At 41.5% G+C, this 144,179-nt stretch overlaps 6 protein-coding genes and 2 long non-coding RNA genes across 13 annotated transcripts; 6 read left to right on the top strand and 2 right to left on the bottom strand.

Annotated features, from left to right (window-relative positions):
• The first annotated feature begins 8,628 nt into the window (after window positions 1-8,628).
• On the top strand, window positions 8,629-10,301 carry LOC145434007 (uncharacterized). Of its 2 annotated transcripts, none has more exons than XR_013913250.1 (2): window positions 8,629-9,861; window positions 10,124-10,301. It is a non-coding gene; the product is annotated as an uncharacterized LOC145434007 (long non-coding RNA). The 2 variants fall into 2 exon arrangements; XR_013913249.1 differs by lacking the exon at window positions 10,124-10,301 and adding an exon at window positions 9,929-9,955.
• A 1,423-nt stretch (window positions 10,302-11,724) lies between these two features.
• LOC145434002 (uncharacterized) lies at window positions 11,725-12,413 on the top strand. The gene is made up of 3 exons (XR_013913244.1): window positions 11,725-11,924; window positions 11,990-12,025; window positions 12,098-12,413. It is a non-coding gene; the product is annotated as an uncharacterized LOC145434002 (long non-coding RNA).
• A 3,309-nt stretch (window positions 12,414-15,722) lies between these two features.
• LOC145433976 (uncharacterized) lies at window positions 15,723-21,333 on the top strand. Its single transcript, XM_080311237.1, has 6 exons — window positions 15,723-16,898; window positions 16,960-16,988; window positions 17,393-17,609; window positions 17,796-17,857; window positions 20,259-20,413; window positions 20,696-21,333. Exons 3-6 carry the CDS (start codon window positions 17,417-17,419, stop codon window positions 20,979-20,981), a joined length of 696 nt encoding a protein of 231 aa, XP_080167363.1. The 5' UTR covers window positions 15,723-16,898; window positions 16,960-16,988; window positions 17,393-17,416; the 3' UTR covers window positions 20,982-21,333.
• Window positions 21,334-36,967: 15,634 nt separating this feature from the next.
• On the top strand, window positions 36,968-46,416 carry LOC145433975 (WD repeat, SAM and U-box domain-containing protein 1-like). 2 transcript variants are annotated; one of them, XM_080311236.1, is made up of 14 exons: window positions 36,968-37,879; window positions 37,947-38,128; window positions 38,188-38,324; window positions 38,964-39,087; window positions 39,160-39,244; window positions 39,313-39,432; window positions 40,166-40,293; window positions 41,994-42,132; window positions 42,198-42,229; window positions 42,763-42,982; window positions 43,053-43,145; window positions 45,016-45,108; window positions 45,173-45,247; window positions 45,986-46,416. In XM_080311236.1, exons 1-14 carry the CDS (start codon window positions 37,783-37,785, stop codon window positions 46,138-46,140), a joined length of 1,680 nt encoding a protein of 559 aa, XP_080167362.1. In that variant the 5' UTR covers window positions 36,968-37,782; the 3' UTR covers window positions 46,141-46,416. The 2 variants fall into 2 exon arrangements, with proteins under 2 accessions (XP_080167362.1, XP_080167361.1); XM_080311235.1 differs by having other exon boundaries at window positions 38,964-39,096.
• A 16,086-nt stretch (window positions 46,417-62,502) lies between these two features.
• Window positions 62,503-70,686, top strand: LOC145433974 (solute carrier family 2, facilitated glucose transporter member 5-like). Its single transcript, XM_080311234.1, has 5 exons — window positions 62,503-64,856; window positions 64,925-65,049; window positions 67,324-67,588; window positions 69,154-69,483; window positions 69,906-70,686. The coding sequence occupies exons 1-5, from the start codon at window positions 64,722-64,724 to the stop codon at window positions 70,542-70,544; spliced, it is 1,494 nt and encodes a 497-aa protein (XP_080167360.1). The 5' UTR covers window positions 62,503-64,721; the 3' UTR covers window positions 70,545-70,686.
• An 18,933-nt stretch (window positions 70,687-89,619) lies between these two features.
• LOC145433971 (solute carrier family 2, facilitated glucose transporter member 5-like) lies at window positions 89,620-118,682 on the top strand. 3 transcript variants are annotated; one of them, XM_080311228.1, is made up of 7 exons: window positions 89,620-91,486; window positions 91,554-91,702; window positions 91,791-91,915; window positions 92,489-92,753; window positions 106,866-107,195; window positions 107,617-107,836; window positions 117,767-118,682. In XM_080311228.1, exons 2-7 carry the CDS (start codon window positions 91,568-91,570, stop codon window positions 118,189-118,191), a joined length of 1,500 nt encoding a protein of 499 aa, XP_080167354.1. In that variant the 5' UTR covers window positions 89,620-91,486; window positions 91,554-91,567; the 3' UTR covers window positions 118,192-118,682. The 3 variants fall into 3 exon arrangements, with proteins under 3 accessions (XP_080167354.1, XP_080167355.1, XP_080167353.1); XM_080311229.1 differs by lacking the exon at window positions 91,554-91,702 and having other exon boundaries at window positions 89,620-90,539; XM_080311227.1 differs by having other exon boundaries at window positions 89,620-91,702.
• Window positions 118,683-119,919: 1,237 nt separating this feature from the next.
• On the bottom strand, window positions 119,920-134,731 carry LOC145433972 (uncharacterized). Of its 2 annotated transcripts, none has more exons than XM_080311231.1 (4): window positions 133,748-134,731; window positions 124,362-124,641; window positions 123,785-124,036; window positions 119,920-121,096 (listed from the first exon to the last, which is right to left on the bottom strand). In XM_080311231.1, the coding sequence occupies exons 1-4, from the start codon at window positions 133,824-133,826 to the stop codon at window positions 120,541-120,543; spliced, it is 1,167 nt and encodes a 388-aa protein (XP_080167357.1). In that variant the 5' UTR covers window positions 133,827-134,731; the 3' UTR covers window positions 119,920-120,540. The 2 variants fall into 2 exon arrangements, with proteins under 2 accessions (XP_080167357.1, XP_080167358.1); XM_080311232.1 differs by lacking the exon at window positions 133,748-134,731 and adding an exon at window positions 130,965-133,694.
• Window positions 134,732-142,722: 7,991 nt separating this feature from the next.
• Window positions 142,723-143,929, bottom strand: LOC145433973 (BTB/POZ domain-containing protein 19-like). Its single transcript, XM_080311233.1, has one exon. It carries the CDS (start codon window positions 143,730-143,732, stop codon window positions 142,845-142,847), a length of 888 nt encoding a protein of 295 aa, XP_080167359.1. The 5' UTR covers window positions 143,733-143,929; the 3' UTR covers window positions 142,723-142,844.
• Window positions 143,930-144,179: the final 250 nt, after the last annotated feature.

Here is a 144,179-nt window from a genome sequence, read left to right as displayed (position 1 = left end):
AGTTTCTATACAATCTTGAAAGTTTCCATTAACATGAACCCGTAATTGTCTGTGTAACGCCTTCAGTGAATTGGATAATTTTATTTCCAGTCGTCACTTGTCATGACTACCGGTTGCCGGTAAAGCTGACTTCGCCTAGCGTTTTCTTATTGCATTGTTACGTCACACTTCGCCAATGTCGGTTAAGTATGAGGACCAAGGACTAAGCTTAGTCAGTCTTGTCGCGAAGTCCAAATGTGAGGGGCCTATTGGCGATACTGCGATAGGTTGAACCGTAGTTATAAAAGCCTTGGTAAGCGGATAACATTGAGTGGGTGTGGGTGTATTGAGCAAACGGAAAGAGAATAATACATTGAGACGAAACTTTTTCCTTATAGCCCAATTACATTATAAAGTTGGTCTACATCGCAATATGTCAGTAAAACGAAAAAGAACAGTAACAGAGGAGAAGAGGGCATTTAATATCAAATGGGAGTTGGATTATTTTATGGTAGAAACGGCAGCCCATACTATGATGTGTCTGATATGCAATCAAGTGGTCAAAACTGTTAAAGGAGATAATGCAAGGCAGCATTTTCGTCGTCATGAGTCACACAAGTACGCAAAAATGATGGGTGAGTCGAGGAAAAGTCGTCTCGAAAGTTTGAAGAAAAGTGTGCAAATGCAGACATCTTGCATATCATCTTTCATTCAGTCGAAAAATAAGTTGTGCGAAGCGTCTTATATAGTCGCATATCATCTTGGTGCAGCGGGAAAGCCTTATTCAGATGGCGAACTACATAAGCGATGTCTCGTGGACGTTGTTAGGTGCATTCATCCTGGTAAGGAAACTGATTATTCTCCAATTCCTCTCTCGCGTCGTACAATTCAGCGTCGGCAAGATGATATTGCCAAACAGTTGACGATCTCCATACAGACAAAGGTTAATGAGGAAGCAACTTTATTTTCACTGGCTATCGACGAGTCGACTGACATTAAGGACTCTGCACAACTATTGATCTTCATTCGCTCTCTGTCTCCAAATTTTGAGTTCTGCGAAGATCTGCTCTCAATGGAAACACTCTCCACCCACACTCGTGGTGAAGACATATTTGGGGCTGTTAAGAATGCTTGCATTCGCAATGGATTAGACTTGAAAAATCTTCGCGGTAATTGTACAGATGGAGCACCTGCAATGATAGGTAACACAAATGGCTTTGTGACAAGATTTTCAGAATTCGTGTCGAAAGAGTACGATAATAACCAGCTCACAAACCTTCATTGTATTATCCACCAAGAAGCCCTGAGTGTCAAATCTGTTGCCTTAAATGACACTCTGAAAGACGTCAATCGCATCATCTTGTACATTCGTGCAAATGGTCTTCATCATAGGCAATTTCAAGAACTTCTGCAAGAGCGCGAAACGTCGGCAGAAGACATTCTCTACCACGCCGCAGTACGTTGGTTGTCCCAAGGAGACACATCTCGTCGTGTTCTACAGTTGCGAGGAGAAATACTGGAATTTTATTCCACAAAAAATAAAGACTGCCCCTTACAAAATGAGAGCTTTGTCATATATTTGGCGTTTCTTGTGGATTTTCTGTCCCATGTTAACATTTTAAACCGAAGCCTACAAGGAAAAGAAGCAACGATATGCACCATGTACAAAAAAGTATCGGATTTTCGTGACAAATGTCGTCTCCTCAAACTTCATATTCAGCAGCGTGATTTTTTCCATTTTACACAACTTAAGTCTCTCATCGACAGCTGCGAAATAAAGGTAGAAAAGATTCCTATCACTTTATTTTCGGGGATTTTTGATACTGTGTTGCAGGATTTCGCAGATCGTTTCAAAGATTTCCAAAAAATATCACATACATTACGACTTGTTGCCTTTCCACACCTGGTGGAAACGGAAAGTGCACCGCCACACCTTCAGATGGAGCTGTTGGAATTGAAGAATGATGAGCAGCTTGTGACAAAGTTCAAGTGCGAGGAGAATTTGATTGACACGTGGAAAATGGCCCATGAATATCCACTTTTGCGAGAATTGGCTAGAGAAACTCTTGTTATTTTCGGAAGCACTTACGTTTGCGAGTCTGCCTTTTCGCAAATGAAATACCTGAAAAACGAGTACCGAACTCGCTTACTGAACGGAAACCTAGAGTCGCAACTAAGACTTATGGTGTCGCGTGAGGTTCCCAATTTTGCAAGTTTGTCATCTCGTATGCAAAATCAAGGAAGTCACTGATTTCAATGTTAGAGACTTTCCTTAAATATATTCGTTTCAAAATATGTTTGGTATTTATTAGATATGATAAGATTAGTAGAAATTAAGTTTTTAAACAAAGCTAAAATGTCCTCCGAGGGCGGCCAAATGTCTTCGTAGGCAATTATACCGCGTCTTTATGCTTGTGGATTGCACTAAAGTGGCGTGAAATGTGGATTTCGGCATTCGCGACGACAATGGGTATGGTTGACTTTATCAACCCAAATAACGTTAACGGGTATTTCGGGATTCAAAACGGAAGATTGAGATTTTTTTAGTCAACTCACATATGGCTGGCGGCCGTATGGCGCCGAAGTATTCGAAATGCGGCCGTGGACGCCAAAAAGGTTGCCCACCTCTGCTCTACAGCATATGCCCGAAATGTGCAAATTTTCACGAATTTAGCCATTATGCTTTTCGATACCTTATAGAAATCCACACTTCTATTATATATTAAGTTTTACACCAAAGGGATCAATTGAATTATTAGACAAAAACGTACTGGTAGCGATATAGGGCGATGCTTTAGTCCATTTTTCATTAGAGGATGTAATCATCCAAGGAAATTTTAGACACAGATTTGATGCAAAATGCAGGATATGGCAAGAAAAACAAACAAACATGATATTTACTGTCAGCTATACGTCCAATGCCTCATTCAGCTGATCCAGTGTGACTAACTCCTGTACCCTCGAAGATTTCGATCGAGATGACGATCTTAGAGATAGCAGGCGTAATGATGAAGAGTTAGAAATTGAAGATGATTCAGAAAGTAGTGTAGTCATCAACGCAAGTTAATGATCTGACATAGGCTTGGAATGGACTTGAAATAAAAAATTTCAGAACTTTTACTATCCTTACGGAGTGAGAAAAGATTACTTGGCAAGGTAGAGAAGGATCTCACTTTCGATCAGGAGAAGCAGACTTTTCACCGTGGCCTAATTTCGGTAGCTTTTTGTATTGCCGTGATACCGGCATTGACATGATATACTGATACCATGGGTTAGTGGAGGTATTTGAAATTCCGAATTACAACTCAAGTGAATGGCAAATCTCTATTGACAGCTCAAAAAGGATCCCTACGGTGCAGTAACAATTGCACACCCAGTTAGTCTTCGTAAGAAATACAGAAAATTGAATTGTTGCATTATCACAAGCTCGATTGGATCATACGTGCCGAATTTGAAATATTATGTTTTCTGTGCGGTCAGACACCAATGATACGCATGTACTACTGTTATATGTGTATGTGGTATACAGTACAGCAGACAACTAAAAAAGCACTAGGTTATGAGGAACTAGCCTCCGAAATTTGACCTTGAATCTGTTGATCGCAACATTTTAGAAGAGCCACTAATTGAGAGAGAAATAATTATTATCCAGCCCCATGCATAAAGTTTGACCCTATGAAAATATCCGGTTTAGAATTGTCAAATGAAAGCCAGTTTTCCGTCTATAACCTCACTTTGACCGCTACTCGCCTGTCATTATACAAAATGTATTACTGGTGCATTTATTGGTTCATAAATTCTGCAACTCATCACAGATTAGCGTTCCAGTGGGTCAATCTCAGATTTGGAAGAAATGCTTGGTTATCAATTGAAAATGTTGTTATGATATTGCTTGGGAATACATAGACATAGAATTGTATCGAAATTGCCCATAAGCTATATTAGAAGCTGCAGCGAACTCATCTGCAACATATGCAAGCATCAAAATACAAAGCATTTCGACAAAGCCATCTCGCTAATTTGGCGGAAAACATTGGCATAGTCAGCGATGAGCAAGGAGAAAATTTCTTTCAATATCTGAAGGTGATGGGGGAAGGTACCAGAGTATAGATTGGAGCTTACTAGGGATGGTGTGCACCTCTGAATGGCTCAGGTTCGTGTGAACACGATCATTTTTGAAAGGTTCTGTGTGAACGCGAACGTGAACCTCATGGCGTCACGTGACGTCATATTGCTAATTCCAAAGCCTATATTAATGTACGCGCAGTTGTACACCATGCCTAGCGACGATTCGGGCCCCATAATGCCACAATGCTGAAGTACATATTGACCTTTGAAACGTCGCTAAATGTATCAACTGGAGCAATCAAATTATATAATAACCCCATGAAATCTATATCTTCCGTCGCTTTGCCAACAATTTTGACGAGGACTTGCAAGGGAATATAAGCCATACGACAATGTATTCGGCGTCTGAGTATTGCTACGTTGATATCGAGCAGAGCGTAAAACGGGTTTCTATACTTGGTACTAGGGATGGTGTGAACCTCTGAAAGGTTCAGGTTCGTGTGAACGCGAACCTTTTTGAAAGGTTCTGTGTGAACACGAACGTGAACCTCATGACGTCACGTGACGTCATATTGCTAATTCCAACCCTACATTTCAGTGAAGTGATAACCGATATTAATGTACACGATACCTAGCGACGACTCGGGCCACATAATGCCACAATGCTGAAGGGGATAATGACGTATTAAACGTCGCCAAATGTATCAACTGGAGCAAACAAATGATAATTAATCCCATAAAATCAATATCTTCCGTCGCTTTGACAACAATTTCGACGAGGACTTGCAAGGGAATACAAGCTTACGCCGTAACGGTCTCGGCCAGACCGGACAATGTATTCGGCGTCTGAGTATTGCTATTTGCTACGTTGATATTGGGCAGAGTGTAAAACGGGTTTCTCTACTTGCTACCGATATTACTCCGTTAACAAATTATACAGCAGTAGCCAACACCCCAATCGCACGGATTTGGCTTTTATGATACAATAAGCACATGAAATCAAGATTAACCCCGTTCGCCTGCTAGATTTTTTACATCAGACAACGCTATCAATCTCATTGTTGGTTGAATAAGCATCATTCTTTACTACCTTCATGTAGTGTATTTCGCTCTTGATGTTGTGTGATTGCGAATCAAGCTCAACTTTTGTAATAAAGCAAGTAAAACTTTTGAGATTGTCAAGGTGCATGCTCGTTTAGTGTTGATTTTTTACGTCGCCAGCGTCATGCATATAGTGGCCCGCAGTTTAAGTGCAATAAATTTCATCCAAAGATGTTATAACGAAGTGAAAACTGTAATATATGAAAAAGGTTCACAGTGCAGAACCTACCGAAGTTCGTTTGTGAACATGCACCTCTAAATTTCTGAGGTTCACACACAGAACGCGAACGTGAACCTCACGTTCACACCATCCCTACTTGGTACCCATATTACCCCATTAACAAGTTATACAGCGGTAGTCAACAATCCAATCGCACGGATTTGGTTTTTATGGTACAATAAACATACGATGTCAAGATTGACCCCGTACGCCTGATAGATATTTTACATCAGACAACAATATCAATTCCATTGGCTGGTTGAATAAGCATCATTCGCTGACTACCTACATCAGTGGTCGGGAACCTTTTTTGTCCGAAGAGCCATATTGGCCTTACTTTTTCCATATCAACTCCCAAAGAGCCATACATGTCAATCAACTGTTACGTCACAATTGAAAATTAGTGACGTCATAGCAGCACTAATTCCAACTGACTACATGGGATCCGTCGTGTGCGCCACATTTTCTCTGTTAATACCCATACCCATACCCATCATGCTGGTTGTCTTATTAAAGCATGCGAAACTTGAGTTACTGGAACATAGGTTCGTCTTGATGGTCCTTTTAAATGCGAGAACCCATGATCACATGCATAGGTGGAGCCAAACATGGCCACTACAGCATTAATATGAATATCCATCTGAAAGTTGTGACACATCAGTGACGTCGGTTCAGGGGAGGCAAGTGAGACAGTAGTACCTCACCTGTCGTCAGGATGGGTGAACGAAAATTGTGAAACCTTCAATTACTATTGATATCTCTTATGGATGTTCATGAATGACACGATTTTGAACATTTTTCTCCCAAAATCACTCAATTTCATATTTATTGTTCGGAAATAAATCGCGAAAAAATAGGTAAGGCACAGACGCAGACTCAAGCCATTGATAACGCAATTCATCGTAAATAGCTTAGAATTTATGATAACTGATAGTAATCTAATCTAACTGTCGCAGTGATTCCGAAAATCTAAATACTGATCGAATTCTCAAAGTATACGGCAGTTACACATAACGTTGCGCTACACTCCTACATCTTATCGACGGTACTACAGAGCTACTTACCAATCAAAAAACATGGATTGCTATTACATTGTTTGTAAATCGAGTTTTGTAATTGTGAACGTATCCACGGCAGTTCATTTCGCGCCGTAGATCAGGAACATAATATGTATTTGAAAACTGCGTTGTCATATGGGCGTCGCCATGGCTGTCGCCACTATCGTCGTTAGTAGGCCAGGGCGTCGCCATGTCTGCTATTCTCTTTGATCAATCAACGTATTGTGCAATCCGAAATTTCGAGTCGGTTACATCGAATTCGCGAGTGATATTGGCCAACGGCGCGACAGTAACTTAAATTTGATGGCTTTGTATACTGGGGGGTTCCTGCCCCTAAACCTTAAGACGGCATTGTCTTTACCTCTCAAAGGCATGTGTATATTGCCCCGAGAATAATTATTCTGGCCGCGATGAAAATTTTCTAGCAAGTTGCCGCAATATTGATCAATTCAGTACAAAAATAAATATTTGCCAAAGAGCCTTATACCCAAAAAGAGCCATATATGGCTCGCGAGCCATAGGTTCACATGTGTATTTAAAAAATGCATTGTCATACAGGCGTCGCCTTGTCTGCTATCCTCTTTGATTACTCAACGTATGGTGCAATTCAGGATTTCGAGGCGCGACAGCAACTCAAATTTCAGGATGTTGAAAATGTCCGAGCCTCTAACACTGAATGCGCCATTGCATTGACCTCTCAAAGACATGTTTATACTGCCACGACAATGACTATTGTGCCCGCGATAAAACTTCATACAAGAGTTGCTGCAATGTTGATAAATTAGGTACAAAAATGAAAATTCGGCAAAGAGCCATATCTTATACCGAAAAGAGCCATATATGGCTCGCGAGCCATAGGTTCCCGACACTGAGCTACCGCTGACCTACATGTACTGTATTTCGCTCTTGATGTTGTGTGATTGCGGGTCAAGCTCACAGTAGAAACAAGTCACTAAATATTCACATACGGAATGCTGGATATTAGCAGCAGACTTTTGCAACAAAGCAAGTAAAATTTTTGAGATTGTCAAGGTACATGCTCGTTTAGTGTTGATTTTTTTACGCTGACAGCGCCAAAGTGGCCCACAGTTGAAATAAGGGCTTTGGAGCAGCCGTAAATTTGCATTGCTCCAGCTCCGGCGCTTTCTTCTATCATACACTAGCTCCGGCTCCAGCTCCGGATCCGCATTATTACCACTGTACCGGCTCTGAAAACTATCGAAGGTGTCTGTCTATATCAGGGGTGGCATCCCGCAGCCTGCGGGCCATATGAGGCCCCGAGAAGGTTTTGAGTAGCTCGCGAGCTAATTTCCCATTATATTATCGAAATCCTGTTATATTATAGAAATTGAATTGCTCAGATTGTGAACTTGCAAGGCCAACCAAAAATATGCTACAGGGTTGGTGCGATGACATGCAAAATAAGGTCAAAAACATGCAAAATAAGGTCAGCGGCGACATGTAAAATAAGGTCAGTCACATGCAAAATAAGGTCAGTCGCGACATGCAAAATAAGGTCAGTCCGCGCATAAATCCAAATCTATACTTTAATTACAAATCCAACTTTTTTCTTATGAAAAATAAATTCAAAATATCTTTCCTGTATAGCAGCCTACTTTCAACATTGAAATTCCTTATCTATATCCTAAATCCTGAGATGTTTCAATCAAAAGATAATCATGATTATCTTGAATACGAAGTCAGTCGCATGTAGAATATTATTATCAGTCCGCGCATAAATCCAAATCCACACTTCAATTACAAATCCAATTCTTATTTTTTATGAAAAATAAATTTAAAATATCTTTCCTATATAGTAATTTCATGATTGACATTCCCCATCTATATCCTAAATCTGAAGATGTTTCCACATAATGTAATCAGACGATTCTTACGATTACGGGGTGAGTCGCATGTAGAATATTAACAGTCCGCGTATAAATCCAAATATTTACTTCAAATCCTACTTTTTTCTTATGCCACTGACCTTATTCTGCAATCTGCATGTCGCGACTGACCCTATTTCGCATGCCACTGACCTTATTTTGCATGTGCCTGACCTTATTTTGCATGTCGCGACTGACCTTATTTTGCATGTGACTGACCTTATTTTGCATGTGACTGACCTTATTTTGCATGTGACTGACCTTATTTAGCATGTCGCGACTGACCTTATTTTGCATGTGACTGACCTTATTTTGCATGTGACTGACCTTATTTTGCATGTGACTGACCTTATTTTGCATGTGACTGACCTTATTTAGCATGTCGCGACTGACCTTATTTTGCATGTGACTGACCTTATTTTGCATGCAGTCCGCGCAAAAATCATAATTCCAAATCCACCTTTTTTCTACTGGAAATCAAAGTATAAATTTTGTTACCTACACTACTTTTAACATTGAAATATCGAAATTCGAATGAAAATTCAGATATATGTCCCCGTGAAAATTGAAATTCCAAATATAGGGGAAGACTGGGAGCAATGTTACAGCGGTGGGTTGTTCCAGCCGTTACGAAAAAAGTGGATATAAATGGTCGGACCATTGTGTCATTATACCGCCTGCGTCAGAAAATCTTCATCCGTTGTTTCTGACTTTGTTTCGTTGGAATTTTTTGTAAAAATTTGCCTATCTGGAATGTTTCGAGTGTTTCATAATCTTAGGAATTTTATAATCAGCCATACTCATTCCGCGTTAAATATGATGAAAATTCTATAGGCCTACTCTCCGCGAATAGAGTCCCTGAATTTATATGTCATCCTCATCATCGGTTTATTAGCAATTTTATCAGTTCAATACACTACAAAAAGGCGATACTATGAAAAGACAGGAAGATGTCGAAGCGACTTGGAGTAGTCTATGGAATCAGACACCCACCTTGGCCTAGGCGATGTAAAAATAAGGCAAGCACACTGAATGAAAGTAGAAAAGATAGTATAGAAAAAGAAAGCGACAAGAAACAGGGCGGCAGATCGATAGGTCAGTCGTGGTCCGGTAATCTTGAGGATGGTCTGTATTTATTTACTAGTAATTGCTTGTATTTCGACTTGAATGTGGACATGCTCGTCGACTGTCGAATGGCCGGCGGAATACTGTTCCACACATCAGGTCCGGCATATTTGATAGAGCGATGATCTTTTCGGTCGATCATATGATATTTGGACGCGCGTGTGTTGTACTTGTGCGCTTTTGAATCCGAGGTAAAGAAGTCATTGAAATATTCGGGGCAACGACCGCAGTGGAACTGATACGTAAACGTGGCGATTTCTAGTTTCCGAATATCTTCTATGTTTAGGACACCGAATCTCTTCAGCAGAGACTTGTTGGATGGGCAGCCAGGCCCCTGGGCCCAGCCAGGCCCCTTGATGATATGCAAAATAAGGTCGCAATAAGTCGCTACACGCAGAATAAGGACAGTCACATGCAAAATAAGGTCAGTCGCATGCAAAAATAAGGTCGGTCGCGACATGCAGAATAAGGTCAGTCACATGCAAAATAAGGTCAGTCACATGCAAAATAAGGTCAGTCGCATGCAAAATAAGGTTAGTCGCGACATGCAGAATAAGGTCAGTCACATGCAAAATAAGGTCAGTCACATGCAAAATAAGGTCAGTCGCATGCAAAATAAGGTCAGTCGCGACATGTAAAATAAGGTCAGTCACATGCAAAATAAGGTCAGTCGCATGCAAAATAAGGTCAGTCGCGACATGCAGAATAAGATCAGTCACATGCAAAATAAGGTCAGTCGCATGCAAAATAAGGTCAGTCGCGACATGCAAAATAAGGTCAGTCACATGCAAAATAAGGTCAGTCGCATGCAAAATAAGGTCAGTCGCGACATGCAGAATAAGATCAGTCACATGCAAAATAAGGTCAGTCGCATGCGAAATACGGTCAGTCGCCACATGCAGATTGCAGAATAAGGTCAGTGGCCTAAGAAAACAGTAGGATTTGAAGTAAACATTTGGATTTATACGCGGACTCTTTATATTCTACATGCGACTCACCTCTCGTAATTGTAATAATCGTCTGATTACATTTTGTTGAAACATCTTCAGATTTAGGATATATATGGGGAATGTCAATGGTGAAGTTACTATATAGGAAAGATATTTTGAATTTATTTTTCATAAGAAAGAGAGTTGGATTTGTAATTGAAGTATGGATTTGGATTTATGCGCGGACCGATAATAATATTCTACATGCGACTGACTACATGATTATCTTTTGATTGAAAAATCTTAAGATTTGGAATATAGATAAGGAATTTCAATGTTGAAACTAGGCTACTATACAGGAAAGATAATTTGAATTTATTTTTCATAAGAAAAAAGTTGGATTTGTAATTGGAGTATAGATTTGGATTTATGTGCGGACTGACCTTATTTTGCATGTCGCGACTGACCTTATTTTGCATGTCATCGCACCAACCCTCCTCAGAATATGATTAGTCTGGCCGCGACACTTGGGATGTTGATGACTTTGGATTTAGTATAAATCAGTTCCGACGCATTGGCAGATCCAGGGTCCAGTCACATTTTTAGTAAATCGTCGTACATTACAATAAACTAAAAGACTAGTAAAATTTTCTTCATGCTTTGCGTGTTTAATGGTCACACGATTTTTTGCTTTGCAGCCTACCCCCATCCTGAAAACGAGAAAACGCTTGATTTAGCCGATTGAGTCTAACTATGCCCGTATTATGAAAAATTTGATAATACGAGAATTACGTAGCACTCGTATTAAAACGCGATTTAGGACTTACCGAGTTTGGCATTACAAAAATAATCTTAGCCAGCGCCTGTCAAATACTCGTTTTAGCGTTAGAACCGGGGAATCGCACCAGAAAGGTGAGTAATACCTGCGATACCGGTTCGGCACCCTAACTTATGGTTACTCGAGCGGCTCATTTTCTAGTTATGGACAACAATGGTCGGTCACACCTGGCTCGCCTATAAAACGGAAGAGAAGCAAGTCATTTTCCGATTATATCGCTATTACGAGAGAAAGTATTTTCGTGTTTGCGCTCGCAGAAAGATCGTCGACGATGAAATGTAGGCACAAAATGATTGTCGTATATCAGCGGAAACTTCGATATCGATATGTCCAGATGCCGGATAGTCCTGTCCTTGCAAACTGAGCCCGGCGGCGGTATACAGTCGACCCGCAATATACCCAAGTAATAATAATATTAACTTTGAAAATTTTACGCGGCTATTATAGTGGGCAGCGCACTCGTTCGTCAATTTCATGTGGCCCTTTAGCCGAAAACGTTGGCCACCCCTGGTCTATATGTAGATGGTTGCCAGTGAACTCGGCACTTGGTGAACTTGGCACCTGGTGAAATCGGCGCTTGTATTGTGACGCAACAATGCCGTATGTCGGTGTTGGTCTACTCGGTACATGTATCGCTAATTTGACGGATAGAGGGAATGATTGATATATGCGATGGACATGGACATATGCGTTGAGATTGAAGTCGATCTTTACAACCAGGTAAGTCGAATAGTACTAATTAATTCGATGTGAGCTATCAGATTTTAAGTAAATTTTGTTTGCAGGAAGATGCCGTTGAGATTGAAGTGGGGCCGCTACCGGTAAGTCGAATACCGTAGTGCTAATTAATTCGATTTGAGTGATCAGATTTTAACTTATAATTTTGTTTGCAGGAAGATGATCTCATTGAGTCGTCGTTATCCGATGTGTCCGCTGCTCAGGTCAACTCTGAAATGTCATGCTCGGACGAGTCAACTAATAAAATATTGGAGGGTGTATCGCAAAGAGGATGAGATATGCTGTTTGACGACTAAAGTCGATCGTTCTTACACCAGGAAGATGAAAAAAAACATGCCTCAATTCTTTGGAGATGCAAGAATCGTGCAAAATATATTTTATTTATTAGTTGATTAGTTTATAGTTATTGATAAGTTCAACTGTTAGGTTTATTAGAGATTTTATAAGTTCAATACAACACAACAATACTGATTTTGTATTAGCTGATTACTTATAGAGAGAGAGATATGATATTCTTTCTCGCCTGCACCATCGAGATGCTTTGGCGACGGAGTTGCGATACGGCCCCATGAGGTCATCTAGTCTGCGCCCCCGTTTTTTTTCTCCTCCATGCTATCCGTGATTGCTGAGCGCCTAGCAGGATAGCTGCGGATACCATTTTTCGAGTCTTTGGTATGACCCGGCCGGGGATCGAACCCACGACCTACCGCTCGAGAAGCCGGACGCATAACCATTACACTATCTCGCGCGGAAGGTGTGATTTTGTCACAGGTAGCTGGTCAGGAGCAGGTTGAAGGGTGACATTAGGGCAACATCCTGCTAAAAAAATATAGTTAAAGGGCGATATTTAATTTATAAGGAGCAAGGGGAAGGGTGACATTGGGGAAACATCTTGCTAACAAAATATAGTTAAAGGGCGATATTTATTTTATAATATCCGTTTCTTTGAAGGCAAAAACTGATTATTTTGGCCTTCATAAGTTTCGATGTGTCCATGGGAAACATTTATTGGTGTCATGGGGAACATTGTATTGTCATAAACTTGAAACAATAGAGATCGCACAGCATCTACGGTCAAACGAAGTGCCGAGTTCATCAAGTGCCGAGTTCACCAAGTGCCGAATTCAAGGTGCCGAGTTCACTGGCAACCATGTAGATTACTAATTTACCCTACAGCAGGGCCGGGCAACATACGGCCCGCGAAGGGATTTTGACCGGCCCGCCGAGAGTTCTGAAAGTGAAATTTTGTTCTGAAAGTATTGACAAATTTTATGCGTTACAGAATGAAACCAAGTTTGCCAACCTGAGAAAGATGGATATTAAACTACTTGCTCTGTTCAGGTCTACATACATTTTCGACCATGAACCAGTGTGGGGATGAGTCGAGTAACCTTTTTCGTGTGACTTGATTTGACTCGAGTCACCTTGGAAAAATGACTTGACTTGACTTGACTTGAATCGACGTTTAACAAATGCAGATTGACTCGTGACTCGAAACAAAATTTACGAGTCAATTTCAAGTCATCAAGTAATCGATGTCGACTAAATCGCTGTATCTTGTATAAGTTCGGATTGCCAACCAATGAATCAATGATTGTGCGTTTTACCGAGCCTCCATTGTTAGATCACAAATATATTGATCACAAACGCAGTGATCGGAGCTTATACAGCAGCTTACGTTGTCGTGAACTTGCTCACCTCAACCAACCTTCTTAATAAGTTAAATCAAACGAATATCGCTCATACGTTTATAATTGTATATCATGGACTGTCCAATTTTGCGGCCCGATTAAAGAACTGTCACGAAAGAACGAATATTTGCTCATCCGATTCATAGCAACGATGAGATGGAATTTCTCGACGCGTGCTCGTCATATCGACATGTGCAACGAAATCACGTTTTTATCCACTCTCCCATTTCGTGTAATACATAGTGATCATTATTTTCGAACCGTACAATTGGCCAACAAGGTTGTGCTGATGATGAAATTGCGGGTATGCCGAATACCCACAATATTCACAGGCATATCTAGCATACCGACTACCGAGGTTCGGCACTCATGTATGAAAATTGAACATATGACTGCTCTTCTGTTAAATCCCCAGGAACATGGTTAGTCGGAAAAAGTAGCGCCAAAGAGGAAAAGATTCTTAATTTCGCGATGGCCTGCTGGGTTGAATTGTGTGAACTCAGCAGACATGGTTAGTTGCATATATAATAGCATGTATGTATTATGTAATACGTCGGAGCCGGAGCTACCCCTCAAATAACTAGCTCCAGCTCCGGCTCCGGCTGAATTTTATGTAGATCTCCGGCTCCAGCTCCGGGGCTCCGGTTCCGAAGCCCTGGTTGAAATGCAACAAATTTCAACCAAAGATGTTATGATGAAGTGAAAATTGTGATATATGAAAAAGGTTAACAATGCAGAACCTACAAATGTTCGTTTGTGAACGTGAACCTCTAAATTTGTGAGGGGTTCATACACAGAACGCGAACGTGAACCTCACGTTCACACCATCCCTAGAGCTTACGTGTGATAGCTGACTATTGCTCGTGTATCAAGCGAGACAACCCACTAAATTAGAGTTATTAGCATAAATCTGTATCCTAAAACTCGCACTTTATTTGTTCTTCAGAAGCAATGTTAGTTCAAATCATCCAAATAGAACAGTACAAATGTTTATTTGAAGACTATTGAGTTACTTTCGCTTGCTGGTGGTTCTTGAAACGTTTTATGCAACAAACACAAAATAATAAAAGGGTACTTTCATGTGGATTATGAGACAACGTGACGGGTGACTAACCTAGAAACTTGACGTGATAGAGAAAACCGAATTCTTTTTTGAATTCAGCGCCCAAAAGTTGGTCAAAAACTACTGTCAGATCGAAGTCAACAAAATTTGTGTTGACCAGTGTCATCATCATCATTGGTTTATTAGCAATTTTATCAGTTCAATACACCACAAATAGTAATGAATGTTTGAATGTAAACGAATTTTCGGTTTAATTTATACAGCTTATAGTTTTAGTCCACGCAGCAACATTAAAAAGTAGGTTTTATGTTTTGAATTCGAAGCAACTTTTCGGGGGCCGCTTAGAATAGCTCCGCGCGCCGCATCTGGCTCGCGGGTCGCACTTTGCCCGGGTCTGCCGTAATCATTAGGAACCTCCAGACAGCTAGAAGAAGTGGAAGCTTCTTGCCACTATCTTCCGTCGTCGACTCTTTTTAGATGCAAAGGGTTAAGTTGGAAAATCGCTATTAATTTGTAGCGACCATATCGAACAATTCAATACTCCCGGATGAAAATCTGACATGTCCGCTACCCCCGACTTTACGTTAGGAAATCACGTGATGTTATGATACTTTTGGTTGGTTCCAACAAAAATGGAAAATATTCGGTTTTCTGTCTACTTCACTTCTGAGAAAGAAAACGAGGATTGAAGTTGGTAATTATTCGATCAAAAAGTCATTTTATCTTGCGCTTGAATGTTTTTGTTCACTCATATAATTTCATGATAAAACATTTTTAAAGTACATATAGTACTGCACTGAAATGCAATATCATGTTATCGTAGCAGAAAAAGTTCGGTCATGATTTATATTAACCGGGTAATAGAATTCATATTTTGAATCACCTGACGTTTTACCCAACTGATATATATGAAAGACTTTAGACGACTGTGAAACGATACCCTTTCATGTGTATATTCTTTGATCATTCAAGACGCGAAATACAAATTGCCGCGATGATATCATTTTCAATCAAATTACTTGTAAGTGGCTTTGATGTCAGATGCCCACGAGTATATTCAAACGACAGAGGCATCGATAAAATCGGCCGCTCGGCGTTCAGCACGAACAGCTCTACTAATAAAAAAGGCATACTTTAAGATGTAGGTTTATTTTACATATTTTTTTTGTTCCTTGGCATATTTCAGAGCATAAAGATGGTTGCATAGGTGTTGCGCGAGTCACATCCTGGAAATTGACTAGAAACTATAAAGAGCGGTGGATTAGAAACCTTGATTTTACCTTTGAGTTGTTAGTTTGCCATTTGTTCCCAGCTTCGTAAACTAAGGAGCACAGTCGAGTTGAAAGTTTGAAATGCGCAAATATTACAGTAGCCTACTAGCGTATCTGCTCGTTATGCAGATAAATTCGTTATATCTTTGAAACGGAAAATCCCATCAGGGGGAAAATCCGGGCCCCGACAAATGGTTATGACTGACGACGACAACACTCATTATTTATTCTTTGTGTAACGTAGAGCGATTGCACGCGTGAGACTAATGTAAGCCGGTTCTATACCAATACCGAGAAAACCTTTACCGAGAATACCATTACCGAGAATGGACAGTAGCGAGAATGGTCATTACCGAGAATGGACACCACCGAGAATGAACATTACCGAGAAGGGCCAATGTCAAGAATCTAGTTTACTATGACGGACGTTATCCAGAAATTTACCTGAGAATCGATACCGAATGTGACAACACCGTGATGCACACTCTTGGCCTGTTCATATGCATAACAATTAACATGCCTGCATTGCATATATTGCATTCTCGGTAATGTCCATTCTCAGTGGTGTCCATTCTCGGTAATGTCCATTCTCGGTGGTGTCCATTCTCGGTAATGGCATTCTCGGTGATGGTTTTCTCGGTACTGATCGGACACCATGTAAGCCATGTCGCTAGCGAATGTTTCAGCGAAGCCCAAGGGACGGACTGCAAAAACTATTTTTGGATGGGAAGGGGAACTGGCCAATAGTGGCCATATACGACATTCTTATGATTGTTACTGTGCGTAAATGATCAAATAAATTACTCACGGCATATACGTCATAATCTCTGCATTCTTGCATCCTGTATTCCGTAGGTAGACTGTAGATTCCAAATGACGATTGCAGTTCTTTGCTTTTAGATTTACGCTTACGTTGTCTACGCTTCTGAAGGTGAGAATTCCACATTATGTTCCATGAAACATACGCATACATCTGATTCTGATATTAACAGAAAGCGACAGGCATCCGGTAGCGCAGCACGTAAGTCGTTTCCAGTTTCCACCCTCTCGTCACAAAGACTCGAGTTATTATTATTATTAATTTTGAAAAAAGAGACATTGTGGCGCTTGTCACCTTATCGGTCTGGTGCGCCACGACAAAAATGTCGTATTACCTGTCGCAAATCGTGTACCTTGAAGAAAATTTGTTCAAATCAAAACATTGCTGGCCAGGACGAACTCGACGAGAGGCGAGAGAAGTTCTGGTCGTACGAGAAGGTTATATGTAGTGAACTCAACTTTCAAGTTCAAGCAGAAATCAATCAAGTATGTTCGGTGCCAATCGTATTTTGGGCATACGAGTATTCAGATTCATGTCCGCCATTTTTGAAATAGAGTCCACACTCCACATTCTTCGCAGCCTGTTGAATTGTTTCCAATTTTCAGGTAGAGCATGACGATCAACAATACATGCCCTACAGTCAGGCCTACGGACCACAATTTCAGCCCCAGCTTTGGTCTCAGTCTCAACCTCAACTTCAACCTCAACTGTGGCCTCAGCCTAGGCCACAGAGGCCGCAGACTCGGCTTCAGCCTCAGCCAGTCACATCGCGGCGAAACAGCTTCCTCCACATCAGCCCTTTCATGCTGTACTGCCTAATCAGTGAGTGGTCGAATTCTGATGTGACACTGAAAATACATTGAATGCATTAATTTATCCATACGCACGCTGGCCTAGCTCTCAGTATACTGCGAACGGAAGTGTATGCTATTGACCCCAGACGCATACAAACTGGTATCCAATAAATATAGCGGAGAAATGAACTGTTTTGTGATATCTTTGTTTCAGATGCATTGAAACCGACTACAACTACAACCCCAACGATCACGACTACGACCACAGTCGTTCCGGTGAGATTATGTTAGATTTGTTCAATCGATTCTTTGACTTGCTCGTCCGGCGCAAGATATGCACTATATACAAACTCCAATTGTGACCGTCCGGGGCAAGATATGCACTATATACCAACTCCAATAGTGACCGTCCGGCGCAAGATATGTACTATATAAAAACTCCAATAGTGACCGTCCGGCGCAAGATATGCACTATATACGAACTCCAATAGTGACCGTCCAGCGCAAGATATACACTATATACAAACTCCAATAGTGACCGTCACGATGAAGTAGTTTTTAGAACAAGGGTGTCAAACATACGGCCCGGGGGCCGCATCCAGTCAACCAGATGATTTCATCCGGCCCGCGAAGCAATTCTGAGTAGATTGAAAAAAATGTGTATTATCCAACACATTTCAAACAAATGTTGAGAATTTTAGTAAGAAATACTTCCATTAAATAGTCCCTCAAGACTAGGCTTACCATATTTTGGAAATCTAAAAAGAGGACACTTTTTTAGAAATTTGAGACTTGCAAAGTTCTCAAAAATTTTTCCCGCTTTGTGATCGGTTGACTAAAAAAAAAGGTCATCTTTCCGCTCAGAGCTCAAAATACCGTATTTCTCTCCTCATTGCTAGGTGGATGACTGAAAAAAAAAGTCAACTTTTCGCCCGGAGCTAAAATCACCGTTTTTCACTCCGAAATACCCGCCGGAGAGCGTCACTTCTGTGCTAATTTACGACATAGCACTCGCAATTTGCTCTAAATCTGACCTAAATTTTCAAAAAAGAGGACAAAATCTCAAAAAAGAGGACAAAAGGGCGTCCTCCGAGGACACTTTCAAAAAAGTCAAAAAGAGGACGTATGGTAACCCTACTCAAGACATCAATGTCGAGTATGTCATACTCGACATTGATGTCTTGAGTAGGGTTACCATACGTATTGTATATAGACCAATTTATAACCACCCGTACGGTGTTGTGGTTTCTAGTCACCATTAGAAGCAGGTCACTGACATTGACACCCAACCCCAAGAAGGTAAGAAAGTGCGAATTATTTCAGTCGCTGACCAAAAACTAGTCAGTATATCACAGAAGCGAAAACGCCAATACGAGGCCCTTATGTGCACCTTGTGCAGGTTACATGGAAAATACACTCTCCAGCCTCGAGTGAAACCCGAATCGTGATAAACTAAAATAATATGAAGGAAATTCCAACGTCCGCGTTTACAGTTTAATCTTTTGCATCCCTCACAAGTCACAATGCACACGCAGGGTTGCCAATATCCCACAAAAAACAAAGGGATCATAGAAATATGCCAACTTCGTTGGAGCCACTGTTTTATCGGTGTATAACTGTATTCAACCGGCCAATCATCTTATTATTATGTTATTTCACCGATTGCGATTAAGGTGCAGATACAATAGAATCCCTATGATCCATATATAATGTAATGTAGCCTACTATTGTGTATATATAGGCTGGTTAATGAAGCATTCAAATAAAAACAAGAGTATTGATTTTGAGGTATCTGGGATTGACGAATTTTGGTGCGGCCGCGAGCGATCTGAAGTGTTGAATCCGGCCCGCGACATCAGTTGAGTTTGACACCCCTGTAGCTAGAATCTAGCTAGATCGAACTGTTCTAGGAATAGCAAGATATATTGTGAATGCTGGATTCATCACGAATGTTCTGAGTCCCGGAGAATGGCGATAATGGACTTGAAAATATTGTTATATCAAGACGTGGCAAATGTATTACTGGTTTGCAATGATAACAGATCCTTATTGCCCTATTAATTATGACGTGAATACATCACGATCGATTAGTCACAAAGGTCAAGTAACTGCTGTAAGGCTAATCGTGCAAACGGGCAATATCAGTTCGACTTCAATGGCGATTGATCAAAACTTGCATCAGGATAATTCTTTCGTGTACAGTTGATTTCGTCCAGGTTATTTCCAACTGCGGAGAAACCGAAACTGGTATAGAAATGCTTCGACAAATTACAGAGGCGAGCATGAATTAAAATTTAGTAGTTACTGACGATTACCCCTGACGGGTATATTTGAACACGAATATATTATTTGATTATATATTAAAGTTAAGTAGGCCTACCTCCAAGACGCTATTTACATTAAAAAACACGATTGTTCGAAAATTTGGCCGTGCTTGGATCGGATATGGAATTAATATTATTTTGAAGATGTTTGGTCTTGGACGTGGATATGACATTTTTCGTCTTTTTCAATCATGGTGCAGATTTTGAAACAATGTCAGCCAGTACCGGAATTGGACTTAGTCGTTTTCGACATCGCACCAAAATAATTATGGACTTGGACTTCAATTTGAATCTAAAACCAGGAACGGGATTTCGATTTAAAAATATCAAATCCGCCTAAACCTAACCTTCAGAACACGTTAGCTGGTTGGACTCAGTTTGATGATTGTTACTATCTTTTGTCTACGACTACTGCGAGCTGGGACGCGGCCGAAAACGAATGCAAAGGAGCAGCAGATCGGGGCAGACTCGCCGTGGTCGGTTTCAGTCAGGCGTTGGCTGATAGAGAGTGAGATAGTTTTCCTTGAAAATTAATAGTACCTGATTCTCTTTTACTTAAACTAAATGCGGTGATAACATCATAACACAACGAATTTTTACTCAATTGCAAGTAGAAGGAACCATTTCCGAGGCATGTCAAAACTGCTTTAAGTAAAAGAATAGAAATACCATTTTAAGTTTCTACTCCAGATTTCCAAGACAGCCGTAAACTACTTCAAGTAGAAGCACTAACTCTACCTAACTACCAGCAGACGTAACGATTTTATGAGTATTGCTTGAACCTTTTCAGAGATCTAATGGACGAGGTCGGCGCTACGGGGACCACTTTCTGGATCGGTGCAAAGGGACAGGCAGTTGGCACAACAGGTGTCGACAACACTGAATTTATTGCACCGTTGGAATTTACCGACCCGATGGCAGGTGACTCCACCTTCAATATAAATCTGTTCGACGGTGCATCCGTTACCGACGATGAAGTAGTTTGCGGTCGCGTGGACGCCGAAGATGCAAACAACCTTCTGTTTGAAGAGTGTATCGACAAGGGTCGCCGTTACATGTGCGAAGTTTGCAATTAAAATAGGTATTGCAACTAACCGGATACGATGACTGTAGCTTGAACTGGAACCGAAGAATTCAAGCCCTGTCGGATAATAGGGGATCTGATTCAATGTTATAGCCCACACAGATCTGACAATGCGACTGAATCTTTATTGTTAGATTGGATGACGTCATAAATGGCAATGCGATTGTTGATATACAATGTTCTTTACAATTTTTTACTAGTTGCTGACGATTATCCACGATGTCATGTTGTCAGCCGAAAATATTTCGGTTCATTTGAACATCAATATATCATTCGATTGAATAATGTATGTTTTATGTTAGATAATATAAAACAAATATTGTGGGTGCCACTCAGTACATGGGTATAAGTGCTTTGGTTATCGAGATATTATGTACGCATTATACCAAGTGGAGGGATTAGGTTACCAAAATACAATACGCCAACCTAGTTTGTGCCAACAATATGAGAGCTCGTGCATGATCTAGAACAGTGGTCGGGAACCTTTTTAGTCCGAAGAGCCATATTGGCCCTATTTTTTCCATCTCAATTCCCAAAGAGCCATACATGCCAATCAACTGTTACGTCACAATTGAAAACTCGTGACGTCATGGTAGCACTAATTCGAACTCACTACACGGGATTCCTCGTGTGCGCCATATCTTCTCGGCAGTGTTGGGATCAAGTCACTACCTTCGAGTCACGAGTCATCTCGAGTCATTGCACATTTTGACTCGAGTCAAGTCAAGTCAATCGATTTTCGAAAGTGACTCGAGTCAAGTCAAGTCACTCGTTTTCCGGAGGTGACTTGAGTCAAGTCGAGTCAAGTCACGATTCAAGTCAAGTTGAATTTTCGATGTATGAGTGATGATCCAAAGTCATTACATTTTGCTAACTGAGTCAAAGAAAGATTATTTGGCCATTTATTTTGAATCAAATAACGAATATGAAGTTAAATATTCATGAAAAAAGGCGTTTTATAGCTCACACACACTTAGAACTGCTAATAAAATACGTGATTAACTGCGCATAGCTACATGCTACTGTCTGTTACAGCAAAATAGAAGATCGAATACGAAGCCTCGAGAAGTCGAAACAAATTGATATATGGTACAATACATTACCCATCTAGACAATTGCGAGAATATATAAATGCATAAACTATGTTGGTTTGATTTAGATTATACAAGAGGGTGAGGGTTGATAAAGGTTTGCACTGCGTAATGTGAGCACTGAGCCGTCTAAGAAACAAAGATACGTTGCTGTAAGATTAATCTACTACTACTACGACAACGTGAGCTGTGCGGTCAATTTACAATCAGTGAATGACATGGTCGCCCTCACAAGTGACAACGGCGTACCGCGAATAATCCAAACATACATAAGATAGTGTGATTTAATCGACACCGTGTACTTGATGACTTGAAATTGACTCGTAAATTTTGCTTCGAGTCACGAGTCAATTGACATTTTTGAAGCGCCGAGTCAAGTCAAGTCAAGTCATTTTTGCAAACTGACTCGAGTCAAGTCAAGTCATACGAAAAAGTTGACTCGAGTCTGACTCGAGTCAAGTCATGACTCGAGTCATCCCAACACTGCTTCTCGGTAAAAACTGGTATTTATTGTTCGAAATAAAGCTCAAAACGAGAGGTAAGGCACAGACGGGCCAAGCCTCACCACTGATAACGCAATTCATCAGAAGTAGCTTAGAATTTATTGTAACTGATATTAAGCGAATGCAGTGACGTGCGGTCCAATGAGGCAGGTGAGGCAGTGCCTCACCTGTCCTCGGGGTGAGTAAATGAAAATTGTGAAAACCCTCCATGAGTCGATGATTATTGATATTTTACATCGATGTTCATAAACAACTAAATTTGAACATTTGTTCACCCAACATCATCAATTTGCATATTTATTATTCAAACATAGAGCGCGAAAGGAGAGGTGAGGCACAGGTGAGACACGGGCGGGTCGTGCCTCAACTGCGACAATGCAATTCATCGTAAATAGCTCGGAATTCATAATAACTGGTATCAATCAAATGCTATCGTCACACTGATTCGGAAAATTAACATCAACAGTATCAGAGCACCAGAACCCCCTTCAAATTGCCAAGCAAGGTGACACTCAGCTTTATTACAGACAATGATATCCCAGAGAAACAATAGCCAGGTGAGGCACAAACGAATCTGCGTCGTGCACTATTCGCTAACAATTGGACAATTGCGGCACAGTGAAACGCGCTATCGATTTCGGAATACAACAGTCTTGTAGGAATTATATAGTAGCGACCAGACATGGGGTGATTACTTCATGAATGTAATCGATTGCGATTACGATTACTTCAGAATCACGCGATTACGATTACGATTACAGCAAAATCAGGAAGTAGTCGATTACGATTACGATTACATTGGAAAAGTAATCACGATTACTCACGATTACATTTATTTTGATTCTTAGAACTAATCTTAGAAGATACATTGAAGACAATATATGAGGATTTCGTTGAAAAGGCCTAATGAAATAACAACAATTTTCTCAATAAATGATGCGCCATTTGCTTGTTACGTCATAATGTACCCATTACCCAACTATATAGTGGAGGATTTATCGCATTAAAGATTTGCATTCTTACGAGATCAGTAACTGCCGAAACACGAACTCCCCAATATAGGGTGGTGAGCGCGCTCGAAAAGGACTCAAAAGTATTCGGTAAAACCAACATAAATTATAAAGTATTTTTGAGAGATTTATTTAACTAGAAACTTTTTTTCGTGCTTTGCGATTTAAATGTCTCTTGATATCTTGAATTTGAAATGCATACCTCTCATCCCATGAAAAATGTATGCATAATTTATAGAAATCGGCATGTCGGTGCCGGTCATTACCGCCTCACGATATACCAAAAGACAAATGCAGTTTCGGCCAACATGCGACTCCAAGAAATGTATTACTGAAGAAAGACCTTGGCCAAAACTTTGAGCATGTGTCCATTGACAATAACCGCGCTGGGTGCACAACAGCCCACAACACAGATGCAACCGGGTCACCCACAGAGGAATAAAGACATGACAATTATTTGTGTGTGCGTCTCACGAAAGTTTTTCCTTTCGTCTGCTACGTTTGGGCGACTACAATGTCTTTTGATTATATAACAAACCGGAGGTCACCAATTTATAACATACAATAAAGTAATTGCAACAATATACCAGATGTTATAATTATGAATTACGTGCCCTCAGCTCTACAGGTATATCTGACTATCGGGGGCTGAGAGAAGATTAAAAATGAATAGCAATATAATGCAATTACTAATATTATCGACGATAATTGAGTCTTCAACTTGAAAATTGACCACCTTATTGAGGTCCAAGACTAACGTTTGGAGTGCGGGACGAATTGCTGTTTTGGTCCTCATTCTAGCTACAACCCAGGCTAACATGTCACATAAGCGGATGGCTATGGAGGCAGGTAAAGAATTGCGAAATAACGATTGGCGCCCGTTTCAAGTATAGAGTCATATGAGAATACTGCAAGCTGCCGTGACGAGAAACGGCAAAGAAAGGTTCGGTTGTGATGTATATTAGCAGCTGTTGATTGTTAATGCATCGTGTGGAAATCGTAATGTTAAAATTCAAATATTTGTCCGGTGTACGTAGCCTAAGTATTACATAGGCCTGTTGCTCGCCAAACACCAACAGACAAACTGCGTTTAACTAAGCATATAACCGTTAACCAAACATTAATACATAAGCTACTATTTGGCAAATAGTATTTGCAACTAAGCATAATGGTGATTATTAACCTGCTGCGAGGTAGTGGCGTCTGGAGTGTATTGATAACCTGATATATTGCACGGTAGGTGTTCTTACAATCACACTACAATGTACGCCGAATATCTATTTACTCTGATGTGGATACTTCTTACGAAATCCTGAGAGAAGGTAATACTTCTGACGTAATAATGAGCAGTGGCGTTATCAAATCAGACGGTATAATATATTTTCCTTGTTCACGAATGTTGAGTTTATGTCATAGTGTTTTTGCAAATAAAAAGTAATCGATCTTTCACAAAGAAATCGATTAGATATGGGAAGTAGTCGATTACGATTAAGATTACTTCGGAATTTTTTCGAATGTAATCGATTGCGATTACGATTACTTGATAATGCTGTAATCGTCGTAATCGATTACGATTACTAATCGCGATTACCCCATGTCTGGTAGCGACCGCCAATACGTAATGCGGAACAAATACATTCCCTTACTTATGTAGCTGTTATGTATTTTCCATCAATAAATTGTGGTATGTGATAGCTACTTGCATAGGCTGCATTGTCGTTGTTTGTGGCCTATATACGCAGTGTTCCACTGCAATAGGCCTACCAATAACCCTTTGCGGTATGTGATAGCTATACATACATACCCTGCGTTGTCGTTGTTTGTGGTCAGTGGTGCCACTCCTAGTATTTTTACGCTAGATCTAGTGTATTTTGACTTTACCCCGTGTCCTAGTGTACGTTTTTTCGAAATTCGACAAATCTAGTGTTTTTACTGAAAGAATATTTGTATATGAGGCAGTGTTGGGATGACTCGAGTCATGACTTGACTCGAGTCACCTTTTTCGTATGACTTGACTTGACTCGAGTCACTTTTCTAAAATGACTTGACTTGACTTGACTCGGCGTATCAGAAATGTGGATTGACTCGTGACTCGGAGCAAAATTCACGAGTCAATTTCAAGTCATCAAGTAGTCGGTGTCGATAAAATCACTGTATCTTGCATATATTTCGATTGTTCGCGAAAAGCTGGTGTAACCCGTGAGAGCGACCAATCATTCAATGATCGTGAGTTTTACTGAGCCTCCATTGTTCTCTCACAAATAAATTGACCGCAAACGGAGGGATCGAAGCTTATAGCTTAAGTTGTCGTAAACTAGTATAGTAAAGTCATTTAATAGCAAAATATATATTTCTGTTCTCTGTTCATACCTTGACGAAACCTCTTATTTTATTGAAATTGAATTCGAATATAGTTTATATAGTCTCAGCCATTGTCACAGGCTCGATTTGCATCATATCAATTTGTAAATGGGTAATGTATTGCATCTTATCAAATTCGTTTCTCTATTGACTATTTTGGCTGGTAACTATAAACTGAGGATATGCAATTACTTACGTCGTTTAGCTACAGCGCCTTCTTGCGTGTATATATTGAACTCTATATTCGTTCATCGATTTCAAATTAATGAACATTCAATCTGTATTTCCGACAGCTAGCATAATTCAATGACGTAATCATGCCTCATACTTCGAAAGGGCAATTTGACTTGAATTGTGACTTGACTCGTGACTTGACTTGACTTGACTCGACTTGACTCGAGTCACCTCCAAAAATCGAGTGACTTGACTTGACTCGAGTCACCTTCGAAAATCGATTGACTTGACTTGACTCGAGTCAAAATGTGCAATGACTCGAAATGACTCGTGACTCGAAGGTAGTGACTTGATCCCAACACTGATATGAGGATGTTATTTTCATGTGCTTCGAATAATTTATACCAGTACGTGAAGGGATAGTAATTATATCCGTCTAAACTTGTCCATTTAGCACAATAGCAACCAGTCCAAGAATATTGTAGAATGTAGAATTGCAACGGCGATCAGTGTTAAAAGAGGATGCTCTCTAAGCCCGCTGCTGTTGTTATTGACATTTTAGGCCTCTTTATCAGGTACTTCAAGTGTTTGTGTGTGTGTATGGGGTGGGGGGGTTGGGGGGTCCGTGCCTCCCGAGCCATGACCCTCACCGCACTTCACTGATCGAACGTGACTGTCATACTGATTCCGAAAATCTAAATACTTATCGACATCTCAATTCTCCAAGTATTCGGCGGTAACATAAGGTTGCGCTACACGCCTACATTTCATCGCCGGTACTACACAGAGCTTTACTTATCAAACAAGAACGTGGATAGCTATGACGTTGTTTGTAATTCGAGTTTGTAATTGTCACATCCACAACAGTTCATTACGCGCCGTATAGATAAGGAAGACAATGCGTATTTAAAAATTGCGTTTTGAAATGGGCGTCGCCATGTCTGCTACGCTCTTTGATTAATCAACATTTCGCACAATTCAAGATTTCAAGTCGGTTACATAGAATTCGCGACTGAAATCGGCCGCCGGCGTGAGAGTAACTTAAATTTGATGATTTTGAAAAGAGGGGGTCCGAGCCCCTAAACCTGAAGTCGGCATTCTCTTTACCTCTCAAAGACATGTTTAACTGCCACGAGAATAATTAGTCTGGCCGTGATGAAAATTTACCAACAAGTCGTTGCAATATTGATCAATTCAATACAAAAATAAATATTTGGCAAAGAGCCATATCTTATACCCAAAAGAGCCATATATGGCTCGCGAGCCATAGGTTCCCGACCACTGATCTAGAAAAATACATTGAGCTTGGGCCATCTGTTCACCCCCAATAAGAACTTTACCCATCTCCACCCCTATACCCAGCCAGCCTGAGAATTCGGTCGAGAAATTAGACCAATTTGACGATCAAATTATGTCGCCGTACTGCAACATGGCGTTCGGCGTCTGGAAATTTTGAGACGCCGTGTTAGATATCGGACGCAAGTCCTGAAGCACAGTTTTGTGTTTCTTTCTAATTAGAAATCCAATTCAATCTCCAGGTTTTGCGAAATCAGTAGGCTATTGGCCATTTGACTATTAAAATGAGTTTGCACAATCGGATATTTCATCTCAGACGACCATTTCAATGATGTGAGTCCTAAAGTTTTAGCTATTATAAAGAAAAATAGGCTCATGCTTTTCCTAATTAAAAAATAAAATAAAAATTCGATTGTCAATCATTTTACAAATCTAGAGGTTTCGCGGACCCCCTGAAAATGCTTCACGGACCCCCGGTTGAGAACCACTGGGTTAGTTAGAAAAGGTGGTGCCATCGCGGCAACAATCTCAATTTTTTAACGATTATCGTAAAATTATGTGAATTCAGCCATCAGTAAAATCATAGCATCTTACGAAATACATCGGAACCGGAGCTACTGCTCATTGACCCGGCTCCCGCTTCACAGCTCCGGCTCCTCTTGAATTTTATCAATCAATCAGTTTTATTAATATTTTCATTATTTCAAAACACCACAAAACTGCGATACAATGAAAAGATAGGAAGGTGTCGAAACGACTTGGAGTAGTCTTTGGGATCAGACACACACCTTGGCCTAGCTAGGCGAAGTGAAGAAGAGTCATGCACACTGCACAGTGCACACTGAATGAAGAGTAATGCAGAGAATGTAAAAGGCAAGCGACAAAATGATGTGGCATGTGGCGGAAGGCGAGATCGATGTTAGGTCGTGGTCCGGTAATCCTGAGAGAGAGAGAGATATTCGTTTTCACCTGCATCATCAGGAAGCATTTAACGACGAAGGTGCGATACGACCGTAAAGTCATCTAGTCAGCACCCCCGCTTTTTTCTCCTCCATGCTATCCGTGGGCTAGCAGGATAGTCGCGGATACCAGTTTTCGAGACTTTGGTATGACCCGGCCGTGGATCGAACCCACGACCTACCGATTAAGAAGCCGGACGCATCATCATTACACTATCTCGCTCGGCTGACTAGTAGCCTATTCATTTAAAAAACAACAACTTGTATTTCGACTTGAATGTGGACAAACTGGACATGCTCAACGACTGTCGGATAGCCGGCGAAATGCTGTTCCACAATTGGGGTCCGGCATACTTGATGATAGAGTAATGCGTTTTCTTGTATTCCGTCCTGATCATATGGTAGGTGTTCTTCGTTGACGCGCGCTTTTGACTCCGAGGTGAAGTAGTCGTTGAAATTTGAGAGACATTGACCACAATGGAACTGATACATAAACTTGGCAATTTCTAGCTTTCTGATATCTTCTATGTTTAGAACAGTGGTTCTTAACCTTTTTTCTTCCAGCGCCCCCTTTCAAAAATTATCGTGCTCCAGCGCCCCCCACCTCATATTGTAAGGAATGTAATAAAGACAATGAGTAAGAGGGAGGGCCGTAACAGCACTACGTTAACCCCCCTAAAATCGATTGCCTTGCGCACCCATAGCCTGATAAACCGAACTTCTGAGGGCTTCGCCCCCACGAACCCCATATCGTGATTTTGATGGTCAGCAAAGTTTGTGTGGCCTGGTCGCCCTAGGTACCAAAATTTTCCATGAATAGGGGGTAATTACATATATAAGTCGCTATAAACTTGTTATCCTCTCAGCGCACGTAATCAGATTTACCAGAAGCACTGAGTGAGCTGTTGTATAGGAAAATAAAGGGCACGTAATTAATAATTAAACATATTCGGGCGTGCCCACAGGTACAATTAATTCGTTACCAGGGCCGTAACAGCACTTCGTCAGCCCCCCCTCCCCAAACAAAAAACGTTGGTCCTTGGCACCCATCGGGTGATAAACCAAACTTCCGGGGGACTTCACTCCCAGACCCCCATTAGGCTGTCCGCTATTTGCTGATAGCCTATTAGGTATCTACATTGGGTGTCCATTTACTGAGGCAGCTATTCTCGCCTATTCGCGCGAAGTGCGAAAAATTTCACTAATTAATGATTGAATTGGTCAATATCATCGGGAATTGCATGTAAATTGAGATCAATTTTTATCCTCTCTCTGCTCACGTAAACAAATTTACTGGTAGCGCTGAGTGAGGTGCAATGTTCCCTCTAAGCTGCGCACGTGCGCAGTGCTGACACGGTCACTGCGCACAGAAAATCTACGTTGCGCACAACAAATCAGGAGTTATTACCTTTTTTTAGTCGTTACGCACTGTTGTCCAAGGGTCAGCGCAGTGAGTTGTTGAGTGTGCGCAGACTCATCAAAACTTAAAGCGAACATTGTAAGGTTTCTTGGAAACTTTAGGGCCCGTTACTAATAATTAAACATATTCGGGCGGGCGAACCCGTTGGTATGACTTCGTTGCATGATGTTATTTCGTGACCCCCTGTCTGCAATATCAAAAAATATAGAATCGCTCAACGGGGATATCGCCCAACAGGAATATTCCTGTCGCTCAATCGTACTAAACTAAAAGACCCACACGATTTCAGATTGGTATTTCTTCAATGACATATAATTTTTCCCTGCCAGATGGAATTCGTCTTCTGGGGTTCAGATTGCCAAGACAGGAACATTCGGTGTCAGTCATTTAGGCGCCGATGGACAATTAAACCTATGTGTATTTTGAAAGCTATATGTAACGAAGTTTTCGGTGTTAATTTGCTCTGAATACTCATTAAGGATATGTCCTAACACCACATCATCTACTGCGAAGCCATTTTTCTCCAGCGCCCCCCATACCGCCCCCCGGAGCCCAGCGCCCCCCATATCGCCCCCTGAGCGTTTCCGCCCCCCTTCAAGATCGCCAGCGCCCCCTGGGGGGCGCTGGGAGCAAGGTTAAGAACCACTGGTTTAGAACATCAAATCTTTTGAGTAGCGATATATCAGTCGAGCATCCAGGCTCCCTTAATGGGGCTTTGGCGATGATGGGGACGATCGGATTATGTAGATTTTGCAGTGAGTCAATCGTGTTCTTGCAGGCAGCACCCCAACAAATAATTCCGTATTGTAACTTTGATAGGAATAGAGTGTTGAAGAGTATCAACGGAATCCTAACTGGCAGAGTGTAACTAAGGCGGCGAAACAGACCACATACCTTCGATAGTTGTGGTTTGAGTAATTGTATGTGACTCTTCCAAGACATGTCCGAATCCAGTAAAACACCAAGATATTTGGCATTTTTAACGTTGGAAATTGATTGGCCAGCGATGTCAACGGTTAGGTTATCGCAGAAGTTCACGACCAATAATTGGGATTTCGCAGCGTTAACCCAAAGGCTATTATGGGACGTCCATTGATCACGGGTGACTGCATTCAAGCTTGCGGTAGTAGCTGGTGCGTGAGATAGGAGATGAGTATCGTTATGCAGAGCTCCGGCTCCGCTGAAACTGCACGGCTCCGGGGCTCCGGCTCCGGGACTCCGGCCCCAAAGTCCTGATTTTCCGCCAGGTCGGGTTGAGCGTTTATAGAATGGTCAATGACCGAATTTTTAGCCCTCAGTTACTTCATAATTATGTTTAATTTCCCGACCATGATTCGCTATTCCGTATACGAGATTTCGCCCTCCTTCACATTTAACTTGGTTGAGGTCTTTCGCTGTTCGCACAATGACTTCTGTAAAGATCCATGACCGACTGTCCGCTGCTTCAGCGTTTTATGAATCTGGATTTCCCGCTTTTCCCGCAGTTTTCACGTTTTAGGGGCTATTTCCGTTACTTCCTCGTTTTCCTCACTTTGCGCTTGCAGCGTTTTTAGGGTCACCTGCAGTTTCCAACCACATATAGCAATCATTGCCCGGCATTACTTTGGTTGGCGAAGGTGGCAACCAGGGTTGTAACCAAGTCACATATGGTTCCGAGTCACGAGTCAATCTTGCTTTTGTGGTTTTGACTCGAGTCAAGTCGAGCCATTTCAATTCATCACCAAGTCGAGTCCGAGTCCAAGTCATCGTTTGAAGGGTCAAGGGAGGCTACTTCTTAAAATTGTTAAATTGCCTAAAAGAACTTAAATTTGACTCAATTCCAACCTGTAGAAAGCAATGCTATGAGAGAAATTCTGGATTAATTACAAATAGAGACTTTCGAATTTTACCGGCTACCTCATGACATTATTAGATTGTGTAAAAATATGATTCATAGCAAATTTGGCTCAATTCCAACTAGAAGAAGCGAAGTTATTAGAGTGGAATATTTTGGATATTAAAAAAATAGTCGGCTTACTACTGGTGTGTAATTATATTACATGAAAGAATTTCTTATTAAAATACTCCATTCATTTTCAAATCCAAAATTTTCTCCTCTCGTATCATTGATTCTGCTTTTTAAAATTAAGCCAGATTCAGTGTTCTTTATATGCAACATAACAATTTTATCAAGCAGCCAATCAGTAGAATAAAATAGAAGTTATTTTTGAACAGCCCTATTGTAGGCTACAAACATCACACAACATTAGGCATTCATTATTACTCAATTGCACAATGCATACACCTAACAAAACGTCAAATGGACGGCGGGTATTTTGTGTTTTCACAGACAGCAGATCAAATCAATGAGTTACATTTCAAAAATACTAAAGTGAAAAGGATATTCTCAGATATGTTAAAGCGGCATGGCCTTAGAATAAATCCACATCTACTGAATACCAGAGGTGGTCAAAGTAGTCAAGAAAGCTACTCAAGTAGAAGTAGAAGTAGTGACGAAAAAATCTACTCAAGTACGAGTAGAAGTACTTCTTCCATAAGCAACCTAAAACTACTTGAAGTAGAAGTAGAATTCACTGACTTTAAAAGTACTCAAGTAAGTAAGTAATTGTGTAAACGATCCTAATTCGTTCACATGGATTGTAAAAAGGTGCAAATTGAGCTATGCGATAGGTGACGAGCTTGATTCATATTGATGCATACCAGCAGGTATCCAATTTTCGAAAGCATAAAGCTATAAGTATTCGTCTACATCATGTGATGAAAATGATAGTATTGATATGGAAATGCGACGCTAATCCTCTGTTTTCGCGAAGAGCACGTTTTAGAAAATAGTAGGGATGGTGTGAACCTCTGAAAGGTTCAGGTTCGTGTGAACGCGAACCTTTTTGAAAGGTTCTGTGTGAACGCGAACGTGAACCTCATGACGTCACGTGACGTCATATTGCTAATTACAACCCTACATCATCCCTACCTCATCCCTACCTCATCCGCGTCAGCGGTGTCTTACAAAAGCCTAGAGGTGGGCCGTGCTATAAGTCGGCAGCTACGGAAAATAAGAAGAATATCGGCCTGGTGTAAATGACCATAGTAGTCGACAAACACCATACCCCAAAACAAACAAAACAAAACCCTACATTTCAATGAAGTGATAGCCTATATTAATGTACTCGATACCTAGCGACGACCTCGGCCACATAATGACACAATGCTGAAGTACATATTGGCGTGTGATACGTCGCTCAATGTATCAACTGAGGCAATCAAATGATATAATACTCCCATAAAATCGATATCATCCGTCGCTTTACCAACAATTTCGACGAGAAGTAGCCAGGGAATATAAGCTTACGCCGCAACGGTCTTGGCCAGACCGGACAGTGTATTCGGCATCTGAGTATTGGTACATTGATATTGGGCAGAGTGTAAAACAGGTTTCTATACTTGCTACCGATGTTAGGCTACGTCACAAGTTATACAGCTGTAGCCAACACCTCAATCGCACGGATTTGGTTTTATTGATACGGTAAACATATGAAGTCAAGACTGACCCCGTACGCCTGCTAGATTTGTTACTTCAAAAAACGATATCAATCTCATTGATTGGTTGAATAAGCATCATTCGCTCTCTACGTGTACTACATGTCGCTCGTGCTGTTGTGTGATTGCGGTTCAAGCTCACAGCAGAGAGTCACTAAATATTAACAAACGGAAGGCTGGATATTTCGAGCAAACTTTTTTAATAAAGCAACTAGAATCTCTGAGACTGTCTAGGTGCATCCTCGTTTTGTGTTTTCATGCTGCCAGCGTCATGTATAGAGTGGCCCGCAGTTGAAATGCAATAAATTCGAACCAAAAATGTCATAATGAAGTGAAAATTGTAATATATGAAAAAGGTTCACAGTGCAGAACCTACCAAGGTTCTGTTGTGAACGCGAACCTCTAAATTTCCGAGGTTCACACACAGAACGCGAACGTGAACCTCAAGTTCACACCATCCCTAGAAAATAGCATAGTATGGCGCCATAAGGCCCGTAGTTTAGTCGAAGAGCAATACGGAGAAGTTGTATAGGATACGGTGTAATCACTTTGAGCGATTAGTAAACATTAATAAAAAATATGGTGGACCGTAAAAATGCCATATTGTGTAGCTTTATTTTCGGAAATTAAAGGCATTACTACAATAGCTTTTATACTTCAACATGTATGTTATCCAGACAAAAGAACTGATAATAATTATAACTCAAAGTATATGATACTGGGAATTGAAAGTGAAATATAAATACTACTCCTAAAAGCAGAACATATATTTCATGTTTTTAGTCCAGAAAGTTTCAAAGGTGAGATGCTAAAACAGCTCTAAACCTAAAAGAAAAGTCAGAGTCCACTTTTCCAGATTAGGACACCCCATGGACATGCTAGATTACGGTATGACAAGTAAATGCTAGATTGCGAAACATCAGTTTCAAACGTTATGATTGGCCAATTGGCCATATATACTGTGATGAATTATTTCATATGGGTGAAGGGCGACAATGTGATGTGAACGGAACCACGCCAACCCTTCACCTAAATTGTATTCACCGATACTTTCGTGAAATCATGCCAGTCATTCCGTATCCACTACGCGCGAAGCGCGACGAAAATTCAGGGTTTTACTAAACTTTTATGAAAATTTTACTGAACAGCCCCGAAATTCCTCAGGCTATCTTCCTGATTGGAAGATTGAACTACTTCTACTTGACAAACTGAAAATAGCGAAAAGTAAGTAAGTAGATCACAAAATATTACGAAGTAGAAGTAGAAGTAGCGAAAATCCGATCTACTTGAGTAAGTACCAGAAGTAGAGGAAAACTACTTGAGTACTTCGAAAAAGTAGAAGTACTTCGTTACTGACCACCTCTGCTGAATACACATTCCACTGGAGCACTAGATGCAGGAATTGACAAGCATTTTTGAACCACACTGAAGAGCATTGGATACTCATTCTTTCAAGTCGCCCAAAAATGCAAAGAATCATAGCCTTCAAATCTACACATGAGCTTATCAGTCTCATCTAAGTACTTGACCATCCGATTCATTTCATTGGCTCTAATTCAACTTTGCTTCGATTGTTTGCTTGTATATTTGAAAAGTCTGGAGTAGGCTACTTTGATTGCGGAGGATCTATTACCTCTTCATCACTGGATGATTTTGTACAATGCATCGCTGCTATGTAACATTGTCTGTTGTTTTTACGGTATCTGATATCCTAGACAAGTGCAACGAAAGCAGTGCGCGGTGACAAATAGCGATATCGGCAGAATTCGTCAGATGCGTTTATCCAACCATTACGATTCGCGAATTTCTTCATCTTCAAGTCATATCAAATCAGCCGAGTCAATGACTTGGGTCGAGTCATGCGTAATGACTCGAGTACAAGTCGAGTCAATCCAAATATTGACTCGAGTCGAGTCGAGTCATTATCCCACTTCAAGAAAATGACTCGAGTCAAGTCGAGTCACAAAAAAATCGTGACTCGGGTCTGACTCGAGTCGAGTCATGACTCGAGTCATTACAACCCTGGTAGCAACCTTCACATTCCGTATCTTCCTTAATGTCGAAATATTGCATTGCTTTGATGTAATAATCTAGATTTGATGGTACAAGTATAGAATGTAAACGATTCTGATTCCGAAAATGTAAATAAAAATATGATCAGGCACTGAACCGCTTAGAATTCGCCCTCCAAGTCTGAATTATCGGCATTGTCCGAACAATCGAAGAGCCGCAATGGGTCATTGTTATGGTCATTGTTTTGCGATCATCCGATTGTTCTGAACAATGCAGATTTTAGATGTTGAGGGGGGTTTTTAATCTCAGTACGGTGCTTCACCATATTTTGATTGATATTTTCGAAGTCAGTGCTACAGTAGCTTTCGATCAAGACCGGATTCAGTAAATTCTGAGTTCTGGAAGACAACTTTTGGATTGCCAGAAATTCTACAGTAGCTGCCGTAAAATAAGTCCGAGTAAAGCTTCAGCGAAGCGGAACGAAGCTGCAAAATCGGTCGCTGCCATTCCACGTTTACATTCTATAGTACAAGGATGACAGCCCGTAATAGGATCTATCGAAGCGTTGGAATATTGAAAGTGGAAGACATTTTCAAATTTGAGATGAAATTTATGCATAGCTATCATCAGGGTGAACTGCCACTATATTTTGATAATCTGTCCAATATACCTTCAGATACCCACCAACATCATACCAGATTTTCTGTGCAACACCACTTTACCAGTCTAGTGCAAAATTCAATCAGTTTCATTGGTGTCAATATTTGGAATAAGCTTCCACATAATCTCCGTAATCTCCGTAGACACTTGTGCATTTAAAAACAATGTTTTCATTCTCTTATCTCTAACTACCGCTAAATTGTATCTGCATTGAATTTTGAATTGGTGCATGATACTGTGTCTTGTTTTTCTTTTTGTTCCATAGTTACGTTTTTTATTTATTTATTTAATATTTATTGGTTGTCGACTGAATATTGCTCCTGTCCTGGGTGGCTCGGCTCTGAAGACTTTGTCATATCGAGCCTCCCGTCTACCTTGCATGTCGCATTTTACTGTTACGTTTTTGCAGTGTAATGTTGATATGTAATGCATACGAATAAAGATTCTCCCTCTCTCTCTCTCTCTCTCTTTATCACCTGACAGGTACAGTAATGTCACGTGATCTTTATGTAAGGATAGCAGAGGAGGTAAACAAAACAAATATTGCTGGTGCAGATTGAAGAAATATAGCAAAGTCGAGCGCTTGCTGTAAGTCTTCCCGCGATGTCCTTTTTTCTGGACCAGTGACGATGAACTAAAGACGAACCTTCCGAACCATCGTAGTTTGTTGTTTACTTATCTTGATATCTCGTGTCTAGTCTAATCGTGATAAGGCCGTCTACCTTCGTTGTCGGGGTTGTCAGTTGACTAAAAAAATCAAAATAAAGGTCAGCTTTACGGCTCAGCTCCAGAAACAGCCGTCGGAGCGTTACTTCAGTGCTGATTTACTGTATCTCAGTCAAATTTTGCCCCATTTAACCAAAATTCTCAAAAAAGAGGACAAAATCGAAGAAGAGGACATTCCCTCGGGCGTCCTCCGAGGACACTTTCAAAAAAGTCAAAAAAGAGGACAAATTCTCTTGAAAGAGGACGTATGGTAACCCTGCTCTATTGTATAATATGGGTACAGTGCAACGCAATTGTGATTCACCAAAATACATTAACTCCAAAAGTTCTGCACAGTCTTCTAGATTATCTAGATTTTGTAAATATCAACTTGGATAGGGATATTACACTTACACCAGTGGTTCCTGGTTCTAAACCTTTTTTCTTTTTGCGGATCCCTATTGGATCGTCACTGACACCAGCGGACCCTCAAAGTCTTAGTTGAAATTAAGCTCTATTATTGTGCAACCGCCATCAGTCATGTGCAAATATCAACTGTAGGATAGCGAGAAACAGTAACAAAACATTGACCATTCTTGAAAATAACATCATAGCCTACTAGAGAAATTGGGAATAGCAGTAGGCTATTGGCCTGCATGGAATCGGTGTCCTGTGCTCGCACTATGTTTCATTTTTTTATTGTTTTTTATTAAATTACTTTAACTTGGGAAATCATCGCTGCTCACATGTTATACTAGGCAAAACGTACCGAGATCCCAGTAATGGATATTGGCAATAAAAATGAGTTTGCACAGTAGAATATTTAAACTTAGACAGCCATTCTGTTAGTGTTAGACTGTTAGTTATGAAGTTATAGCAGATATGCAGCAAAACTGCCTCATGATTTCCCTAATTTGCAAAAATCCAAATTGGATTATCAATCATTCTGCAAATTTAGAAGTTTGGCGGACCCCCGGTTGCAAACCCCTGACTTAAACCTTTCATATTATTACAGTTTATACTTGATTAGCTCAATATTTATTTATATACTTCCAGCAGAAGTGATGGATGTCTATAAAACATCTTTCTGTGTGATACAAAGTCACAGAAAAGAGGTCAGCTGCTGTGCCTTCAATAAGGAATATTTTGTGACATGCTCTGGTCTGTTTTGTTGAGCTTTATTATTAAAAATATGCGATAAACCTCATGCGTTTGATAATGTTTCAAGGTGACAAGAGCATCAGAGTATTTTCTGCCAAGGATTTCCAGGAAAAAACGTATTCCCCGTTAGATCATCACAAGTATGGAGTTAATTGCGTTACCTTCAATCAAACAGGCAACCTGCTAGCGTCTGCCTCAATGGATGGAACAACAGTTGTTTGGGAATTACAAGATGACACAGAACCTATTGTAAGTCATTAAGTAAGACATTTGTCAATATCTAACTGCAAAATTAAATTCTGTATTAGATCAGACATGTGTTCCAACATTCTGACTCGAACACTGTGCAAGTTTGTCGTTTCTCTTCAAATTCTGTCATGTTAGTGTCAGGGTCTTCAGATGGTGCAATAGCAGTCTGGAATTTGGAGCAGAACAAGAAATTATTGTAAGTCATATTTTTATTGATATTTGGTGAATATCAACTGCGTGACGGCTTCTGAGTGGCACATTTGAAACGGGCAATTTTATTAATGTGAGTTACAGAAATGAAGTTATTTTCAGCGATACATTGACACATTCTCTTTTAATCATTGAGTCCAACCCCAATCAAATCTAACCTAGCTTGAATTACGTGCCGCTCAAATGACCGTCATGACATTGTCACTCAAATCAATTGACCCCCCACCGTGACTTGACCCAACTTGAATGATTTATTGGTCATTCGAATGCTATCAACTTTCAAGTACGGTCCTTGCGAAACATACAAGTTTTAATTTTGAATAATCCTGTCATTTCAATTATATTTTGTGTTGCAATATGTAATGTTGGGCAATATCTAATAGTATGAGATGCTTGCATCTTGCAACCATTATTCTGGGGCCCGGGACTAATTAGCTAGTTTGAAATACGGTAGGTACGGATAACATAGCAAATTCATGATTGCATGTAAATATTGTGCAGCGTAGCAAGCTTAGTTCTTTTGTTGTTAATATTCTTGAATTCTTACTAGGATACATCATAAATATATATAACTCTTATAATTTGCATTGATAGGGCCTATATTGCTAATATTTATGTTTTGCAGTCAGTTCATTGGACACCCTGATGGAAATATCAATGCCGCCTGCTTCACTCCATGCAATGATTTCTTGATGACTGGGTCTGGAGTAGGAGACGTGCGTGTTTGGGACCTAAGATACAAACAATCGGTCTGTGCGGTAGTGTGACATGTATTACGTGTGATGATGGATGATATATTGCTAATCTCTTCATCGTTACAGTGCATTCTACAGTCTGAAGCTCATGAAGGTGTATCCGGATACGGAGTTGATTGCATTTGCTTTTCACCCACATTTCATGCCATCGGTAAATTGATTTTGCATTTTGGCTTCTGGACCTTCAAATATGCTCATTGCTCATTCATCATTATTTAGGTGATGGCCAAGTCGCTGACACCTATTTGATGGCCACGTGTGGTCAGGATAATCTTGTCAAGCTGTGGATTTTTCACAGAGAAATTGCCATTAAAGCCGAAGGGAAAAGGAACTACTCCAGTCAGTATTCCTTGACTTGAATGTTCACTATATTTATTATATTATAATTGGAATCCTCACTATTTTCATTCTACTATAGCTTGGTGCCTGGTGCATTGCTTAAAACCACAATACAGGTCCTCGCAAGTATTTAATGTTCTTCCCACAACATAACCAGTGGATTTCCCAAGGCATCAACGAAGATGAGAGAATACAATTTCTATCTAGGATTCAAGCGTGAAGTCTTAATTCTGAATTTGTTATATGGAGTCCATGACCTACGATCATGTTGTTCCTACTTGACTTTGTTACAGAGCAAAATTTAATGTTCCAATATGACTATAATATAATAATCATTAATGATAAGTATAGTCAATATCTCAATTGTTAATCCAGGCCCATTTCTGTCCAACAGGGCTATTTGTATTCGGCTAAAATTTGGTGCGAATTGCATGATATCATGAAGGCTATTACATGGTTCCTAAAACAATCAGCTTTGTATCATTGTAGTTAGACATTTTGGAGACCATTACCGATTATTACCGACAATGTCCTTGACATATCGTGACATTTTTTGTAGATGTGGTGCTCATCTCATAGTATTTGTGTACTGTATATAACCTAACAGATAAGAGGTAAATTATTTTAATGAAAGAAATTTTCGCTCAATCTGAACTCTTAATATGTTTTCATTAATTATTGAGCTCTCTGTAAATATTATGGATTGCTGCTGATTGTTATGGAATAATTTCAGGTCGATGCCTTGAAAAATTGCACGAGTTACGTGGTCACAGTGGTCCTGTGAGCCATTGCTGTTTTACAGCAGACGGACAAAAGTTGGCATCAAGTTCTTTCGATAAAACCGTTATTGTTTGGAACCCGGTAAGTTTGAAAGCCGTCTACCGGCGTACCTTTGGTGGCTAACGAGATAACTCGCGTCAAGTTTTTTGTGAGTTGTGCGATTTCCACCATAGATAAATATGCTGTTTGCTCAGAACGATAATTAGTTGTGTTATCTGTACTGAACGTTCATGCGAATATACTTTCTGTCATCCGTATAAGTGTACCAATAGACCTACACCTATCTGTACCAATACCGCTACAAGAAATAGTTTAGTTGAGTTTCATTCTTTTTATGAAAAAGATTGCCACAACCACCAAGTGTTGCAAATAGTCGGCCCCTAGCACTGCTATTCATCCTGCGATAGTTGCAGACATGGGTTATTTGTTCACAACTGACAACCTAAACTAGGGTTACCATATTTCAACAACCCAAATGCCGGACACTCTTTAGCGCCCACTAATGGACTTTAAAAATGAGTTATGATGTCACACTAGCAAAGCTTTGCTCATAGACCAGAGGTATGGTCTCGATCCGGTTCAGGAGTATGTGGCTGTGTGTTGTGTAACCGGGAGCGAAAGCACATGTTTTCAGCTACTTCCCGCTCAAATAAACAATGATTTTGAGCCCGCACTATAGGGTAATCGTAATCGATGCAACTTATGGGTGGGGGGGGGGGTCTTGCTATATGAATCTGGTTTCTATATGCATCTGGTCGGTAAATTATTGGAATGAATTCTGTTAATAATATTAGTCGTTCCATATATTACTACTACTCTCCGCCCACATGATCAGAATTAGCGGTAGAGCTGGTCATGGAGGATGATGAGTAAAATGCAGGGAGCGTAATTGCACAAATGCACATCGTTAAGTCATGTTCGTGTCCTAACGATAGATTGTTTATCGGCCTTATGCCGGTGCACACCACGGAGCTTTATAAACACCCCACATCCAGTGGTTTCCAACCTTTTATGGCCGTGACTCCATATCCAATTTGAAAATGTACCGTGGCCCAGATAAAAATTTGACGAGCTCATTAAAATAAGTCAGCACCTTTGCCCAGACTGACTCACGGGCTATTTTGGAAGCTGATTACGTTCAACATATTCGCAAACCCCTGAATAAAGGCAAGCGACCCCCCGTTTTGAACCACTATCTTTGAATAAAGCATTTAAACGGCCTTAACGATCTCTAGGAATATACCGTTCTCCTATGATGGCGATTGCATTTAGGCTTATTCCAGTAAATGAAGGTTTTTATATTTATATTTTATGGCAGTTTTTTCGAGGGTGGTAGTCTCCATATTGAAATCAATAAATGTGATAGTAAATCGCGCCCAGCGAGAAGAAAAGATCATGCATCAGCATAAACATTCCCAAAACATATTGTTTTTATGCTGATTTACCAAAAAATTATGAGCCTACGTCAAAATTCCGGACATTTGACATATTTTAGAAATTCCTCCCGGACGCTAGTTTCAACAGTGAAATTCTGGACATGTGTGGGAAATTCCGGACGTATGGCAACCCTAACCTAAACTAATTTTTACAACTACACGAACTCTTCCAAATCATATGATACTTTTATGTGAAAATAGATTGAATGCATGCTGCACTGTACTGCACCGTTTTCATCAGAGTAACAATGACTTGCTGGAACCAGCTCTGTATTTTTCCATTTCGGTATACTGTCTCATGCTTGTGATAATTATGTACTCAAATCTCTACCTGTATAATTGCAGGTTACTGCAGAGCAGCTCTTTGTCTTGGAAGGGCACACAGCCATTGTTACGTCGGTGTGCTTTTCCATGGATGCCAAGTACCTGGCGTCAACTTCTTATGACAAAACCACGATTATTTGGAAATTGGATGCTCGTGATGGTGGGAGACGTTTACTTGCAATTAGTGCTGTACTGACACCAGTAACTAGTATCCTCTACTTTTAGATCTTGTTTTGAATCACGCTGACAATGCTGAGGTAAGAACTACCACCGTTCATGTTATTGATAGCTAGAATATGCTACTTCTTCCATTGAATACTCAAGTTGGTTTCGCCTACCTGTACTTCTTGCTTAAGTGGTTATGTTTTAGACTACTGCCACTTCTACTTGACAGTTTTTTTGGCAAGACTATTTGTACTTTGTAGTGTCATTAGTCATTTTGCTTTAGTCACGAAGATGCACCCTCCACTTTCCAAAGTGACCGCCTCCGATTAACTGCTAAATGTATATGACTGATCGACCAGGACTATTTTTTTGCTTACTTCAGTACTTCATCAAACCAGTATGTTCTTCATCTGCTTGAAGTAGTTTTGGCATGTTTTTCAAATAGCTACTTCTGCTTGCAATCGACTAGAAATTTACCCCAGTACTTCTACGGCTACTGGAGTTGCAACACTAACTACTTTGACCACCGATGGGTAGTAGTGAAGTGAAAGTTGTTTTTTAGTCACCGTTCAATAATTTTCTATTAATATTTCTGTTCATAACAACTCACACATTTCATGTTAAGGTAGACGTTACAGCAGAAGCTTTAGTAGACTTGACACTTTCCGATGGCGCTGTCGACCAACCAAAAGCTGTCCTGCAGTGGAGCAGTGACGACGTTTTGGAATGGTTAAAAAACGAGCTCGGCCTGGCCCAATATTCGGATGCGTTCAAATTGAATGCAATTGATGGCGAGGAACTTTTGGATTTGAATTCAGATACCCTTTCGAACGAATTGAATGTCGGTAAGGATTGAATTCTAACCATGTTCTTTTGCCAAAGTAACTGATTAGTGATTACATATGCATAATGCAGGACCGTTGGGTCATCGCAACAAGATATTGCGCGGAATCGAAAAGCTGAGATCTCGGCCTGTTTTGCCGGCGGCTGTGTTACGAAATCAAACGGGTAGGTAATTCTTGCATTATTTATATCCTACCTGCGTGGTATAGAGGCTACGATTTTATATCGCTCTACTTAATTCGCTCACAAAATTTTCAAGACTCTTGGCATTTAGGGTGTCCTACGACTTTTGTTCTCATTACATTCTATTGTATTTGTGCAGGTGCAGTGAGGGTCGGTGTATGCAGAAGTGGTCAGTAAAAAAGTACTGCGTTTAGAGTCCTTGAGTAGATTTCGCCTATTGCGCTACTTAAATGGTTATGTTTGAAACTACTTCCACTTCTACTTGTAACAGTTTTTAGGTACAACTGCTTTTTATATTTTTATTTACAAGTAATAGTTTGCATAACTTTCATGAGGATAGTCGTAAGAATCACGTGAAGCAGCTCATGTGTCACGGTAACTGAATATATTTTTGAACATTGTAGCTATGTGCAGTCATTTTCAGTAACTCCCTGAGATGCATCTTGTAATTTTCGAAGCAGCAACATCCGATTCACTGCTGAAAGTATGCGACCCCTCCGTCAAATCTACTTGTTGAAACCAACAGAGTACTTTTCAAGCCTTTCGTTTTCTACTTCCACTTGAAGTGAATTGGAAATATCTTGGATATTTCTACTTGTGATTGAGTAGAACCTCACTGTACTAGTTTTACTTCTACTGGAGTAGAACACTGACTAATTTAAACCCATTTCTGGGTGTGTCTCTGAACTGGGGGTGGGCATAATGATTCGAGTCCTCGAATCTGAATCGAGTATCAATTCTGATGATTTGAGTCAAGTGAGGAGAGATGAATTTTTTTAGTTCAAAAATTATATGCTCAGCAGGGTTGTAACCAAGTCACAAAGCTCCGAGTCACAAGTCAATCTCACTTTTGTAGTTTTGAATCGAGTCAGGTCGAGTCATTTTCAATTGACCACCGAGTCAAGTCCGAGTCCAAGTCATCGAGCAGAGGTTCGAGTCCGAGTCATGGTATTATGACTCGAGTCCGAGTCCAAGTCATTGTGTTGACTGCTCAGTTTCTGGTTGAAGTCTTGTTAAGCCCACTTTTACAACTCTGTTCGGCGATATCGAATGGTTCGCATTCATAATATACTAATTTTCCACACTTTTCAGTTTCTGTTTCTGGTCGCATTTTCACGTACCACTACCACCAATAGACGAAATCCCAATAGGTTGGTCACTTTACTGTTTTTCGAAATTACAACGAAATGTCGGTCTTGACCGTCTGAGTCTCGAGTCGACGAGTCATATGACTTGGTTCGAGTCAATGACTCGAGTCCAAGTCGAGTCAATACACCGAATGACTCGAGTCGAGTCATTTCCGTAATTTGAGAAAATGACTCGGGTCAAGTCGAATCATCAGAAAATCGTGACTCGAGTCTGACTCGAGTCGAGTCATGACTCGAGTCATTACAACCCTGATGCTCAGTGCCACTAAAAGTGAATTTTCAAGAGAATTACGGTGTAGATACCATTTTCAACTGTGAAGGCCTTGAAACCTTTATTGGTGGCATCGCAGCATACGAAACATACTTACAAAGCTACGTACGTTAGTGCGAATGGCATATCTTTGAAGTTGTGATCGACCTACAGCATCGTCACAAAGTTCAATGAAATATGTATGGTCGGAAAATAAAATACCAGATAATGTTTAATGTCGTGTAGAACTGGCATTATGTTATTTGTGATCGTATAAAGGATACATAATTGTACTTTCCACATCATTCATACTATTGTAATGTCATCTGAGTAATAGTTTCAGCATCAAATCACTCGGCTACTTGCCAATCCCTAGTCTGAACATGGCAATGTGTTTCCTCTGAAACTTAAAAATGCAAAGCAGGCTTGCCATCGCTACAATTTTTATTTGCAGCAGGCTCAAGCCAACCAGTATTCGTACCGGCCACGGCTCCGCCAGCCAACCGCATTTTTCCGACTATAACAGCAACGCCGAAACTTCCGATAGGTGAGGAACTGGAATGTTCAACGCCATTTTACACCACTCGAGAGCATGTTCCTTGTCTTTCCAGATGACAAAGATATCCCGGACGAGTATCTTTGCCCGATATCAAGAGAGGTGATGCTCGATCCAGTCATCGCGGCAGGTGAATGAAAATATGTAGATTTGGACTGTAGAGTATGAGAATTTTGGGCATCGTACACGTTTTACTCGTGCCAATGGATTCAATGATGTATCGTGGGAAGCGGTGACTATGTGCTGTGTTTAAGACAAGGTGGCAGTGTGTTTGATGTGGTAATAGGAATATTGTGGATAAGGATTGATAGCGAGGCAGCGCACTTACAGCCGTATCCCATCTAGCTGGCCAGCCTCTATAATAGGTCGATTTACTCATTCCTGCGTTCAGTTAAGTTTGATATATTTAATCATTTCAAGATTGCGATAAAATGAAAACAGAAGTCAAAACGACTTGTAGTAGTAAGACGTTTGCCTGGAACATGTAAATAATATTTTTGCACAAAAAGCAGCCTGTACAAGTACTGTACACTATACACACTGAATGAAAAGTAATAGAAGATAGCGTGAAAAGTACCAACGATGGAAATGGAGTGACATCTGTTAGTTGGCGAAGTCGATATGTCAGATCGCGATCCATCAATCTCGATCGCTGGCTAATTACATTCTGTAGAATCTGCTTGTACTTTGATTCAATGTGGGGAATGAACATGGTCGACGACTGTCGGATTACCGTGTCTCTTACAGTAAGCTCCCTCTGAATACCATCTTCGTCCTGGATATATCCTTTTCGTTTTCATCATAGATGTGACTGCTCTTGTGTTTGTAGCCCTAGTGCTGAATTTAATGCGTATTTTTTGCTGATCAGACGGGTTCACGTACGAGCGAAGCGGCATTGAAGGCTGGTTCAAGAGAGGCAAAAACGTCAGCCCAATGACCAACCAAAGACTGGTGTCCCGCAACTTAATCCCGAACCAAGCTTTGAAGACTTTGATTATGCAATTATTGGAAAATAATAAATAAGCGATCAAATGCTTGACATGTTTGTTTATACTTTTGCATCCCGTTTCGTTACGTCCTTTTCTCCTATTATGAAAGTCGTGACTTCTTTTTCTGACTTAATTTTTACGGTTCAAATCTTCAATCGGATCATTGCTCGACCGTCGGTTGGTTCTGGTCCACAAACTTCCCACTTGATCGTTGATCATTTATTGTGGTTTATCTCATTATTGATTTCTATAACGTCTTTCGCACTTCGATATTGTGCTCTTATGGAAATAAATCTATATGTTATTAAAAGTGTGTAATGTATTTGCCTGCTTTGGAGTATCAATGGATCGAAACGGAAGCAATTACTACATATTCTGTGGAGGCAGAAGGGTGTATACCTTGCAAATACATAAGGTTACGTTGCGTAGTACGCAGAGGTGGTAATGCTCAGTAATGAAGGACTTATATTATTTTGGAGGTTCCCAAGTAGGCTTTACCAACTTTCACTACTTGTAAGTGGTTAGGATTTTAAACGTCTTCAACTTAACAGCAATGGAACCTGGAATAGTTATTTTATTACTTACGTGGACATTTCTACTTGGCCCTATTTGAGTATTAATAAAATTATGTGGTTACTTCTGCTTGAGTAGGCCTACTAAGCATGATTTCTTCGACCACCTCTGCTATTACGACGAGTGCTAAATCAGGGGCTTTACGCGGTGGCCTGCGGCGCGCGCCTCGATCAGCTCGGAATTTACTCTGAATTCTTGCGTACACGGTCAGCAAGATATAGCCTAGCCTACCCAATAAGTAGCAGCGTTGCAGACTACACTGCAGCTGACACTAATGTGCCGTCATAACGGCCTTGACCGGCAACATAATATCACTTTTAAACCATGAATATTGTTTGTGCGTAACTATAGCTGAGGCCACGTAAAATCGAAAATCTTGTATATCATAGGGTTACCATATTTTGGAAACAACTTTCCGGCCCAGCTCCCGAAATACCCGCCGGAGCTTTACTTCAGTGCTGCTTTACTGTATCTGAGTCGATTTTGCCATATATTTAACCAAAATTCTCAAAAAAGAGGACAAAATCTCAAAAAAGAGGACATTTGGGCGTCCCCCGAGGACACTTTCAAAAAAGTCAAAAAAGAAGACAAATCCTCTTAAAAGAGGACGTAAGGTAACCCTAGTATATCACATGTCTGAATCCACGATCCACATTGGGCTATATGCACGCCGTGTTATTTTTAGCATTTCGGAAACCAAATGTCAAAACTGCCCAAAATAAAATTTTGAAAATGCAAAAAATAAGGATTTTTGAAAATACAGAATTTATTATGAAGGTTTTTTATAAATTGTCAAAAATAACTGACTGTAGTTTGTATGAAGCAACACAGCAAGTGTGTAAAGCAGAATTCTTAAAAAATGAGGGTCCGTAATCCTTCGGGGGTCCGCAGACTACATATCTTATGGGTAGACTACATGAAAGGTGAATGAAAAGGCTAAAAAATTCAGTGATTAAATCTGGATTTACGGCCAATCTGTGAATTGATAAATCCAGCGATTAGGAAATCGATGATATTCAGCAATTAGGAAATGGAGTATTAAGCTATTTGGAAGTGATGATCTCTGTACGCAAAAGTAGTAATTAGCATATGTAGGAATCTGTGATAGAGGACCCTAATTTCTAAATTTCGCGCAGTTACTAGGCATTTTCCTGTTGTCAATGCTCGTGCATTTTGTTACACCATGTAGCCGCCACGCGCTACCCACGCTGTATTTAGCTCAATGTACATATACCTAATTCCATTCCCCTTTAACTTGCAATTGAAAACTGTCTGCATGTTCATTTTTCAATAATGCTGTCTGGCGAAACGAGAGAGTAGCTCGAGAGAAAAAGAGCCAGACAGCATTGTTCAGCATTGTTGCGTCCCAATGCCAATCTCCATAACAATGAAAAAATCGAGGCTGATTGTGGGAGTTCCAGGGCCACGATCGAAATAAAATTTATATTTTCGTAATCAGTGCAGAGACAGCTTCCGATTGATACCCGATTTACCAAATTTAATGCTCGGCAAGCCGGTCAAAAATAACCGTCAAATTGCCTGTAGCCAAATGGAAGTTGTGACGTGATACAATTTCACTGAGGCGTGAGATTTGCCTGTGTTGACACCATATAGGACACTATGGTGTCAGCATTGCGCATTTGCGCACGTGCGCAGCCTAGAGGGAACATTGCTCACAAACTTCAAACTAAAATGGTTGAAAACAGACTGTGGAAAACCGGCTATATTCAAGTTCAAAATTCATAAAATTTCATCACTTAAAACATCACAAGACTGCAATACAATAAAAGATTGGAAGATGCATAAACGACTAGGACTAGTCTTTGAGACCAGACACCCACCTGGGCCTAGGCGACGTAAAGAGGAGGCATGCACACTGAATGAAAGTAAAAGAAGATCAAATGACAAGCGATAAAATCAGGCGGCAAGCGACGGAAGGCGAGATCGATAGGTCGTGGTCCGGTAAATGGTGAGGGCTGACTAGTATTTATTCAGTAGAAATTGCTTGTATTTCGACTTGAATGCGGACATGCTCGACGACTGTCAGTGTCGGATAGCCGGCGAGATACTGTTCCACACTTCAGGTCCGGCATTAGGGCTCTTCAAAAATGACTTTTTTCTCAAATCGTACTGGCTACTTGATAAAATTGTTAGGTTACCTAGTTTAAGCCTACACACCAAATTTTGTTCTATTCCAACCAGTAGCCGTATTGCTACAAGAGAAGAAAGTTTCCATATATTAGGCTTATCATATTTTGGAAATCTAAAAAGAGGACACTTTTTCAGAAATTTGAGACTTGCAAAACCGGAGAAGAATTCTCAAAATTCGATGAATTGACTAAAAAAAGGTCATCTTTTCGCTCAGAGCTCAAAATACCGTTTGAGCGTCACTGCTGTGCTAATTTACGGCATATCACTCGGATTTTGCTCTAAATATGACCTTAATTTTCAAAAAAGAGGACAAAATCTCAAAAAAAGAGGACAAAAGGGCGTCCTCCGAGGACACTTTCAAAAAAGTCAAAAAAGAGGACAAATCCTGTTAAAAGAGGACGCATGGTGTAATTGTGTATGGTAACCCTACCATATATCGTATAAAAATAAATATCAAAAAATTTGAAAATTTTCTGTTCACCCCATGGAAGTGTTTGGTTGTCTATAGAAACGGTGTTCACCAAATTTGGTTCAATTCCAACCAGTGGAAGCGGAGTTATTGCCGTCGAAAAATTTGGATTTGAATAAAATAGTATTTACGGTAATACGGTAAAATAAATAAATAAAGAATGGGTCACCGTAAATACTATTTATTCATAATCCGATTTCCGTAATCGATAGCGTGTTTCACTGTGCTGCGATTGTCCGATTGTTAGCGAATAGTGAGTGAGGCAGATTCTCTTGTGCCTCACCTGGCTATTGTTTTTCTCTGCTACTGTACGTAATAAAGCCGAATATCACATTCCTTGGCGATTTTGATGGGTTCCAGTGCTTGCCGTTGTTGTTTGTGGTACTCATGGTCAGACATGGGGTAATCGCGATTAGTAATCGTAATCGATTACGGCGATTACACCATTTTCAAATAATCGTAATCGCAATCGATTACATTCGAAAAAAATCCGAAGTAATCGTAATCGTAATCGACTACTTCCCATATCTAATCGATTTCTTTGTGAAAGAACGATTACTGTTAATTAGTACAAGGAACATGGCATGAACTAAACATTCGTGAACAATGAAGAGTACCATATCATAACAGGTTATTGATAGCAGAAACGTCGGATTTTCAAACGCCACTGCTCCTTATTACGTCACAAGTATTAGCTATGGCATTGCGTAACGAATTATCCACACATAGTAAATAGAAATTTGATTCACATGTAGATAAAAGTAGTGTGGTAGTAAGAACACCTGCCATATCGTGTATCAGGTCATCAATACACTCCAGACGCCAGTACCTTGCAGCAAGATAATAATCACCATGATGCCCTGTTTCAAATACATCGCGTGTATTGACTATTGATGTTTGGTTATGTTTAGCTAAACGCAGTTTGACCATTGCTGCTTGGCGAACACCAGACAAACGTTTGAAATCTCGTATTCGTAAAATGACACATTATGATTTCCGCATCGAAGCATTAAAAACAACGACTGCTGATATAAATCATAATCGAGCCGTTCTTTGCTGTTTGCAGCTTATCTGTATTTAGTGGATTGTAGGAAGGCGTCGATGTTCAGTTTATCTTATTCTCATATATGGTTCTACTCGAAACGTGCACCAATCGTTATTTCGCCATTCGCCATACTACATGTACACATTTGTATCTGACCCCATAGCCACCCGCTCATACACCATGTTAGCGTGACTTGTAGCTAGAATCAGGACCGTAACAGAACTTCGTCCATAAACGTTGGTTTTGGGCCCCCGATAGTATGATCAATCAAACTTCTGGCGGGCGGGCTAAGTCCAAAGAAAAACTATTCGTGAGATGCACACACATTCACACAAATTGTCATTTCTTCACGGCCGCATCATTTCCGTCCGTGGGTGCGCGAAGTGCCATTCCTATCGTGGGGCTCAGATTAGGAGAACAGGACTAATCGTCGCGCCTAGCCAGCGTGACAGATTAGGCGAAACTCCATATGTCTTGGAGTTTCGTGTCGCTGTAAAGGCCGGCACTGAAATGCCTATCTTTATAAATTATGCTTATTTTTTTCTTGAGGGGACAGAGGTATGCATTTCAAAATCAAGAGATCTAGCAACATTAAATTATGAAGAAAAATTTGAAGTTAATTAAATCTATCGAAAATACTGTATAATTTATGAAATATTTTTGTGTCCCCTTCGAGTTCGCTCTCCACCCAATTGGAGGTTTGAGGTGCGGCAGTTAACTAGGGTTACCATATTTTGGAAATCTGAAAAGAGGACACTTTTTCAAAATTTTCAAACTTGCAATACCGGAGGAAATCCTGAAAAATGGTCAATTTTTACCACTTCGTTATAGTCGGTTGACTATAAAAAGGTCAACTTTCAGGCCAACTCCCGAAATACAGTTTTTTCACATTGTCCGTTGGTTGAATAAAAAAAAATAAGTCAATTCTCCGATTCACCTCCCGAAACAGCTGTCGGAGCGTAACTTTAATGCTGATTTACTGTATCTCAGTCGAATTTTGCCCTATATTTAACCAATATTCTCCAAAAAGAGTACGTATGGGAACCCTACAGTTAAGGCCCTGGCTAGAGTGCAAATCGTTTGGTGCGAGAAATCGTCAGCTATGAAGTTGAGGAATGGATATATTATGACGTAACAAGCATAATGACTTCTCATTTAAAAAGAAACTAGTTCTCTTATGAGGCATTCTCATCGCAATCGCTATATTGTCTTCCGATATGTGTTCAAAGATAAGTTCTAAGAATCAAAATAAATGTAATGGTCAGTAATCGTGATTACTTTTCCAATGTAATCGTAATCGCAATCGACTACTCCCTGATTTTGCTGTAATCGTAATCGTAATCGCGTGATTCAGAAGTAATCGTAATCGCAATCGATTACATTCATGAAGTAATCACCCCATGTCTGATCATGGTGCTTGTCGGCTACTATGGTCATTGTCGGCTACTATGGTCATTGGACAATTACACCAGGTCAATTTTCTTCATTTTTAGTCCGTATCCGTAGGGGTAGAGTGGGGTAAACGCCCAGGCTAGGTAAGACGCCCACCATCAATATGACAGAACAAAGCGAGCATTGAATGCGTCACAGCATTGCAAATGTCGCCCAATGGTCAGACAAAACTGTCACATTGATTTCCACGCCCGAATGAAAATTTGTAACGTTTTATGAGAATTTATGACTTTTACACATATTTTTACCAAAAGAGAGCTTAACAACGAAGTGAAATGTCATATTTAACGGATGCTACGTAGAGTTTTCCGGTCCTATCTATGATTTCACTACGCGTAGTTGGATTTAACCCACAGTCTGAAGGCGAATTTACACAATAACCACCTGGTAGCTGATCCGCAAACATTGGCGACCTCGATGCTAAAACGCCGGCACTTCTTCGGTATTCTCCACATATCGAGAAGTGATCGTCATGAAACCAATAAATTTTTCCCATGAACACATCAAAATTTATAAACGTCAAAACTAATTGTGTTTTGCCTTTGGAGAGACGAATACTAGGGACCTTAGGGGAGGGGGGATATTTGGGTTCTAGAAGGGGGATATTAGGGATGGGGGTAAAATCGGGTTGGAGTGGGTTAGGGTAAAAGTTGGGATTGGGGTATCCTAAGATTAGGGTTGGGGGGGGGGGGCTTCAGAGTATGGTGAGGTGGTTAGGGTATCCCAAGATTAGGGTTGGGGTGAGGGACTCCCACTGAGGGACACGATATTCTCAACCCAAATATCCATTACCCCCAAATCTAATCTTGGGATACCCTTACCCATATCCAACCCTAATATCCCCACTCTCCAACCCTAACACCCCCACTACTCCCCCAACCCAATATCCCCTTCCCCAACCCTAATCTTACGATAGCCCAACCCTATTCTTAGGATATCCTAAACTCAACCTTGACCCGAACCCACCCTAATACCTCCCATCCGACCCTAATATTCCCATCCCTTAACCCTAATATCTCCCACCCCGTCCCTAATATCTGTCTCCCCACCACAACCCAAATCCCAATGCGAAAAAACAATTTATTTTGACGTTTATTAATTTTCACGTATTCATGGGAAACAATTATTGGTTCATAGAGATCACTTCTTGGTGTGTGGGGAGTACCGAAGAAGTGCCAAAACGCCTACCCCACCCGTGGGGTAAAACGCCCCTTAACCCTAAAGTCCAGTAAATATGGATTGAGTATAGCGGTTTATGGGTTCATCAAGGATGTCTACTCGGGGAACGCCATTTCTATCAAAATTGCGATTCAGCTGGCGAATATAGGCTATCCCTCTGAATAAACAAGATACATTTTAAGAACTTCCCACTTTGTTTTTTGACTTATCATAAAGTTGGTTGTTGTTGATGTATGTGGGGTTAATGGTGTTTAACTACTAAGATCTTGTGCACCAGACCTCGTCGAAAATATTATAATCGCAAAAATTAGATTAATCGGGTGGCTAATACGAATTCAATAACAGTCTGAATTGTATATGGACCGGATAATAGGGCCCGTACTGTCATGTCGACATGGTTCCGTCTAGCCGCACTCTTCAAATATTGTCTCTGAGAAGCATATACTGGGCACACAATCAGAAAGTGTTCGACGGTCTCTTCGGCCATGCACGTGTGGCACAGGCCATCTTCGTGGCACTTTATACGATAAAAATGTGAATTCAGCCGACAATGTCCCGATTTCAACCTCAGGATAATCGAGGAGTGCCTTCGTGAGAAATTCAGCGGCGCAGGAATTTCTGTGATGGGTGCGTGTATTTTGAGATGTGCCTACCCGTCATGTGACGAGTTGAAGTCTTCAATCCATTTCTCGCGGCATATGGATGCTATGAGCGTTTTCACTTTTGGAACAGACAGTTCGACCGGTTCTCCAATGTCATCTGCGTGTTCCGTGGAAGCAGCCGCTCTTGCTAGTTCGTCAGCCGTTTCATTTTGTCCAACTCCCATGAGGCCAGGGATCCATATCAAATTTGTCTCCACTCCTTTTCTGTCGAGATCCACGCACAACTGAATAATATCACATATTAGTTTGTTATTAGTAGAGCCGGTGACAATGGCTGTAAGGGCACTTTGACTGTCCGATAGGATAATAAAGATACTAAGTTGGTATTTCTGGATGAAATTTGTTTTCCAAAGATCTGGTACATCGCGATGAGGCGGAGAAGCACATATAGGTCTGTACAGGGATTAAATATTTATCGGTTACTGTGTAGAGTTATCATACGTCCTCTTTTAAGAGGATTTGCCCTCTTTTTTGACTTTTTTGAAAGTGCCCTCGGAGGACGCCCTTTTGTCATTTTTGTGAGAATTTTGGCCATATTAATAGCAAAATCCGACTGAGATGCCGCGAAGCAGTACCGAAGTGACGCTCCGGTGGGTATTACGGGAGCTGAGCGGGGAAAGTTGACATTTTTGTTTTAGTCAACCACCCGACAATGTGAAGTAAAAAACTGTATTCGTTATTTAGTAGGGTATAACGGGGTAAAAAGCCAATGGTGGCGTTTTGCCCCACCCATGTCGCAAAACGTCAAATTGATGGACATTAGGGTAGGGTTGCCATACGTCCCGAATTTCCCGGACATGTCCGGAATTGCACTGTTTAAAACTGCGTCCGGGAGGAAATGCTAAAGTATGCTTAAATGTCCGGAATTTTGAAGACTTGAAGGGAGATCAAAATTTTTCTTTAAATTAGCATAAACAATATTTCATGTTGTGGTAGATTCATGCAACTTGAAACTTTTCATGGCGCCGCGCGCGATTTAGTGTCACAGACATTGATTTTAATATAGGTAGTCTATCCCTGTCCTCGCAAAAACTACAACAAAAGTAGTAGTAAAATAACCGTCATTTACTGTAATAAGACTAATTGTAATCGCAATAGTAAGAGAACTGTATATTCCTTGTGTCGGTAAAGCCTTTTCGATGCTTTACTAAAATATAGTGGTTTTTAAACTATGGGTCGTATGCATTTGTTTGGGCATCGCGGTGATATTGAACTTAATCAACTTCCAGCATAGGCAGTGAGTAAGTCTGGGCAAAAGTGGTGTTTTTTTAGTAACCAGCTTACCAAACTCTAACGGAACATTTTCAAATTGGAAATGTAGTCGCGACCGTAAACGGTTGGAAACCACCGTATGTGCAACCTGCTGGCGCACTCCGGCATTTCGGCCGATATCTTATCTTATCTGTGTGATATGAAATTGACTTAGCGATGCACAGGCCGTGTTATTTTTGGCATTCATGCCAAAACTGCCAAAAATAAAAATTTGAAAATGCCAAAAATAAGCAATTTTTGGCATATGCCAAAAATAACACGGCCTGCCAAATAGTGTATTTCATTCATGGTATTGTGTTAACAGGACCGCGTTACAAGCGAGAAGAGCGTTTGTGAAAGGCAGGTTTCTTAATCTGGGTCCAGCTCACCCATTACGGGTGAATGCATGGTGTCCTAAATGGTGTGGGCTCATCGAGATTGGACGGCTGACTGCATTTGGTGTACGTCATACTTTCCATTGTCCAAAGGCAATTTTACGACCATTTTTGACCGGCTTGTCGAGCGCTAAATTTGATAAAACGGGTATCAATGAGAAGCTGCCGCAGTACTGATTATTAAAATATAAATTATATTCTGCTCATGGAACCCCCAAAATCAACCACGATTTTTGCATTGTGATCGAGTTGAACATTGTGACGCAACAAACTGTCTGGCTATTTATGAGCTGCAGATGCCAGACAGTCTTGTTGCGTCAACGTTCTTAAACAAGCTAACCTTCCCAGGACTCTTCCATGCGAGTTGATAATAATAAAGCCCCCTGAAGTGACAAAAGTCCTCTCAAAATATATCGGTAGACTGAAGGAGAAATGATAGTCGGGCTACTAAATAAAATGTGTTGAGAGACAACACAGGAAACTCCTGGAAAAGGATCGGGAAGAAAATTGTTTCCGCGATGAGATCGATGGCACTGGCGAAGTGATCTCTTTTCATGTTGCATGGAAGCCGGTTCGGCCCTCCAAAGATTTTGAAGCTATGAAAACCTTTTGTGGATGACTGGCAACATTCTTTCCCTCAACGACTACTGTTGACGCCGATATTTCCCAGATTCGCTGGGCGAGAAACGAATTTAGGAGAAACTTAGCTGACCTGAGTCAGGAAGCCAGGGATATCTAGATCTAGATATCTAGATATCTAGATCTAGATATACCAATTTATCGCCTTACTACCGTAAGCATCGAATTTTGCGAGTTGATGAACTATATCGCCTCGAAGTATCAAAAGTTGTTCACAAATATTTTTCCAATAGTCTGCCTCCTGTGTTTGATGACTTTTTCATACCTGCTAAACATGTCCATTCCCATTACACGAGATCCTCGTCTAAAGGAAATATCTACTTAACCCCACCCAATAGCAACCTAACTAAGAGATCTATCGACTACTCGGGACCTATCATCTGGAATGCATTACCACCACATATCCGTGAATTGCCCTATAATAGATTCAAAAAAGCCCTACTTGATCACCTCTTGTCGTTACACTAACACTGTTGCCCTACCTCGCCCAGACATTGCTTCATTGATCATTTGCCACCATTGTTTAATTTTTTTTCTATTTTCCTTTAACTAAACATTTCTTTACAGCCAGACTGTTCAGAGTCAAGTGTACCTGTTTGATGCTGGTGTGATCAGACTAGATGACCCTCACGGTCTTATCGATCATTCCTATCTAATACCGAATACTGTGCACGCATATTTTCTGTACCACCATCACTGCCGTTTGTTATGTATTTTGGTTCAATGAAAATATAGACTCTCTCTCTCTCTCTATCCCTGCTGGAAGCACTGTTACAGCACTGTTACAGCACTGTTAAGTCTATTCAACAGCTGTAACAATCAGCTGTTGAGCGTGTTTGTTTGGCTTTTCTTTCCTTGTTTTTGCTTATTGGCACCGATTCCGATGGATACTGCACATTTTGTGGTTTCGCTTAATATTATTAACCTATGAAATCGTTAGGTTTTTTCTTCTTATTGTTTGTTGGCACTGATTATCAGTGTTGGGATGACTCGAGTCACCTTTTTGGTATGACTTGACTTGACTCGAGTCATTTTGCTAAAATGACTTGACTTGACTTGACTCGGCGTATCAGAAATGTGGATTGACTCGTGACTCGGAGCAAAATTCCCGAGTCAATTTCGAGTCATCAAGCAATCGATGTCGATAAAAATCATTTTATCTTGTATATGTTCGGATTGTACTCGAAACGCTGGTGTAACCCGTGAGAGCGACCAATCATTCAATGATCGTGATCGTGCGTTTTACTGAGCCTCCATTGTTCTCTCACAATATAAATTGATCGCAAACAAAACGAACTTATCTAAGCTTACAGCTTACGCGGTCGTAAACTAGTACAATAAAGTAATTTAATCGCAAAATGTCTATTCTGTTCTCCGTTCTTTACTTAATCAATCCTTGTATTATTGAAATTGAATTCCAATATAGTTTATATAGTCCTCAACCATTAATGCAGGCTGGAATTGTATCATATCAATTTGTAAATGGGTAATGTATTGCATCTTATCGATTCGTTTCTCTATTCTCTATTTTAACTGGTGACTATAATCCGAGGCTATGCAATAACTTACTTATATTTTAGCATTTCTACGTATATATGAGCGATAAAGCGCCTTCTTGCGTTTATATTTAACTTTATATTCGTTCATAGGTTTAGAATCAATTACCGCTCAATCTGTATTTCAGACAACTAGCAAAATGCAATGACGTAAGCATACTTCGAAAAGACTTGAATAGTGACTTGACTCGTGACTTGACTTGACTTGACTCGACTTGACTCGAGTCACCTCCAAAAATCGAGTGACTTGACTTGACTCGAGTCACCTTCGAAAATCGATTGACTTGACTTGACTCGAGTCAAAATGTGCAATGACTCGAAATGACTCGTGACTCGAAGGTAGTGACTTGATCCCAACACTGCTGATTATACGTGGATGCTGCACATGTTGTGGTGTCTTTTGACAAACTTGCCCAAATAAACCGTTTTTGTGACTAATTCGAGGCTGAAACTATCTATTTAGAGGACGATGCCAAAACTGCCAAAAATAAAAATCGAAAAATGCCAAAAATAACTGTTTTGGCATATGCCAAAAATAACACGGCCTGGGCCGATGCATAATTACATTCCTTGTATTTTCGAAATCATCACCCCCACCAGCTCTGTCGCTAACCTTGTTCACGCGGGCTGAGAGAGGATAAAACTTTTATAGGGAAATATGGAGAACGAATTTTATAGACAGAATTCATTCAAAAGATTTAACAAGACGGACAGGACATAGAAATCAGACGTATATAGCAGACGCTGCATCGATCCCTCTATGATGCCCCCCAGACCAGTGTTTTTTAGAGGGAGTTGACTTAAAAGTGTTGTTTCGGCCCTACAACACACAATCACGTATCTGTACTGACCTAGCAGTATAACAGGGCTGTCAAGCACACGGTCGGCAGTTCAGACAATTTCATCCGGTCCACGAAAAAGTCTTTTGCAAACCAAATGAGAAAATCGATCTGAGCAATCACCAGAGCTCAAGTTATAGAGATGGCGCAATAGCCTAGTTAATTCACGATCTATGTTAAAAAATCCACTCCTGCACTCAATCGATAGGCAAAGCATTGCTAGTGTGACGTCACATGTGTTCATACCTCATTTCAAGCCCGCAAGCATGCGCTAAAGAATGTCCGGAATTTAGGTCACGAAAATATGGTAACCCTAGATTGGGGCAGGGTTGTAATGACTCGAGTCATGACTCGACTCGAGTCAGACTCGAGTCACGATTTTTTTATGACTCGACTTGACTCGAGTCATTTTCTTGAAATGGGAAAATGACTCGACTCGACTCGAGTCAATATTTGGATTGACTAGACTTGTACTCGAGTCATAACGCATGACTCGACCCAAGTCATTGACTCGGCTTATTTTATATGACTTGAAGATGAAGAAATTTGAGAATCATAATGGCTAGATCAACGCATCCGACGAATTCTGCCGACATCGCTATTTGTCACCACTTCTTTCGTTGCACTTGTCTGATATCAGATATGCCGCCGTAAAAACAACAGAAAATGATATATAGTAGCAATGCATTGTACAAAATCGTCCCGTGATGAAGAGGTAATAGATCCTCCGCAATTAAAGTACTCAAGACTTTTCAATTATACAAGCAAACAATTGAATCAAAGTTCAATTAGAGCCAATGAAATGACTCAGATGGTGAAGAGACTGATAAGCTCATGTGTAGATTTGAAGGCGATGATTCTTTGCATTTTTGGGCGACTAGAAAGAATGAGTATTAAATGCTCCTCAGTGTGTTTCAAAAATGCTTGTCAATTCCTGCATCTAGTGCACCAGTGGAGCGTGTATTCAGTAGATGTGGATTCATTCTACGGCCATGCCGCTTTAACATATTTAGATTAGTATTTTTGAGGTGTAACTCATTAATTTGATCTGCTGTCTGTGAAAACACACAATGCCCCTCGTCCATTTGACGTTTTGTTAGGTATGTGCATTGTGCACGTGAGTAATAATGAATGGCTAATGTTGTGTGATGTTTGTACAATATGGCTGTTCTAAAATAACTTCTTTTTTATTTTACTGGGTGGTTACTTGATAAAATTGTGATGTTGCATAAAAGGAACACTGAATCTGGCTTAATTTGAAAAAAGTGGAATCAATGATGTGAGAGGAGAATATTTTGGATTTGAAAATAAATGGAGTATTTTAGTGAGAAATTATTTCATATAATATAATTACATAGTAGTAAGCCGACTATTTTTCACATCCAAAACATTCTACTCTAATAACTTCACTTTTTCTAGTTGGAATTGAGTCAAATTTGCTAGGAATCATATTTTTACACAATGTAACAATATCATGAGATAGCCGGTAAAATTCGAAAATCTCTATTTGTAATTAGTCTAAAATTTTCTTTCATAGCATTGCTTTCTACTCGTTGGAATTGAGCCAAATTTGATTTTTTAGGCAATCTAGCAATTTTAAGAAGTAGCCGAAAAATTTGAAAAAATGTTTTTGAACAGCCCCATTGTACAATTATTTCTCCAATGCTGTATCTGCGATGTAGTCTGTAATGCAATTGGGAAAACCTTTAGTATAATCAAAGGGTATCTGTTCTGTTGTCACTGCACAGTGCACAATGCACATAGTTGCATGCACGCTTTTACAGCATGCTGGCCTGTTGTAAATACCCCTACATAAACATGCATCTATTGATTCTCTATCAACTAATATCTTGACGTGAATTTGTTGGTTCTCTATCAGATAGTATGTAGACGTGATTTCGTTGGTTCTCTATCAGCTATTCGTGAACTATCGTCGATGTGTTCATAATAAAAACTGAATGCTTGTATTGGTGATGTATCAGACTGACAAGAGAGATATTTGATTTTAAGTTCTAAGATTAGTAAAGTTATCTTTAGCATCGGTAAATGAGGCCAGGACCTGTCCGTTATCTGCCTAAATAAACACGTGGCAAGACTCTGATAGGGACAAAATGAGCATGTTTCGCAAACAAGGAATTCGATATTACCCAAGCAGGATTGAAAACATGAGTTGAACATGACTTCAATACTGTGACTTGGACTCGACTCGAGTCATAACACCATGACTCGGACTTGACCCTTTAAACGGTGACTTGGACTCGGACTCGAGTCTGTGATGAATTGAAAATGACTCGACTCGACTCGAGTCAAAACCACAAAAGTATGATTGACTCGTGACTCGGAACCATGTGACTTGGTTACAACCCTGGATTGGGGTTGTCATAATTTCGAAAATCTTACAAATGCTGCGTATCCATGTGTCATTCTATTGATTATTGATAAAAAAAAACGTCAATGAGCCTGCGATAAGCTCATAAGAAAGTCCTTAAGATTTGTCTAAATGCGTTTGCAAGCAGCTACTGTAGAGTGGGCGTGCCAGCGACCATGGAACGGCGGAAGACTAGTAATCACGATCCCCGGCTGGGTCAGACCAAAGACTCGAAAACTGGTATCCGCAGCTATCCTGCTAGGCGCTCAGCATCCACGGATAGCATGGAGGAGAAAAAAAAACGGGGGTGCTGACTAGATGACCTTACGTCCTCAAAAGCATCTCGATGGTGCAGGCGAAAACGAATACCCCTTCTCTCTGGTGAGGTGCTGCTGAGGTGAGGTACTGCCTAACTTGCCTCTCCTGACCGCATGTCACTGGTAGGGATGGTGTGAACCTCTGGAAGGTTCAGGTTCGTGTGAACGCGAACCTTTTTGAAAGGTTCTGTGTGAACACGAACGTGAACCTCGTGACGTCACGTGACGTCATATTGCTAATTCCAACCCTTTCTTTCAATGAAGCGATAGCCTAATATGCCCTATATTAATGTACATGATACCTAGCGAAGATTCGGCCCACATAATGCCACAATGCTGAAGTACATATCGGCGTTTTAAACGTCGCTAAATGTATCAACCGCTGTAATCAAAGGATATAATAATTGCATAAAATCAGTACATTCCGTCGCTTTGCCAACAATTTCGACGAGGACTTACTAAGGAATATAAGCTTACGCCTTAACGGGTTTCTATACTCGCTACCGATACCACAAACAACAAGTTATGCAGCAGTAGCACGCACCTTAATAGCACGGATTTGGTTTTAATGATACAGTAAAGATATGAAGTCAAGATTGACCCAGTACGACCGTTCGATTTATTACATGGATATCCCTGGATTTATTACATCAGAAGACGATATCAATGTCATTGATTGGTTGACTAAGCATCATTCGCTGACTTGACTACGTATATCGATTGCGGGTCAGGCTCACAGCAGAGAGTCACTAAATATTCACAAACGGAAAGCTGGATATTCCGAGAAAATTTTTGCAACAAAGCAAGTAAAACTTTTAAGGTTGTCGAGGTGCATGGTGCATGCTCGTTTAGTGCTGATTTTTTATGCTGCCAGCACCATGCATGGAGTAGCCCGCAGTTGAAATGCAATAAATTTGGGCCAGAGATCTTATAATGGAGTGAAAATTACAATTTACCAAAAGGTTCACAGTGCAGAACCTACCAAGGTTCTGTTGTGAACGCGAACCTCTAAATTTCCGAGGTTCACACACAGAACACGAACGTGAACCTCGCGTTCACACCATCCCTAGTCACTGGTTCATACCGTGTTTACGGCGCCTACATTGAATGTGAGCAGCACTCTCAGCAACTCAGATGTGCACTCATCTGTGACTCTATTGTGCTAGTAGTTTTGAAAATTGAAATCCTACGGCACTAAACAGAATGTATTTGGTAACTTGAAACTGACAGCCATAGCCTAAATTAGCCGACGTCATTCCCAGAAAGAGTCACATATTACATATATTTTGATGCCGTACAATCCAACTCATATCCTCCCTGCACTATTGTTTTAATCGGTTGCATAATAACATAGTACAATGACTACGCAATTTCATTCCTTCATACCGTAACGCTACCGTGCACGCGAATTATGCGTAGCGCTAATCACGCCAAATCGGAAATAGGACGGTTATATGAGCTGGGTATTTCACAATGAAAGTTTATAAAATAACCGAGCAAAAATATAGGTTAGTCAGTTTGTAATTTTTCTAGAAAACACGACTATTATTCAGTTCAGTTTATTGAGCATCAGGCTTTGTGGGTGTATGACACATGCAACACTGCAGCATTCATTTACGATTACTATTTTGTTATCCTTTCTTTTATCCAGTGTATATGTCTTCTTATTTACATGATGTAGGCCAAGGTGAGTGTCTGATTAAAAGACTACTCCTAGTCGTTTCAGCACACTCATATCTTTTCATTTTATCACAATTGTGGTGTATTGATTAGAAATTTTTTTTAATAAATGATGATGAAGGAAGTTATCCGGGGAAGGAGTTACATGCTGTCAATGACAGACAGTTGTCTCTTTTCGAAGAAGCTCCACATAAAGTTGCGGTTCGACAACTGGTGTGTCAGCCAATAGCGGCTAGCCACCTTTTCCACAATTCATAAAAAGTTGGGGCGAGCATATAGCCATATACCGATAACATATTACGAATTTCGAATATAAGATTTCCACACTCGTTATCCGGTATGGATGCGAGTACAAATACATAGACACCACTGGCATTAGTGCACCAATTCATTTGGCGCCGATGAATCGCGATTAATTGTCATGTCATGAATATGAGAATTACCCTAAGTTATATAATAGGGTTACTATAGTCATCCCTTTGAATTATTGTGTTGTTTGATGTACGGGGAGAGCCTCATCTCCTGCATAGAATAGTGATCCTTTATAACATTTCCGAACAAAATATCCATTTATTTATTATCGTGTGTGTGATAATAATAATAATAATCGCCAGATTATATTTTCATCTGAATAAGACAGACAAACTGTACAATGCGATAAGACACAATGCGATGTATAATGAACAGATATGAGGATGCCGAACGATCAGTTGCGTTCCTTTTTAGACTGACATCCACCTCGGCCTAGAGTGCCCGATGTAACTGGCCCGATGTAAACTGGCATCCACCTCGGCCCAGTTGGTCGGTTGAAACCTTCGCGATCCGCAAGCTCTAATCTACTTAACTGAAAATTACTTGACAACAACACGATTGCCACTAATGACTTCCCGTCAATGCGCGCGAGTTAGATTACATTATCGCAATGCGGATACACGCTGTCGCATTCGTGTCACCAAAACGCCACGTGCAGTCATACTTTCATCAGTACGCCCGTAATGACTTATCGTCGGTCCTGAGTGAACCTTGTGATTTTAGAAGCCCGGAATTTGAAACGCAACTACTATCACGTTATTTATCCGATACCATATCTTCCATTCGAGCTGTTACCAAACTCTGGAATCGATTGCCTAATACCTATAAGTCATCTAACCGTAACGGACGCTGTTAGCATTCAGTCTCCCATGAAATCATGAATACCGCATATGCTGTAGTCGAGCTCTACATTCCAACCGCAACTTGGTCATGCGATTCGCAGAGGTTGCAACTGAATTCCAGGAAAACAATTAAATTCATTTATTCATATAGTCGATCTACATAAGATATGGCGATATCTACTATTGGCGATAATACCAACGATCGCCGACGGTCGGCCAATGTTGATAATTACTGAGGCTTATTATCCACTCGAGATATCGGTGAACCGATAAATCGGTTACTTGAAGAGCTAGCAATTAATATTCGTCTAAACTTGCTCACTTGGCACCATAACCAACCCAATAGGACAATGCCTTGCTTGCCGCACATTACCGACTCTCAAAAGGCGCTTGTCTTATTATTTATAGCATAGGGTTACCATACGTCCTCTTTTTTGACTTTTTTGAAAGTGTCCTTGGAGGACGCTCTTTTGTCCTCTTTTTTGAGATTTTGTCCTATTTTTTGAAAATTTAGGTCAGATTTAGAGCAAATTGCGAGTGATATGCCGTAAAGTAGAACAGAAGTTACGCTCCGGCGGGTATTTCGGAGTGAAAAACGGGGATTTTAGCTCTGAGCGAAAAGATGACTTTTTTTTAGTCATCCACCTAGCAATGTGTAGAGAAAAGCGGTATTTTGAGCTCTATGAGCGGTAAGAATTCTTCTCCGGTTTTGCAAGTCTCAAATTTCTGAAAAAGTGCTCTCTTTTTAGATTTCCAAAATATGGTAAGCCCATTATAGCAGCAACATATGCTAGTCGTTTGTGGAATGAGAAACCTGTTCAAGTGTGCTATGCAATCTGTGTGTTCATTTAATATACAATTTAACCAACAGTGATTATAAATTTCATGGGGAACTCACGATATTGTATTTTCGTGCTCCTCATTACCCAGCTACCGACAGCGTTCATACAAGGTTTAAGCCTGCTCTCTTTAAACTCAGCTGCTCCTGCTATTGAATCCTTCATAATCGAAAGCCATCAGGTGAATATTAATTTATTGTGGTGGATATATGGACGGAGTGAAACCCAAGTTCTAAATTATTGTTACAGAGCCGATATGGTTCACTGCCGTCAGAATCGAACACGATGTTGTATCTCACTCTGGCTCAATCGGCTCTTGTCTGGGGATGCGTGGTCGGTGCTTTATCAGTTTCTTCACTTCTTCGAAAGCTCAGGTAAAAACGATATATGCAAAATACAACATGGACAATTACACTGACTAGAGTAGTGACGTCATATTTTTCAAAGGGTATTACTTATTATTTTGTCTTTCAATTTCGAAATCGCGAACGTCGTAGAGAGGCCCTACTAAATAATAGACCATGCCAGCAGTGGGCTGTGTTCACAGAAGGAGCGTGTAGCCCCCACTGTTGACTCTCGCAAGGTTTCAAATCGCGACTATCACTGCGATTCAGGACTCTGTATGTATTATACATTGCGACTCAGACTCATCTGATACCATTAAAATTCGCGAGTCTGACTGCGACTCACGACTCGGTTCTAGAAAGTTGACACAGAGTCGAGACTAGAACAAGTACGAATTATTGTCGTGACGATGCCCCCCGTTTCCACGTCTCGAGAGAAATAATAAGGAACATATCGGCCTACTGTTTATAACCACAGTAACCGAATCACCACGAATACTAAAAACAAAAACAATGAAAAAAAAACAGGCCGATATTCCTAATTATGATTCCCGAGATGCCTTTACTGATAGCACGGCCCAATTTCGTTCTAGTCTTTTAGTATGACACCGCTTATGCGGATTGGATGGCAAGGAGGAGCCTAGATAAACCCCCAACACTTGAGAAGAGATTCTGAAGTCCTCCGTTTACTATTGGTGTTGAAGCGGTGGGACGTAACACTACACTATACTCGCCACCGGTTTCCGCGCATTGTGACCGTATTCTGACAGAGGGTTCTATCTAGGGTTGCATTTGAAACAAAAATCAATTTAAAACAAACATGTCTAAAACAAGACCCTTGTGTAAAACATTTTTGAAGCATTGGCGTCACGAATATTCAATTGTGACGGCATAGTGGATTGACATTGATAATTGAAAATTGAAAATATAGGTTAAATATTGCTCCTTTGACGAAATATCTACGTACTATAGCTGTTGAATCGACTATTTTGAGGGTTCCAACCATCCCATATCGTATATACGTCGGCTATATCGGGTGGTAATTGTCCGTAGGCTCATACGACATATTTTTGGAAAGTATTTACACAATTATGGCATGATTTTACAACTTAAAAAATACACAATTTTTTTTAAAAGGCCTTTGTTTAAAACACTGTTTTAATCAAAGTGTTTTAAACATCCATTTGTTTTGAATGAAACCCTTAATCTATCCCATAAAGTCCGCCATCATATCGATCGGTCAATACCAGGGTTGTAATGACTCGAGTCATGACTCGACTCGAGTCCGACTTGAGTCACGATTTTCTGACGACTCGACTTGACGCGAGTCATATTCTCAAAATACGGAATTGACTCGACTCGAGTCGAGTCTATCTGTGAATTGACTCGACTTCGACTCGAGTCATCGCGCATGACTCGAACCAAGTTATATGACTCGAGACTCCTGCAACCAATACCGACATTTCATTGTAATTTCGAAGAATAGTGAAGTAGCCACACTATCGGGATTTCGTCTATTGGTACTGACACTTGAGAATGCCACCATAAACTGCTAGAAGTGCTAAAAATTAGTATATTGTAAATGCGAAACATTCAATATCACTAAACAGATTTATAAAAAGTGGGTTTAGCAAGACTTTAACTGGAAACTGAGCAGTCAACACAATGACTTGGACCTGGGTCATAATACCATGACTTGTACTTGACCCATCTGATCGCTGACTTGGACTCGGATTTGACTCGGTGGTGAATTGAAAATGACTCGAATTGACTCGAATCAAAACTATAAAAGTGAGATTGATTTGTGACTCGGAGCCTAGTGACTTGGTTACAACCCTGGTCAATACCCGCCAATTTCCTCGTCGTCGATCTCACTGCGACCTCAATGCATTGGAAAGCCCACACGTAGGTGAGCCGAGCTACAAGTTGGCAGCAACGACCACGATCGTGAGGCATGAGAATGAGAGCGACTGCGACTGCGAGAGAGGTTGAAAGACGTTCCCGAGTTACAAAAAAGCCCCATGAACATTATGAAATTTGTGTCGTGGAGCGCGAGGCCTAAAAAGGCGATAAGCTCCACTGTGTTGTGCCCATGCCCATCAAATCCGTTCTGAACTCGAAACGTTGACGTTGACGGTTGTTTCCGGTGTTACAGATGCTATGAGATGAGTCTGTAAAGTTCAACGACCGAAAGATCCGCTTTCCACGGCAACCCCTGGAATTGGCTCAGCGAACTCCTCGGGTTCATGTGAACCCCGTTAAAAAGAACCACTGATATAAGTTTAATCTTCCAATTCTTTTCAGCCCGAAGAACTCAATGGTTATTACGCACGTCGTAAACATCACCGCCGTGATTGTCAGTGCACCGGTGGCGTATTTCGCGGCATCGTACGAGTCACTCATCGTAGGGCGGTTTATGACTGGTGTTGCGAGGGGACTGGGGTTCGCCCTGTCGATGGTGATTGTCGCGGAGACTTCTGTCAGATCAAGATTGGGATTCTTCCAGTCTCCTTTTCAAGTTTGCATCGCAATTAGTGCAGTCCTCGGTGCTGGTCTTGGCCACAGTGAGGTAGGCAAACTGCACCCGCGAGCCTCATGCGGCTCTTTGAGCCTTTGATTGCGGCTCTTTAATGATTTCACTTCCGTTTAGCCGTTCTGCTAGAGAGGTTCAACGTGATCATAAATTGATGCCTTCTATCACGCATTGACAATATGCATGTTGTTTCTTTCCTTATCATTTACTTAACGTTTGTAAATTTTACGGGTATGTGGCAATATAGCGGTAGAACGTTCCAAATGAACTCTCGAATCGAGTTCACATTAACGTTTTATCCGCAACCATAGTGTCCTATATGGTGTCGACACAAGCAAATCTCACGCCTCAGTGAAATTGTACACGTCACAATTTCCATTTGACTACAGGCAATTTGACGGTCATTTTTGACCGACTTGCCGAGCATTAAATTTGGTAAAACGGATATTAATCGAAAGCTGACTCTGCACTGATTACGAAAATATAAATTTTATTCCGATCGCGTCCCTGCATGGAACCCCCACAATCAGCCTCGAATATTTCATTGTTGAGGAAATTGGCATTGGGACGCAACAATGCTGTCTGACTCTTTTTCTCTTGAGCTACTCTCTCGTTTCGCTAGACAGCATTGTTGCGTCCCAATGCCAATCTCCATAACAATGGAAAATTCGAGGCTGATTGTGGGAGTTCCAGGGCCACGAGAGGAATAAATTTATATTTTCGTAATCAGTGCAAAGTCAGCTTTCGATTGATATCCGTTTTACCAAATTTAATGCTCGGCAAGCCGGTCAAAAATGACCGTCAAATTGCCTGTAGCCAAATGGAAATTGTGACGTGATACAATTTCACTGAGGCGTGAGATTTGCTTGTGTCGACACCATACATGACACTATGGTGGCATGGTCAATTGGTCATCAACCAATGGTAAAACATTGTGAGCAACATTGAACTTGATCATAATTAGTCACGGTAGCGTAGTTAACGATCATTTCCGGGCAAACAATGGTGAATGCGGCTCTTCCATTTATATCGTAATGTAAAAGATAGCAACGTGACTGCGGAGTTTGGCCAATAAAATGTATAGTTGAGAGATAATTGCAAGAAAAGAAAGTATGAATAGGAAATTATAATTTTCAAAACAGAATGGGAGCGATAATGGAGGTAAGCCACGGTTCCTTATCTGCGTCAAAGGTCAACTCGACAGAAAGTAGACGCGGGAACCGGTTTTCCGAGCACCTACCACCTCGGAAAAATGGCCGTTTAGTAAATTCACCAGCGATCAGAGTTAGGTTAATATATTTCCCGATTATAATATATGTTCTTTTTTCGGATACGTAAATATGGGGTGGTGGGTGGGGATTTGTGTCGAGATTGATAAGGGGGGCGATGAGTCGAAAAAGGTTGGGAACCACTGGTCTAGCCTATTTATACGATGCTGGCCTGAAGATAATATAGGGTCCATTCCGTCTTTCCCTCTCAATATGGTTACCTGGTCGTGGCCTGGCTTATATGTATGATGCTGTCATGAAAATGACGAATGTAGTTGTAGACTTACGTACGGTCAATATTGATTGAGATATCAATTGCAACTTGCCTTTTAGGCTCTCGGTCAGCCAGGACTTTGGGTCTGGCTGTTAAGTCTACCTGGCATTTCTTCGATACCGTATATAATCGCGTACCGCTGGATTCCCGAGACTCCTGTATTTCTTCTACGGCGTAAGGATGACTCGGGGGCCGAGAACCTCCTGAAGCAGCTTCGAACGTTTGATGCGGACGTGGCAGCGGAATGCGCTATCCTAAAGCAAGAGCTACTAGATGAATCCCGACGAGAATCCATATCCATATTTTCTATACTTCAAGCACCCGATTTACGATATCAGTTTCTGGTAGCTGCTCTGGCTATGAATGCTATGCAATTGGGAGGGACTCAGGTAACATGATGTCAGTGTATTTGTGTTGTGTTACATTCTTCTTGAGGTCGAACTCGGAAATTCAATGACATTTTTGATACCCATCTTAACTGGTTTTACGTCAATGTTGCCATTTTCACCAGAATTGTTGCACCTCAGCCGAGGTCTAAGCTTATATCAAATATTTAACAATCTATCTATCCAGCTATATCGTTTAGCCTGTATACCGTAGGCCTACAGTGCACAGTCAACAACCATTGCATCCCATACCTCTAGTCTTGACTCTCTCTGACCGCGCTAGCTTGCTCGAATTAATGAAATGACGTTATGGAGCGGATCATATTTATTGAAAGTGTTTGGATTCGGTACCGTTTGATTTTTCCATCGAGTATAGTTTATTTATTTATTTCGCTATAACTTTTCTATATCACCATTCATTTCAGGCAATTGCCATGTACTCAAACGCGATGCTTCTGACGGCCGGGGTGAATTCAGCGTATGTCACCTTTGTCACTATGGCCCTCAACGGTCAAATTATCATTGCCTTCCCGATATTCTACCTCCTCGAAAAAAGACATGGTACTAAGCGCGTCTTTGTCCTTGGTATTGTAATAGCAAGTGCCGGAGTACTCAGTTTCACAATTGCGAATGCCCTGCAAGTAACTGCACCTTGGATGAGCAACCTTGCAATCGCCGGCATTGTTGTAATGATGTTTGGCATGGTGGTCGGACCAATTCTAACTTTGCACAGTTTAATTACGGAGCTTACCACATCGTCTACTCGTCCTACTGTGGTATTCTTCTCTAACAGTATGTTTTGGATAATTGGTGCGATTACTTCAACAGTTTTTCCTTATTCGTTCGCTTCTTTTGGTGCGTATGCCTATGTTCCGTTTGTGGTAATATGCTTTGCGTATATTCCGTTTGGGATATTTTTCATCCCGGAAACCCATCGCCGAACCAACCAGCAGATTCAGCTGTCTATCCGCAGAAAGTCTTCTCTTCACGTATCCGAAGTTTTTGCCATCAGTAAGCGCTTTAAACACAGGGAAAGTGAAAGATCTGACCTCGGGGATATATAGCAGATGTTCCAACAAATACATAATATTGTCTATAGATAGACGGCCACTTCGCCCACCCACAATATTCGCGATGCTTTTTGGACACGCTTTGCATCGTAATAATAGAAGCAGTCGTGAATAAATTATGTTGTTGTCTTCTTGATCGACTCATCGGCATGACTACTGACTGACCAAAAAGAGCTACGTAGTCCTGATTCAGACGATCATATTTACGCAGAATGATCGGGCGATCGTAAGGTTCAAAGCTGAGATGAAATAAGTTTATATTCCTTCCCATGGGTGGCTCGAGACTAAGGACATTGCTGGGCGTAAAGCAATGTTATATAGCAGAGGTCTCAAACACGCAGCCCGCCAGAGCATTTTGTGCGGCCCGCGACGACATTTTAGATTTTTAATAATTTGACAGTATATAAGTGTTACATATATCTTTTCTGGTTATAAAGTGAAAATTCCCTCTTAAATTGCTCCAAAAGCCTGACACTATTCATCAAACTTCAGTATCACATCAATTGCAAACGCTACCATGCACTGGAAGATTCACTATTTCGCCACATTTCCAATTCATGATGAAAAAACCTGACCCTTAGACGATTCGTCACTGAAATTTGGGAGTTGGACTTGGACGCGACCTTTCTTAGAATTACTCGGACTCGGGCTAACTCGATGGCAAAATGAACATGACTCGAGTGGACTCGGAATGCCGTGAATTTGTTAGAACCACGGACGCAACGTACTAATCGCGTATCAGTGGGATAGTAATAGATCAGAAGGTAGCAGCTTGGTATTTCGCTAACTAAGCAAGTAGTCATGGCAGACATTGGCAATCTGTTAGTTACATCTTTGGTCGCTAAACCACGTTATTAGGGCCACTTAAAGGTACTGAGTACCGTAGTGGTACGCTCCAACAATGTAACAACAATGGGCCGTTCGGCGTTCCGACATTTCAATCACTAGGACACATTCATTATTATATTGAAATTATATTTATATTTTTTACTCCTCCTATATTTGATATTTGGCATTGAGATCAATAGCCTACTTATCAGAAGTATACCCGAATCCTGGATTGGAATTACAATACTCAACCTAAAAATGTTTTGATATCAGATCAGTCTCTATTATCAATCTGTTAAATTTAAAATATTCATAGTAGCTGCAAAATTATAACCCGATAGCTTTTTGATTGCATCATACATTTGTCCGCCCATATGATGTCTATATCTTATAATTAATATATATCAAGTACAATAACAATTCTATTCAAATAGTTATGAACGTGAAGATTCTTTTCGTTCCAGGCCTAAACTGATACAAGAGTAAATCACATTTTGACGATGTGTGTTTACTGTCAGTCTGCTGGATCACTTTCAATAGGACAATTCATTGCCGCCAAATACCACTGTAAATGCTGCGGCCCGCGGTGTCGTCAAAACTGGAAAACTGGCCCGCGAGCACATTTGAGTTTGAGACCTCTGTTATATAGGATGCTGTAGCCTTTGATAGACGTCAGTACGATCTGTTCTTAGGCTTTTATTAACATATAAGTAAGCTACTGCATTTGAATACAACATGACAATGAAACAGAGTTAAAACATGTACATTGTACAGTAGCCTACAGCGAAAATGCCACGCCCAACTAGTACAGAATTAAATGAATAGTCACGATGTGAACGTAATCAGAAACCAATCAGCATACAACACCCTAATGCAGGGGTGTCGAACATACGACCCGCATCCGACCGCCAGACGATTTCATCCGGCCCACGAAGAAATTATTGGCAGAGTGGAAAATTTCTTGTATTATCCAACTCATTCACAACAAATGTTCTTCACAGAAACTAAAACGCAAATCGACATCGACATAAATCCGAATCGCGATTTAATACTGATTAGCCGAATTCCAACGCCCGCGTTTGTAGTTAAATTGTATTCCTCATAACGCATACCCAGGTCTAACGCAAGCTTACGACTTTAAATGAAGAGGATCATAGAAACATGCCAACTTATATCATCGTTAGACCTCCCACTATTTTAGCGGTTTGTAACTGTTCTCAACCCGCCAATCATTGTACTTAGCCAATTCAATTGTTTGCGAATAAAGGTGTTATTGCAACACAACCCCAAAGATCGGCAATATCATGTAATATTACTATACCAGCACGCGCACAGGCTTGAGAATAAAGCATTCGCGAAAGAAACACGGGCATGAATTTTGCGGTAATATTTTGGACTAATTCGCCTGGTGCGGCCAGCGCGCGATCTGAAGGTATGAATCCGGTCCGCGACGAAAGTTGAGTTTGATACCCCTGCCCTAGAGTGGTGAAAAGGAACTCCATCACCACATTCGGTTGCATTTAAAACAAAACTTAATTTGATTCAGAGTTCAGACGTGTTTAAAATGGATAATCATCGTTCGTTGTCTGTTTTGTACGTATTCGGGTTCACTTATGTCATCAATAATTTCAGCAGAGTCCTCCTCCTCAGCAATAATTCGATTCAATTTCCAGGGTTGCACTGACTCCAGTCATGACTCGGCTGTCTCAGACGGCCAAGACCGACATTTAATTGTAATTTCGAAGAATAGTAAAGTAACCACACGGTTGGTATTTCGCCTATTGGTACTGGTACTTGAAAATGCGGCCAAAACTGTTAAAATTAGGAAAATTAATATATTTTAAATGCGAACCATTCGATTTCACCAAACAGAGTTATAAAAAGTGGTTTTAACAAGACTTTAACTCGAAACTGAGCAGTCAATGACTTGGACTCGAACTCAAGTCATAACACCTTGACTTGGACTCGACCCTTTGCTCGCTGACTTGTACTCAGACTTGGCTCGGTGGTGAATTAAAAATGAATCGACTTGGCTCGAGTCAAAACTATAAAGGCGAGATTGACATGTGACTAGGAGCCTTGTGAGTTGGTTACAACCCTGTCAATTTCATTAGTATGTCTTGCGACTTGTAGATGCTGGTCTGTCCAAGCGCACACAGTAGCGTCAAGAGCGTTATCAACAAACAGATAAAACATGGCGCACAGGATGAATCTCATGTAGCGAAATTCTATTCTGTGCCACCATAATGTGGCTATTTTGATGAAATGATATGGTTCTGTGATAAATGTTTAATTTGATACTTAATTCACATTTTACTAATCAATATTGCTGCAACTTATTTTGTACATTCACATAAGAGTAGGAATCAATATTATTTTGTCAGCGCAGACAAGTCTATGTGGGGGCAAGATATTGGCATATCCAATTTTTGGAGGTTGGCGGTCAAACGACACTGCTTTTTAATATCCTAAAATGTATGTCAAATATTTTCTGCTGAATCGTTCATTTATCAATTCAATATTATAGTTTCTCTATGATAGGACAAATACAATACCTTCACTTTATTCAGGGGTCTACGTCGGACAAATCTAATTGCAAAATGAAGAAAAGAAGTTTTTTTGGGCAATTTTGGTGCTTATCGCCTATTCAGGTCATTTGTGCCATGATAATGAATGTTGTAATATTCATTCGTGTCTTTTTGCGTTTTGGTACGCCCTGCAGTCACCATGTTTCTCTCAAGCTTGAATGCGTCCTCGCCTGAGTCTTTTCTGCCGAATTTCGAAGCTCGGCTTCACTTGATCCATCTGGAATTTTCATATAACACTGCATACTCATTACTCAGTAAGGTTAGGATGAGGAGCCCAGATAAACCTCCGGTACATTTAGAAACTTACCCGAATCGGCATTCGAATTCGCTTCCACTGGTGTCGCCGCTTTCATCACACTGCGCCACTCGCTTCCCAAACGAAGTTGCTGTCGCGCGGGCACCCGCGCATTAGTTGTCAGGTCTGGGCAAAATCGAGTACCTGAGCGCGAGCGATCCAATTCCGAATTGACTATTAGGCTTCGGGTGTCGTATTTTTTCGCTCGTCGAGGTTATTTTACCACCGACTCCAACTCCGACTCCACACATTTTCAATGGACCGACTCCGACTCATGAGTCTTTAAACCTACCGACTCCGACTCCAACTCCGATTCCGGCAGTATTACCAATTTACTTCGAAAATTATATGCCACAGTGACGGCTAAATGACTATCGTATAACCATTAAAATATGCAAACATATGATTAACGATGGGATGCAAAATTGTTGAATTGTGGCACAGCTCGAATTATTCACCATGCATGAAAGATTGCCTTTCTAAATATCCTTCCCCTTTTCATATTTATTCAGTTTTTATAACACGGACTCTCTAATAACTTAATATCTATGAATCATTCAAACACGACATATATCCCATCCTGTATAATTAAAATGTAGATAAACAATCGAAGTGTTGCTCTTGTGTATGAGTCAGCGACTAATAGAGAGATGGATCGTACTAATTTTCTGTGCTGATTACAAGCACACACACTCACTACTAATAGACATTATTGGTCATAAACAAAATGTAGGAAGTAGTCAAATAGCATATGTCTAGTCTACATGCACTGAGTCAAGTACTCAAGGACTAGGACTTGCAGTCTTTCTCAATCATTTGTTCGACCCAAGCAGCTAAGGTACGCTACAAATATTTTTCATTTTGTTAAGTGGGAAGGAGCGTTTAGTTATATTTACATCAATTTTACCACCAGACGATATATTTGCTCCGTCACAGTATCATGGTATAATTCCAAAAATTGCATCAATTTGTAACTGCATCGCGAAGATGGATATTGCTCCTTTCGTCCTCTATGCAACTGAATTGTAATTTGCAAATAATGTCCAATTCTATCTATGTCAGAGGTGGCTAACCTTTTCGGCCAACGAACCAGGTGAGATTTACGAATCATTGCGCGGGTAACGTGAATGTTGAAAACTTTTTTTTGTCGTCCGATACGAACGAACCGAATTAGGTAACATTGATAACAAGACTTATATGACTACGCTTTAAAATTGATAACAATTATGTCATGAAAACTCCGTGTCAACTGTACAGTGTGCAGTCATGCACCGGTCGCGCGAAACATGAAATGTTTTCAAATGTAATGAATGAATTCGGTCAATAAATATATTACTTGCATATATTGGGGGGTCGCCTCTGTAGTATAGCAATGGGCTCATTTGTCAAGGACAGAATTATATGGCGTTTAAGACATAGTAATATCGACGTTTTCGGTGAACATGCCTCTATCTTTTTGTGCAAACTTTTCATCGCCGACGATCTCGCTTCGAGCGCACAAGCGAAGTCACATGTTGGACGACACGTTATCTCCTAATTGCGAGTATAGCTGGACTCAATTCTGTAAATTACGCGTATTTATAATTTCCAGGAGGGGTTCCAATAATAAATGCCAGAAATGAGACAATAAATCATGCGAAGTGCTAAGAAAAATTTCAAGTCAAATAAATCTGTTACCAAATATTCTACTTCATGGTCATATACGAAGATCTGCGGTGAATGTGGCTGGCCCCTGGTTACGCCAATGCGTCGAAACTGATGTTTTAGTCATCATCAAATTTCGCGATCAGGCTAATCAAATTTTGGTTGGCCTCGCAATTTTACCTGATGTTATATCTAATTTCGATAATTACCTCGCAGGCCACACAAAACATTCTCGCGGGTCAAGTTTGACCTGCGGGCACGGTGTGGCCGCCCCTAATCTCTATCCTTACTAATAACAGTGATTGATGGTACATAAAAATCCTAATATGGGTATTATTAGTAATTTAAAGATGCCTTTGAAAGCAATTCTTTTCATGATAAAGAAGTTGGAGTTGGAGTGGGAGTCGAAGTCAGGCTCATTTTCACAAACTCCGACTCCGACTGCAGTCAGTATTTTTTCCGCGACTCCGACTCCAGCCACTACTGTTTTCACGACTCCGACTCCATCAAGCGAAGATTAGCCAAACTCCGACTCCACCGACTCCACAGCCCTGCTGTAACACACAGCGTGAAAAATGATTTTGCTTTCTAAGATATAAATGGAAATCCGATTTGGCACATTTGTCGAAGAATAATTGTCGTAACGAAGCGTAGAAGCTCAAAGTGATACATCGAAAGTTTCTTTTGGAGGTATGCATATCGCCCGATCTTGAAAAACGTTGCTAGCTAGGTCTCAAGCCGAGCAATCCATATTTCGAGGCATTTTGAAAATTGCCGACGACGTTACAGACTGATTGGAATATTACTAAACCCCGCTATAGAGAAGTTGTGATTTCAATAATATTTTAGCATACTGTGCAAATATTCGCCGTTTCCGGAACTTAGCAGCAAGAACAACATCACCTGACAAAATTCGAAGCTAGAGTGGTCTGAATGAACCGTGACCAGAAGAGTAGCAGCAATGCCAGTCGATCTTTTATCGCATGTACTGAAACACGTTGCCGCGTAGACCACATTAGCCTATAGCATTGGACGAATCCACCGACCCCACAGACGTTGCATTGCTAATTATCTGGGTTCATTTTATCAGAGTGGACATATTTGTAGAGGAAATGCAGGCAAGGCAAACGTGGGGAGGGGACCAGCGAAAAACATCAACTTGACAAAGCTGACTTCAGTAACTATTGCTGACCCCGAAACGCCAGACTTCTCTTATCACAGAGAGCTCAAAGTGATAATGGCCTCTTTGACGAAAAAGTCCTACTGTAATGCGCCGCTGGGAGATACATATTCTCACAAAAAACAGAAACTGTAAACTTACGAAAGCTGTCCAGTGTCCAATATTGCTTTAGAATCCATAAAAATGTATCAAGTGCCCATATACGACTGGTAAATAGGCTACAGTAGCTCAAATTTAATATTAGCCAACAAATACATCGTAATAATTAGGGATGTTGTGAACGCGAACCCTTTGAAAGGTTCTGCGTGAACGCGAACGTGATCCTCATGACGTGACGTCATAATGATAATTCCAACCATACATTTTAGTGAAGTGATAGCCTATATTAACGCACGCGATACCTAGCGACGACTCGGGCCACATAATCCCACAATGCTAAAGTACATATTGACTTTTAATACGTCGACAAATGTATCAACTGGGGCAATTAAATGATATAATAATAATTAATCCCATAAAATCAATATCGCTTTACCAACAATTTCGACGAGGACTTGCAAGGAAATATACGCTTACGCCTTAACGGTCTAGGTCAGACCAGACAATGTAGTCGGCGCCTGAGTATTGCTTCGTTGATATTGAGCAGAGTGTAGAACGGGTTTCTATACTTGCTACAGATATTACCAAGTTATACAGCAGCAGTGGCGGCTCGTCCTATAGGGCAACTGGGGCATTGCCCCACCTAAAATTCTGTTCAATAACAATTTAACCATTTATAGACGCACAGCGCTCAATATATATCGAGATCACAGCGAAACCCGCGTTCTTCTTGTGCTTTCGCTTGCAAATGCCCATACATAGCGAAGTCTCCGCGAAAATCGAATTCTCTTCTGTGTTTTCGCTTTGTGAATGCCTAGCCGGGGCTTGCCCCGGTAGCGCTCATAACAAGCTTTCACTATCTATTCTCTCAAAGCTGCGCACAATTAAGAAACGTTGCTTTACTCTCTCCTATTCGTAAAATGGCCGAGCAACCGGGGCAAATATGCTTGCTCGCCCCTAAGGTGTGATGTAACAATCGTATCTATATCTGAACTCGGATACCGTGATATGCGTTGAGTCGACCGTTGCTGGTACAGGTCGATTTTGATGGTGTTTCACACCATGATAATTCTTGAAACTTGGTATGTCATGTCGTGATGGTGGTATTTAACACTGTCCTAAGTTTCAGGGTTTCTACTCAAAGTTTAGGGTAGTAATTCCGTTTCCAAAGTCGAGTGTGTGCTGATCGGTCATGTATCGCAAACATATTTCACGCAAAGCCGGTATTGGTCTCCATTGATTTTAACGATGCTCCTTAGCTAGATCCGTCATGAACTTTTACATGGTATGTCTTGATTTTAGTATCGAACGCTGTGCCAAGTCTCAAGGTTGACACTCAATGATTATGGCAGCAATTTCGTTATTAAGTTCGAGTATGGTAGAGATGTGCGCTGATCTGACACTTAGCCTACCTAACGCATTGCGGATTTCACGCAAAAGCCGGTGTATCTGTGTTCCATACTGAGATAGGTGATGAGATGATGATATCATGAAACAGTTTACTAACATCCTTGGTTTGCATTCAAATATTTATTTTTATTTTATATTCTCCAATGTCAATTTCACCGTGGAATGGTGGCCTTCGGGCCATTTGCTCACAATTACAACCCCTGTCAAGCGCGATAGCTGTTTCGTTTTCGATGGCGGCTAACAGCTGATCGCTTGATCAGCCGATTCCTCAGTAAATATTACGCAAAATTCGGCGTTGATCTGTTCGTATTAATTTTGACAGTGTACCATACCGAAAACGGTCATGAGGCTATACTTCTCGATGATTTCATGTAACAGTGTACCAAGTTTTCGGCTTTCATCCACGTATTTATTCTGTAATATATTTTCCGAAGGCGATTTTGCAGCAGACATATAGACACTATAGACCGAAAGCCGTATGTGTCGTGTGACAGTCTCCAGCCTCAAGGCCAGAATCTCCCAAGCTGTACCGGGACCGAATTTCCGAGGCTGCTATCCGTAGTTCTTCAGAATGATGTTTTGGATTCAATATGACATTTCCTTGTCCAATCTATGAGATAACAATTGCGTATGTGTCCGAACTCGTTGACCTTTCCAGTTAGGCATACGCAATCTCTCGATTTATAGTCATTTCCATTTCTGCAGATAAGTAGTCAGGTCAAGTGCGAACATGAATCGTGTTGAATCTTTGCTCCGTACGCCGTTTAGCCAGCTGCCTTTAGAGCAAAAATTAGAGGTAAAGCGACTAGGTCCGTATCAGCCTAGAAATTGCCCATTGATCCAATCGTACGCCGGAGGAAAGCGCACTCGTGCCTTTTCTTCAGCGCATTTCGATAAAAATGAATGGCTTACTTATGGCGAGGATAAAAACGCCTTGTTTTGCTTTTACTGTCTTTTATTCGACAGTGCCGGTACCGGAAGCAGTGGCTCTTGTTGGAACAAAATTGGTTATCGCGATCTGAAGCATTTGTCAGAGCGTCTGAAAACGCACCAAAAATCCCAAGTGCACATGGCTAGTGCAGTTAAATATAAATTGTTTGGCATAGTAAATGTAATGTCGCAGCTCAATGAAAGTTATCGCGTATCAGTCTGCAAGCACAATGAACTTGTAGATAAGAATAGGCATGTTCTCTCTCGGGTGATTGATGCCATTAAATTTATGGGAGTTCATGAATTGCCCCTTCGAGGCCACGATGAGAAGGAATGCTCTCTCAATAGGGGGGTATTTTTGGATCTAATTAAATACACGGCTTCCATGGATAGCATTTTGCGCGAACATCTCGACACCGTGACAGTAGCTAAGGGTACCTCAAAGACTATTCAAAATGATGTGAAAAAAGTGAAAAATTCATCAAGATGAAATAATTTATTCATGAAATTGTTTAATGCGATATGTGCTCGCATTTCAATTTAACACAATGCTTGGATTCCTGCTTGAATGATGGCAGGCAGACTCGTAATTAATCTTCCATGGATAACAGCTGGCTTTTTATAATGTTTTACGTTTATGGGTGCCACCGCTTTGATTGCCTATCCCCTGGTCGTAACGCATCAGGATCGTGTACCAAACACTTTCGGACGAGGGCAAATCGATTTGACTCGCTTTCGGGACGAGAATCCATATACAAATCGGGTCGGAGGCGCTGCAGCACTTTACAGAATTGCTGAGCATGGAACGATTAAAACACCACAAGGTGTCATGCGAATGCTCTTTGTAGGTAGTTGGTCTGTGTATTTTTGGTATAGTCTTACTCGGCGCTTGCGTAATCTCTACCACGAAATCATAACGCATGCTACTAAGGATAACCTGATGATTGATTCGTGGCATGGGAACGATTCTTAGTTCGCATACATTTTGTAAAATAATCATTTGAATAAAAAAACAATGAATAAAACATTTGTTACCGCACTTCAAGTCACGCCACCGGCAAACCTCTCGCGGCACCTACGTTAAAAATCATTGTTTACGGGAAATTCATGTGGCCATCATGAACGTTGAAAAACGCTACTGTGACGTCATATTGATAACAAGTCGCTTGCGGCCCTTGCCCCACCACCCGATATTGTCACGAGCCGCCACTGTACAGCAGTATAGCCAACACCCCCATCGCACGGATTTTGGGCGTTTATGATGCAATAAACATATGAAATCAAGATTGACCCCGTTCGCCTGCTAGACTTTTTACATCAGGCAACGATATCAATTTCATTGATTGGCTGAATAAGCATCATTCGCTGACTACCTCTATGTAGTGTATTTCGTTCTTGACGTTGCGTGATTGCGGGTCAAGCTCACAGCAGAGAGTCACTAAATATTCGAGCAAACTTTTTTAACAAATCTAGTACAATTTTTGAGTCAAGTAGAATTTTTGATGTCAAGGTGCATGCTCGTTTAGTGTTGATTTTTTATGCTGCCATCGCCATGCATACAGTGGCCCGCAGTTGAAATGAAATAAATTCCAACCAAGGATGTTATAATGAAGTGAAAATTGTAGTATATGAAAAAGGTTCACAGTGCAGAACCTACCAAGGTTCGCTTGTAAACGTGAACCTCTAAATTTATGAGGCTTACACACAGAACGCGAACGTCAACATCACGTTCACGCCATCCCTAATAATAATGTTCTGCGGCTCGCAGCGTCTTTTGCTGGTAAAATACGGCCCGTTATACATGATGAGTTGCTTATTGCACCACAAAAAATACGCCCGATTGGGGTGTTGACTATATTGTAAAACTTAATTTCGAGATAGTATCTGTAGCAAGTGTAGAAACTATTTTCGTACTCTGATCAATATCAATGTAGAAATAGTCTGACACCTTGGGAATAAATATATTGTCCGGTATAGCCTAGACAAGAGGTCTCAAACTCAAATGTGGTCGCGGGCCAAATTTCTGTTTTTTGATGGCGCTGCGGGCCGCAGCACTAATAATACGGGCATTCAATGTATTTCCATCAGGTAGGCCTTATTTGACGGGACCTTGCAGACTGGCATTGCACACACATCGTGAAAATGTGTGTTACTATTGTGAATTCACGCCTGGCACGAAAGAAAACACATTTTTAAATAATGAATAAAATGTTGTTGTACTTTGTATAGTTTGTCAAAATATATAATTATAGACACCATGCGATCATACAAATACATCATGACATCGCAAAAGCTGTCGCGTTATAATTTTGCAGCTTGCGGACATTTGACGAGTCACAATTATAGGTAGACTACTTTAGAATTTAAAAAAGATTGATCTGATATCAGAGCATTAGAGCAGCACAGCCAAATTCAGGTTTCCGGGCATACTCCTGATAACTAGGTTCTTGATCATGTCATTGCCAAAGTCAAATTAAATCAACATTAGATTTACCTTCGAATATCCGAGGTCGACTTCCGAATTCCGATACCTAAGTGTTGGAGGTTTACCTAGGCTCCTCCTCGCCACCTCATCCGCGTCAGCGGTGTCTTACAAAAGCCTAGAGGTGGGCCGTGCTATAAGTCGGCAGTTACGGAAAATAAGAAGGATATCGGCCCGGCGTAAATGACCATAGTAGGCGACAAACACCATTTTGGGGTATTCATGCAGGAATACCCCCAAAAAAACACACCTTCGAATATGAACAAATCAATAACAACTTGTATCATTGATTAAGGTGCCATGATAATTGACATATCCAATCGCTGAAGAATCCATTGGTGTTACAGCGGTGGAGGGTACCACTAGTCAGGTACCTATACCTGACTCGCCACTTTGGCGATACTAATATGTATAAAGAGACGCAAGAAAGATGATTCAGGATGTAACTAAAATACATCAAGGCGAAAACAGAATGCCAATGGTTACCATTCCAATACCGACCTACTTAGCTAAATACGCAACGCAAGCTACGACCTTTTGATATAATATCATTATTCCCCATATCAATCTGATATTTCGAGGTCGCGCCCAAGTCCAAATCACAATTTTCAGTTATGATTCAGCAACAGGTCATGTTTTCGGAGTGGTTTTAGGATGAATTTTAAGTTCTTAAATCTAAAAAAACAAACATTTTACCAGTTAAATATTGTCGAATACTTCAAAATCCAAAATGCCGACGCGGGCCGCACAACATGATCTCGCGGGCCGCGTGTTTGAGACCTGTGGCCTAGACCGTTAAGTAGGAATACCATGTTGTGGAATCGGGAAAGGAGGACACTTTTATTAAATCGTAGAAGTGGTAGTTGATCGAAACTAAAAACAGCCAATTTTGCAATATTTACTGGAAATATTGTTGAGTTGACTAAAAAAAGTCACCTCTTTCATTCGACTTCCATATGACCGTCTCGTATGTCCGTATTACTTATTTCACGTCTTTCATGCCAATTTTCAGTTGAACCTGTCCATTATCCTAGCTGTAAAAGCTGTAAAGGAAGGACATGGAGGACCTTTCTGGTTCGGTTTATTATTAGCAATTTTGATCAGCTCAATACACCACTAAAATTGCGATGCAATGGAAAGATATAGGAAGGTGTCGAAACGACTTGGAGTAGTCTTTAAAATCAGACACACACCTATAGGCCTAGGCCAGGGGTTCTCAACTCTCCATGTATAACGGGCCGAAATTTTACTTGCATAAGTCGCTGCCAGTCGCATAACATTATTACCATGTATTTGCGAGCTACTATTAAATTTAGGCTACTGTAGCCAATTTACCAGTCGTAGCCCTATACGTACGTTTAGTACATTTTTATGCAATGCATTCTAAAGCAACAATAGACAGCCTTCGTAAGGTTGCATTTTTTGTGTGAATTTGAATATGTATCTTCCAGCGGCGCATTACGGTAACTTTTTCGTTACAGAGGCCATTATCACTTTGAGTTCTCAGTGATATGAGAAGAAGTCTGATGTTTCGGGGTCAGCAATAGTTGCAGAATTCAGCTTTGTCAAGCTAATGATTTTCGCTGGTGTCCTCCCCACGTTTGCCTTGCCAGCATTTCCTCTGCAAATATGTCCACTCTTATAAAATGCACCCAGATAATTAGCTATGCAACGTCTGTGGAGTCGTTGGATTCGTCCAATGCTAGGCTAATGTAATGTAGTCTACGCGGCAACGTGCAATAAAAGATCGACTGACATTGCTGCTACTCTTGTGGTCGCGGTTGCATCAGACAACTGTAGCTTCGATTTTGTCATGTGATGGTGTTCTTTTCTGCTAAGCTCCGGAAACAGCAATCATTCGCACAGTATATTAAAGTGTTATTGAAATTACACCATCTCTAGCAGATTTCTTGGGTTTAGCGATATTCCAACGAGTCTGTAATGACGTCGGCAATTTTAACAATGCCTCGAAAGATGGATTGCTGGGCTTGACACCTAGCTACTGTAGCTAGCAACGTTTTTCAAGATCAGACGATATGTGTAATCCAGAAGAAACTTTCGTTGTGCCAATTTAAGCTTCTACGCTTCGTTACGACAATTGTTCGTCGACAATGACAAATTGGTTTTCCATATATATCTGAGAACGCAAATTCATTGTTCCACGCAGTGTTACAAACACAGTTTTTGCCGTTTAATTTACCGTTTCTTTCTCTTGTTTCTGTTCAAATCATTCGCGGTGAATGAAACACTCTTTAAAAGTGTACTACGTAGCGGGATTCTCTTACATCAGAGTCCAGAGGAATGCCCGTTAAAAAATTCTCGAGCATATATCAAGAAAACAGAACACATCAAAGAATGAGTATTCAAACGACACAGAGATGGTACGATAAGAGAGCTAAGTAGCTAAATTAATATTTTACAATACTGTGCCACCAGCAGTAAATGCGTTCATAATGAAAGAAGTCGCGGGCCGCAAGATAAACGTCAGCGGGCCGCACGCGGGTTGAGAACCCCTGGCATAGGCGATGTGAAGAAGAGTCATGTACACTGAATGAAAATTAAAAGAAGATAATATAGAATAGCAAGCGACAAAAGTGAGGTGGAATGTCCAGGAAGGCGAGATCGATTGGTCACGTCTTGGTCTGGTAATCACGAGGATGGACTATAGTTAGTACCTTAAGGAGTCCTCGGAGGACACTTTCAAAAACCTGAAAAAGGAGGAAGTATGCCAACCCTACCGTTAAGGCGTAAGCTTATATCCCTTGCAACTCCTAGTCGAAATTGTTGGCAAAGCGGCGGAAAATATTGATTTTATAATATTATTGTAGTATCTGATTGAATTGTTCCAGTTGTTGTTGTTGCTTAAAAAGTCAGCCTGTATGTATACTTCAGTATTGTGGCATAATGTGGCCTGAGTCGTCGCTAGGTATCGTGGACATTAATACATTACTTAACAGAAATATAGGGTTAGAATTAGCAATGTGACGTCCGCGACGTTATGGGTTCGTGTTCACGTTTGCTTTCACCGAGCGAGATAGTGTAATGGTTATGCGTCCGGCTTCTCGAGCGGTAGGTCGTGGGTTCGATCCCCGGCCGGGTCATACCAAAGACTCGAAAAATGGTATCCGCAGCTATCCTGCTAGGCGCTCAGCAATCACGGATAGCAAGGAGGAGAAAAAAAACGGGGGCGCAGACTAGATGACCTCATGGGGCCGTATCGCAACTCCGTCGCCAAAGCATCTCGATGGTGCAGGCGAGAAAGAATATCATATCTCTCTCTCTCTCTCTCTCATATATAGGACCTTTCAAAAGGTTCGCGTTCACACGACCATCGAAATCATTGATAAACAAAATACATATATAAATTGAGGACTGTTATTAACAATTCATTGAATAGTAATGCTAACATCTACCAGACGTCGGTCGAATTATGGGCCAAACGGTACTCCGGTTTTGGAGTATAGGCGCGGGATCACAAGTTTATCGATCGTGTCAGTGTAGTCGGGTTGGATATACGTATTTTGAAATTTTCTCGAACCTCAGTTTTTATGAGAATTTTTCTGTCGGATCGTATTTCCTGAGCTACGAAATTCAAACGTCTTGCTGGATTTAGATCAAAGCTACATGTGGATACTGCTTGTCCCCATAGCACACTCCTTCTCCTTGGATTATTGTGATACATTCCCGATGTATTCCACATTTATTTATTATGTATAGAGAAGAAAAAAAACTAGAGCAATAGTACGCGAGAAGTTGTCTTCAATGCCGAAAGACCCGAATGCAACTTTTTGACACTATACACTCTTAGCAGAATTAATGTGTATTTCCACCCGTGTACCACCCCGATGTACGGGTATAAATATACAATATACAGCCATGGCAAATGAAATCAGAACCTACCTCAGACTTAGACTGCGCTATAAGTCAAGTATACAACATTTTAATCCGAATTATGCATGCACGTAAAGGCACGTAGGATTTATGAAGGCGATGTAATTCTTAGTTAGGTTCTGTTTTTGCGTACCACCATTTTCTGTGTGGATGTGCACATTTTATTCGCTAAGAGCGCGCAGTCTTTGGTGCTTCGCTCATTCGCGAACCCGTCCGTATACCACCCTTTGCGGCCCTTCAGGTCTGAATACACACTCTTTTGCGGAGAGTGTAACATCTTGACGCCATCAGTGTTCACTACGTCACAAATGATATTCCTGACGTCACGTCGCTATTTGTAGGAATCCCCCCGCACAAATTGTCATCCGGGCTACGTCTTCATGGACGGCAGGTCATTTTAACGCAAAAAGTTTAATCGACGTGATCCCAAGGAAAAATGCAAGTATATAATAATAATACAATAGATCGCCGAATATAACAATATATCATTACCTCACCAGGGCACTGTACATAAAAGACAATAAAATATAAAAGTAAACGATATGTATAAAAGACGGAGTGCATAATTGTAGGGCGGAATGAACACTACTGTAGTCCAACGCTTGTGTGAATAAAATGGTATTGATTTTGCGCTTGAAAAATAGTGAGTCAGATAGTCTGATAGAAAATGGAAGATTGATTTAACGAATCTACAACTTCTGGTTTTTTACCTACATTGCCATGCTGGTACAATTCCACTCATATCCTTCCCGAATTATGGTTCATCGGTTGCAATACATAATAATGCAACGATTTCGCTAATTCAAACCTTAACGCTACGGTGCATTGCGTTATGCGTATAGTGGATTCATTCACGCTCAATAGGACGGTAAGCGAACTAGTATTGCACAAATTCTGCTTACTCGAAGTGCAAAAAAGCATACATATAGGGCTAGTCCTTTTGTAATTTTGTTAAGAAAACGCGAGAATAAAATATGATGCGTTGTACGAGTAAGGGAGAGAAGGCGACTTCTATATCAGAAGTAATATATAGCACGTATAGTTATAAATCAGTGGAACGTTATTACTCAACGAAAATCTGGGGATTCACGAAAGCTTGTAAGTGTTCCCTGGAGGTTAGTAAAGGCTAAGAACCACCGCTGCTATAACCAAGCTGCATTCTAACAGAAAGTTAGTCATGCCATTTGCAGAACTGCGAATGTAATTACAAGAGTACAGCAAAGTGCAGCTATTTGATAGCAGTGTTGGGATGACTCGAGCCAACTTTTTCGTACGACTTGACTTGACTCGGCGCTTCAGAAATGGGGATTGAATCGTGACTCGGAGCAAAATTTACGACTCAGATTCAAGTCATCAAGTAAACAGTGTCGATAAAATAACCGTATCTTACTTATGTTCGGATTGTTCGCGATACGCCGATGTCACTTTTGAGAACAATCAGTCTTTCACTGATTGTACGTGTCACTTGTCCTCGATTGTTACATCACAAATAAATTGACCGCAAACGAGATGATCACAGCTTACGTCAGGGGTCGGGAACCTTTCTCGTCCGAAGAGCCCTATTGACCCTATATTTTCCATTTTAACTCCCAAAGAGCCGTACATGTCAATCAACTAGTACGTCACAATTGCAAAATCGTGGCGTCGTGGTAGCGCAAATTCGAAATCACTGCACGGGATTCGTCGATGGCATCTATTCCCTCTGTGAAATCTCGTACTAATCATGCTGGTTGCCTTATTTGAGTAATTAAGTATGCGAAACGTGAGTTACAAAGATCTTTTGCAAGTTATATATTTTTAATTGTATAGCATTGAGAGGCCTATGATATTTTTCAAAGCTTAAGACAATCAACATTTAGATTTCCAACAGACGCAGATAACAGTAAAAGTATAGGAATCTACTTTTTACACGCTTTTTACAGTTAATGCATCTTTTGGTATTGCATGGTATTCCTGTTGGCTTTGTAGTCTGGTTGAATTGCTGTTAATACGAAAATTGAGACTTTCTTCAGTTATAAGAGATCGTAGGTTCGTTTTGATGTTATTCTTAAATGCGAGGACCCATGATGACATACGTATAGATAGGTGGAGCCAAACATTTTCACTATACAGTAGTATGTATAACCACTGTAATGAGTGGTGTGTCAGTGACGTGGCGTCAGGGAGGCAAGCGAGGCAGTCCCTCACCTGTCTACTAGATTTTGAACATTTTTTACTACCAAAATCACGCAATTTGCCTATTTATTGTTCGACAAAAGAGTGTGAAAGGACAGGTAAGGCGTGTGTGAGGCACGGCCGGGCCATGCCACGCCTTTCCTGTGATAGCGTAATTCATCGAAAACATCATAGAATCTACAATAGGGTTACCATACGTCCTCTTATAAGAGGATTTGTCCTCTTTTTTTACTTCTTTGAAAGTGTCCTCGGAGGACGCCCTTTTGTCCTCTTTTTTGAAAATTTAGGTCAGATTTAGAGCAAATTGTGAGTGATATGCCGTAAATTAGCACAGAAGTGACGCTCCTGCGGGTATTTCGGAGTGAAAAACGGTGATTTTAGCTCTGGGCGGAAAGATGACCTTTTTTTTCAGTCAACCGATCACAAAGTAGGAAAAATTCACCGGTATTTGAAAATTCTTCTCCGGTTTTGCAAGTCTCAAATTTCTGAAAAAGTGTCCTCTTTTTAGATTTCCAAAATATGGTAAGCCTAATCTACAATAACTGATATTAATCAAATGTAATTGTCGTTCTGATTCCGATTCGACTTCTCAATTCTCAAAGTATTCGGTGGTAACATAACGACACACACCTACATTTTAACAGCGACTACAAAGCTACGTTATCAATCAAGAACGTTGATATCAAAGGCGTTGTTTGTAATTTGAATTTGTAATTGCGAATGTCACTTCCACGGCCGTTCATTTCTCGCCGTATATCAGGAAGACAATATGTATTTGAAAACTGCTTCGTGATATAGGCGCCGCCATGTCTCCTAGCTCCTTGATTAATCAACGCATCGTGCAATCCAAGATTTCGTCACGGGTACAACGATTTTGGAAGTGATATTGGTCGCCGGCGCGACTGCAACTTAAATTTGAGGATTTTGAAACAGGGGTTCGAGCCCCAAACTCTAAACAGACCACTGTATTAACCTTTCAAAGACATGTTTATACTACCACAAGAATAATTATGCTGGCCGAGCTGAAGATTTAAACCTTTTGAAGGGGGTGCATCATATCTGATACGGCATGTCTCTGTGACCGATTTCTCCATGTTGACACGATGTAGACATCGGGTACTTGTGTTTTTGGAAAACTGATATTTTTTCGATTCATTTGGTACCTTACTCAGAAATTTTAGTTGACAACTAAAAAAAAATTTACGAAAACCCGAAAAAAATTGGTTATCACCTTAAATTTCCAGATATTTTCCGAGTGGGAAATATCGTCGAAAATTCTGCCAGAACATCAGAAGTCGACTTACACGATATTCCGTGCAACTTTGCATCGTTTCAAACATCAAACCTTGTTCTGGGGAGTTTTGTGAGGCGGTTAGGTAATTGTGGTCACGATTCGGTGATTTTCGAGAACATGGTCAAGTTCAAGTTCAAGTTTATGACGGAAGATAAGTCATAAACTGGCTTACCGTGCCTGCAAATGGTGGGATATGACAAGAGAAAGTATTATTCGTTGTTTCATGCAATAAACCAGTGGTTCCCAACATGTGGTACGCGAGTAGATTCTGTTTTTTCGACCGAAGGGAGTTATTAGTTAAGGTGGGGTTGAACACGAAGATTGTTCTCCAATAAACTTCAGGCTTAGCGTGGCCTCCTCGTAATCGACTCTAGCTTCTCACGCTATTCCCCAGCTACCCCTTCTACGTGGGAGTGCGAGCAACGATTCTCATCTCTGATGACCATCAAGTCGAAGAAACGAAACCGACTTGTTGCGCCCATGCATGACTTTCGATGCGCTGTGAGCAAACATATGCCACGCATTGACCGGCTAGTGCACTGGTTGTCAAACTGGGGGGCGTGAAAGCATCTGAAGGGGGGCGCGAAGCTGCGGCCAACTGGTAAATTTTTTCGCGCTTCGCGCGATTTACCTCCATTTCATTGTTGTGGCTTTGTGTATAGTCCTAATTGCATATTGAAGAATTCCCTAATCAACTGTCATAACCGCCCATGCAATAACATTATTCGTGGGGATTGCTAGCATTCTGGTTGCATTTTGTGATATGACGATAAGAGGGTCGCGCAATTTTTCACTATCATACGCAGGGGCGTGTCTAAAAAAGTTTGAGAACCGCTGAGCTAGTGGAAAATAAGCAAATGCAGCCAACAATTGACGTTTGTTGTTTGCTGTTATTTCATTATTATGTTGTTCTTTTTGTGACTGGTGGTGAAAAAACAATTTCAAGCATCCCATTAACCGTGGGTCCCTGGCTGATAATGCCTGGTTTATTAGTATTTGCTATTACGCCTCGCATACGTCAAATACGTCATTATGACGTCATAAACGATGGAAACATTTTTGACCTCCTTCAGCGCGCGTAACTTATGTATAGGTGGTACGCGAGCACTACATAAAACCTCGAAATGGTTCGTGGGTGGAAAAAGGTTGGGAAACACTGCAATAAACTGAGCGGTAGGGTCCGATTCGGTATTTATCTGGATTATCATTATGACCACTCACTGACGGCTCATTGCTCACATTGCACAGTACTCCCCTTTACCAACCCTCTTGTATAATTTAAATCGAACGAATATAGTTTATGTGTTTATATTCTCATGTATGAGTAGATAGGTAGTGTATTGTTCCATATCAATTTATATCAACTTCTCGACCCTTCGTATTCGGTCCTCTTTTTTGGCTGAGCATGTAGATATACAGTTACTAATGTATTTTATTAGCAGTTCTTACTGTGAGTGAGCGATGCAACGCCTTTTTGCATGAGTATTCAACTTTATATTTATTATTTGATTCAATATAAATGGTCAATTAATCTGTCTTTCACACAGCTAGGCAAATGTAATGACGTTGAATGATCGCTCATACTTCGAAAATTCAATTTGACTTGATTTGTGACATGACTCGTGACTTGACTGGACTTATTCGAGTCACCTTCAAAAAACGAGTGACTTGACTTGACTCGAGTCACCTTCCAAAATCGATTCACTTGACTTGACTCGGGGCAAAATGTGCAATGACTCGAGATGACTCGATACTCGTAGATAGTGACTTGATCCCAACACTGATTGATAGTCGATCTGATTTTATTTACTGTAGTCGATAATGCCGACGGTTGGCCGATGTTGATAATTGAAGAGAATTGATATCCAATCGACAAATCGGCAAAACGATAAATCGGTCAGGCCCGACCCCCATAACATTGACAGGAAGCCGCACGAACGCCTAATTACCCCCAATGGCACAAATAATTGATGGCAATACATCATTATTACATAACAAACACCAACCCTGATGATGGTCCAAACGAAAAATGAATCGATTACCCTCTTCTTTGTATACTCGATAATCTCATTGGCCTATATGTCTTATACTTTTATAACAGCATCAAGCGACTCGTAAAGGTAATTAGAACAATAAACAAGCATTACGCTATTTGACCATTAAATCAGTATGCAATTTTACGAATAGTGATTGCAAATATCATGGGGAACTCACGATACTGTATTTTCGTGATCCTAATGACTCAGCTACCGACCGCACTTATCCAAGGTCTAAGCCTGCTCTCTTTAAACTCAGCCGCTCCTGCTATTGAAACCTTCATAATAAGAAGTCATCAGGTGAATATTACTATTTTGTGGTGGATATGGGACGAATCCAAGTGCTAAATTTTATAGAATCATATTTGACGCAAAATTACTATTGCAGAGTCGATATGGCTCGCTGCCGTCAGAATCGAACACGATGTTGTATCTCACCCTCGCTCAATCGGCTCTTGTCTGGGGATGTGTGGTCGGTGCTTTATCAGTTTCTTCAGTTCTTCGAAACCTCAGGTAAACACGACATAAGTTGGAGGTTCTTCCTTTTCTTCCCCATCACCCCTTTTCAAAAATTTAGAGTTGATTTGACATAGAATTATTCTATTACTCGAAATCAACTGCATATAGGCTACACAGGTTACGATAAACAGATACTTACCGTAAACTGTATAGTAGTTTCATGTCACCGTAGTTTTAAAATAGCGAGGAAGAGGTGCGGAATGTTATTTTTGCAATTAACACGAAACTCAAAACAATCAATTCGTGACAAAAAAATCAAAATATTAGGAGATGCGACCGCATCTCGCTCATCCCCCTCTCCGACATCACTGGAGTACTGGCATGGTAAATTGGTCTCTGACGGGGCGTATGTAATGGGCAGGCGAGGCAAGGAAGCAGGAACGTGATGCGCTACGGAACGACAGGATTTATCGCAATTCGTACCAAGAAAGTTTTTTGTACTGCATACTAGTAGTGTGTTAAAAAATACACCACATCGCATTGAAGATAGACCGATTTTCTGAATTCAGCGCAGCGTCTATGAAATATTTTCAAACGATATAATCCTAATATTCGAAATGTTTTCAGCCCGAAGAACTCGATGCTTTTTTCGCACATCGTAAATATCATCGCCGTTATTGTCAGTGCACCGGTCGCATATTTCACGGCATCGTACGAGTCACTGATCGTAGGAAGGTTTATTACTGGCGTTGCGAGAGGACTGGGGTTCGCCGTGTCGATGGTAATTGTTGCGGATACTTCTGTCAGATCAAGATTGGGATTTTTCCAGTCTCCCTTTGAAGCCTGCGTCGCGATAAGTGCAGTCCTCGGTGCTGGTCTTGGTCACAGCGAGGTACGTGTAAAATACGCGTAACCGCAGTATGAACATTTTGAGGGAAGAACATACATTTTAATAATTATGTGATATCATGAATATCTGTTGTGACGCCATTCGTCCTACTCCCTTATGGTTACTCCACTGAGGCGAAGTGGATATGTAAATACGTCACCACTCCAGACCGCCGTATTTGAAATGCCGACATGTCGTGTCGACCTTTAAATAAATTAGAAATAATAATTAGACCAATATATGCATAGAAATGAATGGTAAGATAGCCTCAAATATATAGCATAGGATTCCCCCGCCATGTGCTTGAGACGGTGAGGAATAAGTAGGCGACTTATTCATTCGGAAAAAATGTACTCATAACTTCGGTTCTTGATTTTCGTACTTGTAACTAACGTGTCTATATAAAAAATCCAGACATTGTATGTAATGGTAAATGATAGATTACCATGATCACACAGCTTGCAGCAGTCTTGATTGTAGTCGTTTACATTTCTGAGCTTATTCATATGATTTACCACCTTATGAAATGAATATACCACCCAACTTTGCTGTGTTGACATATTATATATTTCCCGACAAATCGCGCCAAGTACTACTTACTAGTGTAGGATCAGGATCACTCATCAGCAGGCCTGTTTATTTTTGGATTTCTCCAAAAATAACAAAAATAGCTTATTTTTGGATGTTTTCAAATTTTAGTTTTGGAGGATCTCCAAAAATAAGAATTGAAGGCGTTTTGAGCCCTATTACTACTGAAAAAATCCACCAAAAGTATGTTATTATCATGTATTCAAGTCCTCCAACACATAGATATCATCAGTGATCTTGATCTAACTTTCCAATACATTCTTCACAAATTTAGTCTTTGGCCTGGAGGATGCATTCGAGAGAATATTAATCACTGCGAGACGTCCCCCCCCTTGATTTTCGAGATATCGGCCTCGAACGTCGCAATTGTGGGAAACATCGAGGTTTGGGGTCCAAAAATGGAGGAATGTCTAGCTCTTCAAACTTTCCAATCTTCCAAGCCTTTGCTCCTGAAAAGCGCTCGTCAGTAATGCGCTTGAAACCTCTGATCCTCCACGAAGTTGCGTGCCTCATTGAACTTTGACAACCCAACACCCTCTGACCAGAAAACCTTCCTTGTGGCGGTCCTCGTCCCAGTCCTCACCTGGACACAGGCGTTCGACCAGGCACATGAGCTCCTGCTGCTCCATGATCAGAACATCAAGACCATGAAGCTTCGTGACGGTGGTGCTCAGCTATGTGCGAGCGTGACCATGCGATCGAGAACGATCAGATGGATCCACCACAGCAGCGAAGTTGCACACGCCGGACTGTTTTCGTCCATAACATCAAGGAGTTTGGTACGGTTTCCAGTCAACCAAGAGGCCACCCTCTTCATTGACAATAAACGAGCGTCAACAAACTTGGGTCGCACGCTTTCCATCATCATCATCATCATTGGTTTATTAGCAATTTTATCAGTTCAATACACCACAAAAATGCGATACAATGAAAAGACAGGAAGATGTCGAAGCGACAAGGAGTAGTCTGTGGAATCTGACACCCACCTTGGCCTAGGCGATGTAAAGAGGAGGCATGCACACTGAATGAAAGTAAAGAAGATAGTATAGAAAAAGGAAGCGACAAGAAATAGGGCGGCATGTCATGGGAAACGAGATCGATAGGTCAGTCGTGGTCCGGTAATCTTGAGGATGGACTGTATTTATTTAGTAGTAATTGCTTGTATTTCAACTTGAATGTGGACATGCTCGTCGATCCATCTACTCTGGATCAAGTTGTGTTGCCGTCTGAAGCATCAGCAGATGAGTCCCGTCATCGTGTGGACGAAGTGATTGTGACAGAGATGGCTGTATATGATTTCGCCGTTCCCTTTGCCTCACTTAAGCTGCCTTCCCGTCTTCTCTACGTGTCGCACTGTGAAACTTATAGGAGTACAAAGGCGGAGGGGCGGGCAGGCAGGCAAGGTCAGCAGAAACGTGAAGTGGATTGAGTGGAAGTAGTTTTAGCGTTTCGGTGACCCCTTCCCTCACATAGATGCTGTTTTGTGTGTTTTTGTGCGTTTTCTAATCGTTTACATCGCTCTGACTTGTATATTTCACTGAAAAACATCATCCAAAAAAATCTTATTTTTGGATGTTTTCAAATCTTATTTTTGGAGAATCTCCAAAAATAAAACCCAATATCCAAAAATAAACAGGCCTGCTCATCAGTCATAATACTGATGATTCGTCCGGCTTCTTGATCGGTAGGTCATGGGTTCAATCCCCGACCGGGTCAGACCAAAGACTCGTAAACTGCTTCCCGTGGCTTCCCGCTCGGCGCTCAGCATTCAGGGATAGCATGGAGGAGAATGGATATCCTTACCTTAAGGTTGTATCTCATCTCCATCGTCAAAGCATCTCGATGGTGCGGACGAGAATAAATCTGATCTATCTCTTTCTCTCACATTGGACCGAAATCTGTGCTCTAATTTTATCCTTCAAACCTGCAAATAAGGTATATCTCTTTCAATATTTGAAGTGGAAGCTATTGAAATAGACGAATTCAGATGGTTGGGCCGAATGCATAAAGCAGGGGCGGGCAACATACGGCCCGCGGACAGTTTCCCGTCGTAGTTATGTAAGGTGTCCGGTCAGTACCCAGAATGTATGCAATGCAGGCATGCTATTCATATATTCAGGTCGTGTGTGTGTGCTTGACGGCTTTGCCACGTTCGGTGTCGATTCTCAGATATAAATTTCTCGACAACGCCTTCTCAGCGAGTTAGATTCAAGGCATTCGATAAGTCCGGTACCCAGTGGCGGCACGTCCTATAGAGCAACTGGGGCATTGCCCCACCTAAAATTCTGTTCAATAACAATTCTCTACCATTTATAGACGCACACCAACCTATATATACCGAAATCACAGCGAAAATCGTATTCTTCTTGTCCTTTCGCTTGTAAATGCCCATATATAGCGAAGTCTCTGCGAAAATCGAATTCTCTTCTTTGTTTTCGCTTTGCGAATGCCTAGCCGGGGCATGCCCCGGTAGCGCTCATAACAAGCTTTCACTGTCTATTCTCTCAAAGCCGCGCACAATAAAGAAACGGTGATTTACTCTCTCCCATTCATAAAAGTACCGAGCAACCGGGGCACAATAGCTCTGTGCCCCTAAGGTGTGATGTAACAATCGTATCTATAGCTGAACTCGGTTACCGTCATATGCGTTTAATCGACCGTTGCTGGTATAGGTTGATTTTGATGGTGTTTCACACCATGAAACTCTTGAAACTTCGTATGTCATGTCGTGACGGTGGTATTTAACACTGCCCCAAGTTTCAGGGTTTCTCTACTTAAAGTTTAGGGTAGTAATTCCGTTTCCTGAGTTGAGTGTGTGCTGATCCGTCATGTATCGCAAACAGATTTTATTCAAAAGCCGGTATTGGTATCCATTGATTTTGACGATGTTCAATACTGAGATCGGTTATGACATTTGGCACGGCAAGTCTTAATGTTAGTATCGAACGCTGTACCAAGTTCTAAGTTTGTCACTGAACTGCGTTAGTGGTAATTTCGTTTCCTAATTCGAGTGAGAGCTGACTCATCATTTATCGCTAACAGATTATATGCAAAGCCGGTATTGGTCTCTATTGATTTTAACGATGCTCCTTACCTAGCAGAGATGAGCATGGATTAGGATTAGGTTTTGAAAAAACAGGATTTGTGAAATTTTGGCGGATTTGGATTGGATTTGGATTAGACATTTTTTTCAGAACAGATTAGGATTTGGATTGGATTTATCTATTTTCTGGGAGATTGAAATGTCGTGTGGCGAATGGCGACAAACTTTATTCGGATCAGTTATTAATGTACTTATGGTTACTACGTTATCTTGAATCAAGTGAATCGTTGGTTGTGAAAGAAAATTTCCGAATTCCGCCATTGCATAATTTTTTTTTCTTCTGAATTTCCAGTTGGAATCGGATTAGGATTGGACATGGACTTGAATATGAAAAAGTTATGGATTAGGATTTGGATTTGAAGGTTCGGATTTGGATTGGATTAGGACATAGAAATTTCAAATCCGCTCATCTCTGTTACCTAGATCCGTCATAAGCTTTTGCGCGGTATGTCTTGACTTTAGTATCGAACGCTGTGCCAAGTCTCAAGGTTGACACTCAATGATTAGGGCAGTAATTTCGTTATCAAGGTCGAGTATGGTAGAGATGTGCTCCGATCTGACACTTCAGCCTACAACGCATTGCGGATTTCACGCAAAATCCGGCGTATCTGCGATAACGTTAACTGAGATGATGATATCATTCTCAGTTTGCATTCAAATATTTACTTTGATATCATATTCTCCAATGAGAGAGAGAGTCTTTATTTTCATCGAACCAAAATACATAACAAACGGCAGTGATGGTGGTACAGAAAATATGCGTGCACACTGCACAGTATTCGGTATTAGATAGGAATGATCGATAAGACCTCTCTCTCTCTCTCTCCAATGTCAATTTCACCGTGAAATTGTGGCCTTCAAGCCATTTGCTTACAACCCCCTGTCAAGCGCGATAGCTATTTCGTTTTCGATGGCGGCTAACAGCTGATCACTTGATCAGCCTATTCCTCAGTAAATTATACGCAAAATTCGGTGTTGGTCTGCTCGCATTAATTTTGACAGTGTACCATACCGAAAAGGGCCATGAGGCCACTTCTCGATGATGTCATGCAACAGTGTACTAAGTTTACGGCTTTCATCCACGTATTTATTCGGTAATATATTTTCCAAAGGCGATTTCGCAGCAGACCTATAGACAGTAATAAAGCCGTATGTGTCGTGTTACAGTCTCCAGTTTCAAGGCCAAAATCTCCTATGCTGTACCGAGACCTCATTTCCGAGGCTGCTATTCTTAGTTCTACTATAGAATGTTAACGTGGAATGGCAACGACCGATTTTGCAGCTTCGTTCCGCTTCGCTGAAGCTTTACTCAGACTTATTTTACGGCAGCTACAGTAGGATTTCTGGCAATCCAAAAGTTGTCTTACAGAGTTCAGAATTTACTGAATCTGGTCTTGATCGAAAGCTACTGTCGTACTGATTCCGAAAATGTAATTGAAAATATGATCAGGTACTGAAACGCTTAGAATTCGCCCTCCAAGTCTGAATTATCGGCATTGTCCGAACAATCGAAGAGCCGCAATGGGTCATTGTTATGGTCATTGTTTTGCGGTCATCCGATTGTTCTGAACAATGCAGATTTTAGATGTTGAGGGTGATTTTTCATCTAAGTACGGAGCCTGACCATATTTTGATTGATATTTTCGAAATCAGTGCGACAGTAGCTTTCGATCAAGACCGGATTCAGTAAATTCTGAGCTCTGGAAGACAACTTTTGGATTGCCAGAAATTCTACAGTAGCTGCCGTTAAATAAGTCTGAGTAAAGCTTCGGCGAAGCGGAACGAAGCTGCAAAATCGGTCGTTGCCATTCCACGTTTACATTCTATAGTTCTTCAGAATGATGTTTTGGATTCAATATGACAGGCCCAATCTATGAGATAACAATTGCGTATCTGTCCGAACTCGTTGACCTTTCCAATTAGGCTTACGCAATCTCTCGAGTTATAGTCATTTCCATTTCTGCAGATAATTAGTCAGGTCTGGCGCGAACATGAACCGTGTTGAATATTTGTTCCGTACGCCGTTTACGCAGTTACCACACTTCAAGTCACAGCTCACCGGCGCACCTCTCGTGGCACATACGTTAAAATCACTGTTGCCGGGAAATTCATGTTACCGTACCATCATTAAGTTACTTGTTTACGTTGGAAAACACCATTGTGACGTCATCTTGATAAAAAGTCGCTTGCAGCCCTTGCCCCACCACCCGATATTGTCACGAGCCGCCACTGCCGGTACCCCAAATTTACTAAGATATCAATTCATTAGGGTTGGGTACATCGTAAATGCCGATAATGCAAGTCTTCTCGCTTCGATGAACTTACGCGTAAGCTCCACTCTCACACGCATTCTTGCTAATGTCCGTTCTCGGTAATGGTTTTCTCGGTATTGGTATACAACCCCCGCGGCCCTAGTTTACTGAGATTCCCCACTACTTGCTTACCACGTAAAATTTTAGTGACTGTATGTTATTATTTGCGTGTGTGCGCATCGTGCGTGAGTGGAGCTTACGCATAAGTAAGTAGAAGCGAGAAGACTTGCATTATCTGCATTTACGGTTCTATACCAATACCGAGAATTGAAATTACCGAGAACGGCCGATGCCAAGATTCTAACTTACTGAGAAGGCGTTGTCGAGAAATTTGGTACTATACTAGGGTTGCCATACGTCCGGAATTTCCCGGACATGTCGGGAATTTCACTGAAAAATCTGCGTCCGGCAGGAATTTCTAAAATGTGCCTAAATGTCCGGAATTTTGAAGGCTTAGGCATACAATTTATTCATAAATCAACATAAACAATATTATTTCTTAGCAGATTTATGCCATTCAAAATTCTTTCTTCGCGCAGCGCGCGAGTTAATGCAACGTATATTGATTTTAGTATGGACATTGGACACCAGGCACCACCCTCGCCAAATTAGCAATGAATATATATACAAATAACCATCATATACTGAAATAAGTCTGATTGTAATCGCAATTATAAGCTAACGGTAAATTAGTAGAGTTGGTTAAGGCCGATTGAATGCTTCAGTCACAGACAGTGGTTCCGAACCTTGAGGTCGTTTTCTTTTATCTGGAGATTGCGATAATGTTGGACGTATAATCAGCTTCCTATGCCGTAAGTTTGGGCAAGCTGATTTTTTTTTAGTAATCGGCTTATCAAGTTTGGAGCTGGGCCACGGAACATTTTGAAGTTGGAAATGAGGTCGCGACCATAAAAAGTTGGAAATCACCGGATGTGCCACCAGCTAGTGCAATTTATAGTAGGCTAATATATGGATTATTCAATAATATTGAGAGACGTCATTCAAAAAATTTAACAGCCAAATGCATATTGTAAGTGCTCAAGAGTTACATCGACTACCCTATGTGGGGCCTAATATCAGTGTTTTTTACGGCGGAAGGGGGCAGAAAAAATGTTGTTTCGGACCTGATTAAAACACATAACCAGGCAGCCGCACCGACCTAACAGTATAGCAGGGCTGTGAAACACAATCCCGAAAGGCCAGACACGGCCCGCCAGACGATTTCATCCGGACCGTGGAGAATCTATTGCAGACCCTAGTAGCAATCACCAGAGCCCACATTACAGATGGCCTAATTCATGACCTATGTTCCACTCTATTCCTCTATACCAGAGGCTCGTGGTTCCCAACCTTTTTTCACCCAAGTACCATTTCGAGTTTTTATGCAGTGCTCGCGTACCACCTACATAAGATAATCGCGCCGAATGCGGTATAAATGTTTCCACCGTGTTGAGGTGCATTTTAAGGCGCACTAGATGATTTCTGTAGTGCAGGGGTTCTCAGCCCTTTCTTTGCCGTGGCCCATTTTCCGGTTTGAAAATGTGCTGTGGCCCATCTCTTATACTAGAGTCATAATCCCGTTCAATGAGTGGTAATCGACGGCGCCGATATGCCTACTCATCTAAAATATGCTCATTTTTCTCCTAATTTACTGATGATATTTAAATCTAGCTGGACCTCTCGCGACATGAAATCGCGCGAAGCGCGACGAAAATTTTCGAGTTGAATAAATATCCCCCAACAAACGACCAACGAAATAATCTTGGGCCCTTTCGAACTCCCCCAATTGGGGGTTTGGGTGTGGCAGTTACGGCCCAGGTAGATCATAGGCTAATACTCCTGTGTATATTATGATCGTCCGCTGCTCCATTCGCATTGCGAAACACAATGATCAAATCCCCACATCCACTGTGTGATAGGGGTTTTAGTTCCACTATTGTGGGGATATTATAATCATTTTGGGCCAGCTTCAAACGATTCATTAATAAATGGGGTGCTAGTACTACAGAGAAGTGGAGGAAGAGTTTTTAATATGCAAGCTGTACAATGTATGCCTTGTACCAAACCAACTGAAGTTGCGATGTCAGAATATTCAATCCAATGATACAACCAGTTCATGTGACTCTTACATTCTGTTCAATGATTTTCATGCCGGACATTTTAAACCCACTCCAAAGATTAATGCGCCCCGCTAAATCCTCAATCCATTATGATTAGTTGCAGTGGTGCAGTATACCGTCATCAGAAGTTGCTAATAATTTTCAATTATGGCTATTTTTCTCTTACAATAATACGACCTGCCCTGCCGAAGTACAGTAAGTATATACATCAATGACACTTCATTCCGAGTTTATTCCACACCCTTTCAGCGGAATACGACATATGAACCTGCCGGAATACTTGGTTACTCCAGCATTACCTTCCAGTCATCATATACTCGAAATTACTTTAGTTGCAGTTAGCCGTAGGCTGTCATAGCCAGTGGAAAAAGCCGCCGTTTGTCCCTCCCGTTTTCGACTTGTACATGCTGACTCCATACGAGTCGGATGAAAAGTTTATGAATATATTTCTAGCGTTTAACATAAAAAATAGAACTAAACTTACATTAATTTTAAAATTTTCTAAATAGCTCTGTGGCCCACCTCAAAATGCTCTGTGGCCCACCAGTGGGCCATGGCCCACCCTTTGAGAACCCCTGCTGTAGTGGATCCATTTGAAATTCTTGTGGTCAAATATACTAAAACGAAATTTGGTTAGGTAAGAAACCCAATGCTTTACGACTAGATCTCTTCGCCGTAGGCCGTCACGGGCGGGATAGCCCCTACCCACGACGACGACCTTACCCAAACGACGGCGGCTTCAAAAACTCAAAATCAACCCCACCTGAACTAATAACTCCTCTCGGTCGAAAAAAAAACAGAATCTATTCGCGTACCACCTCGAAGACCTTCGCGTAACATTTCCACTGCTGTATACAGTCGAATGGCAATGCTTTGCTAGTGTGACGTCATATTGACAGACAATGTGTCACCTCATTTTTAAATCCGCTAGTGGGCGCTAAAGAGTGTCCGGAATTTGCTTTACAAAAATATGGTAACCCTATACCAGTGGCGGCTCGTCCTATAGGGCAACTGGGGCATTGCCCCACCTAAAATTCTGTTCAATAACAGTTCTTTACCATTTAGAGACGCACAGCAATCTATATATACCGAAATCACAGCGAAAATCGTATTCTTCTTGTCCTTTCGCTTGTAAATGCCCGCCCATATATAGCGAAGTCTGCGAAAATCGAATTCTCTTCCGTGTTTTCGCTTTGCGAATGCCTAGCCGGGGCATGCCCCGGTAGCGCTCATAACAAGCTTTCACTGTCTATTCTCTCAAAGCCGCGCACAATAAAGAAACAGTGATTTACTCTCTCCTATTCATAAAATTGCCGAGCAACCGGGGCAACATAGCCTAGTCGCCCTTAAGGTGTGATGTAACAATCGTATCTATATCTGAACTCGGTTACCGTCTTATGCGTTTAGTCGACCTTTGCTGGTATAGGTCGATTTTGATGGTGTTTCACACCATGATAATTCTTGAAACTTGGTATGTCATGTCGTGATGGTAGTATTTAACACTGTCCCAAGTTACAGGGTTTCTACTTAAAGTTTAGGGTAGTAATTCCGTTTCCTGAGTTGAGTGTGTGCTGACCGTCATGTATCGCAAACAGATTTTACTCAAGAGCCGGTATTGGTATCCATTGATTTTGACGATGTTCCATACCGAGATCGGTCATGACATTTGGTACGGTAAGTCTTGATGTTAGTATCGAACGCTGTACCAAGTTTCAAGTTTGTCACTGTACTGTGTTTGTGGTAATTTCGTTTCCTAAGTCGAGTGAGAGCTGACTCGTCATTTATCGCAAACATATTTTACGCAAAGCCGGTATTGGTCTCCATTGATTTTAACGATGCTCCTTACCTAGATCCGTCAGGAGCTTTTGCATGGTATGTCTTGATTTTAGTATCGAACGCTGTGCCTTAGGGTTGTTCAGAATTGATCGACTTTCAAAATGTCGTGGTTTTCAGTCCGATTCCCATGCCTTATACCATAAAAACATATTCTAGGTACTTTTTTTCGTAATTCATCCCTTGCATCCGTGTGCACATTGAGCTGGAAGAATATCGGCTAAAAATAGGGGATTCCCCTAAAATTTGAGTGTCGCTATTCGGACTAGGCTGGTAAAACGTCATATATAAGCTGGTTTTATGTAGCTATTGCGGTTGGAGTGCTACATAACCTCACTATAGAAAGTATTGTCAGTTCAGGACACCATTTTCATGTCCCACACTGCCTTAGAACTCCTCAAAACTACCTAAGACTGATAGTCATTTTATTGGATCACCTATCCTACACTCCTCAACCCTACCCGAGATTGTTCATCAATTGCCAGGATCACCACGTGCAAGAATACAACTGTAAATGTATCATTCACTCACAGCCACATTATAAACATCACATTGTTCAAAGGAAACGAAACAAAAAGGCAAAGAAACAGATCAACTTGGCACATTGCATTTCACTGGGATGCAAAGCTCACTAGAAGTCGTTTCGGAGGGAAATTTGAGGCAGTGCTGGCATAGTCTGTTTATTCCAACGCATTTGAGAAAGGCAAACTTCTTGGCAATCGAACTCTGGAGAGTGCTACAGGAAAAGCACAGGCTGATCTGTCATTTGAACTGCTGGAACTTTATAATTTAACAAATAATGTCAGAGCTCTTGTGTTTGACACAACACCCTCAAACAATGGAAAAAATAGAGGTGCGGTTCTGTTACTTGAAGAATTGATAAACAGGAAAGTTTTCTACTTTCTACTTCTGCTTGTCGCCATCATATTTATGAACTAGTCATCCGGGGAGGTCTGGAAGTGAAGTGTGTTTGGATCTGCGACCACAGGCCCTGAAAACACAGATTTTAATACCTTCCAAGAAGTGGAAAGATATTGATCAATTAAGAAGCTCTAAAACACTTCAGTTTGATGAATGCAGCTGGTTGGCGATCAAATCTGATGAAGCTAAGCAAGAAATAATTCCACTGATGAAGCCATATAATGGAAAGCAGAAAGAAGTCTTGATAATAAATGACTACAGAGAATGTGCAACAGGCACCTTGGCGATTGTAGCAGCCCAATATATTGATAATCGTTTTCGCAAGCCTGGTGCTACTAATAGCACTGGACGGATGAGTCAAGTGCTGTACTGTCAAAAATGTTCATGTGGAGAGAGCAAATGGGCTATTCTGAAGAGTTCATTAGAAAGTTGCCCTGTTTTATGTCTCAGCTTGGTTGAAAACTGGTAATGCATGTGACGAACAGTATATTGATCTCAAATTCCTTTATGGCATGACAGACTTTTCATTGTGCGATTTCACAGTTGCTGATGTGGCATATAAAAAGATGCGAGAGCATCATTGGCATCTCACCGAGGAAACGGTGGTATCAACAATGTTCTCGGCTAAACCAAAGATTCCTGACAAAGTGAAGGAAGCGATGGCTGCTAAATTGCTGCAAATGCCAATCCTTGAACAATTTCGCAGAGGTAGGCTATACCTCTGAGTCTAATCTCTGACTCTGTCTTTGAGTCAATGAGTATGGTTGCTTTAATTGAACCGGAATCATGGTTTCTATTCAATGCTATACAAGTCGAATGTGATTGGTTTAGTCTTCCAGTTTCGGAATGGCATACTGATTCGCATTTCGTGACTGCTCAAGAATTTGTGAGTAGCGTTGAAATAGTTAACGGCGCAGCAGAGCGTTTGGTGAAATTGAATACCGACTTTGATGCTTTCAAAACAGATGACAAAGAACAGCGAGCGAGCCTCTTACCAGCCGTGGAAGATAACGGGAACAGATATGCCGATTTCTCTAAAGCAACCATTTCATCCGGACCTGATTTAAGTAGTATTTGCCAAGTTGATCTGTTTCTTTGCCTTTTTGTTTCGTTTCCTTTGAACAATGTGATGTTTATAATGTGGCTGTGAGTGAATGATACATTTACAGTTGTATTCTTGCACGTGGTGATCCCGGAAATTGATGAACAATCTCGGGTAGGGTTGAGGAGTGTAGGATAGGTGATCCAACAAAATGACTATCAGTCTTAAGCAGTTTTGAGGAGTTCTAAGGCAGTGTGGGACATGAAAATGGTGTCCTGAACTGACAATACTTTCTATAGTGAGGTTATGTAGCACTCCAACCGCAATAGCTACATAAAACCAGCTTATATATGACGTTTTACTAGCCTAGTCCGAATAGCGACACTCAAATTTTAGGGGAATCCCCTATTTTTAGCCGATATTCTTCCAGCTCAATGTGCACACGGATCCAAGGGATGAATTACGAAAAAAAGTTCCTAGAATATGTTTTTATGGTATAAGGCATGGGAATCGGACTGAAAACCACGACATTTTGAAAGTCGATCAATTCTGAACAACCCTACTGTGCCTAGTCTCAAGGTTGGCACTCAATGATTAGGGCAGCAATTTCGTTATTAAGGTCGAGTATGGTAGAGATGTGCGCCGATCTGACACTTAGCCCACCTAACGCATTGCGGATTTCACGCAAAAGCCGGTGTATCTGTGTTAACGCTAACTGTGTTCCATACTGAGATAGGTGATGAGATGATGATATCATGAAACAGTTTACTAACATCCTCGGTTTGCATTCAAATATTTACTTTTATTTTATATTCTCCAATGTCAATTTCACCGTGAAATTGTGGCCTTCAGGCCATTTGCTTACAATTACAACCCCTGTCAAGCGCGATAGCTGTTTCGTTTTCGATGGCGGCTAAGAGCTGATCGCTTGATCAGCCTATTCCTCAGTAAATCTTACGCAAAATTCGGTGTTGGTCTGTTCGTATTAATTTTGACAGTGTACCATACCGAAAACGGTCATGAGGCTATTTCTCGATGATTTCATGTAACATTGTACCAAGTTTTCGGCTTTCATCCACGTATTTATTCGGTAATATATTTTCCCCAAGGCGATTTTGCAGCAGACATATAGACACTATAGACCGTAAGCCGTATGTGTCGTGTGACAGTCTCCAGCCTCAAGGCCAAAATCTCCTATGCTGTACCGGGACCGAATTTCCGAGGCCGCTATCCGTAGTTCTTCAGAATTATGTTTTGGATTCAATATGACATGTCCAATCTATGAGATAACAATTGCGTATGTGTCCGAACTCGTTGACCTTTCCAGTTAGGCTTACGCAATCTCTCGAGTTATAGTCATTTCCATTGCTGCAGATAATTAGTCAGGTATAGTGCGAACATGAGCCGTGTCGAATCTTTGTTCCGTACGCCGTTTACGCAGTTACCACACTTCAAGTCACAGCTCACCGGCAGACCTCTCGCGGCACATACGTTAAAATCACTGTTGTCGGGAAGTTCGTGTTACCGTACGTAGTCCGTACCACCAAGTTACTTGTTTACGTTGGAAAACGCCATTGTGACGTCATCTTGATAAAAAGTCGCTTGCAGCCCTTGCCCCACCACCCGATATTGTCACGAGCCGCCACTGCCCTATACTATACCAATACCGAGAAAATCATTACCGAGAATGCGTGCGAGAGTGGAGCTTACGCGTGAGCAAGCAGAAGCGAGAACACTTGCATTATCGACATTTACGATGTACTCAACCCTAATGAATTGATAACTTGGTACCGGGCTTATCGAGTGCCTTGAAATCTTGATTAGGGATTGCACCATGTGTTGATTGATCAGAGAGAAGCAGACATAGCGGCGCCTGTATGACAATTGACAATGGTGTTCTCAAATCCTCATTGTCTTCGTCATTATCAGCGAGAAATGGCTTTGAAATGACATTGCTGTCGTCACAATTCATTCATTTCATGCGATTTCTTCATTGTATATGTGGATAAATGGGCGAATAATGTAACGATTCAGCTATCCTGCCCGCCAATTACTTAATTTTCCTACATCCTTCCCGCCGACTGGAGAAGTTGCCCGCCCCTGGCATAAAGTATAGCGCCCGGGGCCTACGATATTCGAATACCGTAGGCTCCGATAGCGCCTTTACTAAAATGTCAATTACAATTTGTTTCTTAGGCTCTCGGCCAGCCGGAACTTTGGGTCTGGCTGTTAAGTCTACCTGGCACTACTTCGATACTGTATATAATCGCGTACCGTTGGATTCCTGAAACTCCGATATTTCTTCTGCGGCGCGAGAATGACTTGGGAGCAGAGAACCTTCTGAGACGACTTCGCGCAGTGGATGAAGATGTCGCGGCGGAATGTGCTATCCTAAAGCAAGAGCTAATAGACGAATCTCGTCGAAAATCCATACCGATATCTTCTATATTTCAAGCACCCGATTTACGATACCAGTTTCTAGTAACTGCTTTGACTATGAATGCTATGCAATTGGGCGGGACTCAGGTAAAATGACGTCAGTGTATTTATTTATTGTATCTTCCTATTGAAATTGAGCTTCGGAAATTCACTGACAATTTTGTTTCCAATCATCGTATCCAGTTTTATAACGTCGGAAATATTGTCCTTTTTTCAAAATTCGAATGCTCACAGTGACAGGACCCGAGATATGTTGTTTCAAATCTATCCAGCTTCATCGATCTGCCCGTGTACTACACAGCGTGTCAACAGCTAAAACGTTGACTCGGGGCTTCAATTTCTCTTACCGTTAGCCATCACAGAATTTCCTACGGAGCGGATCACTTTTATAGTAATTGTTGGGATTCATAGTATTCCAGGGAAGAAACCCTATAGACCGAGCAGAACGGTCGCGTTTTAATTTTATTACAATTTAGCTGCATGTTTGTTACGAAACTATTCATTTCAGGCAATTCTCATGTACTCGAACGTGATGCTTCTTACGGCGGGAGTGGATTCTGCCTACGTCACCTTTGTCACAATGGCCATCAACGGTCAAATTATCATTGCCTTCCCGATATTCTACCTCCTCGAAAAGCGATATGGTACTAAACGGGTCTTTGTTGTGGGTATTGTAATAGCGAGCGCCGGAGTACTTATTTTGACAATTGCGAATGCCCTGCAAAAAACTATACCTTGGATCAGGGGTCGGCAACCTTTTGCTAGTCGCGGGCCAAATTTCAGGTGCACAACATGTTGGCGGGCCGGACCGGAATTTTTCTTAATACTGAAGCGAGAGCTCCGTTTATTGCGAGCGAAAAGAGTAACTGACGCGTTTACGCGTCAACATGCATGCATTGGAAAGGGATGCGGAAGCATTCACAAATTGCTAATCAAATAATCAACACGATCGACGAACGCGCCTTGTAGAGCCGCTACACCATCCCCCTCCAGCGACGGGAATCCTCAGCAACCGTAGCGAGATGGAGGATGCCTGTTGCGTTTCGATCTTCTTGCATTTTGAAAATCGCGCGGGTGCTCGATCTCACTTGCTTGCCGAGGCGGTCTGCCCCGTCTTGCAGGTTGTGCTACTTCCACTGGTTCGTTTAAGTCGATATACGCCGGCTTTAGACGATCGACAGACACCACTTCTGCTCTGCCGCCCATGGATAGCGTAAATGATTTCGCCGATTTCTTCAGGACCTTGTACGGTCCGTCGTAAGGTTTGGTCAACGGTGGTCGGTGTGCATCCTTTCGAATGAAGACGTATGTGCATTCTTTCAGACTTGGCGGAACTGCGGTTTTGACCGTGCCGTGTCGCGACATAGGACGTGGAAGGAGGTTGCGAATCTTCCCCTGTAACGTTGGCAAGTCCCGATGTGCGCTCTCTCCTGAAAAAGAAACAAAATCGCCCGGAACCGTCAATGGAGCACCGTACACAAGTTCGGCCGAAGAGGCGTCCAAATCCTCTTTGGGTGTTGTGCGGATGCCCAAAAGAACCCATGGTAGCTCATCCAGCCAGTTTGGACCGGTGAGTCTCGCCATAAGGGAACTTTTCAAATGTCTATGGAAGCGTTCCACGAGGCCATTGGCTTGTGGGTGAAAACTGGTCGTTCTGTGTAGGAGAACGCCTAATAGCTGATTGAGTTGTGCCCACAAATGCGAAGTAAATTGCGGTCCCCGATCGGAAGAAATGTGTGCTGGAATACCAAAGCGTGCCACCCAGTTGGCGATGAAGGCCCTAGCGCACGTTAATGTTGTCGAGTCCTCCATTGGTATCGCCTCCGGCCAGCGGGTGAAACGATCTACCACTGTCAGCAGGTACGTTTTACCTTGTGACATTGGCAATGGTCCCACGATGTCAATGTTTACCGATTGAAAACGAGAAGTTGTGGGTGGATAATTCGCTAGCGGCGCCCGAACGTGCGTGTGTACTTTAGCCCGTTGACACTGAACACATTGTTTTGCCCATATTCCGACCTCTTTCTTCAACCCATGCCATACAAATTTTGATGCCACCAGTTTTCGGGTTGTTCGAATCGAAGGATGCGAGAGTCCGTGTACCACTTCAAAAACTTTCCTTCGCCAAGATCGCGGGACTACCGGACGTGGCGTGCCTCTGGAAGTGTCGCAAAGTAAAGTAAGGCCGGCCGTTCCAAGCGGAACGTTTTCGATACATAGATTTGATATTGCCGTGCGATATGCTTGTACCTCCGGGTCAAGCTGTGCTTTCGCCATTGCCTCATAATCAAAGTCGAGTAATGGGCTCTGAACGTTAGAAATTGCAATTCGTGAAAGAGCGTCAGCTACGCGATTGTTTTTCCCATGAATGTGCTGAATATCTGTGGTATACTCGGAGATTGCCGACAGGTGACGTTGCTGACGCGCCGACCAAGGCTCTGATATCTTAGCAAATGCGAACGTCAGTGGCTTGTGGTCGGTAAAGGCTGTAAAGTTGCGGCCCTCAAGAAAATACCGGAAATGGCGAATGGCAAGGTGCAGAGCCAACAATTCCCGATCAAACGTACTGTACTTGAGCTCCGGTGGTCGGAGGTGCTTACTGAAAAACGCTAATGGCCTCCAGCGTTGGTTTATGAATTGCTCCAAGACTGCGCCAACGGCGTATTGCGAGGCATCGACCGTCAAAGCAGTCTTTGCCTCTGGTAAAGGATGATGGAGAAGTGTGGAGCTGGCTAGAGCTTCCTTTGCTTTTACCATTGCAGTATCCATCTCTGTTGTCCAAAGTAGCGTTTTTGGATTTCCAGAAAGAGCGCCATACAGTGGCATCATGATTTTCGCTGCCCCAGGTATGAACCGATGATAAAAGTTGATCATCCCCGTAAATTCCTGAAGGCCTTTTACCGTTGTGGGCCGGGGGAATTTCAAAATTGCGTCTACCTTTCCGGGCAGTGGTTTCGCACCGTGCTTATCGACCCGGTGGCCGAGGAAATCTATGGCGGGTTTGCCGAACTGGCATTTAGCGATGTTAATGACAAGTCCATGTTTGGATAGCCTTCCAAAGAGCTCTTGAAGATGTCGTTTGTGTTGTGCGAGTGATTCGCTCGCTACCAAGATATCGTCGAGGTAGACAAAGACAAAATCGAGTGACTGGCAAACCATGTCCATCATTCGCTGAAATGTCTGCGCTGCGTTCTTAAGCCCGAATGGCATGCGTAGGAATTCGAACAAACCGAATGGTGTGGTGATGGCTGTTTTCGGAATGTCATCAGGTGCTACGGGAACCTGATGGTAGCCCCGCACCAAATCGATTTTAGAAAATATATTTGATCCCGCGAGGCGCGCGGTGAAGTCTTGAAGATGTGGAATGGGATAACGGTCTGGTTGCGTGGCGGTATTAAGACGCCTGTAATCTCCACAAGGACGCCAGCCTCCGGAACCTTTGGGCACCATGTGCAAAGGGGAGGACCATTGGCTCGAAGAACGGCGGATGATTCCCAGCTCCAACATCTTATTGAACTCGGTCTGTGCGATGGCGAGCTTATCAGGGGCCAATCGCCTTGCACGTGAATGAATAGGCTGTCCTGTTGTTGAGATGAGATGCTTCACGTTGTGCTTGGGTTGTACATGCGTAAAATGCGGGGTAATAATCTCGGGAAATTCAGCCAAGATTTGCGCGTAGCAAGACCGGCTCGTACTGACAGAATTAAGACCAAGCGAAACGTGTTCACTAGTACGAAGAGGAACGCTGGTCAGGGAATGCAAATGAATCAGGCGACGGTGTTTGACATCAACCAGCAAATCTTGCGCCCGAAGAAAATCTGCTCCGAGCAAGGGCTGAGAAACGTCAGCCAAAGTGAATTCCCAACCATATTTTCCGGACGGAAAAACCAAAGAAAGACGCTTGGTCCCGTACGTACGTATGATGCTTCCGTTTGCAGCCGTAAGCAGCGGACCAGAGGTTTTGTGTCTCCGTTCGAGCCTGGTGGGTGGGAATACGCTTACTTCCGCCCCGGTGTCGACAAGAAAAAGGAAGTTAGACCTCAGGTCTTGCAGGTAAAATAATTTTTTGCCGGTTGCCCCGTTTACTGCGGACAACCGGCTTTGTCGTTTTCCTGTTGCCAAGCACAGGGAGGGCAGCATTGCCGTGCTTTCTTACCAAATCGTCGATGGTAGAAGCAGAAGTTTGAAACCGGCTCAAATGTATAAGGGAGGGCCGGTTTTGTCTTGGCCAATTTACTTATACTGTAATTGTCGGTTCTCGATAGCCACATTTGATCTGCCCGCCGAGCCAAATCTCGGGGGTTATCTACATCCTCTTTTGCCAGCACTATCCGTATGTTTTCCGGCATTTGCTGCAAGAATAAGTATTTGAAAAGGAAGCAGGGGTGATGATCTCCTAACAGCGCGAGCATTTCGTCCATCATCTCTGTCGGTTTTCTGTCGCCGAGAGGTGACAAATTCAACAGACGTGCCGCTCGCTCTGGTGGAGACAAAGCAAATGACTGTAATAACCTGCTTTTGATTGCGTTGTACTTATCTGCCTGTGGAGGATTGTCCAATAGTTCTATCAGCCGTTTTGCCGTGGCCTGATCTAAAGCTGAAACTACGTAATGGAATTTGGTTTCATCCGCAGTAACTCCTTTCAAGGCGAATTGTGCTTCCGCCTGTCGAAACCAAACTCGTGGTTCCTCTGCCCAAAAGGTAGGGAGCTTAACAGCTACCGCATTCTGATTGCCTGCTTGCTGATCCATGCTCGTAGTACAGGAATACGTTCCTGTGCGTCGGGGTCACCAATGAAGCGAGAGCTCCGTTTATTGCGAGCGAAAAGAGTAACTGACGCGTTTACGCGTCAACATGCATGCATTGGAAAGGGATGCGGAAGCATTCACAAATTGCTAATCAAATAATCAACACGATCGACGAACGCGCCTTGTAGAGCCGCTACACCATCCCCCTCCAGCGACGGGAATCCTCAGCAACCGTAGCGAGATGGAGGATGCCTGTTGCGTTTCGATCTTCTTGCATTTTGAAAATCGCGCGGGTGCTCGATCTCACTTGCTTGCCGAGGCGGTCTGCCCCGTCTTGCAGGTTGTGCTACTTCCACTGGTTCGTTTAAGTCGATATACGCCGGCTTTAGACGATCGACAGACACCACTTCTGCTCTGCCGCCCATGGATAGCGTAAATGATTTCGCCGATTTCTTCAGGACCTTGTACGGTCCGTCGTAAGGTTTGGTCAACGGTGGTCGGTGTGCATCCTTTCGAATGAAGACGTATGTGCATTCTTTCAGACTTGGCGGAACTGCGGTTTTGACCGTGCCGTGTCGCGACATAGGACGTGGAAGGAGGTTGCGAATCTTCCCCTGTAACGTTGGCAAGTCCCGATGTGCGCTCTCTCCTGAAAAAGAAACAAAATCGCCCGGAACCGTCAATGGAGCACCGTACACAAGTTCGGCCGAAGAGGCGTCCAAATCCTCTTTGGGTGTTGTGCGGATGCCCAAAAGAACCCATGGTAGCTCATCCAGCCAGTTTGGACCGGTGAGTCTCGCCATAAGGGAACTTTTCAAATGTCTATGGAAGCGTTCCACGAGGCCATTGGCTTGTGGGTGAAAACTGGTCGTTCTGTGTAGGAGAACGCCTAATAGCTGATTGAGTTGTGCCCACAAATGCGAAGTAAATTGCGGTCCCCGATCGGAAGAAATGTGTGCTGGAATACCAAAGCGTGCCACCCAGTTGGCGATGAAGGCCCTAGCGCACGTTAATGTTGTCGAGTCCTCCATTGGTATCGCCTCCGGCCAGCGGGTGAAACGATCTACCACTGTCAGCAGGTACGTTTTACCTTGTGACATTGGCAATGGTCCCACGATGTCAATGTTTACCGATTGAAAACGAGAAGTTGTGGGTGGATAATTCGCTAGCGGCGCCCGAACGTGCGTGTGTACTTTAGCCCGTTGACACTGAACACATTGTTTTGCCCATATTCCGACCTCTTTCTTCAACCCATGCCATACAAATTTTGATGCCACCAGTTTTCGGGTTGTTCGAATCGAAGGATGCGAGAGTCCGTGTACCACTTCAAAAACTTTCCTTCGCCAAGATCGCGGGACTACCGGACGTGGCGTGCCTCTGGAAGTGTCGCAAAGTAAAGTAAGGCCGGCCGTTCCAAGCGGAACGTTTTCGATACATAGATTTGATATTGCCGTGCGATATGCTTGTACCTCCGGGTCAAGCTGTGCTTTCGCCATTGCCTCATAATCAAAGTCGAGTAATGGGCTCTGAACGTTAGAAATTGCAATTCGTGAAAGAGCGTCAGCTACGCGATTGTTTTTCCCATGAATGTGCTGAATATCTGTGGTATACTCGGAGATTGCCGACAGGTGACGTTGCTGACGCGCCGACCAAGGCTCTGATATCTTAGCAAATGCGAACGTCAGTGGCTTGTGGTCGGTAAAGGCTGTAAAGTTGCGGCCCTCAAGAAAATACCGGAAATGGCGAATGGCAAGGTGCAGAGCCAACAATTCCCGATCAAACGTACTGTACTTGAGCTCCGGTGGTCGGAGGTGCTTACTGAAAAACGCTAATGGCCTCCAGCGTTGGTTTATGAATTGCTCCAAGACTGCGCCAACGGCGTATTGCGAGGCATCGACCGTCAAAGCAGTCTTTGCCTCTGGTAAAGGATGATGGAGAAGTGTGGAGCTGGCTAGAGCTTCCTTTGCTTTTACCATTGCAGTATCCATCTCTGTTGTCCAAAGTAGCGTTTTTGGATTTCCAGAAAGAGCGCCATACAGTGGCATCATGATTTTCGCTGCCCCAGGTATGAACCGATGATAAAAGTTGATCATCCCCGTAAATTCCTGAAGGCCTTTTACCGTTGTGGGCCGGGGGAATTTCAAAATTGCGTCTACCTTTCCGGGCAGTGGTTTCGCACCGTGCTTATCGACCCGGTGGCCGAGGAAATCTATGGCGGGTTTGCCGAACTGGCATTTAGCGATGTTAATGACAAGTCCATGTTTGGATAGCCTTCCAAAGAGCTCTTGAAGATGTCGTTTGTGTTGTGCGAGTGATTCGCTCGCTACCAAGATATCGTCGAGGTAGACAAAGACAAAATCGAGTGACTGGCAAACCATGTCCATCATTCGCTGAAATGTCTGCGCTGCGTTCTTAAGCCCGAATGGCATGCGTAGGAATTCGAACAAACCGAATGGTGTGGTGATGGCTGTTTTCGGAATGTCATCAGGTGCTACGGGAACCTGATGGTAGCCCCGCACCAAATCGATTTTAGAAAATATATTTGATCCCGCGAGGCGCGCGGTGAAGTCTTGAAGATGTGGAATGGGATAACGGTCTGGTTGCGTGGCGGTATTAAGACGCCTGTAATCTCCACAAGGACGCCAGCCTCCGGAACCTTTGGGCACCATGTGCAAAGGGGAGGACCATTGGCTCGAAGAACGGCGGATGATTCCCAGCTCCAACATCTTATTGAACTCGGTCTGTGCGATGGCGAGCTTATCAGGGGCCAATCGCCTTGCACGTGAATGAATAGGCTGTCCTGTTGTTGAGATGAGATGCTTCACGTTGTGCTTGGGTTGTACATGCGTAAAATGCGGGGTAATAATCTCGGGAAATTCAGCCAAGATTTGCGCGTAGCAAGACCGGCTCGTACTGACAGAATTAAGACCAAGCGAAACGTGTTCACTAGTACGAAGAGGAACGCTGGTCAGGGAATGCAAATGAATCAGGCGACGGTGTTTGACATCAACCAGCAAATCTTGCGCCCGAAGAAAATCTGCTCCGAGCAAGGGCTGAGAAACGTCAGCCAAAGTGAATTCCCAACCATATTTTCCGGACGGAAAAACCAAAGAAAGACGCTTGGTCCCGTACGTACGTATGATGCTTCCGTTTGCAGCCGTAAGCAGCGGACCAGAGGTTTTGTGTCTCCGTTCGAGCCTGGTGGGTGGGAATACGCTTACTTCCGCCCCGGTGTCGACAAGAAAAAGGAAGTTAGACCTCAGGTCTTGCAGGTAAAATAATTTTTTGCCGGTTGCCCCGTTTACTGCGGACAACCGGCTTTGTCGTTTTCCTGTTGCCAAGCACAGGGAGGGCAGCATTGCCGTGCTTTCTTACCAAATCGTCGATGGTAGAAGCAGAAGTTTGAAACCGGCTCAAATGTATAAGGGAGGGCCGGTTTTGTCTTGGCCAATTTACTTATACTGTAATTGTCGGTTCTCGATAGCCACATTTGATCTGCCCGCCGAGCCAAATCTCGGGGGTTATCTACATCCTCTTTTGCCAGCACTATCCGTATGTTTTCCGGCATTTGCTGCAAGAATAAGTATTTGAAAAGGAAGCAGGGGTGATGATCTCCTAACAGCGCGAGCATTTCGTCCATCATCTCTGTCGGTTTTCTGTCGCCGAGAGGTGACAAATTCAACAGACGTGCCGCTCGCTCTGGTGGAGACAAAGCAAATGACTGTAATAACCTGCTTTTGATTGCGTTGTACTTATCTGCCTGTGGAGGATTGTCCAATAGTTCTATCAGCCGTTTTGCCGTGGCCTGATCTAAAGCTGAAACTACGTAATGGAATTTGGTTTCATCCGCAGTAACTCCTTTCAAGGCGAATTGTGCTTCCGCCTGTCGAAACCAAACTCGTGGTTCCTCTGCCCAAAAGGTAGGGAGCTTAACAGCTACCGCATTCTGATTGCCTGCTTGCTGATCCATGCTCGTAGTACAGGAATACGTTCCTGTGCGTCGGGGTCACCAATGAAGCGAGAGCTCCGTTTATTGCGAGCGAAAAGAGTAACTGACGCGTTTACGCGTCAACATGCATGCATTGGAAAGGGATGCGGAAGCATTCACAAATTGCTAATCAAATAATCAACACGATCGACGAACGCGCCTTGTAGAGCCGCTACAATACTATATTTAACGGTCACGTCGGTATATTACCCTACAATGCTGCAATCACAATCATACAAATCACAAACAGAGCAAAACACATGTATTTACACTTCAACAACGCAGCATAAATGTGACACAGGGCGCAGCTTGCTTTGTGAAAGGTTTTCAACTTCTGGTAACAAGTCAGATGAAGTTAGAATCAGGCCATATTCTGAATGTGCGTTGGGATACGTGATCTTAGCTTGCTCTTCGTGAATTTCATTGTTGAAAACTATTGTTCACATGCGCACGTGCTACCAAAAGTCGATGCTATTTCTTTTGCATTGTTGGTCAAGCTGGGATGAAGACCCATTTCAAGAACTTACTCTTTGTCAAAGTCAATCAGCGATATGCTTTTTGTATGAAATTTGTCATTCAATTCAACTGCATGGCATTTCAAATGGGCCCATTTGAAATTTTCTGGCAATGGTATTGGCGCCCACATTAACCGGAGTACTGGGTAGTCAGAATTTATTTTGTACAGAACGAATGTCGGAAAAGCGGATGGAAATTCATTAATTAAATTTGGTATATCACAGTTACAAATGTATAGTGCTGGTACTAGGTTTACTCTCCTCCAGTATAGGAAAGTGAGGTTATTTAGTTGTTTCCCCCTGAAGTTGCAAATTCAATTTGTTTAGATGTGACGTTAAATATTCTACGAAAGCAAGATTAGATACCCATTTTCGATGACAAGATTATGAGTCGGCGATGTTTGTATTTTCAAGGAAAGTTGCTATTTCATTTCTCAGTTCATACACTCGTGCAAGCATCTCGACGTAACAAGGCATGTACCCGTTTTGCCAGTGACACTTGCAACCGACGGGTTTGCCCAAGACACAGAAAACATCAGAAGAACGCATATTGCTTGGAATGCCGAACAGCGTCTTGTAGTTAAAGTGCTCTATGTTTCGTTGTTCTTGTGTTTGAAATATACGTGACAAAGCAATGCTTATTGGGGTAGTCCTATCTTTACTATTGCTTTTGAGTCTGCATTCATTACAGTGGAACATATTGACTCAAAGGCTTTTCGTGTGCGCCTTGTCAGGAGTTAGCGACACAAGAAGATCTTACTGAAATATGGACATACGAAAACCAAATTGGCAAAATATGACGTAACAATGCAATAATAAAAAGGATCGCTAACAGCTGTACCGGTACTCCGGTAGTCATAACAAAGTGACAAGAGAAAATCAAATCATACAAAACACAGACAATTAGCGGTATTTTATTTAATATTTTAGGATTGCATAGATAGGCCTACTCTTTGTGCTTGTTATTGTGCCGTTAACTCATTGATGGGGGTACACGGGGGATCTTTGAGGTGATGGATTCTGCTGTGGTGAATGTGGTTCTGAGAGCAATATTCAAGTTCAGTACCGCCAGTAACATTTGAGGTATCTCTGCGTTTCTCTGAGAGCTATTAAGGTGATTAACATTTAAAAAGTGGTATTCTGCGACTCACGCAGCAGCCTGATTCTAAAATCGGAATATGACGAACCCGGACCAGTAGGTGCGTGAATTACATGCTCCGGAATCATCATCCGTAAGTGGAAGAAAACATTATAAATTTTGACATTTTTCGAAGCAGTGCTGCACTGCAGATTGGAACTCATTACGAAACGGCGGGCCGTATTCTTGTGGTAACTAATTATTTCGTCGCGGGCCGGACGATTTCGCTTGGCGGGCCGGATCCGGCCCGCGGGCCGTAGGTTGCCGACCCTTGCCTTGGATGAGCTACCTTGCAATTTGCGGCCTCGTGACAATGGTGTTTGGTTTGGTAGTCGGACCAATTCTGACTTTGCAAAGTTTAATTACGGAGCTTACCACATCGTCTACGCGTCCCACAGTGGTATTCTACTGTAACGGCATCTATTGGTTCATTGGTGCGGTTACTTCAACAGTGTTTCCATATTCGTTCGCTTCCTTTGGTGCGTATGCCTATGTTCCGTATGTCGTAATTTGCTTTGCCTATATTCCGTTCGGGTTATTTCTCATCCCGGAAACTTATCGACGGACAAACCGACAGATCCAGCTATCCATTCGCACAAAGTCTTCTCTACAGCTATCCGAAATTTTTTCGATCAGTAAACGATATAAACACAGCGTAAGTGAAGGATCTGACGTAGGCCATGTAGTAGAATAAGCAGTGGTGGCCCTACGAACGGGGGGACCTGGGCGAGACTTACCGGGGGGCCCCTATAAGTATCTATCCGTAACCCCCTTCCGCATCGCTTATTATCATCTATCTTTCACCACCGCAAAAGGTTTGCCCAGGTGCTGGATTCGGCCATGTCTATTTTGCATGTGTGCAAGGATAGACTACATCAAAACTAAGTAATTCTACCGCATGCAGAGACGTGATGATTATCGGGATACGGGACTTTTCTTACTAATGCAGTGATTTCATGATGATTGACACATCTGTACGGAATCATATTCTTGCTTGGTGCACGGATTTCCATGTTTATTCGTCATTCTCCTTGAAAAAAGCGCAAAATCCAAATAGGGGGGCTCCTTCGACCAGGGGGGGCCCCGGGCGACCACCCACCTCGCCCACCCCAAAAGCCACCACTGAGAATATGTAGATATTTCAACAAATACTTGATACATATATTGTGTAATGTGTATTTTATATACGTAAATGGGCTGCATGCAGTGTCTTGTTTGTACCTACTTCCGTAATTTCGAAGTTTGCTAACCTGATAAATTCTTAACCAAGGCAGACTAACCCAATGACGTCACGATTTTACAAGTCAATTTATATGATTTGCCAATTCGCGCAACGTTTTCTTGTGTAGGCCTACGTCAGTGGTCGGGAACCTTTTTCGCCCGAAGAGCCATATTGGCCCCGTTTATTCCATCTCAACTCTCAAAGAGCCATACATTCCAATCAACTGTTACGTCACGATTGGAATTCGTGACGTCATGGTAGCACGAATTCGAACTCACTACATGGGATTCCTCGTGTGCGCCACATTTTCTCTATAAAAACTGGTATTTATTGTTCGAAAATAAAGCTCGAAACGAGAGGTAAGACGCAGACGCGCCAAGCCTCACCAATGATAACGTATGTAGCTTAGAATTTATTATAACTGTGACTGTCACACTGATTCCGAAAATCTAAATACTGACATAACGTTGCGCTACACGCATATATTTTGGCGCCGTTACTACATATAACGTAGCGAACGTGGAACGTGGATATAGCTATGGCGTTGTTTGTAATTCGAGTTTGTAATCGTTATAATGCCACATTCATAACAGTTCATTTCGCGCCGTAGAACACGAAGACAATGTGAATTTGAGAACTGCGTTATGAAATGAGCGTCGCAAAGCCTGCTATGTTCTTTGATTCAACGTATCGCACAATTCAAGATTTCGATTCGGATACATCGCCAGGAGCTTTGAATCACCAGTCATTTCAATGGCATGGGTTCGAATCCCATTGCTGCCATCACGCCAGGATACAGAGCCTGTACTCCCTGTTGCACCACGAAACGATCTCGACACACGATGAACGCTTATTACTGAAGAGACATCCTAACAGCACGAGTAGTCGTTATATAAGGCAACTAAATAAACAGCGCAATCAGAGAACTAATCAATAGCCTGCCAATTAACAGGAGGCGAGGTCCGAGGTTTGGCTCCAGTATAACACAAACAAATACTGGTACTGGCGCATAGAATTCGCGAGTGATATTGGCCGGCGGCGTGACTGTAACTTAAATTTCATTATTTTGAAGAGAGGGGGTCCGAGCCCCTAAACCTGAAGAAGGCATTGTCATTACCTCTCGAAGACATGCTTATACTGCCACGAGAATAACTGTTTTGGCCGTTATGAAAATTTACCAACAAGTCGCTGCAATATTAATCAATTCAGAACAAAAATATATATTTGGCAAAGAGCCATATCTTATACCCAAAAGAGCCATATATGGCTCGCGAGCCATAGGTTCCCGACCACTGGCCTACGTCATAACTCATAATACCACATCCGATGCTTCGCCGAGTGAGCTTCCTAGCAAAAGCGGTTTCACTTATATCCTGGCAACGCAGTAACGCTGTATATAGTTATTGCAAATTGTCATTGGAAACGTGTTGCGTTTGAAGAAATAGATTGGGACGAGACGTCGCAGACTTTTCTGTAGGTCGCATGCGTCGACCACCGCAAAATGAGTAATGGCGATGAAAATAGGTGCCATTACACTGATAGGCTACCGTCATATACAGGCTCCATTCGTGAAAATGATGCGAAACTATCGATATATATACTTCACAAAATCTAAAACCCAGAAAGTAAGTAATTTGACTCTGTTCCTGTATAAGCACAAGATTATATATTTATGTACCCCGATTCCGATTTAAAGCATCGTGAACGAACATGCACGCTGATTCTGTAATACTGTCATGGACGGTACCAAATAAGCTGCGTAATCCTACAGAAAAGAAAGAATTCTGATGTTTCCCGAATAAAAGTGTCGACGATGCTTCTTCATTCGATGCCATCCGGAACTTTGACAATAATTTGTCTCTTGGAGTTGGCGGAGCTAGACACGCTGGTTCTCGAGCTCGCTTCCAGAGGCGGCAGTCTGAATCCGACAGGAGAACACGCCCGGTCAACGTATTTCGGTCGTTCGCTTGCGCCGGCGCTGGCTCGGACGGTGTTGTCGGTCAAGTTCTTTTCTGCCGTGTATTCTGGCGAAGAGTTGGAGGAGTTGTGCGACACGATTTCTGTCGCGCATTCACTGTGTGACGACTCGCGGCTTGGATGGGTTAGGGATTCAATCTTCAGCGGCGGAATTGATTGATCGGAATCGGGCGGCCTATTACAGATAATCGACCTATTACTGCGTGTGCGTGCCTTGGTTTGATGGCTATGAGTGGAAGAGTCTGACTGCGATGCGTTGCTGTGGGTTCGATCTTCCGGTACCGTATGTTCCGGGTTCATGTTGCCTCCGTCGGACGGGTGCGTTTTGCGCCATCGTTTTCCGTCGTCGTTGTAGAGATGATGAGATGCGTTTTCGTAGCCGATTTCGGTTTCCAGCAGTCTGAACCAAATAAGAGTGGGTTACATGATATTACAGGAGGTCGAACAAAAATAAGTGATTATTTGTAGCCTACCGCTTCATCGATTGTCACACTTTGAGTACCAAGGAAGTCCCTTGTATCTACATTCTACATTGTCCCTACATTGTAGGAGTTGTGTTTCGTGAAATTGATTGGTCTCCGTGGTGTAATCGTTGAGGTTATAAAATATCGTTTTGCGAACTTCCCAGTGGGCTATCATGTCCGCATTTCCAATGCGAACTGTTGCGAGCTGTTCTCTATATACAAAAATAATGAAGCGAAAATACATGGTTGCAATCCATGGAAGTGATTTCTTCAGGCAGCGCCGCTGATTAGCAACATTAAGCAATTCCAAATCATGTACCTCCAAGGAAATCATCAGATGAAAGCAGAGGTGGTCAACAACGAAGTACTTATACTTTTTCGTACTAAGTAGGTTTTGCCTACAACACCACCTATATGTGGTTATGTTTTTGACTATATTTTTCCTTCAGCTTTAACATTTATTTTCTGGTAAACTATACCTATACTTAGTACAAAGTTTGCATCATTTTTATGAATGAAGTTCTCATAAAAAACCGTGCGAAATTCCCCCGGCATCATGGTCAACTAGGGTTGCGTTTAAAACAAACGGTGGTTTAAAACACTTTGTTTAAAACATGTTTTAAACAGTTTTTTTTTTCAAGTTGTAAAATTATGCCATAATTGTGTAAATACTTTCTACAAAACATGTTGTATGAGCCCACGGACGATTACCACTCGATTTAGCTGACGTATATCGATAGGGGGTGGTTGGAACCCTCAAAATAGTCGGTTCAACAGTTATAGTACAGATATTTCGCCAAAGGAGGTATATTAACCTTATAATTTCAATTGACAATCTCAATCCATTATTACGTTACAACTGGATATTCGTGACATCATGGCTTGAAAAAACAAAAAAAAGATAAAAAAAACATGTTTTAAATTAGGGCCTTGTTTTAGACATGTTTGTTTTCAATTGATTTTTGTTTTAAATGCAACCCTACGGTCAACTAAATATATATAAAGATTGTGCCAGTTTGTAGTGCCATTAGTCGTTTTGCATTGTGGTTGTAGTACCCAGAAGTCACCCCCGACTAACTGCAGAACGCGAGCGACATCTCGACCAAATCGAATATGTGACATTACTTCCTTGACAAACCTTTCCGTTTCTACTTCCACTGGATGTTGTTTTGACATGTCTTGGAAATCGCCGCTTCTACTTGTAATTCGGATAAGAAATTGATGGCGTTTCTTCTACTTCTACTTGAGTAGCAGAGCAGACTACTTTGAACACCTCTGGATGAAAGACACCCTTATATAGTTTGTATGATTGTAGGGATAGAAGTGAGTACATATTCCACAATTTGATTTTTGGTTAATTCTAAGTTCGCGAAGAGAACAGATTTTCTGTAGATTCTATGTAGGTGTTTTATAGATGCAGCTTGCCACGAAGACAAATCGTCGACTCAGAAACTACCATTGAAGACTTCGAACTATATAAAACTCCCTAATTCGGACTGTGCTTTTATGGAAGGGTTTACCCACTATTCTATTTACTGTTGGGGGAGGGTGCGGATTATAGGATGTACACTAGGAAAGAATACAATCAGATTTGAAACTAGTATCCATACTAACACCGGTAAAAATAGCCATCCTTGTTGCTCCTGTAAAAGTAGAATTAACGTCGTAGATTTGTACTGCAGTCCAGGTAGAAGTAGCCATTTCCAGGTAAGTAAAATAGTAACTATTCTAGGCCTTGGTTGCCCCCAAAATGAAAGTCGTAAATAGGAGTAGAAGTATAGCCTATAGTCTAAAATCATGACCGCTTGAGAACGTATTGTGCAAGTAAGCAAAGAAGACTTGAGTACTATGAAAATGTAGAAATACTTCGGTAATGAAGACTTGGGCCGAGTAGAGGCTTCGAGTAGAGTATTCGAATAAAACCGTCATAAGGATATCAATGATGTGGAAAGCTTAATTTATGAGATCTCCAAGAAAAGAATGCCAATTCGACATCGAATTAAAGATAGGATGGTATTTGTTTACCATACCTATTTCATTGCACTTTTGAACAATGTTGTATAGGTTGTGGGTATGTTACAGCTTCACGGAAATGTCATTTACCTCAGCGTGCTTATGGCTTTGCACTACACGTGTCGTATGTTGTGATACGACCAACCGACGTTACAAGACTTCCGGGGCGATATTACAACTCTTGTTTATAAATTATATCGCAGTGGAAAGAAGCGTACCTAATTTCAGTACTCAAACAATGATCTCTCGCTACTCGAATCGAATCATTGCAATTAACAATCGATCCTAATTAGGGTAAAGGCAATGCAACTTGAACAATTGAACCCAGCCCGACTCAACACCAGCACATTGGTGTTATTGTTTAAGTATACTCATGGTGCTTCGGCTGCTATATATACTAACACGCGGATCATATGACGAGGAGGAGCCTAGATAAACATCCAACACTTGGTAGGAATTTTGGAGTCGACCTCGGTCGGACTCGAACTCGCAATCCAATGTTGTTGCATACGTAGATCGCACCACTTATTTAAACACTATCTCGCCACACCTGAACACCAGCATGTATGTTTACGATGCACCGCGATAAAGATATAAAACGGAAACATTACTTCATTTGCTTCAGCGTCCATGCACCGACATCGCTTTCCTCTTCAGCCATCGGCGTTACGAGATTGTTGCCGCGCAACCAACGGACATGATACGCAGTAGGCTGTACACGCAATGGTTTCGCGTGAGCGACGGGAGTGTTTTCCGTTCTCCGACGTGACGTCAAACCGATTCCGTGGAGCGGTTCCAATTGAGGCGGTAGCTTTCTCCTTGTTTGCATAATTCGTATGCGCCGCAACCGTTCCAGGTGGCCCCTGCAAGTTTCTGTTCGTCAGTATTCATTGTGTTCCAATACATCCACGATGGTCATTTTATGCCAGGCCGATATTGCGATATATTAGCACGGCCTATGTTCTTTCTAGCTAAAGGCTTCGGTAAGAGATCGCTTAGGGGGATGGCTGTGAAGAGATTCGACATTCCTCTAACACTCAGTCGGATTCGAACCCGTAACCCAATTGCGTTGCAGCAGCGGTGCATACGAATAGGTTCCCCTTACAAATACCGTTCACCACTGGAAATTAGTATTGGGCTTATAGCTAGACCTTATAAAATGTACAACCGGTTGTCAAATATATATACCTCCTGTTCAAATCTGTGCTAAACATCCCTCCAACGGATGAATGATGCGCTCGCTGAGATTTCATTCCCGGAAAATTATGACTCGACGAAGACTCTTGCAAATCGGCCATGATCACTTCCCAAAAACCAGTGCTTTTCTCGCAGGACTTCGGCAAACTGCGCTTCACGAGATCTTTTTCCTTGAGCAATGTCTCCCGAAACTGTGTCAGACGCTTCAAATACTTTTCTTGATGATGATGCAAAAATCTCTTCCGACCCTCGCTCCACTCCTTGGAGCTTTCTGTCATTAAATTTATTCGTCGTGTGAATAAACAATGCTTCGTCGCGGTATGCTATAAAATGCACCTACAGACAGTAGTGATAATATGTACGACAAGTATGTGAGCCGTTAATCTGATACGAAGATTGAAATCAGGCGAAGAAGCCAGCAAACAAATAAGTCACAGGTCCTTTTCAAATAGTTCCTATTGTGTAGACTGTAGTAGACCTTACGGTGACTTGGCTATGCAGTTCCTTTCTGACCCAGTAGAATTACTTTTGGTCTTGGATGATATTTTGGCATTAACTAAATTTTGCATCAAAATTAATTACTCTCCTACCCCCCGCATCATAATTGTGTACAACACGACATTGTAAACTTAGCTAGTAAAAGAATAAATATATCAGAAGTGGAAAGGTGCCGTGTCTATCGATCCCAAAGCCGCCCCGAATCCCTAGATCAGTGCTTCCCAACCGGTGGAGAACTCCCCATTACTGGGTGTTTCAGGGGGTTCTATAGTCGGTAATAGACGCACTTGCAAAATAAACAATATATAGATACATATGTACGGGGGCATAGCACTACGATTCAGTGTTGGGATGACTCGAGTCATGACTTGACTCGAGTCAGACTCGAGTCGAGTCAGACTCGAGTCAACTTTTTCGAATGACTTGACTTGACTCGAGTCACTTTGCAAAAATGACTTGACTTGACTTGACTCGGCGCTTCAAAAATGTGGATTGACTCGTGACTCGGAGCAAAATTCACGAGTCAATTTCGAGTCATCAAGTAAACGGTGTCGACTAAATCAATGTATTTTGTGCATGTTCGGATTATTCACGACAGGCCGTTGTAACTTTTGAGAGCAAGCAACCAGTCATTCACTGATTGTACGTTTCACTAATACTACTTTGTTACATCACAAATACACTGCACGCATACGAAATGATCGCAGCTTGCGTTGTCGTAGTAGCAGTTTAATTTAACAGCAACGAATCGCTGTTTATTGGACGGCTCTGTCCTTACATTGCACGGCGCTCACCTTTAACAACCCTCTTGTATGATTTAAATCGAACGAATATATTTTATGCATTTACATCCTCACGGATGTGTATAGATGGCTAGTGTATTGTACGATATCAATTTCGTTCATCTTCTCGAGGCTTCGTATTCGATCCTCTATTTTGGATGATAATAAGAGAATGTAGCATGTAGCTCAGAGTTGTCAAACTCAACTGGCGTCGTGGGTCGAATTCAAATATACAGATCACTCGCGGACCGCACCAGTCAAATGATTCCAAAATAGTACTAACTGTTAACCCAATATATGCACTTTTTCGCATTCTCGAAATTGGGTGTTAATGTCAGCGATTTTCTCCTGACGATACAATCACAACTCCGCTGTCGGGTTGTTATAATGTGACCTATGAACATACTCGAAATTTTCTATCTTGAAGGAATATTTATTAATAGTATTTCTTACTACAAATTCGAGAAATGTGTTGGATAAAATCACGCAATTTTCAACATATACTCAGAATTTCTACGCGGGTCGTAAGTTTGACACCCCTGATGTAGCTAAAGAGTTACTTACGTATTTTATTAGCAGTTTTACATGTGCGTGAGCGATACAGCGCATTTTTGCATGTATATTTAACTTTATATTCGTTATTTGATTCAAGATCAATGACCAATTTATCTCTTTAACACAGCTAGTAAAATATAATAGATTAAAATGATCACTCATACTTCGAAAATTCAATTTGACTTGAATTGTGACTTGACTCGTGACTTGACTAGACTTGACTTGACTTGACTCGAGTCACCTCCAAAACACGACTGACTTGACTTGACTCGAGTCACCTTTGAAAATCGAATGACTTGACTTGACTCGAGTCAAAATGTGCGATGACTCGAGATGACTCGTGACTCGAAGGTAGTGACTTGATCCCAACACTGCTACGATTACGATTACCAAATTACTACTCTGGACTGTATGATTCGCTAATTTTACGGCGAGTTGTGCACAAAAACCATTTTTTTAATTCTTGATAACCAATATTGGGGTTACAAATACGTTTAGCACACGCTTTCGCAACATTTTGCAGGTTACCGGGACACAAGAAGCTTTATATTGCAGTAAAAGGCTATTTTTGATGCATATCGTCTAGCGTCATGGGACATTGGGTGCACTCAAAAAAATAAATAGCTTGTCAGTGACCTCCGGCATATAACTCTGGTGAACTTGGAGTTTGATAAAACGTAATGAATAAAGTTAAAATAAGATACGACCAGAGTCTTACCAATTTTATTGGAGAGAGCAAAATCGGACAAAATCAGAAGTGGGGAATGAAGAAAAAAGCTTGAGAAACACTGCCCAATATTCACATTTTAGCGTCCCTATACCCTTGAGCTTTCTGGAAATGTTCTCGAACCCGCCTAGACCAGTGTTTCCCAACGTGAGCGATTCTTCTGAGAAACAAGGGGGGCGAAAATACCAAAGGAGGCGACTGGGAGGGGGGCGATAATGTTAGAACGCCCATTGAGACATATTCAAATAACACGGTAAAAATGCATACGAAGCGAAAAAATAGGTCAACTCAACGGAAAGTAGACGCGGAAACCGGGTTTTCGAGCATATACCACATTTTTTAGTAAATTCATCAGCAATCAGAGTTAGGTGAATAAATTTCCCGATTATACGTTATCTTTTGGGATCTGTAAATATGGGAGGCGAAAATGTGCGTCGAGATTGGTAAGGGAGCGATGAGTAGCAAAGGTTGGGAGCCACTGGTCTAGACAATAACCGTCGTAAATAACATTAAATTGTAGTAATATGATTTATACTCAATGTGTTTATAACTTACATGTTGAATGCATACACTAAAACAGTCTTGAAAGTTTCACGACATCAACAGCACACCAATATAATCGGTCATTCAATTTACTGATGACTTCCTTTTGTTGCCGATTATCGTCAATGATCGTGTCGAAATGAGGTCTGCACTATGAAATCATAATACAAAACCACCCTTCTTGACTTTTACGGTTAGGGTACCTATAGTGATTCCATCCCGAATCCAGTATTGGGCTTTGAGTTCAGTATTCGAATATCACGCCTTATGCCGTCATAACAGTAAGAACGGCGAAGAAAGTTAAAATACGTGACTTTTTTATAACCACAAAGAAAATATTGACTGTTCCGCGCCGTATTAAAGATAATACCATGTCGCTAGACTTTTTGACATTGGTGTGGACTGATTACGATTTCACAGCAAAGTATTTTCCACGTATGGGTGCGTAGCTTTGTACCCTATATTTTGGATGCTGTGATAAGTATCGAAACTATCATTCTGTTGACAATATAACATATATTGTAAAGAGGCGTGTATTCAGTATATTCGAAAAAATTGACTCTCATTACGCCACTCCGATGAGTAGGACAATTAAAACTTAATTCGGATTCGAGTCATTGTGTCCAGCGATAAAACAGTTACTTGTTACAGATTATTCAGAAATTTTGCACTGCATATCGTACCCTGTGCTTTGGTTCTTCGTATACCTCAAGCCGTACAAGTACTCCCCGTTAAGAACCCCTGACCTATAGATTGATTTCTAATCCGGTCCGAATCTGTAGGTTGAAATTACAGCCCAATTTGAGTAGTACTAAATTTATACCGTTGATTTTAGTGGGGTAGGTAGGTGACCATCATTCCGACTAATGTCCGGGATACTGCACACCAAGGTGGAACCTTGACCGAATTACTGCAGAGTAAAAATTTACTTCGATTGCACCATATACCAACATATAGTATACTAATTGTAGCCTACAATAGAGTTGCTTGAACACGCGGGTATAGACAAGACTCCAGGGTATTAGTACAGATACATGTATAATGTATATGTGTATATAGGGATGGTGTGAACGTGAGGTTCACGTTCGCGTTCTGTGTGTGAACCTCGGACATTTAGAGGTTCGCGTTCACAACAGAACCTTGGTAGGTTCTGCACTGTGAACCTTTTTCATATATTACAATTTTCATTTCATTATAACATCTTTGGTTCATAATTATTGCATTTCAACTGCGCGCCACTCTATGCATGGTTCTGGCAGCATTAAAAATCAACACTAAACGAGCACGCACCTTGATAATCTCAAAAGTTTGACTTGCTATGTTACAAAAGTTTGCTCGAAATATCCATCCTTCCGTTTGTGAATATTTAGTGACTCGCTGTTGTGAGTTTGACCCGCCATCACACAACATCATGAGGGAAATACGTAGTCAGCGAATGATTCTTATTCAACCAATCAATGAGATTGATATCGTTTTCTGATGAAACATAATCTTGCATGCGTACGGGGTCAATCTTGACTCCATATCTTTACTGCATCATTAAAACTAAATCCATGCAATTGAGGTGTTGGCTACTGCTGTATAGTGTATAACTTGTTAATGCGATAATATTTAAAGCAAGTATAGAAGGCCGTTTTACACTCAGCTCAATATCAATGTAGTTGTAGCGATACTCAGACGCCGAGTTCATTGTCCTGTCTGGTCTAGACCGTTCAGGCGTAAGCTTATATTCCCTGGTAAGTCCTCATCGAAATTGTTGGCAAAGCGACGGAAGATATTGGTTTATGGGAGTATTATATCCTTTAATTGCCTCAGTTGATACATTTAGCGACGTTTGAAACGCCAATATGTACTTTGGAATTGTGGCATTATAAGGCACGAGTCCGTCGCTAAGTATCGTGTATAATTGTACATTAATATAGGCTTTCACTTCACTGAAAGATAGGGTTGGAATTAGTAATATGACGTCACGTGACGTCATGAGGTTCACGTTCGTGTTCACACAGAACCTTTCAAAAAGGTTCGCGTTCACACGAACCTGAACCTTTCAGAGGTTCACACCATCCCTATGTTCATCGGGTCATATCATATTGTAACGTAAAATTCCTTGATTACGTAGTATAACGCCATAAGCAGCATTAAAGATGACAAATTAATACTATTATGTAACGATCTACTATTTTTCATGAATATAAATGTAAATATGATTCATTCATTTGTATCAGCGAATCGTATCATAGGAGGACACCGGACTTCGATTTGTGTCAGGGGAAGATGCGGGATGTGGATGGTTGAAAACTCCTCCACTACACTTTCGCTGCTGTCTGTAGACCAGGGGTCACCAACACGCGGCCCGCGTGGTCATATGTTGCGGCCCGCGACATGATTTGAGATTTCGGAAGAAAGATAAGAAAACATTTTGAAATGCTGAAGTTAACGTGCATAGTCCAAACACTGCCAATACCGAGACGCTTAAAAACGGTTTAAGGCAGTGGTTCTGAAACTGGGGGCGTGAAAGCATCTGAACGGGGCGCGGAGCTGCGGTAAACTGAAAAATATTTTCGCGCTAGACGCGATTCACCTCGAATTCAGAGTTATACTTATTGTCCGAAATTCATTTTATAGAATTTTCCCATCAACATTCATAACCCTCCATGCCATCAAACTATCCGTTGGGATTGCTAGCTTTATGGGTGCATTTTGTGATATGACGCTAAGGGGAAGGCGCGAAATTTGTCAGTATCATTAAGGGGGCATATCTAAAAAGGTTTGAGAACCACTGGCTTAGGGTTTACCCACAAGATCAAGCTTGCCGTGGAGATGGTCTTTCAGCTAGTAGCGTATCTCGCTAGCCCCCCAAAGCGTTTTCGGGTATCGTGCACAGCTGATCAATGAAATTGATGACAATGATCTTTTGTTGTTTATTTATTCCTTTAATAAAATATTACTTCTTTTGTGGTCACTATGCCAATCGCCTATGTTAGGTAGCATAGCGTTGTACTGACGTAGAGTTTTACAATGTGGTTGCCTACTATCGACATCGAATTCATGCGGCCCGCGGCCGCTACGAAATTTGAAAAGTGGCCCGCGACCCGTTTTGAGTTGGCGACCCCTGCTGTAGACAATCGGAAAATTACTGTAGTGGATTATTTTTAAATCATACTATTATGCCTACAACCAATTAGCCATGGATCATGAACTTCATATATTCAATAACAGTTATTTATACCGCATGTTGGGGCCTATACGATTTTACGTAGGTTACACTTTCTAAAACTGCGGATACCGAATGTTCAACAATCGAAGAGTCAATCATCCCCTTGTTACCTGATGGCAGGACAATATGTCAAACTGGCGAGATTCCCAGTAATCCCTCTCTTCTACAAACGATTTGGTAGTAGCGCAACAATTGAGTCATTCATCAACTACTGTGATAATATGGATCACCTGTCCACCGCAAAATCAATTGTTTCTTATCAAAATACTAACCTGTGCTAACCATAATAATCAGTTCATTTTACGCTATTTTAGGAAATGTATATCGAGCACGATCTACTGAGATGCCAACGTCATTTCATCATCCCACATATATGGGCTATATAGCGTAGAGAAAATGCTCTCAGAGAGTATGCCTCTCTTTACTAAATCGCGAACCCCCCAGAAACATCTGTCGTCGTATTACAAACAATCGTGACAAAAGCCTACGGATAGCGACAGACTGTCCTTTGTGCGAGCACGCCACATGCGTGGCCTCGCGGCGTTGTCGTCGAATATATAGTTCATTTCAGACGTTCAAAACACAATAGAGTTCGTGTCGTTCTTGACCTAAGTTCTGTTCGAGTTATGTTGCAAAAATTGTATCGTGGATTTCATTTCTCTCTATAAATATTCGTATTCCACAGCGTGTCACACAGCATAGGAAAACCCACACCATATGCTATAGTCAATAGAATGTAGCCGTGTTATAAGCATTGTGTTAACATTCAGCCAGCGACGGTGCGATTTTGGTGTGAAAAATCTACTAGGTTGATAATTTGGATAGAATACAAATTCTGTTGGATGTATATATTGTTCTACGCATAACGCGATTAAAAGTTATTTGTATACGCGTATGCACTGACTAGACCAGTGGTTCTCAACCTTTTTTTCTACACGCCCCCCTTCATGATAGTGAAAAATTTCGCGTCCCCCTTATCGTCATATCACAAAATCCAACCGGGATGCTAGCAAACCCAACAGATTGTTTGATGTCATGGAAGGTTATGACTGTGGATGAGAGAATTCAAAAATATGAAAATCGGTCTATATAGAGAGAAACACGCGTGAATTGGATATAAATCGCGCAGAGCGCGTAAAAAATTTCAGTTGACCGCTTTTTCGCGCCCCCGTTCAGTTCAGATGCATTCACGCCCACAAGGTTGAGAACCACTGGACTAGACTATATCGCTTTGAATAAAACTGAAGTTTCACGACTGCGAATCGCAGCACTGCGGGCAGATCAGAAGTATCGGCAAATTCCGTATTGCTGATCTCATTAGACATGATTCTCGTTGCAGTCGTTGCCCCGGACCGTCCGATAACCGACTGTGTGCATTCCCATACATGCATATAAATATGAAATGAGAAATCAGCTTTTCTCTAATTATCCCCGGCATCCAATTCCTGCACTCAGTAACACTATTAGCCTACAGCAGTGTACGGCCCCATACACTGAGTATCGCACATGCACGATGTGCATTGCACCGTGTAACAAAAACTACATGCAATATAGCACCTTACAAATTCTAGGTCTTGCAGTATTCACATAATCAAAGCTTCGTCTATACACCTCAAGCGCATATACTCCATATAAGTGTATATCATTCAATAGATAAGAACAAGTATGTTTTTTACACGACAGGATTCAACTTGCCACATAACGTTTAGATAGGCGATTAGCAAACCATGATGGGCTGGTAAGTGGCCGTGATGCTTACCTTGTTTACCATGTACTAGACTTTCAAGATCTGTTAAAAGGCAAATACTAGGGCCGATGCCTACCTTTAAACTTTAGATATAGGGAATGGATTACTCTTTATAGCTGTGGACCGAAGTAAATAAGGTTGGTGAATAACGGGTGCGACAACATTCGTGTACAAAAGAAGTCTCATCACGTTCTACTCAAGAGGTCATTGGCACCATTAATTATTAAAAAAATCGTCATTCGCAATTCGTTCGGCGTGTCGTCAATCTCGTTAAATTTTGAAGCTGAAATGACCCTTAAAACAGTCTTCAAAAGTATACTGACTGCATTCAGACGGCGTTTCAATTTTGCACGAACCTTCATTCGGACATTGAGGTCTAACGATGTATGTATATGATGAAAAGGACAGTATTTTTTCAACGATTTTCCGATTACACGCATTCGTTTTAGCTTTTAAGTCCGCTCTATTAGTACTACTTAGCCTTCGCATGATATACGGGCGGGGAAAATATTGTTTCGTGATATATGGAGGGTAAACGGTAAACCGCCATAACTTTAATACGTAAAACAGCCGTCTGGGTACGGTAGGAAACTCACGCCGGACTAGAAACAACTGCGGACTTGTTTATTCATACAGTGACGTCATCTAGGAGTGAAAAGCTCCCTTGCCCATAAATTTCGATTTGGACATTGCAGCGCCATTTATGTTCATACGTCATAATACATATATGACGTCAAACCATTGTTAAAAAATTTCGCTTCTCTCCCAAAATTCGTCCTTCTCTTCTGTATAATTTTTATAATATATATGCGTTGCATGTACGCATACACTGTATGAATTATCATACGTGTACCCCATGATCCATGCCCCTTTGCTCGAATCGAAAGAAATCATGACAGCGTAGTCACAAGCATGAAATATTGCATGTTACGCGATCAGTATTTCTGGGAGGTTAGAATGTTAATCAAGGGGGCGACGGGGATAATATTACTGTCTTACGAAATAATTTTGTCTGCAAGAATGCGGAAATCGTTGTGTGCATGAAATCTTATATGGCACGCATGTAATAACGAAATATGGACAGTTAGACAGCAGTCAAAATACAAATGTGACATTTCATTACCATATATTGAACATCGGTAATGCGATACAAATGGACCATTTGTGACCTTGAGCAAAGCTCGGCTAAGATATCACGGAGCACTTTCGGGAACAATAATAAACGATATTTGACTTTAAGAGCTACTTCAGTTCACAGAAAGTAGGGTCAAGCAATTTCGAGCATGGGAAAAGCATTTGGATACTTACCTTCGTTTGAAGAGCTGCCTTGAATGGGAGCCATTATGTCATTGGACTGGCTCATCGGCTGTCCGGCTCGCGTCTCCATATCTACCGGCTATACTACGCTGTGACAAAAGTCAAATATCCTATTGGCATTGGTAGGCAAATACTCTTATAATAATTTATCATACTAGACGCCGACGCTAGATTCATTATATAATCATATAGATCGAAATAGCTGGTTGGGTCTGTCAGTTTGATGTTGACGGAAGCACGACGTAACTCAAAGAATAGCTCTCAATAAACCTGTCACGTTTGTTAAACTACTGAACGAACGAGTATCGCGAATAGCAGTAAATTCTGTTTGCCAATGTAGTTCTACGTTAGCTCTATTGGTTATATAAGCTGTCCATCACATCCATAGAATGAAATCATATCAGACGACTCATCAGAACTATTTTCGTGAAAACATTTTACTGTTAAGCTCATCGGCTGAACTTGGACCAACATCCCCGGCTTACTCTGACGCCTCGATGATTGACAGAACTGATATGAGCGCGCACTCGCAATCCTAACATCATAAATCCCTCTCGAGCATTTTAGCTTTCAGCACTCGTAAGCTTTTCAAACGCTGTAATAATCCATGGAAATTGGAAATGTGACATATAATGGATATCATACGACGGGAACGGGCTCAGCGAGAACTCAAATTCATGAACATGAACATAATCACTAAAAGACACTCTCTGATCCCAAAATGTAGTATGATGACTTTCCAACGTGAACATCGACTAAATCGCCGTATGCTACGTGTGTGGATTGTACAAAGCACAGAAAAAGGCCTATATCAGCTGGCAATAACAATCGACACTATGCGTGATGTTTTTCCAAAGCACGCCATTTTATTGTTTGGTTGATATAATAAAAATATGTAATCCCGCGAGATTTCTTTCAACGCGCATAGGTATGTTCATAACTTTATATTCCTACGGTGTCCCTAAATATAAAGTAATCTTCAATATGGCATCTATTCATGGAATCGAGATAGTTCTGCACAACGAATTCGCGCATTGTTGTGTGGCGTATGTCATAGTTAGTAACTTGATACATTTAGAACGCGAGTATACAAATCAATTTTGTACATTTGTCTTAAGACCAGCGACTTCCTTGCTAGCTTCTTGTTCACACACCAAAGTACCAACTTCCTAGTATTGATTGCATCATGCATTTATTTCGACGTTGTTAGGAGGCATGGGGCATACTGCACAAGTACCTAGATCGCGATTACGATGGCTACTGAGCGCGTGATTACGATTACGAAGTTCTACATAATCTTCGTTATTCGACTCGGTTACAATTACGATTACATGAAAAAGGTAATCACGATTATTTAATATTGCAATTATTTTGCTTCCTTTGATTAAAGATGGTGTTGTCACTTCTCAAGCCTGAAGGACCACGGAAGGATATAAAATATTGAACCTGCAGTTCTGTCAAAACCGTATTCGTAGTAGAGGTCGACGGATATTGATTTTTGCAGGCCGATACCGACACCGATTATCGACACACTCACAAGGCCGATTATAATCGATATCATAGGCCGATATTAATATGGAAGGAGCAGTGAACCACTTCGTCAAAATATTACATATTAGGTAGGATCGTAGGGATGGTGTGAACCTCTGAAAGGTTCAGGTTCGTGTGAACGCGAACCTTTTTGAGAGGTTCTGTGTGAATGCGAACGTGAACCTCATGACGTCACGTGACGTCATATTGCTAATTCCAACCCTATCTTTCAATGAAGTAATAGCTATATTAATGTACAGTTGAACACGATACCTAGCGACAATTAGGTATAATCTCTCTTTACTGCAAGCCGACACCTTTTAGTTTTTTTAATATAAACTGAACAATGAACGAATATTGAATAGTGCAATGCTGCTCATTATTACACCATCAAGAATCAGCTATATATGTACAATGCACATTTCTCATTCCACAATGCACAATCTGATCAATAGTGTTGTAACTAATTATCCACTCGTATATGCACATATTGGGTATATAGATTTCGATGTGTTCGACGAATAAGAACTCCACCTCTCGGTGTTGGGATCAAGTCACTACCTTCGAGTCACGAGTCATCTCGAGTCATTGGACATTTTGACTCCACTCAAGTCAAGTCAATCGGTTTACGAAGGTTACTCGAGTCAAGTCACTCGATTTTGGAGGTGACTCGAGTCAAGTCAAGTCCAGTCACGAGTCAAGTCACATTTCAAGTCAAATTGAATTTACCAAGTATGAGGGATGGTTCTAAGCCATTACATTGTGCTTGCTGGGTGGAAGACAGATTAATTTGCCATTTATCTTGAATCAAATAACGAATACAAAGTTAAATATACATGCAAAAAGGTATTGTATCGCACACGTACAACTAGCTGCTAATAAAATACGGGAGTAACTGTATAACTACATGCTAAATGCCACAGTCTGTTATTTATTAGCCAAAATCGAATACGAAGCTTCGAGAAGTTTAAACAAATTTATATGTTACAATACGCTACCCATCTACACATCCGTGAGATTATAATCGCATATACTATATTCGTTAGATTTAAATCATACAAGAGGGTTGGTAAAGGTGAGCTGAGCATTGCGCAATGTAAGCACCGAACCGTCTAAGACAGTGGTTCCCAACCTTGGGGGCGTGAAAGCTCTGAAGTGGGGCGCGAAGAAGCGGTCAACTGAAAGAAATTTCGCGCGTTGCGCGATTTACCTCCAATTCACACGTATTTCTCTATATATACACCGAATTTCATATTTTTGATTCTCTCATCAACAGCTATAACCTTCCATGCCATCAAACAATCTGTTGGGGTTGCTAGCATCCCGTTTGGATTTTGTGATATGACAATAAGGGGGGCGCGAAATTTCACTATCATAAAGGGGGGCGTGTCTAAAAAAAGGTTGGGAACCACTGGTCTAAGAAATGGAGATACGTTGCTCCAATGCTCCTAGATTAAACTTCTACTACTACGACGACAACGTCAACCGTGATCATTTCGTTTTCGATCAAATTTTATGATGTAAGAATGCAGGATCAGTGAAACGCACAATCAGTGAATGACTGGTTGCTCTCACAAATGACACCCGCGTATCGCGAACAATACGAACAATGAACAAGAACATACACAAGATACAATGATTTAATCGACACCGTTTACTTGATGACTTGAAATTGACTCGTAAATTTTGCTCCGCGTCACGAGTCAAACCGCATTTCTGAAGCGCCGAGTCAAGTCAAGTCAAGCCATCTTTGCAAAGTGACTCGAGTTAAGTCAAGTCATACGAAAAAGTCATCCAAACACTGTCACCAGACATGGGGTGATTACTTCATGAATGTAATCGATTGCGATTACGATTACTTCTGAATGACGCGATTACGATTACGATTACGATTACAGCAAAATCAGGAAGTAGTCGATTACGATTTCGATTACATTGGAAAAGTAATCACGATTACTCACGATTACATTTATTTTGCGTCTTAGAAGCTATGTTGGAAGACAATATATGGATTACGCTGAAAAGGCTTAATGAGATAACAAACTCCCTTTAAATAAGATGCGTCATTTGCTTGTTACGTCGTAATGTGCCTATTTTCATAGAGGTCAATTATCGCGCCCAACGATTTGCATACTTGCCAGGGCCATAACTGTCGCACCCAAATTTCCCAACAGGGTGGAGAGCGAGCTCAAAGGGGACTCCAAAAGTATTTCGTAAACCAACATAAGTTAGAGAGTATTTTCGAGAGATCTAATTAACTTGAAAATCCTCTCTAGATCAGTGATTCTCAACCGCGGCTCAGCGAGCCGCGTTCGGCTTCCAGCTAGCCTACTTGCGGCTCCCATTGACGTTGGAAAATCCAACAAAAATAATAAAAAATCAATCTATAACAAACAATAAATTGATATTCAAAAATTACACTTGCTTGACTTGGAATCTGGAGTTTCTAATTAAGGGGGGAGACCAAGTCCTTTGCTGTCGAATAGCAATTCTCTACTCAGCAACGATTTCGTTACTCAACTCACGTCAAAATGTATGCTCACACTCAAATACGTTTGGATCGGCACTCAAATTTAAGTCTGCTCATCATAAGACTTAATTAAGTGCAGGTGGTGTTACAACACGTTTTACAACGTTATCCAACTATCAAACCAATGGATCATTTGTGTTGATTGTTAAGTTCAACGGCCGCATTGACGGATTGAATGCTTTTTTGCCCATTATGAAAATGTTTTCAAGTCCTATTGTAGTTAATGTGGCCGCTGACCCTAGTACTTCACAACTTGAGTTGCTAGGCATGCAGTCAGATATAAAGACATGACAATTTGTTTGTGCGTCTCACGAAAGTTTTTCTTTTAGTCTGCTACGTTTGAGCCACTACAATATCTTTTGATTATATAACAAACTGGAGGTCACGAATTAACAACATACACTGAAGTAATTATAACAAGATATCAGAGATTATAATTATGAATCACGTGCCATCAGCTCTACAGGAAGGTAATTGTGTGGCGAGATAGCGCAGTGGTATAATTCACGACTGCAACACCAGTGGGTTGCGGGTTCGAGTCCGACCGAGGTCGACTTCAGGATTTGTTCCGAATTGTTGGAGGTTTATCTAGGCTCCTCCTCTCCGCCTCATCCGCGTGAGCGGTGCCTTACAAAAGACCTAGAAGTGGGCCGTTTTGCAAGTCGGCAGATACGGAATCAGAAATGCAGAAAATCGGCCTGGTGTAAATGACCGTTGTAGTCGACCAACACCATGATTACCTCAAACAAACTCTACAGGTAAATCTGACTCTCGGGGGCTGAGAGAGGAATAAAAATAATAGTAATATTATGCAATTACTAATTTTACTTACGAAGTCTTCAACTTTAGATTACCACCCTATGGGGGCCAAAGACTGGGGGACGAATTGCTGTTTTGGTCCTGATTTCAGCTATAACCCACGCTAACATGATATATAAGCCCATGGCCATGGCAGCAGGTCTCAATGTTGAGTAAAGAATTGTGAAATAACGATTGGCGCCCGTTTCAAGAAGAGTCATATGAGAATAAGACGAAGCGAACATATTCTGCCTTCTACTTAATACAGGCATTGTACTGCATGCTGCCGTTACAAGAAACGGCAAAAACGGCTCGGTTTTGATATATATATATCACCAGCTGTTAATTTCTACTGCTTCGTTGTGGAAACCGCAATGTTTTATTTGGCGAGCACAAAATTTCAAATCTATGTCCGGTGTACGTACGTACTAGATAGGCCTACTGCTCGCAAAGCAGCAACGGTCAAACTGCGTTTAACTAAGCATAAGCCTAACCAAACATCAACACATAAGTTACTATTTTAGACTAGGCAGAGCGGAGATAAATTATACTGCTGCGAGGTGATGGCGTGTGGAACGTGTTGATAACCTGATATACAGCACGGCGGGTGTTCTTACAATCACACTAATGTACGACGTACGAACATCGAATATCTATTTACTGTGGATACTTCTTACGCAATTACGCACAAGTTAATAGGCTGCTTCTGACGTAATAATGAGCAGTGGAGTTTGAAAATCAAACGTTTGTGCTATCACGAACCTTCCTTGTTCAGTGTTCACGAATGTTCGGTTTATGTCATAGTCCTTGTACAAATAAAAAGTAATCGTTCTTTCGCAAAGAAATCGATTAGATATGGAAAGTAGTCGATTACGATTACTTCGGAATTTTTTCGAATGTAATCGATTGCGATTACGATTACTTGAAAATGCTGTAATCGTCGTAATCGATTACGATTACTAATCGCGATTACCCCATGTCTGACTGTCACCTCTTTGCCATATCATCATCAGAAGGTACCGTCCCGCCATAGCTCGTGGCTGGAGAATGCCAAGCACTTCGCTGCTTGGATTCACACATTCTAGCTAGATTAAAGATCTGAATTGTTATACCCGGTAAATAAATCATGAGATTAGAGACATTAAATTACTAGCGGTAACCGATGTAAATCGTATATATCCGCGTATTTGTCAAGGAGGATGCTCGGTATATCTGTAGCATGGGGACTGTAAGCGCAGTTCTTTTCGGCCAAGGTTTTCTCGCTGCCGATCATTCTGGCACATTTCTTGGAGTCGCATGTTACATGGCCTAAAACTATATATCTTGGTGCGTCGTGGCGCGGTAACGGCCAACGCCGATATGTCCATTTCTATAAATCTTGCGTATTTTTTCTTGGGTGAAAAGTACCCAATAATCAAGCTATTGAAAACTTGATATCGCGCCGAGCGCGAAAAAACTTTGAAAAAGCTGCATAAATTTTCAAAAAATACTTTATAATTTATGCTAATTCACGAAATAAATTTTGGGCTCCCTTCGAGCTCGCCCCCTGCCCAATTGGGGGGTTTGGGGTGCGGCAGTTACGGTCCTGATCAACAGTTTATTGTGAATGAACATATAGAATATGAAAGTAACAACTGAATGAAAGTATATTTCAAAGCAATCACATATCAATCCTTAATCTGCAAAAAGATTTGTTGACGAAATCCCGCAAAACATCCGACTTGGATATTTCGATGTCCCGATGTCAAAGCCAGGCAGACGTCACTCGATGAAAATGATGTAATAGATCTCTGTCCAGCGCTTTTTCTCTTTATGATCGGATAAAGCCCCTGACCCGATGTAAATCGCTATGGTGCTTTGCCTAACTCAAAGAATAAAGAAGCAGCCTGCAAGCCTGAAGAAACAACACCTTCGATTAGCATTTTATCTCTTGACGCTGTTGATGTGCAGTGCACTATCTTAACTACCTCAATCTTTAAAATTTACGATTCGTCATACTAGATTATACCATTCGTGATGGGTATCCCACCGGGACGCATTCAGCCATGAATAGCCGCACCGAAACTTGTTCGCGATTCCCTCACTTTGCGAATAAGTCATTATAATGCCGGTACAATTAGTATGCGCTATGTTCGAAATAAATAGGATTAACACGTCTAGCAGACGTTACTCTTACACGCAAACTGAATCATGTCAAAATTCATCACGATATAACAGATTCCGCGCTGTATATAGATTGTAATTGTTAGCCGTGAAATGTTTTTGTATTGTTTCAAGGTCGATTACTTATTTGAATGCAAATGAGATCGGTTGCACTGTTACAAGACGAGTGCGTTCGCTTTGTAACATGATCCCCGTGCAAGTTGTTGATTGCTAACTCGCTTTCAGTAATTAGATTCGCCAATTAGTTACGTTTTCCAAAGCGGCAGGCAGACAATCCTCTGGTTATTACTAGGGCTGGGCACAATGATTCGAGTACTCGAATCTGAATCGAGTATTAATTTCAATGATTCGAGTCGAGTAGTAAAAGACCATTTTTTCGAGTACTGAAATTATACGCTTATCGCAACTGAAAGGTAAAGTACCAACGAGAATTATAGTTTTTATACTATTTTTCACTGAGGAAGCCTTGAAACCTTGATTGGCCGTGTCGCAGCATACGAGACATAGTACAAAGCTACTAACGTTACTGGAATAGCATATTTTCGAAGTCGTGATCATCCCACGACATTGTCAAGAAGTGCAATGAAATCGGTATGGACGAAAAAATACCAAAGTATCTTTAATGTGATGGATAACAGGCATTTTCTCCTTTGTGGTGGCATAAAAGGTACATATTTTAACTTTGACATATTACATTCTGTTATGACGTCATAATGAGTGATACTCGAATACTCGACTCGACTCGAAGCATAATGCGTGATTCAGAATCGAATCACTCAGGTACTCGATTTTGCCCAGCCCTAGTTATTACCATAGCGTGCCGAATAAGTCGCAAAAGATATGACTCAGAGAGGTTTATTCTGCCCCCTTAATTTAGTTCTGCCCCCTTTCTTTCTCGACTGGCTACGCCAAGTAGTAACTACTGGAAGTCAGACATACACATCTTAATGTAACGTATATCTCGATAGGCATGGTGGATGGAGGGTGGAAGCATTCCCACGTGAGCTCAATAGCGAATGCAGGCAGAATTATACAAACTACCCATTTAGTTAGTAGACGGCCAACTAATTAACTAACGGTTTTTAAGTAGTTCTAGTTCTAGTAGCGGATTTTGAAAAGTAAGTAGTTCTACTTTTAGTTATAGATTTTGAAAAGTGAGTAGTTCTAGTTGTAGTTTCATATTTGAAAAAAAATAGTTGCCCAACAGCTAGAGAACACGCGTCGTCTTTTGGCATGAATCGTGATACCGGTGGTCTGTTGCGTGATGTTCTTGCAGCCATTGCGAACTCAGAGTCATCATTACTAACAGTGGCGTAGCCAATGTGTGGGTTCAACGGGTGGAAACCTCTCCAATTTCAAATTCGAAACTTCGTCTTTTTGAAATGTCGAATCTATGTCTGATATTTCCAATAATATAAAAATTAATGTGTTTCATCAGAGAAGTAAATCTAGTTCAGTATGATTTTTAATCTTTAATGACCTTGAATTCATCACGCACATCTGCAAGCTTTCGAGGCACCCCTAATCTTCATTGAGTCACAAAACCCAAAATCTACCGCATCTAACTACACAATAATACATTACTTTGTATTTTTGGGCGTCTGGGAACGCCAGTAAAGAACTATTGATATAGTTATCAGTGTCTTTAGTTAGTAGCGGGTTTTCAAAGGTTGTTAGTTCTAGTTCTGGATTTTGAAAATCGAGTAGTTCCAGTTCTAGTTGTGAGTTTTGAAAAGTGAATAGTTCTAGTTGCGCATTTTGAAAGTCCAGTAGTTTGAACAAGTCTGAATGCAGGAAGTACTTAATGAAGCCGAATAAAGTTAGGCGCGTCGCTAACGAACTCGTAACCGAGTGTCCTTTTTGTAAGATGGCTGATTTACGATACTGAATAGGAAAAAGCGAATCGTCACAATCGTGCAGTACCATGTCGTAAAACAGGGAAACGTTTCATGCGTTAGGAATGTTGTTTATTGTGGGAAGTAAAAACGAAGTCAAACAGGCGAAGACTATATATACAGAACAACTTATGGCAATCAGCAGTAAGTTACGGGAATCATTGCGTTTCTCTCAGTTCGCCAAAAATTTATGAAACTCCCGTGACTCCGTCCCTTTTCTAGTCTTGACCTTTGACGCCGCGGGAACGCTGTCTTTCAAAGCGTGGAATCGCCACGCCTCCGCCATTTGTTGCACCGGGATGATCTGCTCTTCCTTATTCTCTTCTTCTATCTTGCTTAATTCCTCGGCGGATAGCAAGGGCAATCGTATTAGTCTGATGATAGGCGCCGCTAACACACCCATGGGCCTGCCGCTTACAACCTGATTAGCCTGAGCCCACCGGCGAATTGCAAGTAAAATCTCGAGCTCGTCGACTTCTAGGTTATCGCTCCGCAAGATAACACCAACGGCTTGCTCCGACAACTGCAAGAATTGAGAAGTCACGAAGACGTCCTTCGTGTGCGTCTCTATGAACGCCAAGGCCTTTTGCAGCACTTCTTCTTGCGCGTGAACTACGGCACTCTGCAATATGCTGCAAACGGATTCGACGGTGATAGCGTCAAGCATGTATCGCACGCATAACTTTCGCAAACCGTCCAGGCCGTAGTCGATGGCCATCGCGAGAACATCAGGCGCCAAGTTCGGAGTGAGCGTGCAACAGTTTGTGTACATATAGTCCATCGTAGTGAGGAAGACTTCTGGCCTGATATCAGGAAGCGGATACGGAATATCGACGATGCCCGTCGCGTGGATACTCTGTTGAACAAACATTGAGCGGAACACCTCTGATCTCCCGGCCAAGATACATTTATGGGCGGTGATGTGTTGCTTCTGCGCGCCGACAGAAAAGGTCACGTCGCTGAACTCTTTTTGATTGATGCATTTCTTCCTCATCAGACTGTAGAACGAGGTCTGGTCTCCTCGCATCAGTTTCTCTTCGTCCATCATACTCCCGTTCATGCTGGCTGTTTTTCCGAACCTTACCCGCTGCCTAAACTCGACGAAATGTCACGAGCAATAATGACTGCGTAGCTTCAGACCGGCTAATCAAGTCGAATTTCTGGCTACGTTAGGTAGAACAATATAGCCTCGGGCGATAGCGCGTATATGGCAGGCTGTACTATAGTAATCAGTTATTGAAACGAATCGTATCAGCTATTGACGATACGAACAATCGGGTTCGAGCTATGCCATTCACGGCGACGCGGAAACATAACAGTCGCAATCTCGTCACCATTCATTACGATGAGAGTTGTTTTACCACTGGTGACAAGCTTGCTCGTACATTTTCGGTGTGGGCTATAGTCACGAATATACGCCATGTGCATTTATACCAATTTTTCGGTGCCTATTTTTAATTTTGTGTGTTTGATAGTGGATTATATCACTGAGGTTTCGACCGTGTGA

Source organism: Botryllus schlosseri, chromosome 2 (genome assembly GCF_051294905.1).
Source record: "Botryllus schlosseri isolate E-star chromosome 2, Bs_hap1, whole genome shotgun sequence".
NCBI classification, from domain to species: domain Eukaryota; kingdom Metazoa; phylum Chordata; class Ascidiacea; order Stolidobranchia; family Styelidae; genus Botryllus; species Botryllus schlosseri.
Note: the sequence above shows the minus strand (reverse complement) of the source record. Positions and strands in the feature narration are given on the sequence as shown.

What these genes read in the sequence shown, in the direction of transcription:
- LOC145433976 (XM_080311237.1), top strand. Translation starts at nt 17,417, where the DNA reads ATGCCCTACAGTCAGGCCTACGGACCACAATTTCAGCCCCAGCTTTGG. An exon ending in CTACGACCACAGTCGTTCCG is followed by an intron (nt 17,858 to 20,258) that starts GTGAGATTATGT and finishes CCTAACCTTCAG; the next exon opens with AACACGTTAGCTGGTTGGAC. An exon ending in CAGGCGTTGGCTGATAGAGA is followed by an intron (nt 20,414 to 20,695) that starts GTGAGATAGTTT and finishes GAACCTTTTCAG; the next exon opens with AGATCTAATGGACGAGGTCG.
- LOC145433975 (XM_080311235.1), top strand. Translation starts at nt 37,783, where the DNA reads ATGGATGTCTATAAAACATCTTTCTGTGTGATACAAAGTCACAGAAAA. An exon ending in ACAAACAATCGGTCTGTGCG is followed by an intron (nt 39,097 to 39,159) that starts GTAGTGTGACAT and finishes TCATCGTTACAG; the next exon opens with TGCATTCTACAGTCTGAAGC. An exon ending in CGATCCAGTCATCGCGGCAG is followed by an intron (nt 45,248 to 45,985) that starts GTGAATGAAAAT and finishes TTTGCTGATCAG; the next exon opens with ACGGGTTCACGTACGAGCGA.
- LOC145433974 (XM_080311234.1), top strand. Translation starts at nt 64,722, where the DNA reads ATGGGGAACTCACGATATTGTATTTTCGTGCTCCTCATTACCCAGCTA. An exon ending in TCATAATCGAAAGCCATCAG is followed by an intron (nt 64,857 to 64,924) that starts GTGAATATTAAT and finishes TTATTGTTACAG; the next exon opens with AGCCGATATGGTTCACTGCC. An exon ending in TGCAATTGGGAGGGACTCAG is followed by an intron (nt 69,484 to 69,905) that starts GTAACATGATGT and finishes CATTCATTTCAG; the next exon opens with GCAATTGCCATGTACTCAAA.
- LOC145433971 (XM_080311228.1), top strand. Translation starts at nt 91,568, where the DNA reads ATGGGGAACTCACGATACTGTATTTTCGTGATCCTAATGACTCAGCTA. An exon ending in TCATAATAAGAAGTCATCAG is followed by an intron (nt 91,703 to 91,790) that starts GTGAATATTACT and finishes TTACTATTGCAG; the next exon opens with AGTCGATATGGCTCGCTGCC. An exon ending in CTGGTCTTGGTCACAGCGAG is followed by an intron (nt 92,754 to 106,865) that starts GTACGTGTAAAA and finishes TTTGTTTCTTAG; the next exon opens with GCTCTCGGCCAGCCGGAACT.
- LOC145433972 (XM_080311231.1), bottom strand. Translation starts at nt 133,826, where the DNA reads ATGGAGACGCGAGCCGGACAGCCGATGAGCCAGTCCAATGACATAATG. An exon ending in AGGCAGCTCTTCAAACGAAG is followed by an intron (nt 124,642 to 133,747) that starts GTAAGTATCCAA and finishes ATTTAATGACAG; the next exon opens with AAAGCTCCAAGGAGTGGAGC. An exon ending in AGCACAGATTTGAACAGGAG is followed by an intron (nt 124,037 to 124,361) that starts GTATATATATTT and finishes AGAAACTTGCAG; the next exon opens with GGGCCACCTGGAACGGTTGC.
- LOC145433973 (XM_080311233.1), bottom strand. Translation starts at nt 143,732, where the DNA reads ATGAACGGGAGTATGATGGACGAAGAGAAACTGATGCGAGGAGACCAG.